We start from the raw sequence: 144,179 nt of genomic DNA, 5'->3' as shown, positions 1-144,179 counted from the left end.
TCTGGGCTGGAGAGGAACTTGGAGTGGGAGGGGGAAGATCCAGTTGTCACGGTCCACGTAGGTACCTATGACATAGGTAGGACAAAGAAAGAGGTTCTGCTGAGAGAGTATGAGCAGCTAGGGGCTAAATTAAAAAGCAGAACCACAAAGGTAATAATATCTGGATTACTACCTGAGCCACGAGCAAATTTGCATCGGGTAAATAAGATCAGAGAAATGAATGAATGGCTCAAAGACTGGTGTGGGAGAAATGGGTTTCGATTTGTGGGGCACTGGCACCAGTACTGGGATAAGAGGGAGCTGTTCCGTTTGGACGGGCTTCACTTGAATCATGCTGTATCTAGAGTCCTGGTGAATCGAATAACTAGGGCTGTAGAGAGGGCTTTAAACTAAATAGTAGGGGGGGGGGGGTCCAGGTGAGTGGGAATTTGAAAAGTCAATGAGAAATGCGAAAACAATAAAGCAGGATAGAGATGGGGGAAATAATAACCAGAGTGTGACTGGAAGGGGCAGAGGGGGAAAAATTCAGTATCGCCCCGTTTGGGGCGCCATTATCGGCCATGCGCAATGTTTAGCGCCTGGCGCTAATTATCGCCTCCGGCTGCAAACTTGGCCGCGTGAGTACAGAAGAGTGTGGAGGGAGGTGGCTCAGAGCATCTCCTCCAGGAGCATGGTGCTCAGGACCCATACTCAATGTCGAAAAAAGTTCAATGACCTCACTCGGGTCGTCAGGGTGAATGGCTTTTTTTCAATACCTCTCCATCCCTCCATCTCAACCTCACTCTATGGCCAGAGGGTCTTAAAACCCCAATGCCCAACACTCATCCAACACCTATGGCCCTCTCATGAAACACAGATGCACATTCCACACTTTGGATACCGTAAGGGCTATTCAATTATGGGAGGCACATCAGGCAAGACCATGGCTGTATATTTACACAGACGCCGTCCTTTTTCTTGCAGGCCAAGCTATCTCATAATAGGAGACAGCAGCAATGGATAGATGGAGGGCGGCCTCAGCTGCAACTAGGGTTGCAAAGGGGTGGAAAGTTTCCGGTAAATTTCCGGAAATTTTCCACGGGAAGTTTAGCTTGGGAATTTTGCCCAAAAAAGCACATGCTAGCATAATATTGTTTTTTTGTATTTCTTTCTTTTTTTTCCACAGGTCCTCTCTTAAAATTACTAACAGAGATGGAATCTTAATTATTAAGGAATTTCTTAATCAATATATGTTTATCTTCTTACTTGGCTTGTTTTAATAATTACAAGTTTTGTGTGTGACTGTGAACAAATGTGTCCTGATTGGTTGGATGAGTGGATGAGCGATTAGCTCCCTCTATTTGTAATATTTGCATATCGAATTGTGATTGGCCTGCAGGCATCTGTAAGACTGCTATAGTTTTTTTCAGATCCAGGTTAGGGGTCCTGAGGGAAGTCATTTTGTTTTCTGCTGATGTTGTGATGATGCAGTAAGTAAATCAGACTTTATACCAAATAAACCAGTTACTTGTTGAACTCTGTTGTCCTTCAATTTAAAATATACAAAATAATACACTATTGGTGATGTAGCGTCGTGTGTGTACAGGTCATGCTTCCATCACATGGAGCATCAGCAAAAATGTACTCACCCTGTTGCAATCGTGCTGATCGACCGCAGTTCGACACAGAGATGAATGCCCTTTATTTCTCTGCATAGAATAATGCCACGTTTACCGTCGGATGTGTGGAAGGATTTTACCCCAGGCATTAAAGAGGGAAAGACTGTGTACATGTGCAAACACTGTAGAAAGCCATATGTAAAGAATGCCACAAAGATGCAGCAGCATTTATCCAAATGCAACAACTTCACTCAAAGCTCACAGCAGTCAGCCCAGAGTTCCTCTGCATCCATTCAAGAAGATGATGGTTCTCATTCAGCATCAGGCTCCTTATCAGCAACTCCTGGCCCACTTGGAAGGTTCTTTGATAAAATGGATAACCATAGCCAGAAGAATGCAGATGAGTGCCTTGCTCGAGCTGTATATGCAACAGGCTCACCCCTCATGCTCACAGCCAATGTGTACTGGAAGAGATTTTTCAATGTTATTCGCCCTGCATACTGTCCTCCCACCAGACATGCTTTGTCTACTTATTTGCTGGAGGCTGAGTATAACAGAGTCCAAGGAAAGCTCAAAGAAACGATAGCGATGGCAGACTGTGGTGCAGTTATCTCAGATGGGTGGTCAAATGTACGAGGGGAGGGCATCATAAACTACATCGTCTCCACTCCTCTCCCAGTGTTCTTCAAGAGCACAGACACGAAGGACAACAGACACACAGGCACATACATTGCTGATGAGCTGAAAGCGGTCATCAACGATCTTGGATCACAAAAGGTCTTTGCAGTAGTTACTGACAATGCTGCGAATATGAAGGCTGCTTGGGCTCAAGTGGAGGAGGCCTACCCTCATATTACGTCTATTGGGTGCGCAGCTCATGGGCTTAACCTGCTCCTCAAGGACATCATGGGTTTGAGAACCATGGAAGCACTGTACAAGAGAGCCAAGCAAGTTGTTAAGTATGTCAGGGGAAAACAGGTAGTTGCAGCAACCTACAGCTCCAAGCAAATGACAAAGAACAAGAACACCACACTGAAGCTGCCCAACAACACTAGATGGGGTGGTGTTGTCATAATGTACAACAGCCTTCTGGAGGGTAAGGAGTCGCTGCAAGAAATGGCAATATCCCAGTCTGGGGATATGGAAACCACGATCAAGAAAATACTGCTGGATGATGTGTTTTGGGAGAGAGTGGTTAGCAGCCTTAAACTACTCTCACCAGTAGCATCTGCAATTGCTCAGATTGAAGGAGATGACGCTGTCTTGTCAGATGTTCTCAGGCTTTTTACTGATTTAAAAGAACAACTCAGCATTGCCCTACCCACATCCCTGCTGCTCAAAGCAGAGGTGAAGGCAATTGTTCAATTCATACAGACGCGTCAAGAATTTTGTGTCAAGCCGATTCATGCTGCAGCATACATGCTGGACCCAAAGCATGTTGGGAGACCAATACTTTCTGGAGAACAGATCAACAGTGCTTACAGTGTGATTTCTACCCTCTCACACCATCTCAATCTGGATGTGGGCAAAGTTCTGGGAAGTCTGGCAAAGTTCTCTACCAAGCAAGGTCTTTGGAATGGGGCTGGGATATGGGAATCATGCAAGCATATCAGTGCACATACCTGGTGGAAGGGACTTTGTGCATCTGAGGCCCTGTCACCTATTGCATCGGTGATACTCCAAATCCCACCTTCATCAGCGGCCTCTGAACGAAACTGGTCACTTTTTGGGAATACGCATACAAAGGTGTGCAACAGGCTGACTAACAAGAGAGTGGAGAAACTGGTGGCTATCCGGGCGAACCTACAACTTATTGAGCCAGATACAGAAGTGTCCACCACACAGCTAGACACTGACACAGAGGAGGAAATGGACACGTCAGAGCCAGAGTCAGAGAATCAGGAGGAGCAATGAGGAGTAGAAGACTCAGAAGACTCATGAGTAGAAGACACAAAGGGACAAAATAAGGACAAATTACAGGCTAAATAAGCTGACGCTCTTTTTATTTTATTTTAGATGGGTCTTTTTTGTGGGGGTTCAATAAAGTTCAAAATTATAACCTAAATAAAGTTTTGAAAGCCTGTTTTTATTTGTATGGAACAGTATGTCTATTTTGACGACAAAGATAATATAAGGGTCAGGGACAAAAACCATCAGTGTGCAAAAAAACCTCAAAATTCCCATAAATTCCCATATATTCCTGAAAATTCCCATGGAAAGTTTCCTCTTTTAAAAATTCCCAGAATTTTGCAACCCTAGCTGCAACCCCTCAGCGGTCTTGAGGCGCGTGTCCACAGGATTGTGGCAAGCCAGGTGATCGGTCCTGTCGCCCCTGGAGAGGCTGACCCCGTTCTGAACAGCAACGGTAAGGTCATCACCTTTTTGTCCTCTCACCTTCCACTTGTTCCTCACAACACCAGCCTTTGACACTTTCAATCCAACTTACTAAATCGCTGCACTCATTCCTCCCTTGCTGCCACCCTGTCCTCACGCTAAAGCCACTCTTGTACCTCCCTGCTTTCAGATGGTGATTCACCAGTTGAGGAGACGGGCCCTCAAGCTGCCAGTGGGAGTGAAGTTGCAGGCGAGGAGGAAGATGAAGCCGGAGCATCAGCGCCACCCTCTCCCGAGGAAGTCCATGCCCACACTGGGAATGCGCCTTCCCTGGAGGGGAGCAGGGGGGAAGGGTCTGATGAGGGTGAAGCTCCAGGACCCAGCGGGCTGCAGCATTGCGGTAGGGGTAGGGAGGCTCGGGGGCCCTCTCCCTGGAGGGCGAGTAGGCCATTGAGTCCTGCTACACTGGACGCAGAGGAGAAGTGGCTCATCGCTGAAATGAACACCCAGGTGGTGGACATGCACACTGAGCTCATGGGTGCAGTGGGAAGGGTGCCCAAATGCATTGAATCACTGGCAAAGAGTGTGGAGCACTTCGCTGTAGCACAGGCGGATGCCACGCTAATGCTTAGTGCTGCAATTCAGTCACTGGCTGCCATGACCCCATCTCAGACTGCTCTCATGCAGACTCAGATTGAGGCCACGCATGCACTGACTGCTACCATCCTCGCTGGTTCGGACACATTTCCCCGGGGCTCTCACCGCGCCGCAGCAGGCCAGCAATCTGTGCTCCAGCAGATTGCTCCGGATGCTGAACTGCTGCCCTGTGGGAGTGCCAGTGTGTCGGTCGAGCAGGGAGTTGCTGTCCTCTCTCAAGATGACAGCATTCCTGCTGCCACCACTGTCACTTCTCCATTGCACTTGCCACTGCCTGTAGGCCAGACTGCTGCCGCCCATGCAGAGTTGGTGCAGTCTGTAGACGTGCCTTCCAGGCCCAGAGCTGGTCGAGGCCGTCCTTCAAAGGCATCTGCAGTCTCAGGTTCTGACAATCAGCACCCTTCCAGCAGCCTTGCTGCAGCCACTGGGGTCCCATTACGGAGGAGCAGTAGGGTGGGAAGGGGGGAAGTGCGCAAGGGAAGGAGATCACCCTCGAAGGGCAAAAAGTAGGAGGTGTGACAAAATGTTGGTCAATTTTTTATTAAAGGCCGAGGTTCGTGTTCAAACTTTTGTTTAGTGTTTTGGACATTATCTCCAGGTTGTGAGAACCAGTTATGTTAATGACTTTTTTTGTGTTTCTTTCTATTAGTTTGTCATGAGGAAATGACACACACAGAGTTTGTAAAATAAATAAGTTCTTGCATTCAAAATGTACATGTTTGGTCTTTGGAATCATTGCTGCCTTGGCCGTCTTAGGGGTTAAGGGTTGGTTTCATTCATGTTGTTCTCAATGGCAGAAGCCAGTTCCTCAGCAGGGGCCTAGAAGCAGCTTGCTATTAGCCGTTGACGGACAGCCCTTCCAGTTTCAACATTGTGGGCCTCCCTCCCGCCTTGGTGCTGCTGATGATCATCCTCCTCCTCTTCCTCCTCCTTCGGTGGTGCTCCAAGGCCTGGTGTCATTGGCTGGGTCCTGAGGTTTGCCAGGTTATGCAGCATGCAGCGCACAAATATGAAGAGGGAGACTCACTCAGGCGAGTATTGCAGGGCTCCTCCTGAGTGGTCCAGACAGCGGAACCTTTGCTTGAGCACGCCGATTGTGTGCTCAACGATGTTCCTGGTGGCGAGATGGCTCTCGTTGTACCGCAGCTCAGCAGGGGTGTTGGGGGTACGGAGCGGTGTCATCAGCCAGGTGCACAGTGGATAACCCTTGTCCCCGAGAAGCCAACCACTTGGGTGATGCGGTGCCTGGAAAAGTTCTGCCACAGCAGTCTGTCGCAGGATGAATGCATTGTGGCTGCTGCCAGGATAGCGGGCATTGACAGCGAGTATCAGCTGTCTGTGGTCACAGACCAACTGGACGTTTAAGGAGTGGAATCCCTTTCGGTTGCGGAAATCCTCTGCATTCTCATGCGGTGCACGCAATGCCACATGCATGTAGTCAATGGTGCCCTGCACCATGGGGAAGCCCGCTATCCTCGCAAAGCCCAATGCTGTTTGGCCTGGGTCATCGGGAAAGAGATGTACTGTCGTCTCCTTTTATAGAGGGCATTTGTGACACGACGGATGCAGCAATGGACCGCAAACTGGGAGATTTGGCCATGACCGCAGTAGCTGCTTGAAAGGAGCCGGTGGCATAAAAGTTCAGAGCCACTGTGACCTTCACTGCCACCGACAGAGACGTCCTGGTCCTCAGTAGTATTGTATCCATGTGTTAATAGAGACACTGAAGGCAGGAGTTGGTTTCACAGGTGTTTACTGAACAAAGTCTAGAGGTGAACTAACTGATACAACACAATATACAGGCTTATATAGCCCGAGTGGCCATTACCGGCATTACAGTACACAGGGGGCTCTTAAAGGCACATACACTACAATTCCTCCCCTTTTAGCTAACCAGTACATAATATTTTAAGTAATCATTAATTACATGTTACAAGAACAATAATCTACACATTGCTGCAGTTAATCAATTATAAGTCAGTCTCTCTGGAGGCTTCCTGACTCGGTCCGGATAACGCCTCGGTGGTGTAGTAGTTTCTGGTGGTGTAGTAGGTTCTTTTGGCAAGGCTGATTCGGCTTGAATGCCAGTGTCAGGTTCATCTGGTTCCAGTATCACCGGATCAGAGGTAGATACTATGGGTATCTCTACTTCATCATTAGGCGTATAGAGTTGTGGTGTAGGTTGTCCCTTTTCGGATGACTCTATGATCTGGTCAGCATGGCGCCTTATTATGCTTTCTCCAATGTCCACGGTATACATCAGCGGTCCTAGTCGTGTGCAAATAGTTCCCGGCTGCCATTTCTTGGTACGGTAGTCCCGGGCCAAAACTTGTTGACCTATCTGGAAGGTTCCAGTTGGCCTTTCATTCATGCCTTGAAATTGCCGGTTCTCCACGTCCCTTCTGATGTTTGGCTTGATCAAATCCAGCCGGCATCTTAGGCTTCTATTGAAGAACATCATGGCGGGAGTTTAGTTTGTAACCATATAAGAACATAAGAACATAAGAAATAGGAGCAGGAGTAGGCCAATCGGCCCCTCGAGCCTGCTCCACCATTCAATAAGATCATGGCTGATCTGATCCTAACCTCAAATCTTCTATCACTCTGCATCCACCCGAACCCATGTGATCTCCCGGGAGAGGCGAAAAACCAGATAAAGACCCAATGGCCAATTTGGGAGAAAAAAATCTGGGAAATTCCTCTCCGACCCATCTAGGCGATCGAAATTCTTCCAGGAGATCACTCTGTCCCTATATTTTCTACAGTACTTACCTTCTGTAAAGGCGATCTCCACCCCAGCCAGGAACAGGAATAAAACCATCTCCTGAAATCTAACAGAATTAGAACACAGTACCTGTATGCAAACAAGAAGTTATCTACCTTATGCTGAAGTTTTATGTCTTCATTACCCATGGCCTTTATGGCCTTCTTGAAGGTCTGGACAAATCTTTCAGCCAATCCATTGGTGGCGGGATGGTATGGGGCGGACATGTAGTGCTTAACCCCATTGTTTTTTAAGAACTTCCTGAATTCTTCGGACACAAATTGCGGTCCATTATCAGAACAGATCTGTTCAGGCAGCCCATTCCTGGCAAATATGGTCCTTAATACTGTGATGGTTTTTTCCGTGGTGGTGGAGGACATCTTTATTACCTCCGGCCACTTGGAGTGTGCATCAACTGCGATTAAGAACATTGAGTCCATAAATGGACCAGCAAAGTCGATGTGTACTCTTTGCCATGGAGATGAGGGCCACTCCCATGGATGTAGAGGGGCTTGTGGTGGAGCGTTTTGGACCTTCTGGCATCCTAGGCAGCTCTTGGTCATTTTTTCGATGTCTCCATCGATACCTGGCCACCATACAAACGCCCTGGCTAGGTTTTTCATTTTCACTCCACCCAGATGCCCCTCGTGAAGCTCCTTTAGCACTTTATCCTGGAGTTTGGGTGGAATCACCACTCTGGATCCACACACCAAGGTTCCTCGGCACACTGACAGCTGTTCTCTTCTTTGCGAGAATGCTGGCAACAGTGGTTCGCCATGTGCTGGCCATCCCTTCACTGTTAAATTGTAGACTCCTGAGAGAGTCGGGTCCTTTCTCGTTTCCCTTTCAATGGCAGAATTTGTTACTGGTAGACATTCGACTATGGTAGAGTGGAACATCTCCACTCGGTCTAGTGTAGGTGCCTCTTCTACCGTTGGCAACGGTAGGCGTGATAAACTGTCAGCATTCCCATGCTGTTTTGATCCTTTGTATTCTATGTCATATTGGTGTGCCCCTAGAAAAAGGGACCACCTCTGTAGCCTTTGCGCTGTCATAATGGGAACACCCTTTTTAGGGTTGAATATGGAGATGAGGGGTTGATGGTCAGTCAACAAGGTAAATTTTTGTCCGTGTAGGTAATGGTTGAATTTCTTCACTCCCCATACCAGGTTGAGTGCTTCCCTGTCGATTTGGGCATAGTTACGCTCAGCTGAGTTCAATGAGCGTGACGCAAAAGCTATCGGCCGTTCCGAGCCATCAGGGAATCTATGCGATAATACCGCTCCTACGCCGTAAGGGGATGCATCGCACGCCAGTCTGATTGGCAGTGATGGGTTGTAATGAGCCAAAACTTCCTTGGACGTGATTAAGTCTTTGCACTTATGGAAGGCACGTTTACAGCCTTCGCTCCATTTCCAAATTACTCCTGTTTGTAGCAGTTCATTAAGAGGGTGCAGAAGAGTTGATAAGTTCGGTAAAAATTTATGATAGTAATTTATCAATCCCAGGAATGACCTTAATTGTGAAACATTTTCAGGTGCTGGGGCTTTTATGACCGCTTCAATTTTTTCAGGTGACTTATGCAACCCTTCCTTATTAATTATGTGGCCACAATATATTTGTTTCTGGAAAAATTCGCACTTGGGGCGATTTGCTCGTAGGCCCCGTTCTCTCAGCCTAGTGAGCACCTGCTCCAAATTGGCAAGGTGCTCGTTGTCGTTTTCTCCTGTTACAAGGATGTCGTCTAGGTAGCATTGAGTCCCCGGAATCCCTTGGAGGACTTGCTCCATAGCTCTTTGCCAGATAGCTGGAGCTGATGCTACTCCGAAAACCAGTCGATGTACTGGTACAGGCCTTTATGTGTATTTATCGTGAGATACTTTCTAGAGGCCTCTTCAACCTCCATCTGTAGATATGCCTGTGCCAAGTCAATTTTGGTGAAACGTTTCCCTCCGGATAGTGAGGCGAAAATATCTTCTATCCTCATAAGAGGATACTGTACCATGTGAAGGACCAGGTTTACAGTCACCTTGAAGTCTCCACAGATACGAATTTTTCTCTGTTCTTCAGATTTATCATTATTCAACGTTTTCTTCATGACCGGGACGATGGGTGTTGCCCATTCGCTCCAATCTATCTTGGATAATACGCCTGCCTTTTCCAAATTCTCCAGCTCTGCCTCGACTGCTGGACGAATTGCGTATGGCACCGGCCTTGCCTTAAAAAACTTGGGAATTGCCGCATCTTCCACTTTTATTGAGGCGGTGATGCCTTTCAAGGTTCCTAGTTTCTCTTGAAACACTTCCTTGGCGTTGGCCAAGATGTCTTTTAATCGTTCAGGTATGACGTCATCATCATTTTTTTTCTTACTGGTCACCGTCAGTGCCTGAATGGAGTGCCAGTCTAAACATATCTTCCTGATCCATTCACGTCCCAACAGCGGTGGACCACCATCTTGTAGAACGTATAAATACAACTTTTGTATTTCCTTGCCGTTGTTTACAACAGGCACCCTTATTTTTCCTTTGGGGTATACTTTCTGCTCCGTATATGTTTTCAAGATAATGGATGTGTCTTTTAAAGGTATATGCGGAAATAGACGCTCGTAATCCCGTCGATTTATGACGGTCAGAGCTGATCCTGTATCTAGCTCCATTTTAACTGGGGACCCTGCTATCGTGAGGGTAACCCAAATGGTCTGGTAATCTTCTTTGGCAATTACATTATGTAATTTGAGACAGCTTAGTCTCTGGTTTCCGGAGTTGCTATCGCTCTTCTGGTCTTCGGAGCTACTGTCCGTCATCATTTGTACCTTTCTGTACTTTTCTTTATTGATTTTTTTTTTCCTGTCCATGGATTTTTTTTGCCCAGATCGGCATACCTGTGCAATGTGTCCAATCCTTCCGCATTGCCTGCATGCTTTGTCCTTGAACCAGCAGTCCCTCTGGTCATGGGTGGATCTGCCGCAGCGATAACATCTCTCGAAACCCTGTGTCATTTCATGGGTGCCGAAGTCCTGTGTCTTTTGCTGTATCTCTGCAGCTCCTCTTGCGGCTGCTTCGTATGATACAGCCATACTGAAAGCCTTGTCCAGCGTCAAATCTTTCTCAGAAAGCAGCCTTTTCTGTGTTCCTTCACTTAGGAGACCGCAGACGAATTTGTCTCGAAGAGAATCTGCCAGTCCTGCCCCGAATTGGCAGTGCTTTGATAGCTTTCTTAATTCGGTGAGGTAATCAGCGTTACTTTCATTCTTGTGCTGATTCCTCTTGAAGAATTTGAATCGTTCCACTATCAGCAGCAGTGTTGGGTTTAAGTGCTCCTGTAGGGTATCAACAATTTCCTTAAAATTCTTGTCCTTTGGTTTGGCTGGAGTGATTAAGTTTCGTAACAGCCCGTATGTCTTTGCGCCCATTAGATTTAGAAGTACTGACGCCTTTTTATAATTTTCTATTCCATTTGCTGTGCAATATACCTCCACTCTTTCCACATATGTGGTCCAATCCTGTATATCGTTATCAAAAGCATCAATATTGCCAGCCTTAGGCATCCTGGGAAAAAAATGGCGCTTCCCGCGCTTTTCTTTCTTTCCTGCAGAAAAGATATGGTGCTTCCCGCGCTTTCCCGCCGCTGCTGCTGCTGACAACGCTGTTTTCCGCGGTTTTATATTTTAATGTTTTTTATTTACAGGTGGAGACCCGTTCCCGCCGGACTCTCTGGGACTTTTCCCCCCCTCTGCTAGGTCCGAACGCCGACCTGCTTTGCAGTGCCGGCCGTCTCCCGAGTGCTCCCCCCCGTCTGTTTCTGCTTGCCTCCGCCTTCGCTGCTTGGCCTCGCCGCAGAGCCAGCCGATGGAGCCCCAGCCCGCCCAGGAAGGATTATTGCAGTACCTGCCACCAGCTCGGTTAGCTGGTGAAACCACAGTTTTTTTTTTCTTGCTTTTCTTCGACTTTGGACGTCTGAGGAATCGATGTCCTTGAGGTGCTGCCGAATTGCAGGTAAATTCGTTTCCAATTCGTCGCCACTGTTGTATCCGTGTGTTAATAGAGACACTGAAGGCAGGAGTTGGTTTCACAGGTGTTTACTGAACAAAGTCTGGAGGTGAACTAACTGATACAACACAATATACAGGCTTATATAGCCCGAGTGGCCATTACCGGCATTACAGTACACAGGGGGCTCTTAAAGGCACATACACTACAAGTAGAGGCTGCAGATCTGGCTGCAGCAGGTGGCAGAGCTCAGTGACCACCTCCTTGCTGAAGCGCAGCCTTCACAAACACTGCTCCTCAGACATATTAATGTAGGAGAATTGTTGGCGAAATACCCTGGGAGGGTAAGGTCTCCTGTACAGAGGCCTGTTGGCCCTCCTCCGTCTGGCCATGATTGCCACTCTCTATCTGCGTCTCTGTGGCCTCCGAATATGCAGGCGCAGGACGACGCCCCCAATCAGTGCAGCCCCCATAGTCTCTTGGCAATCAAAGTAATGAAGGTCAAAAACCAAAGTACCTGCAAAGTGATGCTCAGTAGCCAAAACTACTTCACACAGCGTTGACTCTATGCAGAAGTCTCTCCTTCTCTCTCTCAGAATCTCTCTCTCTCTGTCAGAACGAGTGGTGCAAAAATGTCTACCACAGAAAAAGCCAGGAAGAGGCCCCCTTTAAATAGCATCCACCCCCCACCCCAGCCCCACAGCGACTGGGAAACGTTCCAGTCTACCTGTCGTTGCTTGTGCCAGGCGGAAAGGAGGGGGGTACCACTCAATATCCGTTCCGGGACACCACAAGGGCGTTGCACGCTCGAATGACGTCAAGATCTGTGTGCGCAGGAGATCAGGGCGGTATTGTTTAGCGCCGACACAAAATGTCTGGTCAATTTCGCGAGAGGCGCAGATATCGCCGCGCCCAGGCGCTAGTTGCTTTGCACCCCATTAGCGCCCTTTTAAAGCGCCAATGGGAGGCGCAAACCAACTGAATTTCCCCCCCAGAATATTAAAAATAAGAGTGCAACAGAAAATGGGGCCAAAACAAGGAGAAATGGTAAAAAGACAAAGTTAAAAGCTCTATATCTGAATGCACGCAACATTCGTAACAAGATAGATGAGTTGATGGCACAAATAGATACAAATGGGTATGATCTGATCGCCATTACAGAGACGTGGCTGCAAGGTCACATGGCTGGGAACTGAATATTCCAGGGTATTTGACAATTCAGAAGGATAGACAGAAAGGAAAGGGAGGTGGGGTGGCTTTGTTGGTAAAGGATGGGATCAGTGCAGTGGTGAGAAGCGATATTGGCGCAGAAGATCAAGATGTAGAATCGGTTTGGGTGGAGATAAAAAATAAGGGGAAAAAGTCTCTGGTGGGCGTAGTCTACAGGCCCCCGAACAGTAGCAATACCGTTGGACAGAGTATAAATCAACAAATAATGGAGGCCTGTAAAAAAGGTACGGTAATAATCATGGGTGATTGTAATCTCCATATTGATTGGACAAATCAAATTGGCCATGGTAGCCTTGAGGAGTTCATAGAGTGTATCCTGGATGGTTTCCTAGAACAATATGTAATGGAACCAACCAGGAAGCAAGCTATCTTGGATCTGGTACTGTGTAATGAGACAGAATTAATAAATGATCTCATAGCAAAGGATCCTCTAGGAAAGAGTGATCATAACATGGTTGAATTTCAAATTCAGTTGGAGGGTGAGAAAGTTGTATCTCAAACCAGTGTCCTGATCTTAAACAAAGGCAATTACAATGGCATGAGGGCAGAACTGGAAAAATAAATTAAAAGGTAAGACAGTTGAAATGCAGTGGCGGACATTTAAGGAGATATTTCATAACTCTCAACAAAAATATATTCCAGTGAGAAAGAAAGATTTTAAGAGAAGGGAGCACTATCTGTGGCTAACTAAGGAAGTAAAGGATGGTATCAAATTGAAAACGAAGGCATACAATGTTGCCAAGATTGGTGGGAGGCCAAAGGATTGGAAAAATTTTAAAAACCAGCAAAGGATGATTTTTAAAAAAATAAAGAGAGAGAAGATGAATTATGAGAATAAGCTGGCAAGAAATATTAAAACAGAAAGTAAGAGCTTCTACAGGTATATAAAAAGGAAGAGAGTAGCTAAAGTAAACATTGGTCCCTTAGAGGATGAGAATGGAGAATTAATGATAGTGAACGGGGAAATGGCAGAGACTCTGAACAAATATTTTGCATCTGTCTTCATGGCAGAAGACACTAACAACATCCCAATAATGGATAATCAAGGGGCCACAGGGAGGGGGAAACTAAAGACAATCACTATCACGAAGGAAAAAGTACTTAGTAAAATAATGGGACTAAAAGACGACAAGTCCCCTGGACCAGATGGCCTGCATCCCAGCGTCTTAAGAGAAGTTGCTGCAGAGATAGTGGATGAATTGGTTGCAATATACCAAAATTCCCTGGACTCTGGAGAGGTCCCAGCGGATTGGAAAACCGCAAATATAACACCCCTATTTAAGAAAGGAGGGAGACAGAAAGCAGGAAACTATAGACCAGTTAGCCTAGCATCTGTCGTTGGGAAAATGCTGGAGTCCTTCATTAAGGAAGCAGCAGCAGGGCATTTGGAAAATCATAATGCAGTCAAGCAGAGTCAACATGGTTTTATGAAAGGGAAATCATGTTTAACAAATTTGCTGGAGTTCTTTGAGGATGTAACGAGCAGGGTGGATAAGGGTAAGCCAGTGGATGTGGTGTATTTGGATTTCCAGAAGGCATTTGATAAGGTGCCACATAAAAGGTTACTGCATAAGATAAGAGCTCACGGAGTTGGGGTTAATATATTAGCATGGATAGAGAATTGGCTAACTAACAGAAAGTAGAGTCGGGATAAATGGGTCATTTTCCGGTTGGCAAAGAGTAACTGGTGGGGTGCCACAGGGATCGGTGCTGGGACCTCAACTATTTACAATCTACATTAATGGCTTGGATGAAGGGACCGAGTGTAATGTAGCCATGTTTGTGGATGATACAAAGATGGATGGGAAAGCAAGTTGTGCAGAGGACTCAAAGAACCTGCAAAGGGATATAGACAGGCTAAGTGAGTGGGCAAACATTTGGCAGATGGAGTATAATGTGGGAAAGTGCAAGGTTATCCACTTTGGCAGGAAAAATAAAAAAGCAAATTTTTATTTAAATGGAGAGAGATTACAAAATGCTACAGTTCAGAGGGAACTGGGGGTCCTTGTGCATGAAACACAAAAAGTTAGCATGCAGGTACAACATGTAATCAAAAAGGCAAATGGAATGTTGGCCTTTATTGCAAGGGGGTTGGAGTATAAAAGCAGGGAAGTCCTGCTACAACTGTACAGGGTATTGGTGAGACCACACCTGGAGTACTGCGTACAGTTTTGGTCTCCTTATTTAAGGAAGGATATACTTGCATTTAGGCAGTTCAGAGACGAGTCACTCAGTTGATTCCTGAGATGAGGAGGTTGACTTATGAAGAAAAGTTGAGCAGGTTGGGCCTATACTCATTGGAATTTAGAAGAATGAGAGGTGATCTTATTGAAATATATAAGATACTGAGGGGGCTCGACAAGGTAGATGCAGAGAGGATGTTTCCCATTGTGGGGAAATCTAGAACTCGGGGGCATAGTTTTAGAATAAAGGGTCGCCCTTTTAGAACTGAGATGAGGAGGAATTTCTTCTCTCAAAGAGTTGTAAATCTGTGGAATTCGCTGCCCCAGAGAGCCGTGGAGGCTGGGTCATTAAATACATTTAAGGTGGAGATAGACAGATTTTTGCAAGATAAGGGAGTGAAGGGTTATGGGGAGCGGGCTGGGAAGTGGCTTTGAGCCCAAGATCAGCCATGATCTTATTGAATGGCGGAGCAGGCTCGAGGGGCCAAGTGGCCTATTCCTGCTCTTATTTCTTATGTTCTTATGCATTTGTCAGTATAATTTTCTTCAGCATAAAATATCTACATCCTTCTGCAAAAACGTAACTGCGTCCTCCATCACTACTGCACTCTCTAGTTTTGTGCCACTTGTAAATATAACAAGCTTATAATAGTTCCTGAATCCAGTTTATTTGTGTAGATAAGAAACAGCAAGGCCCAAGCACTGATCCCTGCAGTACTCCACTCAGCATTCCCCACCCCCTCCCCAAGTCTGATACTGTGACTCCCAGAAGTACTTGGTTTCCTGTTTTTTATTCAATTCCTTATGCACTTGGATATTATACCCTGGAATCCCATTGGTTTTAGTTTAACTTTTATTCGTTCAAATAGGACCATGTCGAAGACCTTCTGGGCGTCCCAGTAAACTATCTCATAGGGACTTCCACTTGTGATAAAAACAGGCTTCTCATCCTGCATCAACTTGGAAAATTTTTGTAATTTAGATCAGACAGTTTTTCTAATAACTAGCGTTAAGCTTAATGGGATAGCAAAATACTGCAGATGTTGGAAATCCGAAATAACAACAGAAAATGCTGGAAAAACTCAGCAGGTCAGGCAACATCCGTGGAGAGAAATTTGAGTTGACGTTTCGGGTTGAACCCTTCTTCAAAACTGGAAAGAAAAGAAACTAGATCGAAGGCAGGGCTGCGATCGGACAAAAGAATAAAAGAAACAAAAGAAGTAAAAGAGATTAGAAGCTAGACGAGATGGTAATAGGCTGGGATTAGGTGTAAAGTGTACTGGCAGGGCAAAAGATAGCTGCCAGGTGTTTTCTCTTGTAATTGTTCCACTCCTTTCCCCCCCCCCCCCTTTCCTTATGTTTCTCTCTCACACCTGGCAGCTATCTTTTGCCCTGCCAGTACACTTTACACCTAATCCCAGCCTATTACCATCTCGTCTCGCTTCTAATCTCTTTTACTTCTTTTGTTTCTTTTATTCTTTTGTCCGATCGCAGCCCTGCCTTCGATCTAGTTTCTTTTCTTTCCAGTTTTGAAGAAGGGTTCAACCCGAAACGTCAACTCAAATTTCTCTCCACGGATGTTGCCTGACCACCTGAGTTTTTCCAGCATTTTCTGTTGTTAAGCTTAATGGTCTTGCTAATCTTCAAGATAGAGTCTGGAATCCGGATCAGGAAAGCAGACCAAATTGATTGAACTGGTAATTTGATAGATACTGGAGGTTTTCTCCAGAAGTTCAATATGTACATTGTTTCAGGCCTTGGCAGGTTGAGAGCCAGATGATGCGTGTCAAATTGCTCATCAGTATGCCATGCAGTAGTCCTTCATATAATGTCTTTGATCTCAGGTAATGGAGCCTCTCATTCGGAGCCAGAAATTGTTTAAGAGCTCTGTGTTCAGTTCATTGCATTTTCTGAAACTGACACTTGGGGCTCAAATTTCATCAGGCCGTTGAGGCGGGATAGGCCGTTAAGGCCCTTAACAAGCACTAAATTGCCTCTATAATGCCATTTTGAAAGGCCTTTGTGATTTTAACCCTTTTCCCACGTGAAGCACGCCTGTTCTGAAACACGACAGTGAAACCTGGCGGGAGCACAATTGGATTGCTGACTATCAGCTGCAGCTCAGCCATTAAAGAGGAGATTTGATCAGCCATCATTTGCAGATGGCAGGACTTTGTTGTCTCAGGTCTGGGGGAACTTTTAGAAGGCATAATCACAGCTGTGGAAGGTTGGAGCCTGACACCCATCTCCACTGTGACCTCCTGGGAAACCCCTCTCGCCACCATGACTGAGCGCTTCCTCAACTGAGGCATATACCAGAAGCATGGGAGCCATTTATTTCCTTCCCTTCTGGACATTAGATGAGGACGAAGACCAGCCGCGGCACCAGCAGAACCAGGAACAACAGCAGCACCAACAGCAGCAGCACCAACAGCAGTAGCAACAACAGGAGTGCCAAACTGCTGCTCACCCACCTGAAGCTGCACAGGCCAGAAGGGGCCAGTGCATGGAAGCCCATCGGCGCAGGAGATACCCCCCAAACAGGGTCTACAGACACAGGGTCAGCTACCTCAACATGTCTGAGCAGCAGTGCCAAAGGTGGCTCCGACTTTCGCGAGAGGTAGTGGGTGACATCTGCGCAATGCTGCAACAAGACCTGGAGCCCAGAGGACCAGGTGGACAAGCATTACCAGTGGCCGTCAAAGTCACCACTGCACTAAACTTTTTTGCCTCCGGCTCATTCCAGGGATCAGCAGCAGACATCAGCAGCATCTCCCAGGCGGCCGCACACACTTGCATCATGCAGGTAACCGATGCCCTCTTTGCCATCGCGCACAATCACATCCATTTCACCATGGATCAAGCAAGTGTCACGGCACGTGCAGTTGGATTAGCTCATCTGGCAGGCTTTCCAAGGATGCAGGGCGTCGTTGACTGCATACATGTGGCCCTTAAGGCACCCCATCACAATCCAGGTATTTTTATCAACCGCAAGGGCTTCCACTCCCTTAACGTTCAGCTGGTGTGTGACCACAAGAAGGAAATTTTGCATGTTTGTGCCAAGTACCCTGGCAGTTGCCATGACTCCTTCATACTGCACCAGTCAAGTGTACCGCCGCTATTCAGTCCGTCAGACCAACTTAACGGATGGCTACTTAGAGACAAGGGCTATCCCCTGAAGACGTGGCTAATGATGTCGTTGAGGAGCCCATCCAACGAAGCTGAGGAGAGCTACAACTCCGGCCACATGTCCACCAGAGCCATAATCGAGCAAACAATCGGTTTGCTGAAGATGCGCTTCAGATGCCTGGATAGATCAGGTGGAGCCCTGCAGTACTCAGCAGCTAGGGTCTCCAGAATCGTCGTGGTTTGCTGTGCACTTCACAACATGGCACAGCGTCGTGGCTTGCAGATTCCTGAGGACCAAGTGGCTCGTCATATATCCTCCTCAGATGAGGAGGAGGAGGAGGAGAGCGAAAACGAACATCTTGCAGAGGCCCATCAACCAGCGGCAGCAGTACGCGAGAACATTGCTGCCCGGGATGCAAGGAACACACTCATCTTGGCCAGATTTGTTTAGCCTAGCCAATCAAGCACTTTTGCCTTGCAGCTTCTTACCTGAGCATCGACAATGGCCAAGAACCAGCGGATTCCTAGCAATTTGACCACCATACTGACAATTGCAAGTAATCCTAAGCCCTCAATGTGGAAGTCCCATTCATGAAATGACACACGCCACAACTACAGCAGTAGCCATCAGATTTTTTATTTAGAGTAATCATCTGATGGCTTTTTAACATAAAACATCAAATTTCACCCAAGTGACTATCCTTGTGACTATTTGTGCAGTATCTTTCTCTTACGCGTGCTCCTACATGGTGCTTCCCCTGTGGCTTCAGCAGATGTGGAGGCTCCTTGCTCACTTTCTTGCTGCTCCTGTCTCGACACCTTTGGCGGGTGTCCTCTGGGGTTGCGAACCTGTGAGGGCTTGCCAACAGTCTGCTCCTCCTGCGGCTGTGCAGGGGTTGAGACGCCGATCTCAGTTGGGTGTGGACTCTGGTGGGGCTCTGACCGAGGGCTCTGCAGTGGCATGGAAGTGTGAGCACTTGGCGAGGAGCCCCCACTTCCTTGATGTCTGCCACCAACTTCCCTCTCATGAGTCAGGTCCCCCTCAGCGCTTGCAAGTGGCTTGAGAGCATCTTGCTGCACATCAGGGGGGTCATGGGGACCCGTATCTGCACTGGCAGTCCTACTCAGAAGGACTTCCATGAAGGTCTGGTTTCTCTGTTCAATAGATGACCATCGCTCTTCCAGAGATGTCATTCTATTCAGAACACTCACCATGTTTTCTGCACTCTGGTGACTTATCACCTCCATGGAGGTTGCCATCCTTTCCATGGTGATGCGTTCATGCGCCAATGACTCCACAAAGGCTCTGCTCATGTTCGCTATGGACTCCTCCATTCGCTCCACATGCGCAGCGACCCTGGAGACAAAACCTGCCAGAGACTCCTGCATCTGTTCCTGGAGTTCCAGCACCGCTGATCTTATGGATGGACCCAGAGGCAGAGGGTCGACATGCTGCTGAGCCGAGCTGGCAGAGTCCTGCGCCCTCCGACTAGGACTCTCCACTGCTGTCCCTGTCTCCACAATCTGCTGATGCTCACTTGTGAGCTGTGATACATCAGGTGACAACATTACTCTATCTCGCGATGTTCCCTCCAAGGTGTGAGTGTCTGCACTGGTGCTGGGTGCGGTGAATTCTGCTGACGCTGCGCCCTCAGAGGTTGCAGCTTCCTCTGAGGAGTCTTGAGGCTCATGCTGTTCTTCCTGGATAGTGGGGACGGGTGCTTGCGATGGTCCTGTGGGGGAGTAAAGGAAAGAATCAGAGATGTGAGGCCAAGGTTACATGCACATTGCATATTGTAGATGATCATAAGTCCATCTGTTAGAGCTTCAGAATCATTATCAGCAACTCATGCAATGTCATTGAGAGAGATGGAAAACTATTCTGTCACCAGCTTGCTGTGATGCGCCTGTCTGTCCGTCCCCCACTTGGGAATCTTTCTCCAGTCCCACGATCTCCAGAACCGCCTCCTCCCAGGGGGTGAGCTGGGCTACTGAGGGTGGCCCTCCTCCTGTCCTGGCTCTTTCCCTCTTATTGTGAGCTCTCTTTTCCTGCAATGAGGGAGACAAGTGGAGTTTGAGTGAGAATGAAGGAGTGCAGAGTATCCATAGCATAGATACTTAGAAGGAGACAAAGATGGGGTGAGGTGGCAAGACCAAGGGCCCTTCCTGTGTGTTGTAAGTTGTAATTGTGTCACAGTGATAGGGAGTGTGAGGGCTGCATAGTCGAATAGTTAGGTGAATGTGACCATAGAGAGAGGGAATGGGTAAGGGTGCATGGATGTCAGTGTCAAGTGGGATGTGGAGGAAGAGATTGCTAAAGCTGAGTGCTGGTGAGGAGAGGCAATGGGGATTAGATTGAGGGTGATGGGAAATTCATACTCACTTTTGCAGTGCGCAGAAGGTCATGAAACCTCTTCCTGCACTGAAGCCAGGTTCTGCGGGTTATTGACAAAGAGTTGACCTCCTCTGCCACCTGGATCCACACAGTCTTGGTTTGCTGGGGAGGCTTCTTCCTCCCTGACGAAGGGAAGAGCACCTCTTTATTTGCTCTTGCTCCCTCTACTAAAGCCTGCAGGGCAACGTCATCAAAGTGGGGTGCAGACCTAGGTCTCTGGCTGGCCATTCTTCCTGCAGGTGCCTTTAACATGCAAGGCCAAAAGCTTGGCAGCCTGCAGAAGAAGCAAGGCTTGTTGCAGGCCTTAAATGCAGCAGCAATGATGATGTCATCGGAGGCGACTTTCAGACGGGAAAAACTCATTGGCCATGGGTTCCCACACGTTGGAACTCAATTGGCCAATTAAGTTAAAATGGCATCATTTTCCCACATTGATTTAGAATCGGGTGGCTAACACGAAATGCGGATTACACGACCCCAGCCCGCCCCAGTATCAAAATCCAGCCCTTGGACTCTGCGGGTCAACATAGGAATCATGTCACCTACGTGCATCATTGAAGATCTACGAGAGACTGGTTCATCCACAAGCTCGACAAAGTGTGTAAGAAATATAGCCCAGAAAAGGACATTTGACCCTTTGTGAACTAAGAACATAAGAAATAGGAGCAGGAGTAGGCTATACGGCCCCTCGAACCTGCTCCGGCATTCAATAAGATCATGGCTGATCATCCACTTCCACTTTCCTGCGATCTCCATATCCCTTGATTCCCCTAGAGTCCAAAAATCTATCCCTCTAAGCCATGAATATACTCAAAGACTGAGCATCCACAGCCCTCTGGGGTAGAGAATTCCAAAGATTCACAAACCTCTGAGTGAAGTAATTCCTCCTCATCTCGGTCTTAAATGGCCGACCCCTTATCCTGAGACTATGGCCCCTAGTTCTAGACACTCCAGCCAGGGGAAACAACCTCTCAGCATCTACCCTGTCAATCCCCTTCAGAATCTTGTATGTTTCAATGAGATCACCTCTCATTCTTCTAAACTCCAGAGAGTATAGGCCCATTCTACACAATCTCTCCTCATAGGACAGCCCTCTCACCCCAGGAATCAATCTAGTGAACCTTTGTTGCACCGCCTCCAAGGCAAGTATATCCTTCCTTAGATAAGGGGACCAAAACTGTGCACAGTACTCCAGGTGTGGTCTCACCAAGGCCCTGTACAATTGTAGCAAGACTTCCTTACTCTTATACTCCAACCCCCTTGCAATAAAGGCCATTTGCCTTCCTTATTGCTTAATGTACCTGCATGCTAGCTTTCTGTTTCTTGCACAAGGAAACCCAAATCTCTCTGAACATCAACATTTAAAAGTTTCTTACCATTTAAAAAATATTTTGTTTTTCTATTCTTCCTACCAAAGTGAATAACCTCACATTTCCCTACATTATACTCCATCTGCCACCTTATTGCCCACTCACTTAGTCTATCTATATCCCTTTGCAGACTCTGTGTTCTCCTCACAGCTTATTGCCCCACCTAGCTTTGTATCATCAGCAAACTTGGATACATTACACTCGGTCCCTTCATCTAGGTCATTAATATAGATTGTAAATAGCTGAGGCCCCAACACTGATCCTTGCGGCACCCCACTAGTTACAGCCTGCCAACCTGAAAAAGACCCGTTTATCCCTACTCTCTGTTTTCTGTCCATTAACCAATCCTCTATCCATGCTATTATATTACCCCCAACCCCATGAGGCCTTATCTTGTGTAATAACCTTTTACAGGAAACTTTCTGGTATCCGGCACTGACGGGACCGAGCTGTTGCCGTTCCATCAAAACTGCCGGAGAAACCAGCGCTAATGTTAAAACATACGGAGCTTCTGAGCTCCGTGTGAAGCAACAAACCCAGCTTCAAAACAGTCGGCGTAGCTTGCAAGCGTTTCTGTAGCTAAGCAACAGCTTCAGCTAGACCTTACAGAGCCACGACTAGAGAAAAAAAGCAACGAGAAGTAAAAAAAACTTATCTGAACCAACTCCTGAATTTTGCCGGTGGATAGAGCTTTCCAGACATTTAACGTCCGGTTAAATGAAAGTTTCCTGTATGTGGTGTCTTATCGAATGCCTTTTGGAAATCCAAATATACTACATCCACTGGTTCCCCTTTATCTACCCTGCTAGTTACATCCTTAAAAAACTATAATAAATTTGTCAAACACGATTTCCCTTTCATAAAACCATGTTGACTCTGCCTAATCATGTTATGATTTTCTAAGTGCCCCGATACCACTTCCTTAACAATGGATTCCAGCATTTTCCTGACGACTGATGTCAGGCTAACTGGCCTGTCATTCCCAGTTTCCTCTCTCTCTCTCCTTTTTTGAATAATGGTGTTACATTTGCTAGCTTCCAATCCGCTGGAACTGTTCTAAAATCTAGGGAATTTTGGAAGATCAAAACCAATGCATCCACTATCTCTGCAGTCACCTCTTTTAGAACCTTAGGATATAGGCCATCAGGTCCAGGGGATTTGTCGGCTTTTAGTCCCATTAGTTCCGCCAGTACTTTTTCTCTACTTATATTAATTACGTTAAGTTCTTCACCCTCATTAGACCCTTGATTCCCCACCATTTTTGGTATGCTTTTTGTGTTTTCTACTGTGAAGACAGATACAAAATATTTGTTTAACGTTTCCGCCATTTCCTTATTCCCCATCATAATTTCACCTGTCTCAGCCTCTAAGGGACCAACGTTTACTTTTGCTACTCTCTTCCTTTTTACATACTTGTATAAGCTCTTACAATCTGCTTTTATATTTCTTGCTGGTTTTCTCATATTCTATTTTTTTCCCTTTTTATCAATTTTTTGGTCATCCTTTGCTGATTTCTGAAACTCTCCCAAACCTCAGGCTTACTACTATTCTTTGCAACATTATAAGCTTCTTCTTTCAATCTAATGCTATCATTAACTTCTTTAGTTAGCCATGGATGGATCACTTTTCCCATGGAGTTTTTGTTTCTCAATAGAATGTATTTTTGTTGAGAATTATGAAATATTTCTTTAAATGCTAGCCATTGCCATACCTTTTAATCTATTTTTCCAATCTACTTTAGCCAACTCGCCCCTCATACCTATGTAATTGGCTTTATTTAAGTTTAAGACTCTAGTTTTGGACTTGAGCAAGTCTCTCTCAAACTTAACGTGAACTTCTATCATATTATGATCACTCTGCCCCAGAGGATCCTTTACTATGAGATTGCTAATTAACCTTGTCTCATTACACTATACAAGATCTAAAATAGCTTGTTCCCTGGTTGGTTCCATGACGTATTGTTCTAGGAAACTGTCCTGAATGCATTCCATGAACTCGTCCTCCAGACTACCTTTGCCAATTTGATTTGTCCAGTCTATATGAAGATTAAAGTCCCCCACGATTATTGCATTACCTTTGTTACAAGCTCCTACTATTGCTCAATTAATATTCTGTGCAACATTATAGCTACTATTAGGGGGCCTATATACTACTCCCACCAGTATTTTCTACCCTTTGTTATTCCTCATCTCCACCCATACCCCAACCTTTGTCACCTTGCAACCACGTCTCTGTAATTAGATCAAATCAAATCCATTTATCTCTATTTGTGCCACTAGTTCGTCTAGCTTGTTCCGAATGCTTCGTGCGTTCAGATAAAGAGCCTTTAATTTAAATGTTTTACCATTATTCCCTGCTTTGACCTTAACCTCTGCTGCACTGCTACCATTAAACTCTCTGTCCCTTCCTGTCACACTCTGCTTATTTTTACCCAAATTGCTACACTGCTCAACTGCCTTGACCTTTCTCTTTAGATTCCTAAATTTCCCCTCACCTGACCCCTCCAACCCTTTTTTAGTTTGAAGACCTGTCTACAGCCCTAGTTATTCGATTTGCCAAGACGCTGGTCCCAGCCCGGTTTAAGTGGAGCCCGTCCCAACGGAAAAGCTCCCTCTTTCCCCAGTACTGCTGCCCGTGCCCCCTGAATTGAAACCCCTTCTTCCCACACCACTCTTTGAGCCACACATTTAACTCTCTGACCTGCTTGACCTTATGCCAATTTGCGCGTGGCTCAGGTAGTATTCCAGAGATTATTACCCTTGAGGTTCTGCTTATTAATTTAGACCCTATCTCCTCAAACTCCCTCAGCAGAACCTCATTCTTAGTTCTACCCATGTCGTTGATTCCTACATGGACCACAACAACTGGATCCTCCCCCTCCCACTCCAAGTTCTTCTACAGCCGTGAGGAGATATCCTTAACCCTGGCACCAGGCAGGCAACACAGCCTTTGGGGCTCTCTTTCACGGCTGCATTGAACAGTATCTACCCCTCTGACTAAACAGTCCCCTACCACTACCACGTGCTTTCCTTCTCCCCCTACTTGGATGGCCCCCTGTACCACGGTGTCTGATTCTATCACTTTAATTCTCTGCTCCATTCCCACTCAGACTTCACCGCCCTCGGCCTCTTATACTGTTCCAATGAAGCTCAACGTAAGCTCGAGGAACAGCACCTCATCTTTCGATTAGGCACTTTACAGCCTTCTGGACTCAACATAAAGTTCAACAATTTCAGACCATAACCTCTGCGCCTATTCTTTTTTTCCCATTCATTTTATTTACTATTTTTATTTATTTATTTATTTTTTACACTTCATCTAGAGCCATCTTTTGTTTCTTAACTTGTCCCATTATCATCTCCTTTTGCCTTGCACCATCTCTTAATGTCTCTTAATCTCTCCTGCTTTCCATCCTATCACAGGCCTTCCCTTTTGTTCTTTCCTCCCCTCCCCCCTTTCCCTGCCCCCGCACTTGCTTAAAAACCTGTTCGATCTCCAGCTTTTTCCAGTTCTGATGAAGGGTCGTCGACCTGAAATGTTAACTCTGTTTCTCTCTCCACAGATGCTGCCTGACCTGCTGAGTATTTCCAGCATTTTCTGTTTTTATTTCAGATTGCCAGCATCCACAGTATTTTGCTTTTCGACTGATTCTATCTGTTGTTTTAAAGTATTACAGTACTAACGGCCGATTTTACCAATATGCTCCTGGCAGAGCACGTGCATATTGGGAGATCGAGGGCACTCTTCCTATGATTTCCTGCCTCTAACCACTCTTTAAATGTTATTATACTAAAAAAGTTATATGATGTTTAATATCCTTTGCTATATTCCTCTCCAGTGCCCATTTTGTGCCCTAAAACTTCTTTTGAACTTTTAAAAACATTTTCTTACCGTTCTTCCAAATCTCTTCTCTCACTTATCCCTCTGGTTTATGTAAAATGTTTTTCTTCTTTATTTCCAATTGAATTCCTCTGTTTCATCCAACTTGGAGACATTGGGATAGATTTTCAACTTGCCACACGGGAGTAAAACTCTCACTGCAGAACGGCCGCCCATTATAGAAACCAACAAAATTTTAATTACGTTGAAATCAAGTTGAAAATCTACCTGATTGTCCAGTTTACACTTATTTCTCTTTGCTGTCTTAGTCTTGCATATTTAATATTACAGTTTTACTGTTATCTCTCAGCAGTACTTAGACCTAATTAATGTTAGCTCACCCCTCAATCCACTGATATTTTATTTCTGGAAATTAGATATTTCTGTCCTGCTCCTTGCTGGCGCCAATTAGCAGATGACCTCAAATGTGATTGCATTGTGGTCACTTGTCTCGAGAGGTTGGTTCCATTACTTCTAAATTATAGATGCCAGTAAGGGCCTAGGCTGGGCGCCAGTTTTGTGTTTGCGATCAGTTTGTATGCCCACTATATTCATTCCTGCTGATTCCAAGATAGATTCTCCGTGCGATCAGAGAAACCGTCAAAGCAGCCACGTGGTGAGCGCCAACACTGACTGCTGGGAAAATTAAAAGGAGTCAGCCACTTCATACAATCATACAGCACAGGAGGACATTCGGCCCATCATGCCTATGCTAGCTCTCGGAAAGAGCTATCAATTAGTCCCACTCCCTTGCTCTTTTCCCTGTAGCCATGCAAATTTTGTCTTTTTAAGTAGAGATCCAATTTCCTTTTGAAAGTTACTATTGAATCTGCTTCCGCCACCCTTTCAGGCAGTGCATTCCAGGTCATAACAACTCGCTGAGTAAAACAATTCTCCTCATTTCACCCCGCCGCCAACTGGCTTTTTTGCCAATTATTTTAAATCTGTCTCCTCTGGTTACCAACCCTCCTGCCAGTGGAAACAGTTTCTCCCTAACTACTCTATCCAAATCCCTGATAATTTTGAACACCTCTGTTAAATCTCCCCTTAACCTTCTCTGCACTAAGGAGAATAATCCCAGCTTCTCTAGTCCCTTCCGATAACTGAAACCCCTCATCCCTGGTACCATTCTAGTAAATCTCCTCTGCATCCTCTCCAAGGTTTTGGCGTCCTTTCTAAAGTGCTGTGCCCAGAATCGAACACAATATTCCAGCTGAGGTCTAACTAGTAATTTATAAAGGTTTAGCATAACTTCCTTGCTTTTGTACTCTATGCCTCTATGCCAAGCGCAAACAGCGGAAGGAGCGCATGTTAACCCAAGCACCCCACCCACCCGCCCCTTCAACCACCGTCTACCCCACCTGTGACAGAGACTGTAGGCCCCGCATTGGACTCATCAGTCATTTTTAGTGTGGAAGCAAGTCATCTTCGGTTCCGAGGGACTGCCTAAGAAGAAGAAGATTTATAAAGCCAAGAATCACACCTGCTTTTTTTAACAGCTTTATCAACTTGTCCTGCCACCTTCAAAGATTTGTGTATGTGAATCCCCAAGTCACCTGCACCCCCAGTAAAATTGTCTATACTGCCACTTAATGGTAATTGGGCTCTTTTCTCTAGAAAAGAGAAGACTGAGGGGTGACCTGATAGAGGTCTTTAAGATTATGAAGGGGTTCGATAGGGTAGACGTAGAGAAGATGTTTCCACTTGCGGGGAGGCCAGAACTAGGGGCCATGAATATAAAATAGTCACTAATAAATCCAATAGGGAATTCAGGAGAAACTTAACACAGAGAGTGGTTAGAATGTGGAACTTGCTACCACAAGGACTAGTTGAGGCGACTAGCGTAGATGCATTTAAGGGGAAGCTAGATAAAACACACGAGGGAGAAAGGAATAGGAGGATATGTTGATAGGGTGAGATAAAGAGGGGCGGGAGGAGGCTCGTGTGGAGCATAAACACTGGCACAGACCTGTTGGGCTGAATAGCTAGTTTCTGTACTGTAAATACTATGTAATACTATGTAAATGACTGCATATGAGAGTAAAAAAGTAGCTTTTAAAAAGGCTGTTGTTAAGTTTCACCCTTTCCTGTGGAGGTAATGTTAAATTTATAGAGAATCTTGGTTAGATCATACTTGGAGTACTGTGTGCAGTTCTGGTCTCCCTGCAACAAAAAAAGGATATTGAAGCACTGGAGAAAGTGCAGAAAAGTGTTATAAGAATGTTACCAGAATTGAGAGGCTGCAACGACCGGGAAAGATTGAACAGACTGGTGCTTTTTTCTCAGGGCAAAAGACTAAGACGACACCTGATAGAGGTCTTTAAAATTATGAGGGGGTGCGATAGGGTGAACGTGTAGAAACTGTTTCCGCTTGTGGTTGAGTCCAGAACATCAGGGCATCAGTCTAAGATAGCCACGAACAGATCCAATAAAGAATTTAGGGGGAATCTCTTTACACATGGAGAGGTGAGAATGTGGAACCTGCTGCCACATGGAGTGGTTGAAGTAGGTAACATTGATGCATTTAAGGGGAGGCTTTATGCTTACGAGAGAGAAAGAAGCAAGAGTAACATGGGGGCAGGGTGGGGCGAGGTTATTAGAGCCTCATGTGGAGTATAAACACCGGCATAGACCAGTTGGGCCGAATGGCCTCTTTAGTGCTGCAAGTTCGAGCTCCTTGAATTAGATGCCAACCTTAGCTCAGTGTAGCAATCTTGCCTTAGTCAGAAGGTCGAGGGTTCAAGCCCCACTCCAGAGACTTGAACACATAATCTAGGCTGACACTTCCAGTGCAGTACTGAGGAGTGCTGCACTGTCGGAGATGCCATCTTTCACACGAGACATTAAACCGAGGCACCGTCTGCCCTCTCAGGGGGACATAAAAGATCCCAAGGCGCTATTCAAAGAAGCGAAGGGAAGCTCTCCCTGGTATAATGACCAACATTTACCTATCAACCTATGTCACTTAAATAGATTACATAGGAACAGGAGTAGGCCATTCAGCCCCTTGAGCCTGTTTCATAGAATCATAAAATGGTTACAGCAGAGAAGGAGGCCTTTCGGCCCATCGAGCCCATGCCGGCTCTCTGCAAGAGCACTTCAGCTAGTCCCACTCCCCTGCCCTTTCCCCGTAGCCCTGCAAATTTTTTTCCTTCAAGTACTTATCCAATTCCCTTTTGAAAGCCACGATTGAATCTGCCTCCACCACCCTCTCGGGCAGTGCATTCCAGATCATAACCAGTCGCTGCATAAAAAAGTTTTTCCTCATGTCGCCTTTGGTTCGTTCTTCTGCCATTCAGCTTAAATCTGTGTTCTCTGGTTCTTGACCCTTCCGCCAATGGGAACAGTTTCCCTCTATCTACTCTGTCCAGGCCCCTCATGATTTTGGACACCTCTATCAAATCTCCTCTCAACCTTCTCTGCTCCAAGAAGAACAACCCCAGCTTCTCCAGTCTATCCACATAACTGAAGTCTCTCATCCCTGGAACCATCCTTGTAAATCTTTTCTGCACCCTCTGGGATTGGGGGTAATATACTAGCATGGATTGAGGAGTGGTTAATGGACAGAAAACAGAGAGTAGGAATAAACAGGTCATTTTCAGGTTGGCAGGCTGTAACTAGTGGGGTACCGCAAGGATCAGTGCTTGGGCCTCAGCTATTCACAATCTACATCAATGATTTGGATGAGGGGACCAAATGTAATATATCCAAGTTTGCTGATTATACAAAGCTGGGTGGGAATGTAAGTTGTGAGGAGGATGCAAGGAGGCTTCAAGGGGATATAGACAGGCTAAGTGAGTTGGCAAAAACATGGCAAATGTAATATAATGTGGAGAAATGTGAAGTTATCCACTTTGGTAGGAAAAATAGAAAAGCAGACTAATTTTTAAATGGAGAGATTGGGAAATGTTGGTGTTCAGAGGGACCTGGGTGTCCTTGTACACAAATCACTGAAAGTTAACAGCAAGCAATTAGGAAAGCAAAATGTATGTTGGCCTTTATTACAAGAGGATTTGAGTATACGAGTAAAGACGTCTTACTGCAATTATATAGGGCCCTGGTGAGACCACACCTGGAGTATTGTGTACAGTTTTAGTCTCCTTACGCAAGGAAGGATATACTTGCCATAGAAGGAGTGCAACGAAACATACAAAATTCTTACAGGGCTTGACAGGGTAGATGCAGGGAAGATGTTTCCCCTGGCTGGGGCGTCTAGAACCAGGGGTCACAGTCTCAGAATAAGGGGTTGGCCATTTAGGACTGAGATGAGGAGAAATTTCTTCACTCGGAGGGTGGTGAATCTTTGGAATTCTCTACTCCAGAGGGCTGTGGAGGCTTAGTGGTTGAGTATATTCAAGACAGAGGTCGATAAATTTTTGAACATTAAGGAATCAAAGGATATGGGGATAGTGCAGGAAAGTGGAGATGAGGTAGATCAGCCATGATCTTATTGAATGGCAGAGCAGGCTCGAAGGGCTAAATGGCCTACTCCTGCTCCTATTTCTTATGTTCTCTCCAAGGCCTTCACATCCTTCCTAAAGTACGGTGCCCAAAATTGATCACAATACTCCAGTTGAAGCCAAACCAGTATTTTATAAAGGTTCATCATAACTTCCTTGCTTTTGTATGCTATGCCTCTATTCACCATTCAATTAGATCATGGCTGATCTGTATCTTAACCTCATTTACCTGCCTTGGTTCCATAATCCTTAATACCCTTACCTAACAAAAATCTATCTCAGTTTTGAAATTTTCAATTAACCCTCACAGCTTTTTTGAGGAAGAGAGTCCCAGATTTCCACCACCCTTTGTGTGAGGAAGTGATTCTGGATATCATCCCCAGAACAGCCTAGCTCTAACTTTAAGATTATGCACCCTTGGTCTGTATTCTCCCACCAGAGTAAACAGTTTCTCTCTTGTAATAAAAACAGAAAATGCTGGAAATACTCAGCAGGTCAGGCAGCATCTGTAGAGAGAGGAATAGAGTTAACGCTTCAGGTCAATGACCCTTCATGAAACATTAACTCTCTTTTTCTCTCTACAGATGCTGCCGGGCCTGCTGAGTATTTCCAGCATTTACTGTTATTATTTCAGATTTCCAGCATCCGCAGTATTTTGCTTTTGTATTAGTTTCTCTCTTGTCTTGTCATGTCTCAGTTGAGTCAGCATATGCAGTCTGGCTGTACTCCACCAACTCTATCTACCTTATCAATTCCTTTAATCATCTTAAACACCTCAATAAGATCACCCGTTAATTATCTGGTCATTGCCACATTGCTGTTAGTGGGATCTTGCTGTGTACAAATGGCTGCTGCGTTTCCTACGTTACAACAGTGACTACACCAGAAAAGTACTCCATTGGCTGCAAAGCGCTTCGGGACGTCCTGAGTCACGAAGGGTATTGCATAAATACAAGTGCTTACTTCCTCCTCCTTTACTCTCCGCCTTCCAACTCTCCGCCTCTCAGAAAACACCGAGTGCCTCCATCGTGCGCTCATGTTGGCAGGTGATCTCTGGCAGTCCAATCGAATTGCTCGCTCGGCTGCTGCGGGTCAGGTGGACTCCCAGCGTCCAATCAAATTGCTCGCTGGCGGCTGCGGGTCAGCTGGTTTCCAGTGGTCCAATCGCGCTCCTCCCTGTTGGTTTGCGGTCACGTGTGCCCGCCAGTCCAATAGGCACGATCGTTAGCCATTCCGGGTGATCTGAGTAAGATGGCGGCCGCGCCGACTTTGCCTCAGTGCGCAACCGGGCCTGAAGTGATCCGCGGGCAGGTGTTCGACACCGGGCCTCGATACACCAACCTCAGCTACATCGGGGAGGGAGCTTATGGCATGGTTTGGTGAGTGCGGCATCGGCATCGGGCGATGGGGGAGGGCCGCATCCCGCAGAGGGAATGGAAGGGGGCGGGAGAGGAGGCCGAAATTTGGGATGGGGAGGGGGTAACAGATACAGCGAAAGAGGCCGGGGATCCGCGGGGAGGGAGATGAAGCAAAGGAAGGTGTGTGGATTTGGCGCGGGGGGTGGGAGGTTGTGGAGGGATAAGATGCTTGAGAGGAGATCAGGGCGTTGGGTAGGGTTGCAGAGAGCGATGCAGGGGATTTGGAGGGCAAGAGAGAAGACTGGGGTTGGAGGAGGGGGAAGAGGTGCAGGAGAGGAAGGATGGAGAAAAGGCAGTCAAAAATACAAGCGAGGAGTTGAGAGCTGCATGATGGAAGGTGGGGACTTTAGGGAAGGAGGGGGGAAGAGATGGAGTGAGAGAAGTACAGGAGTGAGAAGAGAGAGAAGTACAGGAGAGAGAAGAGAGAGAAGTACAGGAGAGAGAAGAGAGAGAAGTACAGGAGAGAGAAGAGAGAGAAGTACAGGAGAGAGAAGAGAGAGAAGTACAGGAGAGAGGAGAGAGAGAAGTACAGGAGAGAGGAGAGAGAGAAGTACAGGAGAGAGGAGAGAGAGAAGTACAGGAGAGAGGAGAGAGAGAAGTACAGGAGAGAGGAGAGAGAGAAGTACAGGAGAGAGGAGAGAGAGAAGTACAGGAGAGAGGAGAGAGAGAAGTACAGGAGAGAGGAGAGAGAGAAGTACAGGAGAGAGGAGAGAGAGAAGTACAGGAGAGAGGAGAGAGAGAAGTACAGGAGAGAGGAGAGAGAGAAGTACAGGAGAGAGGAGAGAGAGAAGTACAGGAGAGAGGAGAGAGAGAAGTACAGGAGAGAGGAGAGAGAGAAGTACAGGAGAGAGGAGAGAGAGAAGTACAGGAGAGAGGAGAGAGAGAAGTACAGGAGAGAGGAGAGAGAGAAGTACAGGAGAGAGGAGAGAGAGAAGTACAGGAGAGAGGAGAGAGAGAAGTACAGGAGAGAGGAGAGAGAGAAGTACAGGAGAGAGGAGAGAGAGAAGTACAGGAGAGAGGAGAGAGAGAAGTACAGGAGAGAGGAGAGAGAGAAGTACAGGAGAGAGGAGAGAGAGAAGTACAGGAGAGAGGAGAGAGAGAAGTACAGGAGAGAGGAGAGAGAGAAGTACAGGAGAGAGGAGAGAGAGAAGTACAGGAGAGAGGAGAGAGAGAAGTACAGGAGAGAGGAGAGAGAGAAGTACAGGAGAGAGGAGAGAGAGAAGTACAGGAGAGAGGAGAGAGAGAAGTACAGGAGAGAGGAGAGAGAGAAGTACAGGAGAGAGGAGAGAGAGAAGTACAGGAGAGAGGAGAGAGAGAAGTACAGGAGAGAGGAGAGAGAGAAGTACAGGAGAGAGGAGAGAGAGAAGTACAGGAGAGAGGAGAGAGAGAAGTACAGGAGAGAGGAGAGAGAGAAGTACAGGAGAGAGGAGAGAGAGAAGTACAGGAGAGAGGAGAGAGAGAAGTACAGGAGAGAGAGAGAGAGAGAGAAGTACAGGAGAGAGAGAGAGAGAGAGAAGTACAGGAGAGAGAGAGAGAGAGAGAGAGAAGTACAGGAGGGAGAGAGGAGAGAGAGAAGTACAGGAGGGAGAGAGGAGAGAGAGAAGTACAGGAGGGAGAGAGGAGAGAGAGAAGTACAGGAGAGAGGAGAGAGAGAAGTACAGGAGAGAGGAGAGAGAGAAGTACAGGAGAGAGGAGAGAGAGAAGTACAGGAGAGAGGGGAGAGAGAAGTACAGGAGAGAGGAGAGAGAGAAGTACAGGAGAGAGGAGAGAGAGAAGTACAGGAGAGAGGAGAGAGAGAAGTACAGGAGAGAGGAGAGAGAGAAGTACAGGAGAGAGGAGAGAGAGAAGTACAGGAGAGAGGAGAGAGAGAGAAGTACAGGAGAGAGAGAGAGAGAGAGAAGTACAGGAGAGAGAGAGAGAGAGAGAAGTACAGGAGAGAGAGAGAGAGAGAGAAGTACAGGAGAGAGAGAGAGAGAGAGAAGTACAGGAGAGAGAGAGAGAGAGAGAAGTACAGGAGAGAGAGAGAGAGAGAGAGAAGTACAGGAGAGAGAGAGAGAAGTACAGGAGAGAGAGAGAGAGAGAAGTACAGGAGAGAGAGAGAGAGAGAAGTACAGGAGAGAGAGAGAGAGAGAAGTACAGGAGAGAGAAGTACAGGAGAGAGAGAGAAGTACAGGAGAGAGAGAGAGAGAGAGAAGTACAGGAGAGAGAGAGAGAGAGAGAAGTACAGGAGAGAGAGAGAGAGAGAGAAGTACAGGAGAGAGAGAGAGAGAGAGAAGTACAGGAGAGAGAGAGAGAAGTACAGGAGAGAGAAGTACAGGAGAGAGAGAGAAGTACAGGAGAGAGAGAGAGAGAGAGAAGTACAGGAGAGAGAGAGAGAAGTACAGGAGAGAGAAGAGAGAGAAGTACAGGAGAGAGAAGTACAGGAGAGAGAGAGAAGTACAGGAGAGAGAGAGAGAGAGAGAGAAGTACAGGAGAGAGAGAGAGAAGTACAGGAGAGAGAAGAGAGAGAAGTACAGGAGAGAGGAGAGAGAGAAGTACAGGAGAGAGGAGAGAGAGAAGTACAGGAGAGAGGAGAGAGAGAAGTACAGGAGAGAGGAGAGAGAGAAGTACAGGAGAGAGGAGAGAGAGAAGTACAGGAGAGAGGAGAGAGAGAAGTACAGGAGAGAGGAGAGAGAGAAGTACAGGAGAGAGGAGAGAGAGAAGTACAGGAGAGAGGAGAGAGAGAAGTACAGGAGAGAGGAGAGAGAGAAGTACAGGAGAGAGGAGAGAGAGAAGTACAGGAGAGAGGAGAGAGAGAAGTACAGGAGAGAGGAGAGAGAGAAGTACAGGAGAGAGGAGAGAGAGAAGTACAGGAGAGAGGAGAGAGAGAAGTACAGGAGAGAGGAGAGAGAGAAGTACAGGAGAGAGGAGAGAGAGAAGTACAGGAGAGAGGAGAGAGAGAAGTACAGGAGAGAGGAGAGAGAGAAGTACAGGAGAGAGGAGAGAGAGAAGTACAGGAGAGAGAGAGAAGTACAGGAGAGAGAGAGAGAGAAGTACAGGAGAGAGAGAGAGAGAAGTACAGGAGAGAGGAGAGAGAGAAGTACAGGAGAGAGAGAGAAGTACAGGAGAGAGAGAGAGAAGTACAGGAGAGAGAGAGAGAGAAGTACAGGAGAGAGAGAAGTACAGGAGAGAGAGAGAGAGAGAAGTACAGGAGAGAGAGAGAGAGAGAGAGAGAGAGAAGTACAGGAGAGAGAGAGAGAGAGAAGTACAGGAGAGAGAGAGAGAGAGAAGTACAGGAGAGAGAGAGAGAGAGAAGTACAGGAGAGAGAGAGAGAGAGAAGTACAGGAGAGAGGAGAGAGAGAAGTACAGGAGAGAGGAGAGAGAGAAGTACAGGAGAGAGGAGAGAGAGAAGTACAGGAGAGAGGAGAGAGAGAAGTACAGGAGAGAGAGAGAAGTACAGGAGAGAGAGAGAGAGAAGTACAGGAGAGAGAGAGAGAGAAGTACAGGAGAGAGGAGAGAGAGAAGTACAGGAGAGAGAGAGAGAAGTACAGGAGAGAGAGAGAGAAGTACAGGAGAGAGAGAGAGAGAAGTACAGGAGAGAGAGAAGTACAGGAGAGAGAGAGAGAGAGAAGTACAGGAGAGAGAGAGAGAGAGAGAGAGAGAGAAGTACAGGAGAGAGAGAGAGAGAGAAGTACAGGAGAGAGAGAGAGAGAGAAGTACAGGAGAGAGAGAGAGAGAGAAGTACAGGAGAGAGAGAGAGAGAGAAGTACAGGAGAGAGAGAGAGAGAGAGAGAAGTACAGGAGAGAGAGAGAAGTACAGGAGAGAGAAGTACAGGAGAGAGAGAGAGAGAGAAGTACAGGAGAGAGAGAAGTACAGGAGAGAGAGAGAAGTACAGGAGAGAGAGAGAAGTACAGGAGAGAGAGAGAAGTACAGGAGAGAGAGAGAAGTACAGGAGAGAGAGAGAAGTACAGGAGAGAGAGAGAGAAGTACAGGAGAGAGAGAGAGAAGTACAGGAGAGAGAGAGAGAGAGAAGTACAGGAGAGAGAGAGAGAGAAGTACAGGAGAGAGAAGTACAGGAGAGAGAGAGAAGTACAGGAGAGAGAGAGAGAGAGAGAAGTACAGGAGAGAGAGAGAGAGAGAGAAGTACAGGAGAGAGAGAGAGAGAGAGAAGTACAGGAGAGAGAGAGAGAGAAGTACAGGAGAGAGAGAGAGAGAAGTACAGGAGAGAGAGAGAGAGAGAAGTACAGGAGAGAGAGAGAGAGAGAAGTACAGGAGAGAGAGAGAGAGAGAAGTACAGGAGAGAGAGAGAAGTACAGGAGAGAGAAGTACAGGAGAGAGAGAGAGAGAGAAGTACAGGAGAGAGAGAAGTACAGGAGAGAGAGAAGTACAGGAGAGAGAGAAGTACAGGAGAGAGAGAGAAGTACAGGAGAGAGAGAGAAGTACAGGAGAGAGAGAGAAGTACAGGAGAGAGAGAGAAGTACAGGAGAGAGAGAGAGAAGTACAGGAGAGAGAGAGAGAGAGAAGTACAGGAGAGAGAGAGAGAAGTACAGGAGAGAGAGAGAGAGAGAAGTACAGGAGAGAGAGAGAGAGAAGTACAGGAGAGAGAAGTACAGGAGAGAGAGAGAGAAGTACAGGAGAGAGAGAGAAGTACAGGAGAGAGAAGTACAGGAGAGAGAGAGAGAGAGAGAAGTACAGGAGAGAGAGAGAGAAGTACAGGAGAGAGAGAGAGAAGTACAGGAGAGAGAGAGAGAAGTACAGGAGAGAGAGAGAGAAGTACAGGAGAGAGAGAGAGAGAAGTACAGGAGAGAGAGAGAGAGAAGTACAGGAGAGAGAGAGAAGTACAGGAGAGAGAGAGAAGTACAGGAGAGAGAGAGAAGTACAGGAGAGAGAGAGAAGTACAGGAGAGAGAGAGAGAGAAGTACAGGAGAGAGAGAGAGAAGTACAGGAGAGAGAGAGAAGTACAGGAGAGAGAGAGAAGTACAGGAGAGAGAGAGAAGTACAGGAGAGAGAGAGAAGTACAGGAGAGAGAGAGAAGTACAGGAGAGAGAGAGAAGTACAGGAGAGAGAGAGAAGTACAGGAGAGAGAGAGAAGTACAGGAGAGAGAAGTACAGGAGAGAGAGAGAGAGAAGTACAGGAGAGAGAGAGAAGTACAGGAGAGAGAGAGAAGTACAGGAGAGAGAGAGAAGTACAGGAGAGAGAGAGAGAGAGAAGTACAGGAGAGAGAGAGAAGTACAGGAGAGAGAGAGAGAAGTACAGGAGAGAGAGAGAGAGAAGTACAGGAGAGAGAGAGAGAGAGAAGTACAGGAGAGAGAGAGAGAGAGAAGTACAGGAGAGAGAGAGAAGTACAGGAGAGAGAGAGAAGTACAGGAGAGAGAAGTACAGGAGAGAGAGAGAAGTACAGGAGAGAGAGAGAAGTACAGGAGAGAGAGAGAAGTACAGGAGAGAGAGAGAAGTACAGGAGAGAGAAGTACAGGAGAGAGAGAGAAGTACAGGAGAGAGAAGTACAGGAGAGAGAGAGAGAGAAGTACAGGAGAGAGAGAGAAGTACAGGAGAGAGAGAGAGAGAAGTACAGGAGAGAGAGAGAGAGAAGTACAGGAGAGAGAGAGAAGTACAGGAGAGAGAGAGAAGTACAGGAGAGAGAGAGAGAAGTACAGGAGAGAGAGAGAGAGAGAAGTACAGGAGAGAGAGAGAGAGAAGTACAGGAGAGAGAGAGAGAGAGAGAGAAGTACAGGGGAGAGAGAGAGAGAGAGAAGTACAGGAGAGAGAGAGAGAAGTACAGGAGAGAGAGAGAGAGAGAAGTACAGAGAGAGAGAGAGAAGTACAGGAGAGAGAGAGAGAGAGAGAGAGAGAAGTACAGGAGAGAGAGAGAGAGAGAAGTACAGGAGAGAGAGAGAGAGAAGTACAGGAGAGAGAGAGAGAGAGAAGTACAGAGAGAGAGAGAGAAGTACAGAGAGAGAGAGAGAGAAGTACAGGAGAGAGAGAGAAGTACAGGAGAGAGAGAGAAGTACAGGAGAGAGAGAGAAGTACAGGAGAGAGAGAGAAGTACAGGAGAGAGAAGTACAGGAGAGAGAGAGAAGTACAGGAGAGAGAAGTACAGGAGAGAGAAGTACAGGAGAGAGAAGTACAGGAGAGAGAAGTACAGGAGAGAGAAGTACAGGAGAGAGAAGTACAGGAGAGAGAGGTACAGGAGAGAGAGAGAGAAGTACAGGAGAGAGAGAGAAGTACAGGAGAGAGAGAGAGAGAAGTACAGGAGAGAGAGAGAGAGAAGTACAGGAGAGAGAGAGAGAAGTACAGGAGAGAGAGAGAGAAGTACAGGAGAGAGAGAGAGAGAGAAGTACAGAGAGAGAGAGAGAGAAGTACAGAGAGAGAGAGAAGTACAGAGAGAGAGAGAGAGAGAAGTACAGGAGAGAGAGAGAAGTACAGGAGAGAGAGAGAAGTACAGGAGAGAGAGAGAAGTACAGGAGAGAGAGAGAAGTACAGGAGAGAGAGAGAGAAGTACAGGAGAGAGAGAGAGAAGTACAGGAGAGAGAGAGAGAAGTACAGGAGAGAGAGAGAGAGAAGTACAGGAGAGAGAGAGAGAAGTACAGGAGAGAGAGAGAGAAGTACAGGAGAGAGAGAGAGAAGTACAGGAGAGAGAGAGAGAGAGGTACAGGAGAGAGAGAGAGAAGTACAGGAGAGAGAGAGAGAAGTACAGGAGAGAGAGAGAGAGAGAGAAGTACAGGAGAGAGAGAGAGAAGTACAGGAGAGAGAGAGAGAAGTACAGGAGAGAGAGAGAGAAGTACAGGAGAGAGAGAGAGAAGTACAGGAGAGAGAGAGAGAAGTACAGGAGAGAGAGAGAGAAGTACAGGAGAGAGAGAGAGAAGTACAGGAGAGAGAGAGAGAGAGGTACAGGAGAGAGAGAGAGAGAAGTACAGGAGAGAGAGAGAGAAGTACAGGAGAGAGAGAGAGAAGTACAGGAGAGAGAGAGAGAAGTACAGGAGAGAGAGAGAGAGAGAAGTACAGGAGAGAGAGAGAAGTACAGGAGAGAGGAGAGAGAGAAGTACAGGAGAGAGGAGAGAGAGGAGTACAGGAGAGAGGAGAGAGAGAAGTACAGGAGAGAGAGAGAGAAGTACAGGAGAGAGAGAGAGAGAAGTACAGGAGAGAGAGAGAGAGAAGTACAGGAGAGAGAAGTACAGGAGAGAGAGAGAAGTACAGGAGAGAGAGAAAAGTACAGGAGAGAGGTGAGAGAGAAGTACGAGAGAGAGAGAGAGAGAGAAGTACAGGAGAGAGAGAGAGAGAAGTACAGGAGAGAGAGAGAAGTACAGGAGAGAGGGAGAGAGAAGTACAGGAGAGAGAAGTACAGGAGAGAGAGAGAAGTACAGGAGAGAGAGAGAGAAGTACAGGAGAGAGAGAAGTACAGGAGAGAGAGAAAAGTACAGGAGAGAGGAGAGAGAGAAGTACAGGAGAGAGGAGAGAGAGAAGTACAGGAGAGGAGAGAGAGAAGTGTACAGGAGAGAGAGAGAGAGAGAAGTACAGGAGAGAGAGTGTTTAAAATTAATACTGAATGTACCCAACGATGTTCAACGACTGTTTAAATTAATATTGTTTAAACTAATATTGTATGTACCCAACGAAGGTCAAAATTGTTTGACACCTACAGAATGTTGGAAAACTGTACTTTTTGTTATGTAAGCTTTGGCAATATGGTTCCTTGTAAACTTTCATGCCAATAAAGCATTTGAATTGAATTGAGAGAAGAGATAGAGAGAGAGAAGTACAGGAGAGAGAGAGAGAGAGAGAGAAGTGCAGGAGAGAGAGAGAGAGAAGTACAGGGGAGAGAGAGAGAGAGAGAAGTACAGGAGAGAGAGAGAGAGAGAGAGAGAGAAGTACAGGAGAGAGAGAGAGAGAGAGAGAAGTACAGGAGAGAGAGAGAGAGAGAGAGAGAAGTACAGGAGAGAGAGATAGAGAGAGAGAAGTACAGGAGAGAGAGATAGAGAGAGAGAAGTACAGGAGAGAGAGATAGAGAGAGAGAAGTACAGGAGAGAGAGATAGAGAGAGAGAAGTACAGGAGAGAGAGAGAGAGAGAGACCAGATTTCAAGGAATTGGATGATCTGTCAAAATTGAGATTAGTCCTAGGAGAAGGAGACAGACCATACCTTGGGGCCAAATATGTAACAACATGTCACAACCTGAGGACTGTTTAAAATTAAGACTGTTTAAAATTAATATTGAACATACCAAATGAAGTACAAAGACTGTTTAAAATTAATATTGTTTAAAAGTAATATTGTATGTACCCAACAAATGTCAAATCGATTGACACCTACAGAATGTTGGAAAACTGTACCTTTTTGCTATGTAAGCTTTGGCAATATGGTTCTCTGTAAACTTTCATGCCAATAAAGCATTTTAATTGGAATTGGAATTGGAATTGGAGAGAGAGAAGTACAGGAGAGAGGGAGAGAGAGAAGTACAGGAGAGAGAGAGAGAAGTACAGGAGAGAGAGAGAAGTACAGGAGAGAGAGAGAGAGAGAAGTACAGGAGAGAGAGAGAAGTACAGGAGAGAGAGAGAGAGTTGGAAAACTGTACCTTTTTGCTATGTAAGCTTTGGCAATATGGTTCTCTGTAAACTTTCATGCCAATAAAGCATTTGAACTGAACTGAACTGAACTGAGAGAGAGAAGTACAGGAGAGAGAGAGAGAAGTACAGGAGAGAGAGAGAGAAGTACAGGAGAGAGAGAGAGAAGTACAGGAGAGAGAGAGAGAAGTACAGGAGAGAGAGAGAAGTACAGGAGAGAGAGAGAGAAGTACAGGAGAGAGAGAGGTACAGGAGAGAGAAGTACAGGAGAGAGAGAGAAGTACAGGAGAGAGAGAGAAGTACAGGAGAGAGAGAGAGAAGTACAGGAGAGAGAGAGAGAAGTACAGGAGAGAGAGAGAGAAGTACAGGAGAGAGAGAGAGAAGTACAGGAGAGCGAGAGAGAAGTACAGGAGAGAGAGAGAGAGAGAGGTACAGGAGAGAGAGAGAGAAGTACAGGAGAGAGCGAGAGAGAAGTACAGGAGAGAGAGAGAGAGAGGTACAGGAGAGAGAGAGAGAAGTACAGGAGAGAGAGAGAGAGAAGTACAGGAGACTATTACAGCATCAGGGAGCTTCAGCATAGCAGTGAATGCACTAAAAGAAAAAGCCCGAAGAGCCCTATATGCAATAAAAAGAAAATTCTACAACATCCAAATCCCAATCAAAATCTGGCTCAAAATATTTGACAGCATAATCCTGCCCATTGCACTGTACGGTAGTGAAGTATGGGGCCCGCTAAATCACCAAAGCTACACTAAATGGGAAAAACATACAATAGAAGCCCTACATGCAGAATTCTGCCGAAGCATCCTTCGCACCCAAAGGAAAACGCCAACAAATGCATGCAGAGCCGAACTAGGCAGATACCCACTGATAATAAACATCCAAAAACGAGCACTAAACTTCCTAAATCACCTCAAATCTAGCTCCCCAGGCACCCTTCATTTCAAAGCCTTTCAGACCCAAGAGCTAAACCCAGAAAAGAGTCCCCTGAGTCAGCTGCTACGGAAACTAAGTACTCAGCCGGACCCTGACCAGCCCCAGACCAACACAGCCGCCCAAACACCAATCCGAGTGAACCAAATCATTAAAAAATGCAAAGAAACCTACCTGGAACATTGGAACAAAATAACCGAAAGCCAAAGCAGATTAGAATGTTACCGGGCCCTAAAAAGAGAATATAAACTGGCAGACTACCTCACGACCATCAGAGACACAAAACAGAGACAGACCCTCACCAGGTACAGACTAAGCGACCACCAACTGGAAATTGAAAAAGGCAGATACAAGAAATCCTGGCAGCCTAGAGAGAATAGAATATGCGATCAATGTCTGGCTGGCGAGGTTGAAACAGAAATGCATTTCCTCCTAAAATGCGAAAAATTCAACACATCAAGAAACATATTATTCAACAAGCTAAGCCAAACAACCCCAGATTTCAAGGAATTGGATGATCTGTCAAAATTGAGATTAGTCCTAGGAGAAGGAGACAGACCATACCTTGGGGCCAAATATGTAACAACATGTCACAACCTGAGGACTGTTTAAAATTAAGACTGTTTAAAATTAATATTGAACGTACCAAATGAAGTACAAAGACTGTTTAAAATTAATATTGTTTAAAAGTAATATTGTATGTACCCAACAAATGTCAAATCGATTGACACCTACAGAATGTTGGAAAACTGTACCTTTTTGCTATGTAAGCTTTGGCAATATGGTTCTCTGTAAACTTTCATGCCAATAAAGCATTTTAATTGGAATTGGAATTGGAATTGGAGAGAAGTACAGGAGAGAGAGAGAGAGAAGTACAGGAGAGAGAGAGAGAGAAGTACAGGAGAGAGAGAGAGAGAAGTACAGGAGAGAGAGAGAGAGAAGTACAGGAGAGAGAGAGAGAGAAGTACAGGAGAGAGAGAGAGAGAAGTACAGGAGAGAGAGAGAGAGAAGTACAGGAGAGAGAGAGAGAAGTACAGGAGAGAGAGAGAGAGAAGTACAGGAGAGAGAGAGAGAGAAGTACAGGAGAGAGAGAGAGAGAAGTACAGGAGAGAGAGAGAGAGAAGTACAGGAGAGAGAGAGAGAGAGAGAAGTACAGGAGAGAGAGAGAGAGAAGTACAGGAGAGAGAGAGAGAGAAGTACAGGAGAGAGAGAGAGAGAGAGAAGTACAGGAGAGAGAGAGAGAGAAGTACAGGAGAGAGAGAGAAGTACAGGAGAGAGAGAGAGAAGTACAGGAGAGAGAGAGAGAAGTACAGGAGAGAGAGAGAGAAGTACAGGAGAGAGAGAGAGAAGTACAGGAGAGAGAGAGAGAAGTACAGGAGAGAGAGAGAGAAGTACAGGAGAGAGAGAGAGAAGTACAGGAGAGAGAGAGAGAAGTACAGGAGAGAGAGAGAGAAGTACAGGAGAGAGAGAGAGAAGTACAGGAGAGAGAGAGAGAAGTACAGGAGAGAGAGAGAGAAGTACAGGAGAGAGAGAGAGAAGTACAGGAGAGAGAGAGAGAAGTACAGGAGAGAGAGAGAGAAGTACAGGAGAGAGAGAGAAGTACAGGAGAGAGAGAGAGAAGTACAGGAGAGAGAGAGAGAAGTACAGGAGAGAGAGAGAGAAGTACAGGAGAGAGAGAGAGAAGTACAGGAGAGAGAGAGAGAAGTACAGGAGAGAGAGAGAGAAGTACAGGAGAGAGAGAGAGAGAAGTACAGGAGAGAGAGAGAGAAGTACAGGAGAGAGAGAGAGAGAAGTACAGGAGAGAGAGAGAGAGAGAAGTACAGGAGAGAGAGAGAGAGAAGTACAGGAGAGAGAGAGAGAGAAGTACAGGAGAGAGAGAGAGAGAAGTACAGGAGAGAGAGAGAGAAGTACAGGAGAGAGAGAGAGAAGTACAGGGGAGAGAGAGAAGTACAGGAGAGAGAAGTACAGGGGAGAGAGAGAGAGAAGTACAGGGGAGAGAGAGAGAGAAGTACAGGGGAGAGAGAGAGAGAAGTACAGGGGAGAGAGAGAGAAGTACAGGAGAGAGAGAGAGAGAGAGAGAGAAGTACAGGAGAGAGAGAAGAGATAGAGAGAGAGAAGTACAGGATAGAGAGAAGAGATAGAGAGAGAGAGAAGTACAGGATAGAGAGAAGAGATAGAGAGAGAGAGAAGTACAGGAGAGAGAGAGAGATAGAGAGAGAGAGAAGTACAGGATAGAGAGAAGAGATAGAGAGAGAGAGAAGTACAGGATAGAGAGAAGAGATAGGAGAGAGAGAGAGGAAGTACAGGAGAGAGAGAGAGAAGAGAGAGAGACAGGTAGAGAGAAGAGAGAGAGAGAAGTACAGGAGAGAGAGTGAGAGAGAGAGAAGTACAGGAGAGAGAGAGAGAAGTACAGGAGAGAGAGAGAGAAGTACAGGAGAGAGAGAGAGAAGTACAGGAGAGAGAGAGAAGTACAGGAGAGAGAGAGAGAAGTACAGGAGAGAGAGAGAGAAGTACAGGAGAGAGAGAGAGAAGTACAGGAGAGAGAGAGAGAGAAGTACAGGAGAGAGAGAGAGAAGTACAGGAGAGAGAGAGAGAAGTACAGGAGAGAGAGAGAGAAGTACAGGAGAGAGAGAGAGAAGTACAGGAGAGAGAGAGAGAAGTACAGGAGAGAGAGAGAGAAGTACAGGAGAGAGAGAGAGAAGTACAGGAGAGAGAGAGAGAAGTACAGGAGAGAGAGAGAGAAGTACAGGAGGGAGAGAGAGAAGTACAGGAGAGAGAGAGAGAAGTACAGGAGAGAGAGAGAGAGAAGTACAGGAGAGAGAGAGAGAGAAGTACAGGAAGAGAGAGAGAGAAGTACAGGAGAGAGAGAGAGAGAAGTACAGGAGAGAGAGAGAGAGAAGTACAGGAGAGAGAGAGAGAAGTACAGGGGGAGAGAGAGAAAGAGAAGTACAGGAGAGAGAAGTACAGGGGAGAGAGAGAGAGAAGTACAGGGGAGAGAGAGAGAAGTACAGGGGAGAGAGAGAGAGAAGTACAGGGGAGAGAGAGAGAGAAGTACAGGGGAGAGAGAGAGAAGTACAGGGGAGAGAGAGAGAGAAGTACAGGAGAGAGAGAGAGAGAGAGAGAGAGAGAGAAGTACAGGAGAGAGAGAAGAGATAGAGAGAGAGAAGTACAGGAGAGAGAGAAGAGATAGAGAGAGAGAGAAGTACAGGATAGAGAGAAGAGATAGAGAGAGAGAAGTACAGGAGAGAGAGAGAGAGAGAGAGAAGTACAGGATAGAGAGAAGAGATAGAGAGAGAGAAGTACAGGAGAGAGAGAGAGAAGTACAGGAGAGAGAGAAGAGATAGAGAGAGAGAGAAGTACAGGATAGAGAGAAGAGATAGAGAGAGAGAAGTACAGGAGAGAGAGAGAGAAGAGATAGAGAGAAGTACAGGAGAGAGAGAGAGAAGAGATAGAGAGAAGTACAGGAGAGAGAGAGAAGAGAGAGAGAGAGAAGTACAGGAGAGAGGTTCAGGTATTTGGGAGAGGAAAATATGGAGTTCCAGGAGTAGACTTTGGGGAGGTTAAAGGCAGAAGAGGAGTGTAGGCACTTGGGAGTAGCAGGAATATATATATATATATTGTATTATATTTATTATATATATATATATATATATATATATGTATATATAGACGAGGATGTGGGGCGAAGCTGTGGATTTATAGGGGTAGGGAAAGTGGAGATTATGTGGATCATGATGCAGGGTGTGAGGCTGTAAGTACAGTAGTTAAATTGAGTGGGTCCTGATGATTAGTTCTGAAGTCTGTTCATTTTATTTTGGAAATATAGTTACAAATATAGTTGACGTGGCTTGAAATTCTTATTGCTCACTGGCACGCATTCATGCAAATAACCTGTAGAATGTACTGGGTGCAAAATTGAGATCAAGTTGTGGAGCTGCCAACTGTTCCTTCTATTTGGTTAGATACAGCTATGCCTTCTGTAATTGCAATGGGCTCTTTCAGCGGCTTTTTGCACTACAGCATTGATGCCACCAGGAGTGCTGTGGAGTGACTTAAGCGGTACTGTCTCAAAGTGTAGAGAGCCACCTGAAGACATGTTCCTCCTGGAGCCTATGGAGCTTTCTGCCTGCTGAGACAGGCCAGTAGTGCGGCTTCTTGCCTGTGCTTGCATAAATGTTACTGGTGCTGTATAATATGCCCAACAATGTAAAAGGCAGATTCATCAGCACGAGCAGTCAAATCGATGGGCACAAAAGCACTGAACAGGCCTCTAGGATAACTCCTAATAGGGTTTAATATTTTTAGATCTTTTGTTGAGAAACTCCTGTGACCAGGGCAATTTTTTAAAGTTTTTGCGAATTAGCAAGTTTTCTCTTCTCGGGCCAACGATTTTAGCTGTGTTGTCATTCCACTGATATGGCAGCCCTACATCACTTTGCTTAAGTGGCAATTTGTCATGTCTGAGTCTAGACACTGAACGTTTTCAGACTGTTTGACTGTTGTGGGCAGTGTAGCCCTGCCCAACCCTGTTCTTGCCCAATGTCCACACATGCAGTTTCCAGTAGGGGTTGCTGGGCGAAGATCAGAAGAGAGAACCCAGGCTGATCTTTGTTTTCCTCCTCCGTAGACAGGTATTCAAACCGACTGTAGCACCCCAGCTGAGATCAGCTCATTTCTTAATTGAACTGGGTACTGTGTGGCTGGGTAGCATACAAGACGGTGCATTTACTTGCTGTTCCATTGAGGAAGCACCTTTTTAAAAAAAATTTTAAAAAAAAATAATAATTCATGATTGCTGCATTAGTGTAAGGCACAAAGTAGTCTGTTGTCCAGCAAAGCTTTCCCACAGTGATGTTTAAATGTCAATTGTGGCAGGGTTTTTAATCCCAGAATTGGAGCTTCATTTCCTGGAGTTGTCATGCTGCTGATAATGGCTAGACGTTAACTTGAGTGAAACATTACATCATCAGCTATCTGTTTTAAAAATTTGCAAACTGTTTATAGTTTTGTATAATGCCTCATTGTTTAAAACTGTTTTCCTGTTGTGCTTGTAAGTTTATTTTTCTGAAATAATCTGTCATAGTACCAGCTAATTCCAGTTTTGTAACGAGGCTTTTTAACTAAAGGTTAATGGAAAAATCTCAGAACTGAAATGTCTCCACACAACAACAACAACTTGTATTTATATAGCACCTTTTTAAAGCAGTAAAACGTCCCAAGGCACTTCACAGGAGCGTTATCAAACAAAATAAAATTTTATAATGCAAAACAAAAATTGGAGCATGGTTCGTAGAAGTATCATTTCTGGTCTATTCAATTAAAACAAGATAGGGTCAGCTGGAAATTTGAATACCGACTTGTTTTTGTGTGAAAATTGCTTCCTCATCATGGTTCGCTGTAGCACTTTGAGGACACGACTACTTAGGTTATTAGATCAGAGTGGCCTGATTGCCCAAGGGGCAGTAGGTCGATGTGTGGTTACATAAAACATGTGGGATGAGCAGAACCAATCCTAAACGATACTGTATCCCACCACTTCCCTTGGAAAATTAATTATACCAATAGGAGAAATGTCATAGCTTCTATATTGCATTCGGGCACCTTGCGCCGACTTGAAGCATCTTGATTTAATGGCCTCTTTGGTCATAAAATAAGGTGGAACCTTAAAAGCAGGCTCCATAAATAGATAAGCTGTATAAACCACCCACTGCTGTGACACTTATTGGGTGGGACATCCTCACTAACAGTAAACATGGGTTGTCTATTTATTCAAAAAATAATCGTGCCTTTTTTATTAAAATGCTGCATTTTGAGTTAGTGTCCCAGATTCATATGCTTTGGTAGTTTCTGTGGAGTCACATCCTACATTTGCAAAGAGTCTTGTAGCAGTTTAGAAAGTAGGTTCCATCATTTACCCGTAAGACTTTTTATACAAATGTTATCCGACAGCTGCAAGCTTTTTCTTCTCGGGCACGCCCTCCATCTTCTTGTCCCCCCCTCCCCTGGGGTACATTTTCATTTAATGTGTGCTACGGATTATTTGTATGGCTTTGGGCAGGAAAAGTGTTTTGACTTCTGGTAAAATATAGAAACATACAACCTCTAATTCTGTGATGTTTGAATATGCTTGTTGTCTGGTATTTGCTTCTGGAAAGTGAATTAAAATTTCCCTCCATAATACACAGCCTTGTTTAGTTATTCTGTGGCTCCCAGAGACTCCTCTACAGAGGGTCTTGTGTAGAGTTCAGTGATCTAAATGCAGATATTCATAAAGTGCCTGTGCTTTAAACTACTGTAGAACCAGGCTCTTGCTTTACAGCCCTCCCTACATTAGAATCATTAAACTTGTAGCATAGAAGGAGGCCATTTGGCCCATCGTGCCTGTGCTGGCTCTTTGAAAGAGCAGTTGTGCTTCATTCCACACCCCTGCTTTTTGTCCGTAACCCTGTCAGATCCTCATCCTCAAGTACCTGTCCAACTCCCTTTTTAAAATTATTTATGGAATAAATTTCCTCCACCTTCAGGTACAGCGTTCCAGATCCCGACAACTCTGTGAAAAAAAATTCTCCTCATCTCCCCGTTAAATTGTTTGTCAATGATTTAAAATCTCTGACCTCTAGTTATTGACCCACTCACCAGAGGGAGTAGTTTTTCTCTACCTACTCTCAGAACCTCTTATCATCTTGAAAACCTCGATTGGGCCACCTCTTAACCTTTACAGTCCTAACTTTTCCATCCTCTCCTCATAACTGAAATCTCTCATCCCTGGTATCATCCAGGTAAACCCCCTCTGCACCCTTTCTAAGGCCTTTACATCTTTCCTGAAGTGTGGTGCCCAGAATTGTCCACAATACTCCAGCTGAGGCTTAACCAGTGATTTATAAAGTTCTAACATGATTTTTTTTTTTTTGCTTTTATATTCTATTCCTCTATTTATAAACCCCAAGTAATGCTTTTTTAACCACCTTGTCAACTTGCTGTGCCACCTTTAAGGATTTGTGTATATGGACACCAAGCTCACTCTCTTGATTTATAGTTCTGTTTTGAAATTGATGAGTATATTTAAAAAAAAAAATGATCTCTGAATTATTGTGACAGAGAACGAGGTGTTGTGGTTAATTTATGTTCCGGATTTACTTCATCTATTCAGAGAATTTCGATGAACTGATGTGCATTGTTGAAGTTGGAATGAATGTTTTACAATGCAAATGTCCATTCTGGCAGCATCACTGAACTAATAATGTCGCAGGAAGTCACTGATGTGTGATATTTTACTGTTTGTCCCACTTAACATAAATTTCACTGGTCCCCACTTTTATTTGTCACTTGTTGCTCTGAAGCCTATTCAGAGTCTTTTCCTTTCACTGTTTCTGTTCTTGATCTACGCCAGCAGGTTTATTCTGATGTTTTTTCTTAACAATTTATATTTTTACCTATGCTAAATACCATTCCCCACTAAACCCTGGTTGATGGAGGTGTTCTCTATTTAAGCGTTCTTTATGAAAATTTCTACTTTGCCTCTGCTTGCAGCAGCTGGGACTTGGGGCTCACCCATTGGAGGAATTGTGTGGTTAATCCCATAGCATAGTGGAATGTCACTCTGCTGCCTTGCTGCATTTTCCCCATTCCACATCTTCATTTGTGCTGGAGTATGATTCTGATCTTTCAGTTGCTGATTCTCTGAAATATGTTGCTCCCAACTACAGTATGTCATGTATTCAAACTTTTCCACTTGCATTACTTGTCAATGAAGCAAAGTACTTTTCATAGAATCAGATATACAGCACAGTAGGAGGCTATTCAGCCCATCGTCCCTTTGTCGGCTCTTTGGTAGAGCACGGTGGCATAGTGGTTAGCACTGTTGCCTCACAGCGCCAGGGACCCGGGTTCGAATCTGGCCTCGGGTGACTGTCTGTGTGGAGTTTGCACATTCTCCCCGTGCTTGCGTGGGTTTCCTCCGGGTGCTCCGGTTTCCTCCCACAGTCCAAAAATGTGTGGGTTAGGTTGATTGGCTATGATAAATTGATCCTTAGTGTTAGGGGGATTAAATACGTGGGGTTACGGGGATAGGGTGGGATATGTGTTGGTGTAGAGATTACGGGGATCGGGTGGGATATGTGTCGGTGCAGGCTCGATGGGCCGAAATGGCCTCTATCTGCACTGTGGGGTTTCTGTGATTTCTGTGATCCAATTAGTCCCACTCCCCTGCTCTTTCCCCATAGTCCTGCAATTTTTCTTTTCAAGTATATATCTAATTCCCTTTTGAAAATCACAATTGAATCTGCTTCCACCACCCTTTCAGACAGTCATAAGTCGCTGCGTAAAATTTCTTTTCTCATCTCCCCTCTGGTTGTTTAGCCAATTATCCTAAATCTGCGTACTCTGGCTACTGACCCTCCTGCCAGTGGAAACAGAGTAGCAACTATCAAAACCCTTCATAATTTTGAATGTGGATTCAATAAAAGAAATACAAAAAAAAAACCTTGCATTTTATATAGTGCCTTTCATGACCACTGACCTCCCAAAGCACTTTACAGCCAGTGAAGCACTTTTGAAGTGTAGTCACTGTCCTAGTGTAGGAAACGCAGCAGGTAATGTTGAGCTGGGTCAAATATCCTGTGTGTCACAGGGCTGGAGAAGGCGGACTTTGGGCAGCTCTTGGCTGTTAGTTACACCAGACTCATGAAAGCATGTGCAGAAAGAGGAGCAAATTGAGCATTCATGAACTACAGACAGGTTATCTTGTAGTGCATTCCTTAAAAAGAGCACCCTGTCATACAACAGCATTCAGATACATCAGTGTCTATAAATAACACTAATTAAATGCATTTAGTTTTGAAGTTGACTTGAGTGATTTATTAACTCGCCTGGTGGCTTTACACTTGTGAAGTAGTTCACTGCGTGTGTGGAGCTGATCGTCTGTTCAGACAATTGGGGATGAGGACATGAAATTGGACTCTAATGTTGTTGCCTTCTGTCTCAGTTGAGAGTGTAAAATGTCTCCTATGCTGAAGTATGGAAGGTGCATTCTGTTGCCTGTACGTCACTGAGCAGGAGCTTATCGTTGCAGTGAAGACTTTCTGCTTGCTTGAATAAATGCAGTAGTTTCTTAAAAAAATTTAAAAAAAACCTTCTTTGCAAGTTCTTTTCTAACCTCCCAAAAGAAAAACCAAACCCCTTGTACTAATAATCATGCTTTCAGTGATTGTGACACAAGGTGTTTTTAGGGAGGGTAGTAAGAAAACTAAACACCACACCTCAAAAGCTGCTTACTTTTTAAATAACCTTGGAAGTTTGTGTGGGCTGTACATTTGCTGCTATTTACATATCCAGGTATTTCTAGGTGCTTTATTTACAGTACACTGTTTTCCTTGAAGCGCTTTAACGAGTAAAGCACCATTAAGAAAGTTGAGCATTGTCCAGACGTACAACAGATTTCAGTCACAGCCCCGTCGGCTGCATTATGTACGGTTGTGACGTAAACTTGGAGTTCCACGCTAGGTACTTGTTTTGTCTCGTTGCTCCTCTCCCATCAGGTGGGTGGGAGGCTAAGTTCATGCCCGATGTAGAGTATCATTTGTAGTCTGCTACAGAATGGGCTGCATAGTAATTGTGTTTAATGAGAACATTTTCATTGCTCTTGCAGATTTTCCCTCCCCAGTCTATTGCCGATATAGTTTTCCTCAAAACTGCAATGCCATATTAGGGCTGCTACTTTAAAAAAAAATAAAAAAATAATAATAATAATAATTTGTTGATATCAGCCTTTATATTGTAACAGCAGCAACTTGCATTTATATAGCGCCTTGAGTGTAGGAAAGGGGATTTGCAGAAGCATAATCAGACAAATTGACACTGAGTCAGGGGTGATGGATGAGCGGGACATGATGCTTAGAATATTAGGACTTAGGATATGGACGGCAGAGTTTTTGATGAGCTGATGCTTGTGCAGGGTGGATGATGGGAGATCAGCCAGGAGAGAGTTGGAATACTGCAGTCTGGAGGTGACAAAAGCATGGATGAGGGTTTCAGCAGCGTATGGGCTGAGGCAAGGACAGAGATGGGTGATGTTATGGAGGTGGAAGTAGGCCGTCTTTGTGATGGAGAGGATATGGGGTCGGAATCTCGGCTTGGGGTTAAATAGGATGCTGAGGTTGGGAACTGTCTGGTTTAGCCCGAGACAGTGGCCAGAGAAGGGGATGGAATTGGTGGTGAGGGAACAGAGTTTGTAGCAGGGGTCAAAGACAATGACTTAGGGAAGACCAATGTTTAACTGATAGAAATTGCGGCCAGGACTGGATGTCGGACATGCAAGCTAACACAGGCAGTGGAGGGGTGGTGGAGAGGTAGGGCTGGGCGTTGTCAGCGTACATGTGGAATACAATTTTATCCTTTACCAAATGTTGCAGTTAGTGTTCTGAATCTTTTCTAAATGTAGTTTGGAATGGACATGGAGCCTCTTGTTTTGAATGCATGCTGCCTTTTCATCTTGTAGCAGTTCATTTTCAATAACGCAGAAACCAAATCTTCATTCAGACGACTAGTTTTGAATTGAAGGTCAGAATATTCAGCAGTGTGTTGTGCTGTGGTCTGTTATTGACCAGTCCTAATCTGCAGACATGAAACATTAAGCAATGTTAAAGAAAAGAAAGTGTGCCTTTATGGAGCACCTTATCACAGCTCTCCAATGTCTCCTAATGCTTCATAACTAGTGAGTTCTTTGAATTGCAATGATCTGAATCGTGTCGGCGAACAGCCATTTTGCGCAAAGATCCGACAAACAGCAGTGAGATGAATGACCAGTTAGTCTTTTGACATCAGCCAAGATACTGGAGAAGCTCCTTGCTCTTTGAATAGTCTTGTGGATCTTTCATTTCCACCTGAGCAACTGGTTCAGGCAGACAGAACCTTGGTTCAGTCTCTTCAGACAGTCAGCAGTTCTGAAAGTCCATTAATCCCTTACTGCACTGGAGTATCAGCATCAATGATGTCAAGTTCTTGAGTTAGGTGTAAACGTGATATTGATGCTGGACATTTTGCATACTGATGTGTTATAGGAAAAATCACACTTAAACCAAGTGCTTTACTGTTGCTCAGTCTGCTTGAATGATGGTCAACTCCACCTCAGATTGCTCCCACATGACCACCACCAGTGACGGACCTTTACCCCAGTTTTATACAGTGCGCAATGCTGTTTCCGGATGTTGTCCAAGTTTGAAAGGACAGAATCTAGAATTGTACGGATGGGTGGATTTCACAGTTGAAGTGAACATAGTGAATTACTTTGCATGTCCCCTATTGCGCTTTACTGAAATCCTAGTGACTCAACTGCAGATTGCCCTTTCCTCACACAGTGGGGGGCACTGCAATGTCTGCAGACACACTCAAACAATCATATAGTTACAGCACATGTGTGGGACTGACATCCAGTGATGGCCATGGTTCATTTCTAATCTGGTTTAAATAAAAATAGCTAAAGTAGTGGAACAAGCAAATTTATTGATTGTAATGTTAATCTACCATTTTCATGTGTGACTGCTCACCTGCTAATGTTAACATGCTAGCCTTTTCCTAAAATGTTATAAATGTGCAAATCAAGTTTTCTTTTATGGAAATAGGTCCTTTCAAAATGTATGCAGTTAGAAGGAAGAAATGCAATGAAGCTTTCTGCTTCCATTAATTGTGAAACTGTACTAAGGCTGGAGTCCAAGGAGCTGTCACTCTGTACAGCATTAATCTGTACTTGAGGTGAAGGCTGATGGGCGAGCCCCTCTGAATGTTACTAAGCATTCTAGTTGTCTAGAATAATGGCCTTCAAAGTTCGATCTAGTGTCACCCTGCAAATGATGCGCCCTCCAGGGACCCCTGTTCTAACTTTTGGGGAACCGCAGCTGCCCAAAGAATAACTGCTTTAATTGCAGGCGGTGTCTTTATTAGTTTATGACAACAAAAATAAACTTGCAAGAATGCAGAAATCAGATGATAGTCAAACCGCTATCTCGCCCAGTTTGAAAATCCTTATCCACTGCTTATTGAGAGAAACCTGCACGGTAACTGGGCAGGGAGGAGTTTGCCAAATGTGCAAATTCCAGCTCCTAATATTTGCATGGTTTTACAGTACAAGTAACACCTGTTATACAGGTAATTTTTGTCCATATTGCTAAAAAAGTAGGTACTGTATGAGTCGATAGAGACTAGAAGCCAAGCTTCAGAGAGGAAAAGCTAAGTGCAATGTGCTGCATCTCTGAGGCAACAGCAATTGTTCTAAATTAACAAGCATGATGTCAGCCTGAAAGCCGGCATAATTTTTTTATAATAGAGATGTAATTCTCCATCTTTACACCGCTTTTGTTGCACCATTTACTCTGCCAGGTGAAGCTAATCGGGTAGAGCTTCCTAGTGTGCTGACAGGCTTCTACTGGGAGTTGAAATTGTGTGAAGACATCCTGATTTGGGTGTTGTATGCAGATGCTTACTCAAGAGTCTGCGTATGTAAAGTCTCTCTGGTGCTATTCATATCAAGGCCCAGCCGTTGCTGTAATGAACACTTGTGATATCTGCCCAAACCATGTGACAGTCTCTATTCTCGAGTGCTATTATTTCTTGGGTAAAGGCCATCCAAACAGCAGCTAATCCTGGGACTAAAATTCCAAAAAGACGTTGACCACATGAAGCTCCTCCTTTTCTTCCCCCCCCCCCCCCCCCCCCCCCCCACCACCCAAAAAAGTAGTTATTATCCATTTTAGTGAAAGCTGCTCTCATTGGAGCTTTCCATGTTTTCAGTACTTTCTACTGAGTGTTCTCCTTACTCCTTAAAAGGTTGGTAAAGCATAATCGGTATGTAACCCTTACTAGGAGTGATTGGGCTGCTGTCCAGCATTACTTTCGGTTTCCTTCTCCAATATGCTCACTGTTGTTGCACCTTATTTTTAAGTGGCCTATGGATTGATTGCCTGGCGGCTTGAAAATAGCCATTTTGTACCTCGCACATCATCCAGTTGTCCTACTTCAGTATTGGTGTCCTGTCGAATATTTATCAAGTAACTATGACAAGCGGTACTGCCGGTACATTAACTGACACATTAATGGGATGTCTGAGGTGCTTTCATTTTACTAGAGTGCCATGCGTGACGCCGCGCGATACGCGGGGGACCTCAGCTCCGGTCCGTCCTGGCCTCAGAACCCGACCGCGCCTTAAGCGCTAGGCCCCGCACGGCCGCTATCGCAGCGGCACCGGACCTCAGGCGCTAGGCAGGGGGAGGGGCCGGAGAGAGGGACAGAGGGGAGGGGAGGGGGGGAGGGGGTGGGGGGGAGGAGGGGTGGGAGGGAGGGAGACAGGAGGGAGGAGGGGTGGGAGGGAGGGAGACAGGAGGGAGAGGAGGGGAGGGAGAGGAGGGGAGGGAGGGATAGGACAGGGAGAGGACATGACCGGGAGAGGGGGGACACACGGGCAGGGAGACCAAGCGCCCCAAAATTGCCCTCGCAACGTGGGGCTCCCCAGCTAGTCTAGTATAAATGGACTGGCAGCAGAGACCCACCTCCTCCATTGGCTTGTTTAATATGCTGAGCCGGTTCAGTGCATCAGTCTGCTTGTGTTGATGCGAGTATCCTGACACACAGGACTGGCTCAGTGTCCTGATCTGCAATGTAACCCATTGTTTTTGAAAAGGTAGTATCGCTTCACTGTTGGTAATGCAGAATGACTGTAATAGCAGAAGGGCCAGTCATCCTTTTATTCGGTCAGTTCTCGGAATACTCCATATACGGAAGAACTTATCCTCATGCATTCCTTGGCTTCCAATGAACCTACAGGAGATTGGTGGCCTTAAATATAGAATGAGAGCAGCATAGGATATTAATTCTGCCATCAGCCTCCCAGGACAGAACTGCAGAGTTGTAACCTAAATTGTGGCTTTATTTCCCAAAAGGTAGCTGGGTTCAAACACATGTTTCTCACAATTCATGTGTAAATTGCTTGGGTTTTAGACTGTAGAAGCTTGAATGCTTGCAGGGGCGCTCGGCAGGGAGTCACTGCAGGAGTTGGGAGCATGAGTGCTGTCAGACCTATGCAAACAGTTAACTATACAGTGATGTGTTGAGCTAAATATAACTTAGAATTCAGGGTTGCAAAAGCTGTAACCAGCACTCGGCCTCCTTAGTCACACCATTAGGACTTAAAAAAAATAATAATTCTGCTTAACATCCTCTCTTGTTTTCTGCTTGTTTAAAATGTGAGAGACTATTAAGGAATTAGGTGGGAGGAGTGAAGAGTCTGACAGCTGAAATGACAAGACCACGGAAGCATCCTGGGTTAATGACTATGTTTACTGATAACTCTGCTCTATTGCACTGTTTGGCTCTGTAATGCCTCCCATGGCAGTTCTCCTGATGTCATTGGCACTTGCTGTTTAAACAAAAATATTTAAATAATTGCATAACATCCTTTTTCCTTTTTCAAATGGGGCACATATGGTGACTAATTTCAAGCTCTATTACTTGCTGCTATTATAACAGAACTGTAGAAAATTGGTGGGTTGGCGGATAATGCAGGTTCCTGTTTCATTCTGTTTGCCAGCCCTAGTGACAATAACAGGGTTTCACTCCAGTGCGAAGCTGGTTTTCTGATTCTTTTACATGGCAGCCACAACATTACAACCGTGACTGCACTTCAGAAAGTACTTAATTGGCTGTAAAGCACTTTAGGACGCCATGAGGTCGTGAAAGGTGCTATATAAATGCAAGCCTTTTTTTACTTTTTAAAATTAAATGGGAAATTAGTTTGGAGATTTCTGTTGTACCAGCCATTCGGATGGAGGCCTGACCGCACTCCTTCGATTGCGATGGGGGTAAAAAAAATCATTTTTTGCAAGAATTCATTGGAGAAAGGAGAAGTAGTGACCAGGTGTGCAAATATATAATCCAGTGTGGTATTCAAAATGAATGAGGCTCTTATTAAGTTAAAGCCATAGAAATATGCAGTAAGCATGAAATCCAGCAATGTTGCTGTTGCCTTGCATATTTGAGTCAGCTGCTAAAAGTATGGAGTATATACTTCAAGTTTGTAGTCATACTGAATTTTCATTTGCTCGGCATGAGAGCAGCCATTCAGTTCCTGCTGTATATGATTTAAGTAATGTTACCGGAGGTGTCCAAGGCAAAGGCTGGCTTGCTAACAGCGTTGGCAGGAAGCTACCTCCCCTCTCCCAATAAGTATGCTGTACACTATCCAGGGTGGATTGGCAAACACAATCAGTGGCACCATGTAAGGATGCTTGGAGATGTGTGAAGATATGATTTGCTTTGTGGCTGATTTTTTTTTTCATCTCTGGGGAAAGTGGCCATTATGATGAAGCTTGGAAACAATGTCCGATCAATGTGTTCCATCATTGGGAGCATGGTCTTGGATAAATACTGAGCAGTAAAACAAAGATATAAAACTACTAATTCTTGTGCGGGGCAGAGCTGCTGGATAGATATCTTTGTCCCCTTCGTATGCTCAGTCATCCTGCAATTGTAACGTCACCACTTTCAGAAGGCTGTTTGGTCATGAGAGTTGCTGATTTGTGATCATGAGTGGGAACCCTGAATAACCCTTTTTCCTCCCTAGCAGAAGCCAGTTATAATATTCCCACAGCCGTATTGGCTGACATCAGCTAACTTAGTGCAGACTAGGGACCAGACTGAGGATCTACTGGTCTGTACCCTATCCACATGGTGCATTTTATCTGTTAACCTGGCAAGGGAGCTTTACTTATATTTATTTCAAGGAATAAAATTACATCAAGTGCTGTAGTTCTAAATATTATAAGGTTTTTTTGCTGGTGTATAAAAACTGTTGGTCACAGCAGTCTGCAAGCAGATCTTTTGAGTAGAGAGAACAAACTTACATTTATATAGTGCCTTTCGCGATCTCGGGCCATCCCAAAGCTCTTCACAGTTAGTGAAGTACTTTTGAAGTACAATTGTTGTAATGTATGGAAATTTGCACACACCAAGGACCCACACAGCAGTGAGATTAAACAACCAAATCAAATCAAATTTTATTTGCCATATGTATTACTACAATGGAATGTTTTTACTCCCCAATCACTTCCACAATAAGCTGTGGGAGCTCACAGAGACACGTCGCTATTCTACAGCGCCATGTTCAGTTTCCTCCGGGTGCTCCGGTTTCCTCCCACAGTCCAAAGATGTGTGGGTTAGGTTGATTGGCTATGATAAATTGACCCTTAGTGTTAGGGGGATTAAATACGTGGGGTTGCGGGGATAGGGTGGGATATGTGTTGGTGTAGGGGTTACGGGGATCGGGTGGGATATGTGTCGGTGCAGGCTCGATGGGCCGAAATGGCCTCTATCTGCACTGTGGGGTTTCTGTGATTTCTGTGAAAAGTCAATTCAATTGCGTCCAATGGCAGTGGGAACGCGATGTTCATCAGCCGCTCCGTCTCTGCGGACTACTCCTCCCTGTTGCCGGCTCCACAATATGGTGTCCTCCTTCTCACGCTCGCCGTCTGGCCTCAGGTTTCCATGCCCGGCTCTCCCTCCTTCCCCTCGAACTGCGAGCTTCTCGCACTGTCGCCGGTTCAAATTTGCAACGGCCCGGGGCCTGCCTCACGCTCACGTCCGGCCTCTAACCGCCATGCCCGGCTCCCCCCCTCCTAGTCCGAAACACAAATTCACGACGAGGAGCTGCTGGGCGACGTGCCGAAGCGGGTCTTCGTGGCTGCTGCTGCCGCTTTGCGCTGCCCCCGCCCGACTCGCCGAGCGGGCGGCGGGGGGGTGCGGGCCGTCCGAAGCAGGAGAGCGCTTACCTCCGGACCGCCTCGGTCGCCATCTTGAATCGATTTGTTTGTGATAATGGTTGAGAGATAAATGTTGGCCAGGAAACTGGGGTAACTCCTGCTTTTCTTTCAATAATACCAAGGAATATTTTACATTTACCTGAGGTCTGTTTAATTTGTCATCCAAAAGACAGCACCTCTGGCAGTGCTGCAATGACATTCTGACTCCGATGTGAGTGCTACCACTGAGCCACGGCTGATACCTCTTTGGTCTCCTCATGAATGGGATAGTGACATGGGTCGCATTCACAGTTCATAACTAAATAGAACCTAGATACATGGTTGCTCTCAGTTTTTCATTAAATACAGGAAGAAGTGAAGTGGAGAGATGTGTGAGAGAGATATTCTATAACCGGATCATGTGGCAGTTCAGCAGAATACACTTTCAAACAGTACTGTGGGAGGGGGAGGCTTTTGTAATTGGCTGTTTCATTGAAACAGCTGGAATTTTGATGTAGAAACGCATGGAAAATTAGACTCCATTTAATTCCCTTTGATTTTAACTTGCTCCTCCTGGCATGGAATGAGTTGCATTAGCTGTTTTGGTGGTGTGTCTGGCCACTATGTTGCACGTCACCCCATGGTTTCCTATGCAACAAATTCACACTCTGGACCGTGTCACTCCAGGCTATTGTTGGTCAGAGAGTTTAGTTAAATGAGTTGGGGCTGGAGTCAGCGGCATGGGAGCCTCAAATTAGCTTTGAACCTGAATGAAATTAATTAAACTCCAGAATTGACTATCGGCCTAATACAAAAATTGCTTGCCAAAAATTCTGCTTGTTATTTCTACAGGCTCAGTCTTGAAATGCGAGGGGAAAAAAATGCCTGAGGCCACAAATAGCAACTGGATTTAAACAGTGCACGATACTTGGACAAGAAAGCAGTTGCTTTTGGCTGTCTGATCATTCATCAGAAAGGGGCTTGATTGACTTGATGGGAATAATGTGGAGGGAGCATGGGATGCTCCTGAGTATTACATATTCAGGATTGTCAGTGCAGGAAGTGAATAAATGATTTGATGAACTGGAATTTTATTCCTACCTCTTCCTGGTAATGGCAGAGGAGATACTGCAAACTGCCCGCATAGTTGGATAGTCATGAGGCAGCCACGTGCAACTATTCGCAGTTTGCTTGCATGTATGAGCGTAAAGTTTACATGTTTCTGCATGTATCTCACTGGATAGTTTAGGTATTCGTAGAAGCAATGTCATCTAAAAATGTGGCTATCTGAAACAAAATCTTTGAAGATAAAACGTGTGTTTAATTTTTTTTGACGATTTTCAATTTTTAAGTTCGTTTATACTTTTTAATTGGGGGGAGAATGAGATATGGGAGGGGGTGAAAACTGATTCTTGATGGGGGAGTTGCCACTCTTTCAGCCTTAAGCCTTCGAAGGGAATACCTGGAGTGGAAGCTGAGCATCCTCGCCTGTGTTCCTCTGCAGTCAGCTTGGCTAGCTAGCCTTCCACTTCCTATGATCGTGAGCCAACAGAAGAATTGTATCACAGGAGAGTCTTGGTTTAAGGAGCAACCTTGGACTTTGCCGCTCAATGTTACTGTGACTGTCTCACTGGAGTCTTCAGTAATTATCATGGTTTGCTACAAACTGAATTGCATTACTTCTCCCAGTTTAAATGTAGGTGCTCGCTCTTTCTTTCTACAGCCCCTTACCCCCCCCCCCCCCCCCCCCCCACCAAACATGTGCCATAGCCGACTAGTCTGCCAACTGATGGTATCAAGCAAAGGTTCTCAAACTGCACTGCTCAGATACTTGAGGGACGGTGTCGGCCAGGACCCCCCAAAGTCATCAGAATTCCATGTTTTGCTGTATTTATCAACAATAGCATGTTGTTTATGTTTCTAAACTGAAACATTCTCGGTAGTTAAAGGATTGTTTCTCTTGAGAGCCTGATATTGCCATTCAAAATTGAAGGAGTTGCCTGGGTGTGTGTCGGCATTTGGCGGGGTGCTCGGGGAGTTTCAGTATTTATAGAGGTTCCCCAGGCATGCATAAATATTTGCAGGAGTTTCCAAGGAGTGCATCAGTATTTGCACTGCTTCCCTTGCACAGGGAAAAATGAAAACCACTGGTATTGAGATTATATATATATATTATATATATCTCTGGTGCCACTGATATTTGGGGCGGGTGGTGGGAGAGGAGAGAATGATCATTTTGAACTTCAAATCTGGGGTCTGAGAGGTCTGCAGGGCAGACTATTTTACTTATTGCAAGAGACTTGTTCCAACTGTGAGGTCATGTGCCATACTACCTGGGGTAATGTTTTACATAAAGATTGTTTTCATTTTGGCAGTTCCACACCTCTCTGCAGGAGCTGGGATTATTTTTAGTAACTTAGGCATTTAAATTTTGATTCTCTTCCTGTTCCTGATAACCTTTTTAATAACTTAGATTATCAGCCAGAAATTTGTGGATATGTAGGGCGTTTGCAGGTTAGCAGCAAAAGAACCTTTCAGTCAGGGCTCCATATGAACTGAGGTGAACGGACTGCGTGTAAATCCACTCTGTTACCCCCAGCCTCCTTCCCCACTACCATACACCAAGAGTTCGACTTGCAAATCGTGCCGGCTGGTGGTTTGCATTTCATAAAATGCTTTGTTGTAGTTTTACACATGGCCAAGTCTATGTATCTAAAATATATTGAAAATGAAGAGGTGCAATTAGAAGAGGCAAAAGGATGAATTTTTTTTTTAAAAGTGGCCTCGCTTACTCATGTACCATGTGATAATGTTACATTAAAGAAATACAGACTTGCATTTATATAGCACCTTTCACGACCACCAGACATCTCAAAGTGCTTTACAGCCAATGAAGTATTTTTGAAGTGGAGTCACTGTTATAAGGAGTTGGTGTTTATTTGTAGCATTTTTCAGTAGCAATGTCACCTTTTAGAGCAGCTTCATAAAAAATGGTTTTGATGGAGGTGAGCGTGCTGCAGTACTAAGTGCACCATGGGGTAGCTGAGCTTCCTGGAGTTCTGCTTGCATTTTTTAAAATCCTGGGAGGTTTTGAAGTGAAATTTCAGTCTGTACAAGCAAGACCTGAACATCAAATTTTGGGTGACTTATTTTTATTGGCCTGTTCCTTTTTAAGAGCGTAACCCAGGCAGCCACAAGGAAAATTATAACTTTTATTATGATCACAGCACTGTGGCTAGTAACTAAACCCGAGCCACTGTTTTTCTATCCATGTGGAAACGTTTCCAATGTCATAGGAGGTTTTCCTCATTGGTTGCAATGAGAAACTTGAATCCCTGTCATATAGATGCGCCCTGTTAATTCCTTAATTTAAGGAGGCTTTAGTTATACAGCAACCAAATCAGCAAAGGAAAGAGCTGCAGTTTTGGTCACCTTATCTGAGGAAGGATGTTCTTGCCATGGAGGGAGTGCAGCAAAGATTCACCAGACTGATACCTGGGATGGTAGGAATGACGTATGAGGAGATATTGGGCTTATTCTCGCTGGAGTTTAGAAGAATGAGAGGGGATCTCATTGAAACTTATAAAATTCTAACAGGACTAGACAGACTAGATGCAGGAAGGATGTTCCTGATGGCGGGGGAGTCCAGAACCAGGGGTCACAGTCTAAGGATAAGGGGTAAGCCATTTAGGACAGAGATGAGGAGGAATTTCTTCACCCAGAGAGTGGTGAACCTGTGGAATTCTCTACCACAGAAGGCAGTTCAGGCCAATTCATTAAATATATTCAAGAAGGAGTTGGATATATTTCTTAAGGCTAAAGGGATCCAGGGATATGGGGAGAAGGCAGGAACAGGGTAATGAGTTTGGATGATCAGCCATGATCTCATTGAATGGCAGAGCAGGCTCGAGGGGCCGAATGGCCTACTCCTGCTCCTATCTTCTATGTTTCTGTTAAGCTGTATTCACAGCACAGCTCCTTTATGAAAGTGCACCTTTTTTTTAGGACCTTTGTAGAAAGAACATTTGTGAAGTCTTGAAGATTGTTTCTACTGTCTTGCCCTAACCTTCTTTGACTATTTACTAACCAACGTTACTATTTAGTGTAAATATTACATAATACATCAACTTGCGTTTATGTCACCTTTTAATTACAGGAAGCTTAGACCATCACCAAACATGCTTAAGATCAGTATGTAGTTTGTAAACAATAGAGCAGCAGGCTAACTGTTAGAGGATCCCCATAATCCAGTCAGATAGGCTGTGTGATATACCATGTAAGTAGATTTGTAACAGTTAGTAAAATATCCCATGGTGCTTCAATGCAGTCAATTACTTGGGTTATTGCTTTACAAGGTGGTTTAATGTCACAAAAGCACAGTGATTGTAGCTGTTGGCTTCCCTGTCCTTACATAAGAGGTTAGGCTATCTTACTTGGCAACACTATTCCCACAGTGACCCAGTCGGTAAAGGACCAAGCTACGCAGATCAGAATGTCCCAAGTTTGATCCCTAGTCTGTGTTCTACATTAAATGATCTCAACCAGGGCAGTAGTTGGATTGGCACCATTGGTCTCAGTGCCTTTGGGTTAGGGAGCTAAAAACCCAGTGGCTCTTGCTGGAAAGTGGAGGTTAGCTGAGATCAACATTGCATTGGAGAGGGTGCAGAGGAGATTCACCAGGATGTTACCTGGGCTGGAGCGCTTCAGCTATGAAGAGAGACTGGACAGGCTGGGGTTGTTTTCCTTAGAGCAGAGAAGGCTGAGGGGGGACCTGATTGAGGTGTACAAAATTATGAGGGGCATAGATAGGGTAGATAGAAAGGAACTTTTCCCCTTTAGTAGAGGGGTCAATAACCAGGGGGCATAGTTTCAAGGTAAGGGGCAGGAGGTTTAGAGGGGATTTGAGGAAAATCATTTTCACCCAAAGGGTGGTTGGAATCTGGAACTCACTGCCTGAAAGGGTGGTAGAGGCAGGAACCCTCAACATTCAAGAAGCATTTGGATGAGCACTTGAAACGCCATAGCGTACAAGGCTACGGACCAAATGCTGGAAAATGGGATTAGAATAGACAGGGCTTGATGGCCGGTGCGGACTCGATGGGCCGAAGGGCCTCTTTCTGTGCTGTATAACTCTGACTATGACTCTTAGGCTTGAGGCTGCAGTGCCCTCTGGTTGAATAGTTACTGATAACCCGCTATCTAAACTTTCAGATGAAGAATTAACTGCTATGGTGGAGAATTGATGTATTTAAGGGGAAGCTAGATAAGTGCGTGAGGGAGAATGGAATAGAAGGATATGTTGATCGTGTGAGATGAAGTAAATAGAGTGGGAGGAGACTTGTGTTTTGGGCTGAATGGCTCTAAATTTGATTGTAAATGGGGCAAAACCAGGCACATTTAGAAGACCATGATGATGGATGTGACTGGATGAGGGGTCCATCTTGCTTATGGCAGTCAGAGGGACTCTTTTGCTCCGTATTTAGAATTTTCAGCAGCTTTGTTCGAATTGCAACAAGTATTAGATAGTCAAACCAATCACCCCCAGCCAACCCATTGGTATTATTGGAACCTCTTGTCAGGCTGCTCCTGATCGCTTGCTATTGCATGCTGCATTATCTAATCAGTAATGGGCACCACCAGCAAAGAGCAGTGCAGGTGGTTAGAAAGCTGCTTATCTTCATTCCTGTTGATGCCTTGTGGTGTTGCGGTACCAATAGTAGGTATGCGCAGTGTTTACTGTTGCTGATGTGCTGTATTCCTACGTGCTGATGTTTGCAAGCAGCCTGCATCATTACCTGTCTGCAGTAAAACCCTCGAGCACCAATGTATGTAGACCAAATCTTCAAAGTCCTGGCTCACTTGGTGTTGTCGTGAGAAAGAGTTCATCTTTGTGAATCTGAATTTTTCAGGGGCGGTTATATAGGGGGTGGCGAAAGATGCAAGTGCGTAGTCGTTTATTTCTGACAGTCTGGTCGTGAATAACCAGCTTCATTTTGCTGCTGATACGATCAATATTTGCACTGCAATCCTGCACAGAAAACTGCAGATTATTAATGGGCTATGACTGACATTTCCTGCATCTTCAAATGATGCCTACACTTGTTCCTTTTAAAACTTTTATTTTGTGCGCACAATGCTGAGGATGTTGGTGTTGGGAAATGAAACCCTTCTCATTTTGCACTTCACACGAGAGCATTCATCATTTTCTGGTCAGATCGATACCATCCCCCAGCAGATACTCCTCATACCCAGGAGTGAAGGACTAATCGTTTCTGAGGTCACAATCCTACTGCAGTTAAGCTTTCAAAATGAGCATGTAGTTGCCACACGGGTCTGAATAAACTAGTCACTGAGGTTTCTTGTAGCTAAAATCACTTTACGGTACTGTTCTGACTGACCTCATTTCTGGCGTCACTTCAGATTCTTCCTGTTTTCTTCATTTTGCCCTCTTTTTCTTTCCTCCCCACCACCCCGCTCTCCAATCCCTGAGGCAATGAGGGAGAAAGTACCAACTTTCTTGACCTTTTTCTAAACCAGGGAGAAACTGAAGTGATTGCAGTTGGTGAGTAATTCTGATTGTCCTGAAACAGTATACCTGTTTATAAAAAGATTACCGTGCCCCAAAGAGAAAGGTGAGGAGTTTGACCCAGTGAGCTCATCCCTCTAGTATTCCATTTCACTCAATGTAGCATTCAACTGCATCTCAAACTCCCCTGATGTTTCTGATTCCGCCAACTTACCTGGTAGATCATTTCAAATGTTTGTACCCAAAAGGGTAATAAACATTTTTTTTTACATTTGTTTTTTTTAATGTTTTATTAAATGCCCTTTTGGCATGATTAACCTTGAAATAGTATTCTGTTTGTTGCTTTGATTTTGTTGGAAGAAAATGTTCCTGTCCAAAAGTAAGTTTTTGTATAAATTGTTGAGGCCAGCAGGAGCGAGCATGGAGATGGAATGTAGGTGTTTGGTTATGGCATTGCAGAGGCAATCTGGGGAGGATGGTAATTGTTGCACCACTGTACAAGATGTAAAGTGGCTGGATAAGATTCTATTTGATCATAAACAATATAGTGTCTGGAAATGGGTTGACTGCCCATAATGGGGTAATTGGGTTTGGAAAATAGAAAGGTAAGCTTGGTTGTAGTATGAGATGTTAAGTTAGGGCCCATATTTGGGCAGAGTGCGTTTTACATAGAATTGCAAAGAATTACATAGAATAAACAGCACAGAAACATGCCATTCGGCCCAACTAGTCTCTGCTGGTGTTTATACTCCGCGAGTCGTCTTCCATTCTATCTACCTCGGTGTTGGCTCTAGTATAAGAATGAAACTCCCTGGTTACCAAATCCTGAGTCTAACAGTCTCCTACAGACTGCAGAACGGGGTGTGCCCTTGGCAGTGCAACCTTATTTCAATTGATGAGTAACCAAGCGATCAACTGACTGCTCCTGTAGCATTCGAGTGCAGTTTATAGTGTGATCTTTAATCCATGTCTATGTTAGATTCCTGTGTGCACTTGCAAGGATCACGATCGAGTGATGACTCTGTCGGAGCACATATTGCGCCCCGCCCCGCCCCTCCCCACAACATAAGTACCTCCTTATACTTTTCATGTTGCTTCCTGTTCTCTCCTATCTTGTGGAATTCTTGATGAAGCCATAACATGTTTTTAGTTTGGTTGCCAGGCAAATTAGAAACACCGAGTTTGTGATGTGCCATTTTCTGCACTGAAGAACTTTTTTGCTTTTGTCAACTGGACATTCCCAGTATTGCAGATTGTTAAAATGCAAGTTTCCCCATTTAGCATGTTTCTGATCTCTGCTGCATTGTTGAGTACGGAGCAAAAGTCTAGCAAAACCCTCATTGTTGGGGGAGAAGAATGGGTTACCTACGATGACCATATACACTTTTTAATAGTGGCTAATTACAGAGCAGCATTGATGCGATCTGGAAACGTGTTGCTCCTTGAACTGAAGCAGCACCGAGCCCCATAGATCAAGGGAAAGGGAAGACCCAGCAGTGTGCTTCCTCCTTGGGATGCTTCCTAACAACAGAGAGAGGCTGGGCACTGGTGTCTCCTTTTATTACTTAATTTAGAATATGACAACATGGGTTTTATCATTACATTTTTGAGTAATTTGACACAATGCTTTGTCCTCACCTTTTAAGTTGGGCAACAAGTTGTGCTTGTGATTAAGAAAGATTGAGCTATAATGCGAGGCTTGTGCACCATAGAATCATGAATCAGCTGTTCTTATTAGGGGGTGGGTGAGCAACGGCGGCCGTTTACAGTGCCAAGTAAAGAACACTTCACAAAAAACACTGGTGCTTGATTGAGATTTTGGCTTCGAACTCTGTTGCTTGGGAGAACATTTAAAATGTTTTACTGTTTTAAGCTGATCAGTTTTTTGTGTACTGTTGGCGAATTTCTCTGAAACTAGAGTCACAGATGTTGCTTCAAAGGCTTCAGAAACATGCCTTTTGTCAACTGCATGAGAATGGGTTCTGATCCTTTGATGCGTTTTCATCAAGCTGTAAAAGGTGATCTTCCCTTAATAACAATAATGAGAGTTAGTCGCAGAATGACTGACTGATTTTAGAAACGATGCAGTGACATTTAACATGCTGTCGATAGCCCTGGTTAGAAGAAGTTTACACTACAGGAAACTCTTTGGTATCTGGCACCAACGGGACTGGGATGGTGCCGGGTGATTAAAAATTCCGGATAACGAAGAAGGGACATGGAGTGACAATGGCCCAAGGTGCCGGGGCCCCGTTCGGCAGCCGCAAATATACAGTATACGGAAGCCTCAAAACCTACTCCAGAATTTTGCCAGTTATTAGAGAATTCTGGATATTTATTAGGTGCCGTTTAAACGAGAGTTTCCTGTACTACTAATCCAAAGGAGATCTTTTTTGATTAAACTGATTCTCTGTTGCAATGGAACTGAACTGTCAACAAATCACCAGGATTAGTTTACACTATTGTATAAAAAGTGTGTCGTATTTGGATGTCTCGATTATTTTGTGCTGCACAATCTGTTGGCATTGAGTAGCCAGGCAAGTAGTGCGGACTGTTGGGCAGTCTGAGTCCGAGCTGTGCTCTGCCAAGTGACCCATTGATTTGCCGTTGCTCTATCTGGGTACTTCAGTTGAAGTCAATATTTTAACTTTTTGTGAGGTTCTCAAGTACCTCCGTTATCACCTTTTCACTTTTTTTACCTCCTGCCCATCTCTCGTACACTTCCTGCATGATGAAGAATCTCACCTGAAATGTTGGCTCATTTTTCAGATGCTGCCTGAGCTGCTGTGTATTTCCAGGATTTTCTATTTTTATTTTAAATTTTCAACATTCGAGGTTTCCTTCCATCCCTACTTTGTTGTACTCTCTGCTCGACCACATTATGCTGACAGATGAGGTCAGTGCTCGACTGAGGGAGTTTTCAAAGCCACCATATGTAACTGTCAGAAACCCTCCCAATTAGCAGGGCTATGTCTGTGCTTCTAACACTTACATTCTCCTTCAGCGAGAGATTTCAGCTGCTATTTGATCTGTAGTTGAAAAGATAAATCTATAACAGTCAGCAGTCTTTTTCCTTAAAATCTTCCAGCTGATATTCCTATCTGGAGACACACGGGTTTGCTGCTTGCCTTGGGGGCACAACTGCCACTGAGACGAGGCTTTAGGGCAGGGAATTCATTGGTTCTCTGAGAATGGAACCTAATTTAAGTTTTGGGTTTTCTTAAATGAAGATTTCATTGAAATATAGTCGCTGTCAATGTGGTGTTGGTATGGTTGCTTCAACAGTTTTTTTTTTGTAATGCAGTCGCTGAGGTGAATTTTTAAAATTAATTTTGTTTGTGGGCGCCGCTGGCAAGGCTGGCATTTATTGCCCACCCCTCGTTGCCCTGAGAATGTGGCGGTAAGCCTTCATTAACTGCTGCAATAGCGGTTTGATAGAACCGAGTGGATTTTTTTAGGCCACTTCAGAGGGCAGTTAAGAGTCAACCATATTGGTACGGGGCTGGCGTCACATCTAAGCCAGACTATTTAAGGACGCAGGTCATTACTGAACCATTTGATTTTTATGAAAATCCGACAGCTTCATGGTCGCTTTTTTACTGATGCCATCTTTTTATTTGCCTTTTTTAAAACTGAATTCAACTGCCATGGTGGGATCTGAACTCAGTGAAGCTGTTCATGTTAAAAACTGCCTGTGTTTCTTCTAGCATACGGTTTTTGGGCAGTCCTGTATCTTTATCAGAAATGTATGTTAATCAGCTAGCTAGCTAGAGGATATTTTTAGATGTTCTGGGTTAATGTTGATCTTTCCATTTGTTTAATCTGCACTTGGCTCCTGGGGATCAGCCTGCTGCAGTAATGACGTGCTGCACTTGCTGTGTGATGTGATTGTCACACGGTGGGGTGTTGTTCTGTTAAGTACCAACCTTATAACACTAATCAGATTGTGGTGCTGAAACTGTTACAGCATCACGCCTTTTTGGCAGGATTGAACATTAACATTTATCACCAGTGGAGCACTGATTGTAGAGCAGCTTAATCCATGCAGTTATTGCTATCTGGCACTCGGACAGGACTCCAGAGTTTAGAGGGACTCAATGTCTGATGCATTAGTGCTGTATTGTCTTTTGGGAAAGAGTTGCACAGGAGGTAAGTATCCTCCGGGGATGTGGCTCTAAAAACTTTGGTGGTGAAGAGGTCAATGGGGCAAATGCACAGCGAGATAGTTTGTCCAACTGGGATCAGATGCTCTTTTTCAAGGCCTTGTATTAGGTTTCATAGATCTGATCCCAGCAATTCTTTCAGCAGATAATGTCTGATTTTCACCTGATTTATGGGCCTTCATTTTAGTACCTTTTTATAGCTGTCGATTCCAGTCACCCCCATGTAGGAGACAGTACAGGGGAATAGGGCACATCCAAAGCATGTCGTTTTTGACAGTTTGTTAAAATGTTTGCCTGTCCTCCTCATTCCTATATGACAAAGTACGGATGTATTTAAAATGTTCTCCTTTTAATGTCCTTTCTTGGCTTGAGAGGACAGATAGATGAGCAAGTGACTTGTTCGCCTACATAATAGAAACTGCACTTTAAAGTAATGTATGCAGAGTGCGTTGGGACATTTGAGAGCTGCGATGAGACAAATGCAGGTTCCTGTCTGTAAAAGAAGCTTTAGCTGTCAGGGGAGATGATGGGGCTATTTGTAGCAAATGGTGGTGTAATATTGATTGTATTTTTATATATGTAATGTCAGTGGGATTGAAATGAAACTGTAGTTGAATTCAGTGAATGCTGTATGTTCATGCATGCTCCAGTCATGGAAACTTTATTTTACAAAAGGCAACTCTTTTTTTTAATAACTTGATGGCCAGTGAGCGAGCACTGCACCTCCTGAGCGGTGAGGCTTGCTTGCTACTTGAGCATCGTGTTGCCATTGCAGAAGCAAGGTGCCAGAACTATCTGTCTTTAGCTTGTCGAACCAATGTGGGTGGGGGAGAGAAAGGGTGTAGAATAGCAAGACTTTGTGATGAATGTTCATGGTTGCAGGTAAATACCATAATCTTGTTGTACTGGATCCTGCGCACCGCTACGGTATAGGAATGGGTTTTTTGTGGTGTAAATGGCCAGTGTTTGCTGACAACAGCTTGTATTTCGAAGGGGTTTAGTGTAATTTGGCTAGTACAGAAGATTGATCATCCTTAAGGATATGCATTAGCTGCCTTTTGATTAAAGTGCTGCACTGTAACTTTGAGTTGAGTAATGTTCAAGAGAACATGGTGTTTAACTGATACTTAAAAATGACTCTTCAAACGAGAGGCACTTGCTTACTTTCGTACTGTTATTAAGAGACCGGATCTGCTCTGTACCGAGATAGTTCAAACTCTGCTTTATAAACAGACATCTGTTCACCTTCCTTTCCTCTCTGAATGAGAAGCATTTTCATTTGAATTTCCTACTCAGCTGATTTAAAATAAATCTCTTTCTACAACTACTTGCATTTATATAGCACCTTTTAACATAGTAAAATGTCCCAAGGCACTTCACCGGAGTGATTATCAGACACAAATTTGACACCGAGCCACATGAGATACTGGGACAGCTGACCGAAAGCTTGGATAAAGAGAGCGGTTTTAAGGAGCATCTTAAAGGAGGAGGAGAGAGGGAGCGAGGCGGAGAGGTTTATGGTGGGAAGTCTGGAGTTTAGGGCCTGGGCAGATGAAGGCTTGGCTGCCAATGGTGGAATGATTTAAAATCGGGAATGTACAAGAAGCCAGAATTAGAAGAGCATAGAGATCCCAGAGGCTTGTAGGGCTGGAGGAAGCTACAGAAATAAGGAAGGGCGAGGCCATGGAGGGATTTGAAATTTGAGAATTTTAAAATTGAGGCGTTGCTGGACCAGGAGTAGTAAATGCAGTTCCATCAGTTGTTCCCAGGTTACTTGACTTGTTTTCAAAGACTTAAATTCTACTTCTTAAAAAGTACCACTATATTTGGAAGATTTCTATGGGTTGAAAGAGTTTGGACCAGCTGGCACGAAGGGTTGAGATGCGGAGCAGAAGCAAAAGAAGGGAGAGGGGGAATGTCTGAGGGTGAATCTTCCCAACTTACTGATTCATGCATCTGTGTAGGCTATGGGAGAGAGAGAGAGCAAGATGCAAGTGAAACTGGACAGGCTTGTTGCAGTCCAATACTGCAGTTGTTACAGACCCTTCTCAGTCCAGTCAGATGGTGCCTATTGTGCAGATATACTGGTGATGATTAACTGCACCTTCTGGCCACAGCAGTGTCCAGAGTACATTTAGCTCCCGCTCCAATTTGAGTGGAGGCAAGGTCTCATGAAATAACCTAACAAAGGAACACGGCATGAAAAATTACTTCAGCGTTGACTAGTAAGTACAGGTGATGTGTGTAAAACCAGAAAGTTTTTCCACAAGGGAGTTTATAAGATGATCAAGCTGACCCACTTATGGATGTGCTCTTTGCTGTCAATTGTCCCTTTAGCCATTGCAGTATTGTCACTCGAAGTTCAATATAATACTGGCGGCCATGGGGAAATGTTTGTACTATGCCAGCTTGAAGAGTGGAAAAATGCCCAGCACTGCAATTAGATAATCTATTTGATCATGCCAAACTTGTATTGTGTCTGGGGAGAGTATTTGACTGTATAAAAGGTGGTTTTGCCTTGCTGTTACTTTTAGGAGAGCGACACTATAGCTGTACTTCCCATTTAAATTTCTATCAGACGTCTGGTAGGAGCAGGGTTGTAGAATCTGCTGTCAGTACCTCAAACGCAAAAGTGGGTTTCTATTGCTACAGTTAATGGCGGGAGAGCTGGTTGTTTGCCATCGATTGCACTTTGCGTGTTTAAAAACCATATTGACTGGTTGTAGGACTGTCGTAGGTAGTGCAGTTAGAGGTGACAAATTAAAAGCATCACAACAGAAGTGTGTTGGCGCAGCTCTAAATGGTATTGGTACGGTTACCAATATGCTGAATAAGCCTAATCACGGCACTGTATTCAGAAGAAAAGGCATAGTGAGTCTGACTTGAATGGCTATGGTGTAAATCTCCTTTTCTCTTGGTTTGAGGCAAATGAAATGAGTTGAGGGGCTTTTACTGTGGTAGTGTCGACACTTGCAAGTGTAACTTTGGTACAGCTGACTCTCTTGTCTCCTAACCTGCAGTCATGATAGCTGCCTGCTCCTGTGGTCTGCTATCAGCAGCAAGTCGTGTCGATGTGTTTGTGCCATGATGCCAAACAGCATCCGGATGCAAGAACATTGAAGCACAGAGGCAGTTCAGTTGCTGTGGACAAGTGCATCATATTGCAGTGTTTCCAGATTTACCCCAGAACTGGTGGCACTGCAAAGCACAAGCTGGTACAGGGTAGTTGTGTACAGTGAGATTAATCTGGTTTCTAATTTGTGTGTGAACTGGTATTTATAGCACTGTAGTGACTCGTGTAACCCCAGCATTAACTATGCTAATCAGATTTTGGAAGAAACTTTGCCCCGCCCTTGTTGCCGGTTTCAAGGTGGAAGCTAGAAGATGCTCGTCAGGCAGGAAATTGTTAAAAATCCTCCTGCGTCATCGATTTAGGCCAGCCCCCACTACAAATTTTAGAGGTTGCATTCGATAACTGTCCAGAATTTAAGATGCTCTTGTTTTGGTGGTGATGGGGTGGCGGTGACCTGGAATAAATGTGCAAATAGGGTTTTGCATTTCTCTCTGGAGGCCAAGATTTTTGGGTGGCTGGGTAACTGATTTCAGCAAGTGACATTCTATATGATGCACTCCAAGTCTAGGTAATGGATAATTGGGAGCCCACTTTTCCCTCCCCCCTTCTCCATCCTAATTTCCTTAGCCCAACTCTCTCCTGTTCTCCAGGACATGACTCAAGTGATCATTCTACATACCCTTGACTGAATTTCTGTATTATAGCCAAATTCCAAACCTGTCCTACATTCAGGGTCCACACACATGCATTTTTCAGGAAGAGACACTGGATAGCAATAGGCATTGGTGACTCTTCCCTATTCTCCTTAACCCAAGGGGTGCAGAAGCCAATTCTTACCCCACCACTGAGCGCTAACTGAGCATAATTGAACTAAGCCTGTGCCCTGTGTGGTTCCATTCCACAGTCCGTAGCTCATTTGCCAACAAAGCCATCAGAGGGAGCGAGGAAGAATATTTTCTCGATGCCTTCTCTCCAGGTTTCCCCTTTCCTTCTTGTCTGAAGACACTGACTCCTTGCTCGGATGTGGTTTGTGGGTGCCTGTTTCCCTCCAGTACCTTACCCAAGTGACAAACCATTATTCAAGTATGGGCCTTGATAATTATTGGCAGGCTGTTTAACTGAGGGTGTATCATGGCCAAGCCAGAGCCTGTAATTATGTGCACTTCCACCAATTACTCACCGGATTGTGATCTGAGTGATACATCTCCCCTACTGATTTAAAAAAAAAAAAAAAAAAAAAAAAAAATCCCTTTCCTCTTCAGCTTTACATTCACCTAATTATCGGGTCATCATGAGCAAAAGGTCCTGATGCACTACTGTACCTGAAGTCAAATTCATAGTGTAACCATGATTCCTAGAAGCTAATCATTATCCACATACATGGAAACCCTTGCATTTAGATTTTTGTTTCAGGAGGAAACTAGCTCCGCGCGATGGTCAGGAGTGAGGGCCCTCAACCAGGGGCACCCAGGACAATCTTGGCACCTCCACTGCTTTGGTTGCAATCAGCTAACTCAACACTGACTGACTGGGATTTGAAGCAGGGACTTCCTGGTCTGCATGACTCCCCTCCATGCCGAGCAGTACATTTACTAACTAACTGTGGTGGAATGGGGAACATTGACTCCTTATGACCACTTTGACAGAGAAGCGGTTATTAGAGACTCGCAACATGGCTTCTGGAAAAGGTCATGTCTTACCAACCTGACTAAATTCTTCGAGGAGATTACTACTTCGATGAATTACTTCAGAAAAGAGTAGATCTCGGGGTTGTTTGATTGAGGTATTCAGACTAGACTGTGGATAGATTTTTTGAATTAGATAGGCCAGGGAGAATGAAGAGACATGCATACAAGTTATGTAAGCATAGAAATAAGTTAGATGTCGGGAGGTTTTTCTTTTCGCAGAGGCTGCTAATCCTACATACAAAAAGATAAATGGCATGTTGAGTAATGTACCTTGTGGTAACTGTTAGCGCCTGGAACTCATTTTGATTGTCTTCGAAGGATCAGCGAGGAATTGGTTTAGGGTTTAAAAGATTTTTTTTTTGCCTCTTGCCTGGGGTGGAGGGGGGGGGGGCGCCATTGAGGGCCATAATGCTTAGTTGCAACATGACTAAATTGGACTGGCTCAATGGACCAGCTAGGCCTTTTCTGTCTGTCATTTTTGTATGTTTGAAATAGAAATTTTGAAAAGCTGACCTGAACAAAGCAAACTATGTAGGTATGAGAGGCGAATTGGCTAAGGTAGGTTGGGAAACTAGATTAAAAGATATGGCAGTAGAAAAGCAATGGCAAACATTTAAAGAAATAATTCATAATTCACAATGAATATACATTCCCTTAAGGAATAAAAATACCACGGGAAAAATGGTCCGGCCGTGGCTAACGAGACATTAAAGATAGTATTAGATTGAAGGCAGGGCCTTATAATGTTTTAAAAGAGGTGGCTATAGAGATAGTGGATGGATTGGTTGTCATCTTCCAAAATTCCATAGATTTTAGAACGGTTCCTGCGGATTGGGAGGTAGCAAATGTAACCCCACTATTTAAGAAAGGAGGGAGAGGGAAAACTGGGAACGACAGACCAGTTAGCCTGACCTCAGTAGTAGGGAAAATGCTAGAATCTATTAAGGATGTGGTAACAGGGCACTTAGAAAATAATAATAGGATTGGGCAGAGTCAACCCGGATTTATGAAAGGGAAATCGTGTTTGACAAATCTGTTTTTTGAAGTTGTAATTAGCAGAATAGATAAGGGGGAGGGAGTCAGTGGATGTGGTGTATTTGGATTTTCAGCAGGCATTCGATAAGGTGCCACATGAGGTTATTAAACAAAATTAGGGCTCATTGGATTGGGGGTAATATACTAGCATGGATTGAGGATTGGTTAACGGACAGAAAACAGGATAGGAATAAACGGGTCACTTTCGGGTTGGCAGGCTGTAACTAGTGGGGTACCGCAAGGACCAGTGCTTGGGCCTCAGCTATTCACAATCTATATCAATGATTTGGATGAGGGGACCAAATGTAAAATATCCAAGTTTGCTGATGATACAGGAAACTCTTTGGTACCTGGCACCGACGGGACTGGCGTGTTGCTGGTTGATCAAAAATTCCGGATGACGGAGAGGGTTATCTACCGAGGCTATTTTTTAACAAAGAAAAATAAAAAAATAAAGAAATGTGCAGTATACAGTAATTGGGTACTCACCTACAGAATGTTGTTAAATGGATGGTGGCAGATGCTTGATTAAGTACAGTACTGCCAGTTGAGGGTAATGCAATACAATGACTACCAGCAGCGTGGGAGACACACAGTGCCCCTGTAAAATGGCGGATCAGAAGAGACTACCGGCAGCGCAGGAGAGTCAGACCTGTTACGGGGTATTGAGGTGTTCTGACTTCTGACAGCGCCAAGAAGCCGAGTAGTGGCAGTTTGGAGAACTACCCCCACTGACTAACTCGGCCACCGCGGGAGATTCGGACTCGGCAACATTGCCGGTTATTGAGGTGTTGTTTTCAGAGTGAGAGTTTTGCCGGTTAATAGAGAATTCCGGATATTTAGGTGCCATTTAAACGAGAGTTTCCTGTACAAAGCTGGGTGGGACTGTAAGTTGTGAGGAGGATGCAAGGAGGCTTCAAGGGGATATAGACAGGCTAAGTGAGTAGGCAAGAACATGGCAAATGGTATATAATGTGCAAAAATGTGAAGTTATCCACTTTGGTAGGAAAAATAGAAAAGCAGAGTATTTTTTAAGAGATTGGGAAATGTTGGTGTTCGGAGGGATCTGGGTGTCCTTGTACACGAATCACTGAAAATTAACATGCAGGTACAGCAAGCAATTAGGAAAGCAAATGGTATATTGGCCTTATTACAAGAGAATTTGAGTATAAGAGTAAAGACGTCTTACTGCAATTATATAGGGCCCTGGTGAGCCCACACCTGGAGTACTGTGTACAGTTTTGGTCTCCTTACCTAAGGAAGGATAAACTTGCCATCGAGGGAGTGCAATGAATGTTCACCAGATGATTCCTGGGATGGGGGGGATTGTCCTATGAGGAGAGATTGAGGAGACTAAGCCTATATTCTCTAGAGTTTAGAAGAATGAGAGGTGATCTCATTGAAACATGCAAAATTCTTACAGGGCTTGACCAGGGTAGATGCAGGAGGATATTTCCCCTGGCTGGGGAGTCTAGAACCAGGGGTCACAGTCTCAGAATAAGGGGTCAGCCATTTAGGACTGAGATGAGGAGAAATTTCTTCTCTGAGGGTGGTGAATCTTTGGAATTCTGTACCCAAGAGGGCTGTGGAGGCTCAGTCATTGAGTATATTCAAGACAGAGATCGATTTAAAATTTTGGATATTGAGGGAATCAAGGGGATATGGGGATAGTGCAGGAAAGTGGAGTGGAGGTAGATGATCAGCCACAATCTTATTGAATTGCGGAGCAGGCTCAAGGGGCCAAATGGCCTACTCTTGCTCCTATTTCTTCTGTTGCTTGTTCTCATAGCTGAATCAAGTTGGGTCTGTGGCATATTCAACATGTATCTTTTGCTTTGGTTTAACACCAGCTCGCTCACCCAGGAACATTTTGTATGAACATTAAATCTCCCCTTGTTGCTAACATTATAGATTTTTAATAGAAACAGTTCTGCTTTTTTAAACTGTAGGGTGTCTGCAGTACACTGTAGAGGTTGGCTCAATTTTAAGGTTTTTGTGCCTTTTCAAAGCTGTGAATCTATTTTAGTTACGTAGCACAAAGTCTTCTGTAATGAATGGTCTGTGCTTTCACTTTTTTTGAGGCAGCTATGTACAAAAATGTTGGGCTGACTGGGAGCTATGCCACGATGTGAATCTGGTTTGGGACTGCTGCTTGCAGCAATGCTGGGCGGAGTTTGGGACCGGTGCCAGAGTAACGCTGGGTGTTGGGAGTGCTTCCAGAAGTCTGTCTAAACTTAAACTCTGCACTTCTGGTTGCTTTGTTTAAAGTGTCAGTGATATAAAGGAAGACTTAAGTCCAAATCTTATTTTAAGAGCCCCAAATAATTTACCAAGTTTATTTTTGGAGTCCGGTCGGAGACCGTAAAATGATAGATCTGCAATTGCTGCTCAAATGTAAAACTAAGTAGTTAACAGTGTAGGAAGGTCAATGAGTAGCCAAGGACAAATATTGAATAGCACTCACCACAGTAATGAGGAGTGGCTAAACTTGGCAGTGTGGTTAAGTACTAATGCTGCATTAAAAAATGAAAATGTCTGGACTGAGCTGTGCACAGAGATGGATTTGTTCAAGTGTGGTGCATAAAAGATGCAACAAAAAAATGTTGCCATCCCAGATTTCCTTTAAATACCAAATACAGGAAACTTTCATTTATCCGGAGGTTAAATGTCCGGAAAGCTCTATCTACCGGCAAAATTCAGGAGTTGGTTCAGATAATTTTTCTTTTCGTTGCTTCTTTTCTCCAGTCCTGGCTCTGCAAGCGTCTCTGTAGCTAAGCAGCAGCTTCAGCTAGACGCTTGCAAGCTGCGCCGACTGTTTTGAAGCTGTTGCTAAGCAACAGGGTTTGTTGCTTCACACGGAGCTCTGAGCTCCGTATGTTTTAACATTAGTGCTGGTTTCTACGGCAGTTTTGATCTAACGGCACCAGCTCGGTCCCGGATACCAGAAAGTTTCCTGTAGTTGCAGAATTACAATACAGGTAGACTATCCTTTATCCGAAAACCTCGGGACCAGCCGTGTTTCGGTTTTAGGAAAATTTCGGTTTTCGGAAGGTGCGCGAAAACACTTCGGTTTTCAGAGGTAATTCGGTTTTCGGGAGTGCGGATAAAGGATACGCTATCCCTTATCCGAAAATAACGACTATAAATACTGTAGTTACAGGGATAAATACTGTAGTACAGTTTATTTGTAAGGAAAACATTCAGTAAAACTTCAAACATGTACAGGTACAAACTAAGCTAAATACCTGTACATAAACATGCAATAAAGGTACATTACATCTGGCTTGAGGATCTTGGAGAAGATGGTACATCAGTGTTGTCATCATTGTCATCAGGTTGGAGTTGGACATCTGAAGATGGGCCAGGAACAGGATTCTCAAGTGATGAAGCATGACTACGACAGACGGCCTTTTTAAAGACTTCTTCCAGTGTCATCTGTCTCATTAACATTGGTTTCTGTCTAAGCAGTCTCTCTTTAATTGAGTAAACTTGCATAATCTCTTGCTCACTGATAAATGCACGTTTTTCAAGGCCAGCAATTAACTGATCACACATTGTCACCATATCGTCTATGGGGATTTTTTCACCTGTGTTCACAATGTCATCATCATCATCACTACTGTCCTCATGCTTGTCTTTATTTAACACCATTTCAGCAATTTCCCCATCACTCAACGAATTCACAACAGGTGCATCATTGTCAATGTTCAGCACTTCTTCGATGTCCGCTTCCTCTAACGTATTTACACTTTCGGATGATAAACCTTTGGCGTAAGTGAGGAGGTTTGATATCATCATCTTCTCCTGACTGACAGGAAATCCTTCAAACTCGTCATCTGCAGGTCCATCTTCATGAAACATCGTTGAAGGCCAAAGTCTGTGCCAAGCATTTGTTAATGTTGGTTTGTCAACATCGTTCCAAGCATTAGTAACTGCATAAATGGCATCCTTAACATTGAATTCTTTCAGGAAGCTTTGGATTCCTTCGCCTCTGTTGATTGCATCAAGCATAGAGTTCAAAAAAACGTCTTTATACTTGCTCTTCATGGAGCGTAAAATTCCTTGGTCACAAGGCTGTATTAAAGATGTCACATTAGGGGGAAAGTTAATGCCGAAAACATAACTTTTCACAAGAAGTTCAGGAGGGGGATGTGCGGAGCAGTTGTCCAGGAACAATAAAATTTTGCAGTTTTCTTCCAGTCCAACTTGCCTGCAATGAGCTCGTGTCGCTGGTACGAAGTGGTTATTGAACCAGTGAGAAAATATTCCTCTGGTTACCCATGCTTTCCTGCTCGCATAATAATGCACAGGTAAATTGCATACACCTTTCAAACATCTCGGATGTTGGCTTTTTCCAATCACTACCAACTTTAACTTGTGTGTGCCTGCAGCATTGGCACACCCAAGAACAGTCAACCTGTCCTTAGCATCCTTAAAACCTGCTGGTGCACTCTCATCAGCCGTTGCTAATGTTTTTCTAGGAACGTAGCGCCAGAACAGAGCTGTTTCATCAGCATTGTAAATTTGTTCAGGACCGAGGTTTTCATCCGATACTATTTTTGCAAACTCATCTATGTAATTTTCAGCTGCTTCATGATCAGCAGAAGCTTTTTCACCACAGATTTTCAGATATCTTATACCATGACGCTTCTTAAATTTATGCAGCCAACCTTCTGAATATTCACACTCAACTTCAATGTTCAGTTCTTCATGGTATATTCTAGCTTGCTTCATGACCATCAAACCAGTCAGTGGCACACGTTCACCTCTGCGTTGTCGAATCCACTCAATCAGCACACGGTCAAGATCTTCATTTTTTGCCCTATGCAATGTTTTCCTAATTTTCATTAGTTTATGGTCATCACTGTCAGTGTAAAATTTCAACAACTTGTCTTTCTGTTTCTTTAAGTCATATACGGTGGTACTTCCCACACCATATTCTTCAGTAAGATGTCGCACAGACACACCACGATCAAGCTTCTGCAATAACTCCACTTTCTGCGATATCGATAATGAGCGATGCTTCCTTCTCTGCTTCTCACTGTTACCCATTGGGGTATCTGCAGCTCTTTTTAGCATTTTCACATTGTTAAAAGCCAGCAAATATCTGAGAGCAGCAAATATCACACAGAGCAGCATAACACCTGCGTGGGTCAAGCATCGGCAGCGTCGGGTCATGCTTTGCGCCACTTTCGGCTTTCAGAGGTTTTCTGGTTTCGGATGTGCGGATAAAGGATGGTACACTATCTCTTATCCGAAATTGGGTGGGGTTCGGCGGGGGTGGGGTACGGCGTGGGGGTCGGTGGGGGTCGTGGTCGTGCGCATTTCGGTTTTCAGAAGTCATGTTTTGCTCCACTTTCGGCTTTCAGAGGTTTTCTGGTTTCGGATGTGCGGATAAAGATTTCGGTTTTCAGAAGTGCGGAAAAATGCTACACTATCCCTTATCCGGCTAGGCCTGTAAGTCGTGCGCCACTCTGGTCATGTCGTGCGCACGACTTACGCTGACCGAAAAAACCTTCGGTTTTTAGAGGGTTTCGGTTTTCGGAAGTCCGGATAAAGGGTAGTCGTCTACCTGTATAACATTTACATGTTTATATTTGAGTGCTGATGATCTCATTGGCGACAGTGTCTGGTCCATGAGTTAATCTACCCAACTGAAATGGTTGAGATTTTGCTTTAAACTACTTCTTGCTCAGGCTGATCTTGATTAGAGGGCTTAGAGCAGTGACAGATTCAGTATGAGAAACGAAAAGCTATATTCTGTGACGACGCACCATTTTAATTCGGTTTTGAGCATTCAGTCCTATTTTGGCTACTAGGTAAGGAAGTTTGGAAAGTCGCTGACACCTCGGACATTGGAAATCTGAATGGACCTTGCAACTGTTCTGAATTGGTCCCAGTACGAGGTAAATCCATCGCTGAGGTAACTTTCCTGTTGGGCCTAGTTGTCTGGAGGCACCCAGTGGAAACTGGATTTCTGCCAGAACTGCTTCATTCAGTTGGCCATGTAAAGTTAAATGAGTTTGAATGCAGCTGGTAGAATATTAGCTGCACCTGTACCAAGGGATGGAAAGCAGGCTAGATCTGATGTGGATTTGACTGCCGCACCTGAATTAATTATGGGAGAGCAGCAAACGAGGCCATTAGTGTTCAGGGCAAGCTGTTTCTTTCAGTGTACTGTATGTCTATCCTTCCAGAGGATTGCATTGAGTTCCTTGAATGCCGATGTTATCTTTATCCACTAGTAGGAATGGTAGGAGAACTCTGCAAGCTGGAGTGTGGGATAATATTTCATTTGGTTTCTTTGTATACTGATGTAATCTGTTTGTTACAGTTCATTTTGATATGCCATCTGAAATCCTCAAAGGGCTCTCTCCCCACGACGCTTTGAAAGGTCTCTCTCTAGCTGCTCTTGCTGACCTCTTAAGGGTTTGGCTGGCGTTTGAAGTTCAGAGAGTTCAGTTGCTAAGGCCGCTACACCACAGTTGCCTTCCGGGGCTGTCCTCTTCAAAGTGCAGAAAGTATTTCAAAATGTTGGGCTGCTGCTAAAATGTGCAATTTTGGAAGTCTGTGTATAATCTATAACAATTGGTTAGCAAATGGTGAAATTTCAGAATTCTCTTACTCCCCGAGCATTATCTTTAGTTCTGTGTAATGTTTGTTCCTTCGTGACTCTCACTTGGTGCAGGCTGCAATCCAAGCTGCAGTGTGGGCCTTGTGTCCATGGCAACCTCCACATAACTAGCATTATTATAGCACACAAAGGTAAACTGTTCAGTCTAAAAATAGTTTGTGGAAAATTCAGTTAATTGTACCAGATTGGATGAAACTTGAGGTTAAAATGGGCCTCTTTAAACCACGGTCTGCTGCTGACTGGCTTAATGTTTCATCCCCCTCCAGCTTTCTGTTGCTGATGTGCACAGCATCTTAAGCATGTGGAAAATGTGTTGAATAAACAAGGCGCCTCTGACTGGCAGTTTATTTGCACAGTAACTAATGCTGGTATATGAAGAATCTGGCATGTTCCCAGTAATATTGGGAAGAGGCTTCTGGTGGCACTGGATGATACAGCACTGACCTTGGACCCTAGGGGATGCCATTCTGCAATAATACTTTACCCGAATTGTGATGGGTTCAGAAGTCTGAACTAAGGAGCAGTCTGCGACTGAAAGGTGATGTGGGGCTGTACCCTTTGTTCTTGCAATGGCAGCTCATGACTGCAGGTGCATCTCACTGTTCCACCAAACTGCACCACTTGTCGGAGCTGTAATGTTTACTGTGGCCTGATCCTAGAATGCTTGACGCCTACTGTTTGGGTAGACAATGGTACTGTAAGTTCCCAGGCACTCCTTTCATCATCATAATTACATGCACATAGATTAATCAGGGACTTTAGGGGTTGAGTTGTGTGCTAGCAAAGACCAGGCAATATGGGGAAAATGTGGTCAATGCAGGGTACTGTGAAAGCATGCCCAATTTCATGCCCATAGAGCAGGTTGATTATTCAGTGACATGGTTATGCTATCTTCAACTCCATAATAACGATGAGTGCTGTTAGCTTCACCGTTATTCTCAATGCAAAATCTGGGGCATTATTTTAATTGATACCCTGTCTTTCTCTTTCCTAGCCACATCCTTGACTCCTTTCTTTCTTATAGTTCTCTTTTTTTTGCAGTAATTCGTGCTCTTGCTTTCTTGCATAGTAAAAACCAGATCAGTCCCAGCATGTGGCTGGAATCCACTGGCATTCAGGAAGAAATTGCTGAGTTTTCAATAGTCGCTGCCATTTTGATGACTGCATTGCTTTAGGCCAGGCTGTTTAACTTTCCCTTCTGAATTACTTTCAGGCCAGGCATTTCAAACTTTGCCTCAACAGTACTATGGATGGAACTGAACAAGATGTTCCAAATTTGTGTTGTGTCTCTGAGCAATTTCAATATGGAGGGGGGAGGATGGAAGAGAGTATTGGAATAGTTTAATCTGCAGGTGGCAAAGGCATGGATAAAGGACTTGGTGCTTATTCACAAGGGTTGAAAATGCTGATAAACAAGTTAGGGTAAAAGTGATGTGGAACACCTATAATCAAGCACTCCTCAGGGCAGTGTCCTAAGCCCAACCATCTTCAGCTGCTTCATCAGTGATCTTCCTTCCATCATAAGGTCAATAATGGGGATTTTCACTGCTGATTGCAGTGTTTAGTTCCATTCGCAACTCCTCACAATGAAGCAGTCCGTGCCCACGTGCAGCAAGAGCTGGACAACATTCAGGCTTGGGCTGATAAGTGGCAAGTAATATTCGTGCCACACAAATGCCAGGCAATGACCATCTCCAACAAGAGCAATTCTAACCACCTCCCCATGACATTCAATGACATTGCTATAGTCGAATCCACCAACATCCTGGGGATCACCGTAGACCAGAAACTCAACTGGACCAGCCACATAAATACTTGGCTGCAAGAGCTGGTCAGAGGCTGGGTATTCTGTGGTGAGTGACTCACCTCCTGACTCCCCAAAGCCTTTCCACCATCTACAAGGCACAATTCAGGATAGAATACTCTACACTTGCCTGGATGAGTGCAGCTCCAGCAACACTCGGGAAGCTTGACACCATCCAGGACAAAGCAGCTCGCTTGATTGGCACCCCATCCACCACCATAAATATTCACTCCCTCCACCAACAGTGCACCGTGTCTGCAGTGTGTAACATCTGCAAGGCTTCTTCAACAGCACCTCCCAAACCCACGACCTCTGCTACCTAGAAGGACAAGGACAGCCGGTGCATCCAAACACCACCACCTCCAAGTCACACACCGTCCTGAATTGGAAATATATCGGCGTTCCTTCATCGCCGCTGGGTCAAAATCCTGGAACTCCCTACCTAGTGGGAGTACCTTTACCTCACAGACTGCAGCAGCTGAAGGCGGTGGCTCACCGCCACCTTCTCAAGGGCAATTAGGGATGGGCAATAAATGCTGGCCTTGCCAGCGACGCCCACATTCCAGGAGTGAATTAAAAAAGGCCGTCAGCTCCTGCTTGTGGAGTTTTAGTGGGTGCACCGGTATTAACTTTCAGACTGATATTGCATATTGCTTGATACTGTGCTGAAGCTTTGTTACACTTTGCAAGCTTGTGCATGGTGCTATGATAAAAGCCCTTTCATTGGAGGTCACTGATTGTGGAGCAAGATGCTTACAACTCTTTGCCAGATATTTGAAGGTTGCAAGGGAGATTCTATTACTGAATGTTATCTGTGTGGATTTGCTGCAAGAGGGGTTAAGGTTGCACTGTAAAAGCACTGTCCACTGTAGTACAAGGCATACAAACCAGAAGGGCTCGCGTTTGATTCCTGGTGTGTGCGCAGTTAGCTGATCTCAGCCGGGGTATCGTAACTGGCTTCAGTGCTTGTGGGCTAGAGAGGATAATTCAGCCAGCCTTCCTGCTCCAGATTGCTATCTAGTGACTCCTGCAAAATGTGTTTGTTTGCCTTTGAGAATGTGATTGAGTTCAGCATTAAATTCCTTGCTGTGTTAAATAGCCTTCTGACATGAACTGTCTACTAAAACAACTTCCATTTATGTAGTGTCTGTAATGTTAAAGTCCTTTGGTGTTTCAGCGTGTGGAAAACTGAGCCAGTTGAGAGATTAAAAGCGTAGTCCAAAAGTTGAGTTTTGTTTGGGGGGGGGTTCCAGAAGGTAAGACCTGCATGGTTAAAAGCCCTGTCACCAGTGCTGAGGCAAAGGGAGCAATGGGAATTTTTGAGGCCGGAGTCAGAGGAACTGAATGTTATGGGGCAGATATAGGGCTGAAGCAGGTTAGTGATGGTGTTGAGCAAGGCAATGGAGGAATTTCAAGACTGGGATGAGGATATTAAAGTTACTATTTTGGGGGTGGAGAGTTAATTAGGTCAGCGAGAGCAGAGGATGCGTGTAACGGAGCTTTGGACAAGTTGGAGTTTTAGGAGGGTGGAAGCTGGAAAGCCAGCAAGGAGAACATTGGAGTAGTTGAATCTGGAGGTGATGGAGGCATGAATCAGGATTTCAGTCAAGGGTTGAGGCAGGAGTGAAAGTGGGCAGTGTTGTGGAGGATGGAAGTAGGTAGTTTTAGTGACTGAGAGGATATGGGATCATCTCGGGGTCAAACCGAACACTAATGTTGTAAATAGTCTGCTTCAACCTGAGGCAGTGGCCAGGCAGGAGGATGGAGTCGGTGGCAAGGGAACGGAGTCTGTGGTAGGGCCTGAAGTCAATGGCTATGATCTTCCCATTGTTTACCTGAAGGAAGTCTAGGCTTGTAAATGAAGACTGGGCTCTTGGACAATGTAGCAGAAGGCAGCTGGTACCCAGAATGAGTCAGCAATAAAGTTACAACGATTTTTTCCAGAGCTCTTTACCGATGCTTTTAAATGTTGGATTTGATGTCAGCAGTGTTGACTGATTCAGCTTTGGGATCTGGGACATATCAGGTGCATCTTGAGCTATTGTATGTGGCACAGTTCTGAACTGGACATGGCGATGAATGTAAATGGTTAGTCTGCCAAATCTGAGCTGAGACCTCATCTAGTTTGTAATTGAATTACTGTTTGTGGTGGAGCTGAAAGGTCAGCCAGGTTTCAGAGTTTGACTTGTCTGCTATTCTGCATTCAATTACCAAGAGCTTTACAAAAAGTCTGATACTGGATCCGTGCACTAATGTGATGTGGCTGAGATCAGCATGCAGAATCTGCAGCAAAATGCTTAGTTTTTTTTGTGTACTTCCCTCGCTGTTTATGTGGTGATCTCCTGTTTCAGTCCTTGCATGTTGTGCCCCATTTCCTAGCCAATGCTTTTTGTACCCAGCCACCTGCCTCTAAGTAGCCTTTGGATCATCGCATACACCAGTCGCTAGCCATGGTTAATCTTCCTGTTCTGTGAAAAGGTTCTGACTGTCGCTCACCATAATCACTTGACAACCCAGCTAATATCAGGAAATCGTAAAGTGGAAGAATAATTTGGGCACGAACAGCATTTTACCACTGAGCCAATTTAAATGTTAATGTACAGTTGGAGTGTCCATAGGATTTAATAATCAACACTGCACATAGTGAAGAGGCATAAATCCCTGACCTGCTGCATAGTATTTATAGATGGTTTAATGCACTAAGAGTATCACCTATTTTGCTCTAATACATTCGGAGAGTGAGACAGGCTGTGGGTAAAGTACTGCAGCAGCAAACCTTGACCGTTGCGTTGGTGCGCTTGCAGTTACTGCAGCAACGCAAAGTCCAAGGGCGCAATCAAAATTGAGGCAGTGTATTAGGCTTATTAAAATATCAGAGTATGTGCAGGTTCATCTACTGCCAAAGGAGAATATCTGAGTGCCACTCATGCTGTGTACTAATGTGGAGAGCAGTGCATGCAAGGAGCCTGCCAGGGACACGTTAATGACAGTTGCCAGCGTCTGAGCCTTGGAGTTGGTGATGTTGACTGAAATTGTTCCGCTTCGACTGTGCCTGAGCAGAGCAGAGAAATCAATGGTAGTTGACACTACTTTCATGCTGCAGTTGGCAGCTTGTGTCCATGAGCTTACCCATTTTCATCTATGTATAACCCCTTTGCTGCTGGTAACCATATAGAAACATAGAAGATAGGAGCAGGAGTAGGCCATTCGGCCCTTCGAGCCTGCTCCGCCATTCAATGCGATCATGGCTGATCATCCAAATTCAGTACCCTGTCCCTGCCTTCTCCCCATATCCCTCGATCCCTTTAGCCTTTAAGAAATATATCCAACTCTTTCTTGAATATATTTAATGAACTGGCCTCCACCGCCCTCTGTGGCAGAGAATTCCACAGGTTCACCGCTCTCTGGGTGAAGAAATTCCTCCTCATTTCAGTCCTAAATGGCTTACCCCTTATCCTTAGACTATGACCCCTGGTTCAGGACTCCCCGGCATCAGAAACATCCTTTCTGCATCTAGTCTGTCCAGACCTGACAGAATTTTATAGGTTTCGATGAGATCCCCTCTCAATCTTCTAAACTCCAGTGCGTATAAGCCCAATCGACACAATCTCTCCTCGTACGTCATTCCTGCCATCCCAGGTATCAGCCTGGCGAATCTTTGCTGCACTCCCTCCATGGCAAGAACGTAAGGCGACCAAAACTGCACACAATACTCAAGGTGCGGTCTCACCAAGGCCCTGTACAACTGCAGCAAGACATCTTTGTTCTTGTACTTGAACCCTCTTGCTACGAAGGCCAACATACCATTTGCCTTCTTAACCGCCTGCTGCACCTGCATGCTTACCTTCAGCAACTGGTGCACAATAACACCCAGGTCTCTTTGCACTTCCCCTTCTCCCAATCTATTGCCATTCAAATAATCTGCCATCCTGTTTTTGCCACCAAAGTCGATAACCTCACATTTATCCACATTATAGTGCATTTGCCATGTTTCTGCCCAACCTGTCCAAATCGTACTGGAGTTTCACGACATCCTCCTCACAGCTTACCCTCCCACCCAGCTTTGTCTCGTCTGCAAATTTGGAGATATTACATCCAATTCCCTCGTCCAGATCATTAATATATATTGTGAACAGCTGGGGTCCTAGGACCGATCCTTGCGGTACCCCACTAGTCACTGCCTGCCACTCGGAAAATGACCCGTTTATTCCAACTCTTTGCTTTCTGTCTGCCAACCAGTTCTCTATCCAAGTTAATACCTTGCCCCCAATCCCATGTGCCTTAATTTTGCACGCTAATCTCTTATGTGGGACCTTACCGAAAGCCTTCTGAAAGTCCAAATACACCACATCCACTGGTTCTCCCTTATCTATTTTACCAGTTACATCCTCAAAAAATTCCAGTAGATTAGTCAAGCATGATTTACCTTTTGTAAATCCATGTTGACTTTGTCCGATCCTGTCACTGCTTTCCAAGTGCTCTGCTATTACATCTTTTATAATAGACTCTAGCATTTTCCCCAGTACCGATGTCAGGCTTACCGGTCTATAATTCCCCGCTTTTTCTCTACCACCTTTTTTGAATAGTGGGGTAACATTAGCTACCCTCCAATCCATGGGTACTGTTCCAGAGTCTATCGAGTTCTGGAAGATGACCAGCAATGCGTCTACTATCTCTAGGGCCACTTCCTTAAGTACCCTGGGATGTAGACCATCAGGCCCTGGGGATTTATCGGCCTTCAGTCCCATCAATTTTCCTAACACCATTTCCCTACAGATACTGATTTCTTTCAGTTCCTCCCTCTCATTAGACCCTATGTTCCCCGGCATCTCTGGGAGGTTATTTGTGTCCTCCTTTGTGAAGACAGAACCAAAGCATGTATTTAGTTGGTCTGCCATTTCCTTGTTTCCCATTATAAATTCCCCTGATTCTGACTGTAAGGGACCTACGCTTGACTTCACCAATCTTTTTCTCTTCACATATCTATAAAAGCTTTTACAGTCAGTTTTTATGTTCCCTGCAAGCTTACTCTCATATATTCTATTTTCCCTTTCTTAATTAATCCCTTTGTCCTCCTTTGTTGACTCCTAAACTGCTCCCAATCCTCAGGATTATTGCTTTTTCTAGCCAGTTTATATGTCCTCTCCTTGGATTTTATGCTATCCCTAATTTCCCTTGTTAGCCACGGTTGAGTCACCATTTTTGTTTTATTTTTATGCCAAACTGGGATGAACAAATTCTGTAGCTCATCCATTCGGTCGTTGAATGTTTGCCATTGCCTATCCACCGTCAACCCTTTGAGTGCCATTCCCCAATCAATTCTACCCAACTCGCTCCTCAGACCATCGTAGTTTCCTTTATTTAAATTGAGTACCCTTGTCTCTGAGTCAGCTACTTCATTCTCCATCTTAATGAAGAATTCGATCATATTATGATCGCTCCGACCCAAGGGGCCTCGTACAACAAGATTGCTAATTAATCCTTTGTCGTTACATAATACCCAGTCTAAGATGGCCTGATCTCTGGTTGGTTCCTCGACATATTGGTCCAGGAAACCATCCCGTAAACACTCCAGGAATTCCTCCTCCACAGTATTGTTACTAATTTGGTTGGCCCAATCTATAGGTAGATTAAAGTCACCCATGATGACTGCTGTGCCCTTATTGCACGCTTCTTTAATTTCCCTTTTAATGCCATCCCCAACCTCCGCCTTACTGTTTGGAGGTCTATATACCACTCCCACTAATGTTTTTTTCCCCTTAGTATTTCTCAATTCTACCCATACAGATTCCACATCAGAGCTAATATCCTTCAGTACAATTGTATTAATCCCTTCTTTAACCAGTAATGCTACCCCACCTCCCTTTCCTTTTTGCCTATTTTTCCTGAATATCGAATACCCCTGGATGTTGAGTTCCCAATCTTGGCTATCCTTGAGCCACGTTTCCGTAATCCCAACCAAATCATATTCGTTTACCTCTATTTGCGCAGCCAATTCATCCACCTTATTACGAATGCTCCTCGCATTAAGACACAAAGCCTTAAGGCTTGTTTTTTTAACGCTCTTAGACCTATTAGAATTATTATTTACTGTGGCTACATTTGATTTAAACCGTTGATTTCTCTGACTGCCACTTTTGTTTTTCTCCTTCCTATCTTTTGCTTTTATCCCTGTTTCCTTTCCTCTGTCTCCCTGCTCAGGTTCCCAACCCCCTGCCATTTTAGTTTAAACCCCCCCCCCCCCCCGAACAGTGCTAGCAAACCTCCCCGCAAGGATATTTGTCCCGCTCTGGTTCAGGTGCAACCCGTCCGACTTGTACAAGTCCCACCTTCCCCAGAAGCAGGCCCAGTGATCCAGGAAACTAAAGCCCTCCCTCCTGCACCAACTCTTTAGCCACGCATTCATCTGCTCTATCCTCCTATTCCTATATTCACTAGCACGTGACACCGGGAGTAATCCAGAGATTACAACCTTTGAGGTCCTACTCTTTAATCTGCTACCTAGCTCCCTAAATTCTTGCTGCAGGACCTCATCCCTCTTCCTACCTATGTCGTTGGTCCCAATGTGAAGCACGACCTCTGCCTGTTCACCCTCCCCCTTCAGGATGCCCTGCAGCCGTTCAGTGACATCCTTGACCCTGGCACCAGGGAGGCAACACACCATCCTGGAGTCACGTCTACGGCCACAGAAACGCTTATCTGTTCCCCTTACGATAGAATCCCCTACCACTATTGCTCTCCCACTCTTTTTCCTCCCTTCCTGAGCAGCAGAAGCAGCCCTGGTGCCAGAAAGTTGGCTGCTGCTGCCTTCCCCTGGTGAGTCATCCCCCTCAACAGTATCCAAATTGGTATACCTATTTGAAAGGGGGATGGCCACAGGGGTACCCTGCACTACCTGCCTGCTTCTATTGCTTCGCCTGGTGGTCACCCATTTCCCTTCTGCTTGTGCAGCCCTACCCTGTGGCGTGACCAACTCATCAAACGTGTAATCCACGACCCTCTCAGCATCGTGAATGCTCCACAACCCATCCATCCGCAGCTCCAGCGCCTCCATACGGCCCGTTAGTAGCTGCAGCTGGATGCATTTCTGGCACACGTGGTCGTCGGGGACACTGGCAGCGTCCCTGAATTCCCACATAGAGCAAGAGGAGCATAACACGGGGCTGGGCTCTCCTGGCATGACTTACCCCTTTAATTAATTTAAATTAATTCAGTACCACCAGTTAAAGATATACTCTAGGGCGCTTATTTACCAACTGTCCCCACCACACCACAGAGACCCAAGAAAATATAAACCGCAGAATTTAAGCTTGTAATGTAAAGGAGAAAGAAAGAAATACTCACCAACCAACCAATCACTTACCTGCTTCCTGGTGACGTCACACTTGGATTACTTTTTACCTTTCCCCTGCTGTTGAATTGGTCGGGCCTCGCCTTGCTGAATCAGCCGCTGGTCCCCAACTGCCGCCGGTTTTAAACTCCTCAGCTGCTCCCTCGCAGGTCCGCTCTGGTCGGGCCTCGCCTCGCTGAATCAGCCGCCGCTCCCCAACTGCCTCCGGTTTTAAACTCCTCAGCTGCTCCCTCGCAGGTCCGCTCTGGTCGGGCCTCGCCTCGCTGAATCAGCCGCCACTCCCCAACTGCCTCCGGTTTTAAACTCCTCGGCTGCTCCCTCGCAGGTCCGCTCTGGTCGGGCCTATCCCTCTGTAGGGAGACTTGCCACTTCACTTACCTCTTCGCAATATTAAAGGAGTAAACTCTTCTGCATTAACGATATCTGTGCTCTTTCTCCATTCTACATCCCCACTGTGTTGAACTCGAGACAATTACTCTCCTGTTGTAATTCATTCATATCAAGCATTTCGAAACTGGAACTTCTCGCCTCCCTCCATTTTCCTTTCTTACAATCTGCAGACATTTAGAACCCAAGCCTGATTTAGATTACTGACTACTTGTTGATTAACCATGTCCCCTTCCCTGCTTTTTTTCAGCCTTGGTGTCCTGCTCTGTGGGTCTACAGGTGGATATAAATTTCCATATAGCTTGATTTGGAGATTCCTAAATGTGATGAGTTTCTGCACATCAGACACCTCCCTGACTAAATCAAACCAGAAATTGGATACATTTTACACAATACTACTTTGTGATTTAATTTTAGTCTTTAATTTTCCAAAGTGTGGTAATTTGATGCTTTTGTCAGCTGGTAATGGCACACACAGAAATTCTAGATTCTCTTTTTTTTAAATAAAGGAGGATAATTGCTCGGATTCGTTTTCAGCATGTGCTTTTTTTTCCTGTCAATTCTTGAGTAAATTGTATAAATTAGAAATGTTTTCCTTGCTGCAGTGTGATCCTTCTGTATCAGATGATTGAATAGTGGATAAAACTAAAACAATCCTGCAGCAATAAGCTGGTGCATTGCAGAGAGAGAGAGCGAGTACATTAAAGCAGCAAGATCTAGGCTGCCTCAGTGGCTCATCTCACTGTCAGAAGTTGAGTAATGCATGTCAGGAAACTGCCAGATTTGATCCCTGGTCGATTCTGAATGAGCTGATCTTAGCTGGAGGCTAAATGAAATTTGAATAAGGGAGGATAAGGTATCACAGTTGACTTTGGTGTCCCCAGGTTAAGGAGAGGAGAATTGGCCAGGTTTCCCATTTCTTCTTATCCATTGCTCCTACTGGAATTGCGAATGCATAGACATGTCGTGAGGACAGGATTGTGGTGCTCCTGTGACTCGGCAGCTTGCTGACATGCCCATTAAACTATACCTCAGTAAGAAGTCAATACCTTGGGGTGGGGGGTGGATAAATTGCTTTCTCTATGAATAGTGTGCAGATTTTTAAAATTTGCTTAAAAAATTCAGGATCCTGTAACTTGTAAATGCAGCATTGATGTAGCAAGACCAGCGATCAAACCGAGACTATTGTAACTGTATTAATTTACTGGATTTGTCTTGACCACCTAGACTTTGAAAGTGGTAGAATGAACATTATCAGACAATGGCTTAGGATATAAACTGTGGAATGGGTTTATTTTAAAAAAGGCAGCTAGATCATCATAATGGACAATAGAGCAAATTACAGTAGTTGACAGAACTTTATCGATATGAAAATAACAAACAATACAACCCTTGCTTAATTCAATAATACAAGATTTGCATCCGAAACATAACTTATACTCTAGGGCTCAGTTAGACGAGGGGAGTGCGCAGCCCCTATCTCCATGGCCTCTGGCAGAGGTGTGTGTATAGTGTAGTCACTGTTGTAATGTGGGAAATGCGGCAGACAGTTTGCGCACAGCAAGCTCCCACAAGCAGCAATGTGATAATGACCAGATAATCTGTTTTACTAAGTTGATTGAGGAATAAATATTGGCCAGAACACTGGGGATAACTCCCCTGCTCCTCTTCAAAATAGTACTGTGGGATCTTTTGCGTCCACCTGAGAGCAGACGGGGCCTCGGTTTAACGTCTCATCTGAAAGACGGCACCTCTGACAGTGCTGCACTCCCTCAGCACTGCACTGGAGTGTCAGCCAAGGTTTATGTGCTCAAATCCCTGGAGTGTGACTTGAACCCACAACCGTCTGACTCAGAGGTGAGTGTGCTACCCACTGAGTCACCGCTAACACCTTGGAAGGGAGAGGGGGATGTACAAGAGGCCAGAGCTGAAGTTCTTGGAAGGTTGTAGGGGTGGGGGAGGGTACAGCGAAGGTTGGGGGCGAAGCCACGGAGGGATTTGAACACCAGGACTATTTTCTGGAGTAACCGTCCCCTAACTTGAGTGCTGTTAGTCCTGTCCCACTGCAGTTCCCAGTACCAGGATGATACTACAACCCTGCTAGTTGGTGTGGGCAGTATGATATGAAGTCCAATGATTATAATAGATGAAGATTTTGTCCTTTTTAACTCGGCAAGCAAATTAATTTCAACACGTAAGTGTGAGGTGTTACATTTTGGTAAGAAAAATTAGGTCACATATTACTTGGAAAATAATCTAAATGAGGTAGAGGAGCAAAGGGATCTTGGCATATAAATACACATCATTAAAAGTTGCGACACAGGTTAATAAGGCCATAAAAAAAGCAAGCCAAGGATTAGGGTTTATTTCTAGAGGGATATAATTGAAAAGTAGAGAAGTTAAGCTAAACTTGTATTGAACTTTGGTTAGACCACATTTGGAGTACTATGTATAATTCTGGTTGCCATATTATAAAAAGGATATAGAGGCACTGGAGAGGGTGCAAAAAAGATTTACAAGGATGATACCAGAAATGTGAGGTTATACCAATCAGGAAAGGATGAACAGGCTGAAAAGAGAAGGCAGAGGGGTGACCTAATAAAGGTCTTTAAAATTATGAAAGGTTGTGATCGAGTAGACAGTGTTTGCACTTGTGGGGAAAAGCAAAACTAGAGGCTATCAATATAAAGTAGTCACCAAGAAACCAAATGGGGAATTCAGAAGAAACTTCTTAACCCAGAGAGTGGTGAGAATGTGGAACTCGCTACCACAGGGAGTGGTTGAGGCGAATAGTATAGATACATTTAAGGGCGGCTTGCTAAGCATATGAGGGAGAAGGGAATAGAGGGTTTGCTGACAGAATTGGAAAATGAAAGACGGGAGGAGGCTCGAGTGGAATATGAACGCTGGCATGGACTGGTTGGGCCGAATGGCCTATTTCTGTGCCATATATTCTATGTAACTTGGTTAAAATGCTGTTTAGTAGATTCTTCCCTGAAACCAATTCTAATGCAGGACAATTCCTTAAAGAAAACTTGCATTCATTTGGCATCTTTCACATCCTCGGGACATCCTAAAGCACTTCATAGCCAGTGAATTACTTTTGACGTATAGTCAATGTTGATATGCAGGAAAATGTCAGTACAGGAAACTTTGTGCTACCTGGCGTACGGGACCGAGCTGTTGCCGTCCCATCAAAACTGCCGGACAAACCAGCGCTAATGTTGAAACATACGGAGATTTTGAGCTCCGTATCTGGCAACAAACCCTGTTGCTTACAGCTTCTAAACAGTCGGCCGTACCTTGCAAGCGTCTCAGTAGCTTAGCAACAGCTTCAGCGAGACCTTGCAGAGCCTGAGTGGTGGGGAAAAAAAAGCAACGAAAAGAAAAAAAACCTAACGAAACGGCTCCTGATTTTTGCCAGTGGCTCGAGCATTCCGGACAGTTAACCTCCGGATAAACCAAAGTTTCCTGTAATTTGCCCACAGCAAGGTTCCACAAACAGCCATGGTAATGTTGATTGAGGGATACATGTTCGCTTTAACATTCAGAGAACTCACCAGCTTCTCTAGTGCCATGGGATCTTTTACACCCACCTTATCCGGCAGATTGGGTCTCGGTTTAACATACCATTCAAAAGACAGTACCTCCAACCACATAGCAGTCCCTTAGCACTGTTGTCAGCCTAGATTATATACTCAAGTCCTGAATACAGGCTTGAATCCTCAACCTTCTGATTTGGAATTGAGTGCTACCTCTGACCCAAGCTGACACTTGGGTTCAGTCCCATCAGAGAAAAAAAATTTAAATGCAAGTTTATTGTTTGAGAGAGATTTAAAATGTGCAGCATTGTACCTCTTCGCGCTCTCTGCAATTCTTGTTTCTGGAGCTTTCTATATTTGTCCATACACTAGATCTAAAAGGAAGCATACAGGGCAGTTGATGCTGAAACCTAATTATTTCACAAGATAATTAAGGATGAGGAAGGCCATTTGCTTCACCTATCAAGGAAGACCCTAAAGTCCCCTCCATTGCAGCATCCAGTTGTTTACATTATTCCAAGGTTTTTGCCTCCACTCCTCTATCCAGAAGTCGATTTCATGTACTGATCTGTTAAGTTTTCTGGATTTACCTCCGCCATGCAGTAAGGTCACCTCTCCGATATCTTGTTCAAGGCTGAAAAGCCCAAAATTCTCCAGTTTTGCCTTTATAGTCTTATGACTCAGATCATTGACACTAGGGATCAGCTTTGTAGCTCCTCTCAGCACTGCTTCCAGCAGGTGACTGACTCCCTTGTATCCTGGTGACCAGACTGGACACAGTACTGAAAGTGTGTTCTTACCAGAGCATTGTACAGTTTGAGCGTCACTCCTTCTTCTGACTTGCACTTTGGCGGTATAGCTAAACGTTCTATTGGCTTTGTTGACTTCTACTTAGTTGAACATATTGAACATTAATCTAAGATCCTAGATCTCGATTTCAACGCAGTTCATGGAATGTGTGTTGCCCATTTCTCCTTTCATGCAGAACACTTTACACTTGTCCACATTAAATTTCATATGCCATTTTTCTACCGCTTACAAATGTTGTCCAGCGTATTCTGTAATTTCTGAGTTGCCACTGTCGGCCCTAATGGTTTATAGTCCCTGCACCTCCTGCAACTATCAAAACATGCCAACCAGGATTGTCTAAATTATTAGATGATTGCCCACTTCAGGGTGATCTTTGATTGCTATGTTCCTTGTGTCTCGGATACCAATATGCAGTTAGTTTATTCTATCTCTAGTTAAGCTAGCCAATTTAGCTAGAGATAGAATAAGCTGGATGAGTGATCTCTGTAAAATACTGGAGGGGTTTAGATATGATTTCAAAGTTGTAGTTTAGTCATGAGTCCATTTTGTGTGAACCTTAACATTTCTAAATATCAAAGACTTGATGTGTAGCCTAGGTATGTATTGTATTGGAGCTTTGCTGTTGGAGTTTTGCTTGACTTAGTGATTTCTGTCATTGTGGTCCCCTCTTTTACTGTTTAGCAGTTTGACACATGATAGGAAATGAAGATATCTTGTAATTGTTACAATAGAATTATGGAGTCAGCTGACAGGAAATTAGGTTTTGGTGAGAATGCCACTGCTGTACAGAAGTATAATAGAAAATTGGATATTACAAACAGTCCCATATAAAGCTGTGCAACAGGGTTAGTCTTGGATGTGGCTGCTATTGATACCTGGAAAGTGGGGGGTAGAGGAGTTGCTATATGTTTCTCCAGAGGGAGAGTAGTTGCTCTTTCTCATCGGAACGGACATAGGCCATTCAGCCCCTCAAGCCTGTTCCACAATTCAATTAGATCATGGCTGATCTGTATCTTAACTCCATCTACCCGTCTTGTTTCCATAACCTTTAATACGCTAGCATAGTGAAAAATCTATCAATCTCAGTTTTGAAATTTTCAATTGACCTAGGCTCAACAACCTCTTGGGGGGAGGGGGAAAGAGTTCCAGATTTCCACTACACTTTGTGAGAAATACTTCCTGACATCCCATTCCAGGAACAGCCTAGCTCTAATTTTAAGGTTATGCCCTTGTTCTGGACAAACAATGCCCCCCCCCCCCCCCCCTTTACCTATTTACAGTAGCAAGAGTCTGATAGCAGGTTGCCTGTCTTCAGTGCATGACATGAGAAAGGAATAAATATGCCAATCCCCCAATTAAATAATACTTGCCTGTTTGTAAAATGAAGACTCCCTATTTTGGCGTCCATTTGATCTCCTTTGTAATTGGCTGCAGTTAATCCGACAGAATTTGTCTTGATCAAATATGGCTGATTTGCTGAGCGTCCTTGCTATATGTTACCAATTGATTGGAGTGCTGTGTGGAAATCTGCGCCTCCCATATGTGCGCCGCAGTTTGGCTTTCAGCAAAAACAGCTTTTATGCTTTCTAAAACGGAAATTATTTCAAATGTCAGCAGCAACAGCTGTAATTAAACACTGCATGAGTGTGTGGCAGACCTTTTAATTGCTGATCAGCGCTTTGGCAGCGTGGTATTTCCATGACAAATCTCTGTCCTTTGTCGCTCTCCCTCTGTTAATGAAATGGATGAGGTGTAGTAAATTTATCTTGCCAAGATGCTCATTGAAAAACTCCTTTTTATCTTGGTGAAGCCACGTAGATGTGAATGGATGAAGCTGTTCCAACAGGCTTAGACAAATCCCAGCAGTGTGTTCTGGCTCCCTGCTTGAGTGATTTGTGAATTGTGAAAAAGGATGGGAAATTGACGCGCAAATTGACATTTTTTTTTGAGTGGGGATAAATAGAGAGGAGGGGTGGCCATTCAGCCCAACTTCCTTATCCATCATGCAGGTCCATGTACAGAACTCACCCAGACCATTTAATCCATGCCCTCCCTGGACACCTTTTAAGCTCCATGTTGTACAAATATGAATTGGGAGTGCCTTTGCCATTCTTTTCACCTCTGCTGGGTGTTGCTGTATCTACCAGTACAATTCCAAGAACACCAGCAATTCTTTGGTAGCTTACCCAAGTGGTAATTCATGTGTAAGTTGAGATGGAGAGCATTGACTGGTGTATAACTGATCTTGATCTTCCCTGTCTGATGTCAACACACTTGCCCTTTTTGGGAACAGAGTTCTTTTTAAACCTTTTCCCCAGTTGCTGCTGTGGTTGAGAACAGCTAGCTCAGCACAAACTGTAAATTGAACCTGGACCTTTCTGGTCTGTGTGGCTGAGTACCGCCCTGTGTGGTGCCTTTATCCACTAACCCATTGGGGAAGCCTGTCGATTTTTCTTTCTGTGCTTCAACCAAATCTGTATCCACTGCTCAAGACATCAATCTTATTTGCTGATCGTATCCTAGCAGTGCTTCTATTTCTATGTTGGCTTTTAATTAAAGCACCTTTCTGGTAACTGCCCAGAGTGGTTGCATAATTAAACAATGCCTATTTAAAAGATATACACAGCTTGAGAATAAAGTGGTTGGTTAATCTTTAAATTTCGCAACAACATCCTAATGGATGCAGCTAACAATACTGATTGGAGTCCTTCCACTTTTAAACTGAGCCCGTCCACTGACTTCAAACAGGAGCACAAGTTGAGATTGGATTTGGTGTGGAGGAGATATTAGGGTGAGCTTGTTGCTTAGTGTGCTGCTTTATGCACATTGTCTGATAGCCGTTTACTCTTGTCCTGGACTGACAACTGAGGTTTTCTTGTCAACCTGATCTGTATCCAGTTTGCTGTTTTGGGACATTCTTTGTTGTAGATTGTATAGCCCACGCAGTTCAGTTTTCACTGGTCTGCTCAGGAAAACCACAGAGCATGTACAGTCGAGGCCTGGCCATCACCTCAGGACGTGTTGATGTGCACATATACCTGCAAGGAGTTGTTAGGACAATCTACTGCTTAGAAGCACACTAAGCAACAAGCTCACTCTAATATCTCCTCCACACCAAACCCAATCTCAACTTGTGCTCATGTTTGAAGTCAGTGGATGTGCTCAGTTTAAAAGTGGAAGGACTCCAATCAGTATTGTTGGCTGCATCCATTAGGATGTTGTTGTGAAATTTAAAGGTTAACCAACAAGCCACTTTATTCTCAAGCCGTGTCTATCTTTTAAACAGGCATTATTTAATGATACAACCACTCTGTGCAGATGCCAGCAAGGTGCTTTAATTAAAAGCTACCATAGAAACAGAGGTACTGCTAGGATATGATCAGCAAATAAGATTATTGTCTGGAGCAGTGGATGCAGATTTGGTTAGTAACTGTGGGGAGAATTGTGGTTTTGAAAGTATTTCTTTGCAACGTTGATCAGGGCAGGCTGCCTGAATTTGGGTTGACTGAATTTGATACTTTGTCTCTTTTTTACTGCTTTCAGTGCTAGTTTTTAATTCTGTAATCTGATACTTCTGTGGGAAATGTGCAAAAATGCCTTCTGTAGAACAATAAGCCACTGCTCTAGCAAAAAGCATCAGATAACATTTCTGCTGTATATGGATTGTGGGGTGATATATTGTGCCTGTGGAACTGGCGTGTTACGGCTGTGCAGAGACAGACAGTGGAATGGTATAACTCGGTGCTCTGCAAATGCTCCCGCGGTCACCAAGATAATCTGCTTAATTAGGTGCCTCAAATTTGGTTAATCCACTCACTGAAATGGCTGGTGGATTGAGCAGCACTGTGCTACAGAGGGCAAAGCAGTTCTGTTTCCATCTCTAAGCTTCATGTGGCACAGGGTGGATACGTTTCCAAAAAAGGGAGGGTGGGGGTTGGTCAATTCTGAAATGGTATCAGTAAAAGGTTAGCACTTCATTGAAACTTGTGTGTTGTCTATGTCGGAAGATGAAGTAAATTGATGAATTGAAGACACCAGTAATCTACCTAATGGCAATATAGTCTGCATTGGCATCTTGGTCTAAGACTAAAGTGACACGTTACACTCAGTGGGGAAACACATTTACTTTGGACCCTTCACTAATTGAATTGCTGAACATGATGCAAATGTTCAATTACATTGAGAAAAACCATTGACACCCGCTCTCTTTCTTTCTCTTCTCTCTCTTTTCCCCCCCCCCCCTGCCCCCGGGATCAATATGATCTCACTGGTTGTTTAAATAAAGCTACTGTATTTGTTGGAAATTTTCCCCTCTGCTTTGCCTTCCCCCTTACGTACAGTATGTAATAATGCTGCTTCAGCTTTACTTTGACATGAGTTTGGGCTTAGAGTGTAGATAGTGAAGCAGCAATGCTACCAGGTCAGTAGAAATCCATTGGTGATCGTGACGCATATTTGGTGAACCTTTTAGGCTATAGATAATAAGCTTTTGGAGATCTGTACGCATGAGTCTGGATTTTGTGCAAGTGATCACCATCTTGTACATTATTATTTGAGCCTCAAGACCTGTTGCTGGGCAGAAGCCGGCTAGGCTGAGGATGCCATCAGTGCTTGCAGTCTCTGCTGTTTGCCATATGTACTAGTGCCCTGTTTCCACTTCCCACTGTTGGTTCATGCTGACTGTTATATTTGCATATTTTAATTTTCAATGAAAGTGTTCAGCTACTGCAGGTCAAAACTAACAACTTTGTGAAGGTAAAGGAGCTGCTTGAGCACTTGTGTGCAAATGGCCTGTTTTAAACCGTAATTGTGCAGTGCATAGAATAATCTACATATGGTAGGCTGTGTGCTAACCATGTAGCGAAGGACCTTCCTCTGCTATCACTGATTTACGGGGCACCTGACGTGAACCATTTCATCTGAAATGCCATGTTTACTTCAAATACATTATCATTCCATTTGTTAGTAAAATAGCTGGATTTCCTGCAAAAGGTAACCCTGAAATTAAGAGAAACGGAACTGTGCAAATGCAGAGGTTGGTCAGTAACTGCGAAAGAAAGACAGGTTTAATATTTCAGGTGATATCCTTCAGAATTAGTGAAGGGTTACACACTCAGTGATGGCCTGCTTGTCTTTTCTTCAGATGTTGATCGATCTGTTAAATATTTCCAGTGTTTCCTGGTTATTTAACAGGTCGATCAGCATCTGAAGAAAAGACAGGCCATCCTGGCGTGTCTCTTCAAACAATCAGATTGAAGAATCCTCTCAGACACGTGGTCTAAATCAGGAAGTACAAATTAGAATATTTAATTCATTGTGAAATCATGTACAGAAAGAAAAATAGAGGGAAAGTAAGATTGGATTAAGTGAGAGAAGAAAAGGTTTTTAAAATTAAATTTTTATTTAAAAAAAATCTCCAACAATAATTAAATTCTGAAGGAATGAGACGCCACACTTGTAAAATTAAATTCAGTGCCAGAGAGGTGGTTTGGCAGTAATTAAAACTTGCCATGCAGTTAAAAATTCACTTACACATGAATGCACCAGCCCTAACTCTTTCTGGCGTGTTTAGTGGGTAAGTACAGCAACTTCACGACCTTACATGGATTTCAATGTCCAATCTATCGGCGAGGTAATGGCGTAGCGCAGCTTGTGGCGAAGCAGGACAAATCGGACAGCATCTTCCAGATTTGCGCATTTAATTGTGCATGTGCAGACTCGGAAGTTGCTGTCCAATTTACTCCATAATAACGGTGAGCGTTAATAGCCTCACCGTTATTCCCATCACAAAATCCGGGCCAATATTATCACGGTCTGGATTGCAGCCTAGGTCTTGGGAGAGTAAGCTAATTGTGCTGCCCTCACACTTACCTTTTTAATGTGAGACCATGCATGTGCAGATTGAATGTGCCATTTTGGCCATTACATGTGTGCAGAGTGGTGATGTCAGAAGGTCCATCATGAACATCGTGACCTAGCCACCAAAGCAAGCAGCACAATTTCTGGCCTTAGGAAGGTGGGTGGTGGTCAAGAGTACAAAATGGGTCTCCCTGGCTGACGGTCTATATTTTTTAAAACATTTCTAGAGTATATTTTAGTGGGGCTGCGCGCGAGCTGCAAAGACCAACATATAAGCAGCTTAAGTTTCAAGCTGTAAACCTCGTACACTTTAACCATTCAGTGCCCAGCAGTACTGACACAGTATTTGACTTGTCAGCTGCATGTTCTAGCTTGCCAGCAGTTTATACCTGTGTATTTTGTCTATGAATGATAGGACGGTAATGAAGTCACTAGGCATATTTAGTCTATTGATACCTGTGCGTTTTCATTTTGATGCTTAAACCAGTGCAGTTTTTAATGTGTTAGCATCCATGTTGCTCTTAATTCATTGCTTCAAATTGCTCGCACTGCTATTGCCACCGGTTACAGGTTGGTAATCACCAGTACTTCGGCCGAATGTAAAATGCTCCCTCCCGATGGAACTCCACTTCAGGCCAAAATCCATAATTGTGCTGCTGGGTGTTTGTTGCAGTCCAGCTGAGACAGTACAAGAACTCCACACATTGTGCTTTCCTGAAATGATGTGTGGTAACTCCTAGAGAGCAGGGTTAAGCCTTACACTGAAAGATGTTCTGCCTCAGGGTGGGTGCATGTATTTCTTTCTTCTGCTATGACTGGGCTATTGCCCAGAAGATTTGAATGAATTCAGCTGTTCGAGTTTTATTTGCGAACCTGCAAGATGCACACCCAGAAATGAATATTAATTGGCCCAGTGACAACCTAGGCAGTCTGCCTTCCCTGCAAGATGAGCTTGCTCATCTACCTCCCTCTTGTCATCGTCCTATTTCTAACCGATGAGAATGTAACACAATGACCTCAGTTGACTTCTTGTCTGGTTTAGGATGATTTTTCTCCCCCCCCCCCCCCCCCCCCCCCCCTAATTTTAGTATGTACCACTGTGGATGGTTTTTGTCCCACTTTTCACCCCTCCTCACCCAGGGCTACTCACTGGTTGGGCCGCAATTCCACAGGTGTTGTTATCCATATGGTATCTTGTCCAAGTGGCCATTTTTCATGAATTAAGAGCTGAGGTGCAAACGTGCGTCATGTATGTCCCGCAAGCACCCGCAATCAGCTGACAGAGCACCTAGAAAGAACACTCCGATTGTTTGTATGTGCAGTTTGAAGTATGCAAATTAATGAACATTGACTAAGACCATGTGTACAGCCCCCGAGGTGCCATGGTCTGCACTTAATCAACCCTCAGACCAGAGGCCTGGGCATTCCTGGCCTAGATGATGAATGTCAGCAGTGTTTGGTCATTCAGGGCATTGCAAGTAAGCATGATCCAGACGTACACGTGCACACATTCTGTCGTATAGTGTTATTGTAAATACTTCATGCACATTTTTACAGCCCAGGTGAGGGTTGTGAAGCAGCTCCTCAGAAACCATTCTCATTTATCAGCTATGATTTGTGGAGCTGATCTTCCAATGTTAAATTGACTTGGAAGGTCCAGCTAAGATACGGTATGTCAAGCACAATCTAGTTGATGTACAATAGATCTAGTTTTGTGTGAATGACGATTTACTTTTCCCCATTATCATACTGTGATTCTGGGTACAGAAGTGAGCTGAGCTGAGGTGCAGGCTGTCTGTCTCGCCTTTAGACTTTAGAGGAACCAAAGTATCAATTGGACGTGGCCACGCTTGAGGAGTGCTACTTTAAATCAGACGGCCTTGTATTCAAAGGTTTTCTGAGGCCGCTTGCTGCTTCAGTGGCTGCAGCTAAACTGATCAGTTTAACATTTGCAATAGATTCTGTAGAGTTCAAGCTTCATGCTGAGTTGCCATTTTCCCAATGAGTGTCCCGCATCCAGACACCGTGGTTTTAAAAAAAACTTTTGGCCTGCTTGACACATCTGGCAGCACCTTTGCTTCGAAGTTAAGGTTATGGATTCAAGTCCCATACCTGGGTTTGGTCTCAAAATCTTAAACTGACACTCCAGTGCAGTGCAAAGGTGCTGTCCATCAGGTGAGATGTTAAACTGTGGTCCTGTGTGCATGATCAGGTAGTTCAGGTGAATCAAAAGAATCCCATGGCCCGATTCCAAGACCAGTGCGTTCTGGTGTCCTGGCCAACTCCCTCAGCTAAGGCTACCAAAAGAACCCAGATTCATTGGTCATTCATCTTTTTGCTATTTGTGGAATCTTGGGCCAAAAATGACTCAATTATTTCCCAGCCTAGTAGTTACTGCACATCAAAGTAATTCATTGTATGCAACTGCCTTAAGTTACTTCTGAGACTTGATGAGCTGTTATATAATACTGTATATGGAGTGATTAGGGCAATGTAATGTCTAACTCTTTTCCTTTCCCCCTCACCTCTTATCTACTCTACAGCATTGCCACTAGAACATAACTCACTTCTCTCCTTCCTCACCCTATTCCTTTACTATGAGTAAACAACTATGTTCATCTGCCTCCTCTTGTCCTCCCCCCCCCCCCCCCCCCCCCCCCCAGATGAGATCCTTTGTGTAGTTTATTGGTGTATTGGGCACCCAGTGGTGAACATTTAATCTGTCACTCAACTGCTACATCCTTTGCCCTGATGAGGTTTTTAAAAGATTTATCCATCATTATCTCTGTTCTTCGTAAGATTATGTGGTGTTTTTTTTTTTTTAAAAGTCTCTTTTTTCCATGTCTATTTTATCCCTGTATATTGTGCAGGTTTACTGCTGAATGTTGCTAGTCCCTAAAGGGTGCTTGCTTTTCGGTGAACTTGTGTTCCACTCCAGTGAAACGTTGTGTGTGTTTTTACAGCTCCGCCCATGACAACGTGAATAAAGTTCGTGTGGCCATCAAAAAGATCAGCCCTTTCGAGCACCAGACATACTGCCAGCGGACCCTGCGTGAGATTAAAATCCTGCTGCGCTTCAAACATGAGAATATCATCGGCATCAATGATATCATCCGAGCCCCCACCATTGACCAGATGAAAGATGTGTATCCTAGTTGTACAGTATTTTTTTTATATATCTAAGACTCGTTGCCGCACAGGGTTAGCGCACTGCCCTTTTAATCTCTGGAGCGCAGTTTTGAATCCAGCCCAGACTAATGGGGTGAAAGTTTCTTCTATGTGCTGCCTGTAAGGGTCCTACATGAAAGGAAATGAGCAGTATCAACTCAATTCCTGGTGAATGTGGGCCCAAAGTGCATAAGTATGTATAGTTTAGCAGCAATTTTTCAATCTTGCTCAAAGTCTACAAGGTTGGCAGGTGTGGGGTTTTGGAGAAATTCCCACTTGTGCAGTGAGGACGCTCTTCTGACATTGCTATCAAGGCATCCTGTTAGGGCAGAATAGATGGAGCTTTACTCAGCATCTGCCTTCTGCTATACCTGATCCCAGAATGTAATCATTCTGGGAAAACTTCCCTCCCCTTGACTGCATAAGTTCTCCCCAAAATATGAACAAGAATCGTGAACGCTCAAGTCGTCTGTCTGTAAATCACTGCAATATCTGAAAGCAAATGCTGGTACCATTGTGTCCATCTGTTTGGAGACTGGTGCAGTGCTGACCACTCTGCTCACTGGGTGTCATTCAGTAGTTAGTAATATATCGCTACACCCTCCTGACCAAACCGGAGTGTGGAGTTGATTTGTGACCCACTCAGAGGAAACACCTCTGAGGAATGTTTTTCATTCTGTGTTGGTGTTAATACCATAGATCTGGAATGTGATTTAAAAGCTAGCTTGCTGGAAGTAGATGGGGAGAGATTTCCGTTTGACAGGCCTGTTTTACAAAGTCACATTGCAAAGATAAATAGAATGTTACTGGAGCTGCAAGTTTCTTGAGTTAAATCCTGAATTTTGCTGCTGAACCCCTCGGTTTCATTTTTCTTCAGGTTGCATACGTCTTACACGGTATTCCATGTTGAGAATGTTGGTGTGGCTTCCTTGACTTTGTTCCCAGGTACATTGTGCAGGACCTGATGGAAACAGACCTGTATAAACTGCTGAAGACTCAGCATCTTAGCAATGATCACATCTGTTACTTCCTGTATCAGATCCTGCGAGGGTTAAAGTACATCCACTCTGCCAATGTCCTTCACCGGGATCTCAAACCATCCAACCTACTGCTTAATACCACCTGTGACCTGAAGGTTAGTATCATTACATTCCCCTTTTTTATTAAAAATTGCACTGGAGTTGACAGAAACTAGTGAACAAATGTTTGTGTACCAGCGGCTGCTCTGAAGGCACTGCAAATCCCATCTGATTGTCCCCTCAGACTTGACAGGGAGTGTGATTAACGCGTGGCTGGAGAAATGGTGCAGGAGGGAGGGCTTCAGATTCCTGGGGCAGGAGGGACCTTTTTTTAAATGTATTCATTCACAGCATAATGGGCATCGCTGGCAAGACCAACATTTAATGCCCATCCCTAATTGCTCTGGCGAAGGTGGTGGTGGCCGCCACCTTGAACTGCTGCAGTTCGTGTGGTGAAGGTACTCCCATAGTGGTGTTAGGGAGGGAGTTCCAGGATTTTGACCCAATATATTTCCAAGTCTGGATGGTGTGAGACTTGGAGGGGAACATAGAGGTGGTGGTACAAGATAGACATGCTGCACTAGATGCCCAGTTTGGGTAGATGCCTAGACCACTTTGCTCCTGATCTCATTACAGCCTTGGTCCAAACATGGTCAAAGGAGCTGAATTCCAGAGGTGAGGTGAGAGTGGCTGCCCTTGACATCAAGGCAGCATTTGACCGAGTGTGGCATCAAGGAGCCCTAGTAAAACTGAAGTCAATGGGAATCGGGGAAAACTCTCCACTGGCTGGAGTCATACCTAGCACAAAGGAAGATGGTTGTGGTGGTTGAAGGTCAATCATCACAGCCCCAGGACATCGCTGCAGGAGTTCCTCAGGGCAGTGTCCTAGGTCCATCCGTCTTCAGCTGCTTCATCAATGACCTTCCCCCCCCCCCCCCCCAACATAAAGTCAGAAATGGGGATGTTCGCTGATGACTGCAGTGTTCAGCGCCATTCACAACTCCTCAGATAATGAAGCAGTCCATGCCCACATGCAACAAGACCTGGACGACGTTCAGGCTTGAGTTGATAAGTGGCAGGTAACATTCACGCCACAGAAGTGCCAGGCAATCACTATTTCCAACAAGCGAGAGTCTAACCACCTCCCCGTGACATTCAGTGGTATTACCATCGCCAAATTCCCCACCATTAACATCCTGGGGGGTCACTATTGACCAGAAACTTAACTGGAACAACCACATAAACACACTGGCAACAAGAGCAGGTCAGAGGCTGGGTATTCTGCAGCGAGCGTCTCACCTCCTGACTCCCCAAAGCCTTTCCACCATCTACAAGGCACAAGTCAGGAGTGTGATGGAATACTCTCCACTTGCCTGGATGAGTGCAGCTGCAACACCACTCAAGGAGCTCGACACAATCCAGGACAAAGCAGCCCGCTTGATTGGTACCCCATCCATCACCTTAAACATTCACTCCCTCCACCACCGGCGTACTGTGGCTGCAGTGTGCACCATCTACAAGATGCACTGCAGCAACTCGCCAAGGCTTCTTCGGCAGCACCTCCCAAACCCGCGACCTCTTCCACCTAGAAGGACAAGGGTAGCAGGCACATGGGAACACCACCACCTCCAAGTTCCCCTCCAAGTCACACATCACCCTGATTTAGAAGTATATCGCCAATCCTTCATCGTTGCTGGGTCAAAATCCTGGAACTCCCTCCCTAACAGCATTGTGGAGTACCTTCACCACACGGACTGCAGCTGTTCAAGAAGGCGGCTCAATACCACCTTCTCAAGGGCAACTAGTTATGGGCAATAAATGCTAGCCTTGCCAGCGATGCCCACATCCCATATATGAGTTTTTAAGTGCTGGGGCTAGTGCCCTCGCAGGGAGGATAACTAGTGCTGTGAGGAAGGGTTAAAACTAATTTGGTGGGTTGGGGGCAGGCACCAGGATGAAGCATGAGAGAGGAGATGCAAGGTGCACAGAGGATGGGGAGAGACAAAGCGTAGAATAAAGAGTAGTTCAGAAATAGAAGGGATCAGACGGAGTAATATGATGCAGACTAAGATGGTCTTAGACAGCATGTGCATAAATGTACAGAGCGTGGTAAATGACGTTGGTGAGCTGTAGCCACATAGGATTATATGGTAATAAGAGACCTGGCTCAAACAAGGAGGAATGGGCACTTATTCTTGGCTATAATGTGTTCAGGAAAGATAGAGGGAAAAAAAGGGAAGGAAGGGAGGTGGCAGTATTGATCAAAGAGACTGTTACAGCACTAGAAAGGGATGACGCACTTGAGGGTTCAAAGACAAAATTATTTGGTTAGAATTAAGGAAAAATAGTAGAGCTATTATGCTGCTGGGTGTATATTGTAGGCCACCATCTAACTAGTAGGGAGGAGATAGTGGAGCAAATTGTAGAAAGAACAACAAACTTGAGTAGTGATAATGGGGGACTTCAATTCTCCTAATGACTGGGGAAAGTATAACAGTATAAAGGGCAAAGATGGGTAGGAATTCCTGAAATGTGTACAAGAGAACTTTATTGATCGGTGTTTCCAGCCCAACGATGAAGGAAGCCGTTCTGGGGAATGAAGTTGGACAAGTGGAGCATGTTTCGGTGGGGGAGCATTTGGGAAACTATGATCACAATATAATTAAGTTTAGAGTAGCTATGGAAAAGGACAAGGAACAATCAAATGTGAAAATACTCAACTAGAGGGAGGCTAATTTCAGTAAGTTGAAAAGGGATCGGGCTCAGGTGGATTGAAATCAAAGATTGGTGGGTAAAACAGTAAATGAGCAATGGGAGACCTTGAAAGAAGAGCATTCAAAGCTCGAGCTTAATGAATGACTAAAGATATAGAGATTAAAATCAAACAGAAAAAGAAGGCTTATGATTAATGTCGGGTTCATAATTCAATAGCGAACCAAGCTGAATAGAGTCATACAGCACAGAAAGAGGCCCTTCGGCCCATCGTGTCCGCGCCGGCCATCAAGCCCTGTCTATTCTAATCCCATTTTCCAGCACTTGGTCCGTAGCCTTGTATGCTATGGCGTTTCAAGTGCTCATCTAAATGCTTCTTGAATGTTGAGGGTTCCTGCCTCTACCACCCTTTCAGGCAGTGAGTTCCAGATTCCAACCACCCTCTGGGTAAAAAAGTTTTTCCTCAAATCCCCTCTAAACCTCCTGGCCCTTACCTTGAAACTATGCCCCTGGTTATTGACCCCTCTACTAAGGGGAAAAGTTCCTTTCTATCCACCCTATCTATGCCCCTCATAATTTTGTACACCTCAGTCAGGTCCCCCCCTCAGCCTTCTCTGCTCCAAGGAAAACAACCCCAGCCTGTCCAGCCTCTCTCCATAGCTGAAGCGCTCCAGCCCAGGTAACATCCTGGTGAATCTCCTCTGTACCCTCTCCAATGCAATCACATCCTTCCTATAGTGTGGCGACCAGAACTGCACACAGTATTCCAGCTGTGCCCTAACTAGTGTTCGGTACAGCTCCATCATAACCCTGCTCTTGCCTTCATTAGCCGAGGCATAGAATATAAGTATCCCATATGCCTTTTTAACCACCTTATCTATTGTCCTGCTGCCTTTAGGGATCTGTACAAGAAGTACAGGGGAGAACTGAAAAAGAAAGAGGCAAAGAGAGTATCTAAGAATTGATTAGCAGGAATCATAAAAGGGAACCCAAAAGTAGTTTATAAACACATAAATAGTAAAAAGGTTAGGGACCAAAAAAGAGATCATCTTGTGGCGGCAGAGAGTGTGGCTGAGGTGCTGATTGAACACTTTGCATCTGTCTTTACTAAAGAAGAGGATTCTGCCAATGTCCCAGTAAAGGAGGGGGTAGCAGAGAAATTGGATAGTATGAAAATAGATGAGGAGGAGGTACTTAAAAGGTTGGCAGCGCTCAAAGTAGAAACGCCACCCAATCCAGATGAGATGCATCCTGGTTTACTGAGGAAAGTAAGGTTAGTAATTGCGGTGGCTCTGGCCACAATCTTCCAATCCTCCTTCGATATTTTTTCAAAAATTTGTTTATGCGATGTGGGCGTCGCTGGCAAGGCCAGCATTTATTACTCCTCCCTAATTGCCCTCGAAGGTGGTGGTGAGCTGCCACCTTGAACCGCTGCAGTCTGTGTAGTGAAGGTACTCCCACAGTGCTGTTAGGTAGGGAGTTCCAAGATTTTGACCCAGCGACGATGAAGGATCGGCGCTATACTTCCAAGTCCGGATGGTGTGTGACTTGGAGGGGAACTTGGAGGTGGTGGTGTTCCCATGCGCCTGCTGCCCTTGTCCTTCTAGGTGGAAGAGGTCGCGGGTTTGGGAGGTGCTGCTGAAGAAGCCTTGGTGAGTTGCTGCAGTGCATCGTGTAGATGGTACTCACTGCAGCCACGGTGGAGGGAGTGTATCTTTTAGGTGGTGGATGGGGTGCCAATCAAGCGGGCTGCTTTGTCCTGGATGGTGCCAGATGACTGGAGGATTGCGAATGTTACAGCCCTGTTCAAAAAATGGGAGAGGTGTAAACCACAGGCCAGTTAGCCTAACGTCAGTGGCGGGGAAATTTTTAGAGACGTTAATCTGGGACAAAATTAATTGGCACTTGGTAAAATATGGGTTAATAAATGAAAACCAGCATGGATTTGATCAAGGCAAATTGTGTTTGACTAACTTGATTGAGTTCTTTGATAAAGTAACAAAAGGTTTGATGAGGATCATGCGGTTGATTGGTAAATGGACTTTCAAAAGGCCTTTGATGAAGTACTACATACTCCCTTGGGCGTCAGTTTTGCTAACAAGTTTATTAACAGGGCAGTGGCAAAATGGATATGAAATTGGCTAAGGGACAGAAAGCAGAGTCGTGCTGACCGTTTTTTCAGACTGGAGGGAAGTGTGCCGTGGTGTCCCCCAGGGGTCTGCTCTTTTAATGAGCTGGAATTGGGTATACAGGGCATAATTTTAAAGTTTGCAGGTGACACGAAACTCCAATGTATTAAGCAGTGAGGATAGTAACCGACATCAGGCGGACATGGACAGATGATAGATAAAATATAACACTGAAATGACTCATTTTGGTACGAAGAATGAGAGGGGCAATATAAACGAAATGGTACAATTTTAAAGCGGGTGCAAGAACAATTCTTTGCAGGTGGCAGGACAAGATGAGAAGGCTGTTAAAAAGGCAGACGGGATCCTTGGTTTTATAAATAGAGGCAGAGAGTACGAAAGCAAGGAAGTTGTGCTACACCTTTAAAACACTGGTTAGGCCCCAGCTGGAGTATTGTGGCCAATTCTGGGCACCACACTTGAGGAAGGATGTCAAGGCCTTAGAGGGTGCAGAAGAGATTTACTAGAATGGTACCAGGGATTAAAGATTTCAGTTATGTGGAGCGAGTAGAGAAAGTGGGATTGTTCTTTCTAGAGCAGAGAAAGTTAAGGGGAGATTTGATAGAGGTGTTAAATCATGAACGGATTTGATAGAATAAATAAAGAGAAACTGTTTCCAGTGGCAGAAGGGTCGGTAACTAGAGCGCGCAGGATATAAGGTGATTGGCAAAAAAACCCAGAGGTGATATGTGGAAGAAAGGATTTATGCCATGTGAGGTGCTATGATGTGGAATGCACTGCCTGAAAGGGTGTTGGACCAGATTCAATAATAACTTTCAAAAGCGAAATAGATAAATACTTGAAGTGGAAACATTTGCAGGGCTGTGGGGGGAAAAAGCAGGGGAGTGGGACTAATTGGATAGCTCTTTCAAAGAGCCAGAGCAGGCACGGCTGGCTAAATGGCCTCCTGCGCTGCATCATTCTATGATTGTGACTGCAGGGCACTAAAGCATGTAATCTGAGATGTGTGAATGCCATGTTGAAGTTGATGCAAAATCTCATTTTGAAGTAGTAACTGAGCTAAATGTGCCTGAGGGTATAATTAGGGCTTCTGGTTTCTTGCCATTTCTAGTGTTTATTTTTGGCCAATTTTGATCCATTTTAACCAAATCATTTTCAGTTCTCTCAAGTCCAGAATGAGCAGTAATTAGTTTTGAAATTATATGGCTGAAAAGCTCACCTGTTGGCCTGTCAGATTGAGACTAATTCACATCTTAACTCAAGCAAATTATTATTGGTATTGGGGTTTTAACCTAACCTCTCAGTATAATTAACTCATCTTACAACTCTGACCTGTGGGAATTGTTAATTTAGCTTGGCCACAAGAGTGGTACAATTAAATAAACAAGTTAATATGCAAAAATTAATTTCTTAAAATTGAAGTGACACTTAATTAGATACTATGAGGAATTATCTAATTTATTCTCGGATTAAACAGGATTTATCTCAATAAACTGGTTTCATACCCAATTAACCTTCCACATTAAAAGCGTGCCTTCATCTTTTTTCAGATTGTCAAATGGTAAGCTTGGCAGATGTGCAATTTCAAAGGATTGAGAGCTGAGCAGCAGGATTGTACAGTATTTAAGTAGATAATCCTTGTGCCTGGACTAATGTAGCATTTATAAATGGAAATCCAAGGTTGTTTTTTCCTGCGATGTTCGGAATGTACTTTCAGCTCTGGCAGTCCTCACTGAGCACGCAGGATTCTAAGTACATGGTTAATGAAATTCAAATGTTATCTCGCCCTGTATCATTCAGTGAATTTCTGAGACAGACCCAGTCACGAATAGTTTAAATGCATTGCCAACAAATCTGAATAACCAAATGCTTAATGAAAATGTTTAATCTCCGATGGCGCCAGCAGTTGAGGTTGGATAGACTGGAATGTTTGAGATGTTTCTAACTGTTCCTTTTTCTGATCTGCCTGTGGTCTCTGCAGTGCAGTGCTGTCTCCTAGCTTTTATAGCTCTGCTGAAAGGGAACAGCCGGTAGCGGGAATATGTTTCGGTATTTATTTCTAGTTAGAAACCACCTCAACATTATCCAGCCAGGAGTCAGTGAAACAATTTCTTCGCTTTTCTTTTGGTTTCTCTCTTTTTAAGTAATTATTTTATTTTTCAATAAAATGCAGTAAAATTTTAAACAGCTGGAAGATCATAACATTATCCCAGGGTTCAGAGGTTATTTCCTGATACCTGAATTGGATTACATCCTCTCAAACTTTTTAAGAACTTTTAAAGGTACTTGTTTAATGAACTAGCAGGACAATACAACTAACTGCAAGGGATATCCACATCACTGAATGACGCCCTCAGCAAGAGGATTGCATTTTTTTTTAACTTGAAGGCTTTTTTTGGTATGATGTATAATTTTTGTAATAGGTATTTTTAATGGATTTTGAATTTATCTGCAGTAAGCAAGCAGTTATGAAATTGGGACAGCAGTGTTGCTCCGAATTCGCTAGATGTTCGAAAGATCGAACAAATAGATTCGCAATTTTCCTTTTAGGGTTCAAATGTAAGTTTGGTCTGAACAAACGCAGGCAACAGATTTTGCGTACAAAGATTTATCTTTAATAAATGCTTAACAAACACCGTTCGCAGTTTAAAGTACAATCCCAAAATATAAGACTCACAACTTATATTGATATTACTGTGATTTGGTCCGAGGTGATCAATCTCTGCCCAAACCTCTACGTAGGGTTTTGTCCCCAGGTCCCTGCTGTCGAGTGTTGCGCCTAGGTCTCTTGCTCCCAGATTCTCGCTCCCAGGTTGTCACTCTCTATCTGGGGTTTTCCCTCTTGGTTTATACTATCCTATAATATGTCCCATCTCTTTGGTTACACATTTGTTACTGTCCCTGCACCCTGATGATTAGTTTACCCTATTCCGCATCCTGTCTCATCTCCTTGATTAGTTTATGTCTTACTTCATCCATTTTCTCTAATTGACCCATTGCTTGTTAACTGGCATCTGTAGTGACCTCACTCGTGTCTGACGAGGTTACCTATGAGCCCTCTGTTTAGAACATACCTGAACCTCTGCATTATTTATCCATTATCCCTTACACATGGTGACTCCTTCATTTTATTTCAGTTTTCTTACTTAGCTTCCATTTCCACAGCAGCACTATCTAGTATGTTCCTGCTTACCTGTCTAATGTCACAATCAATGCTATCACATGATTTGATCATATGATCTCTGGTACTTTAATGTCACCCAGTGGCAGACTGCAGCGGTATCCAGCAGTTGCGACTGCTACATAATACAGGAAACTTTTTTTTTATCCGGCACGGACGGGACCGACGTGGTGCCGGTTCATCAAAAATTCCGGATAACCGAAAGCTATAGTAAAAGATACGGAGCTGAGAGCTCCGTATAAAGCAACAAACCCTGTTGCTTAGCAACAGGTTCAGAACAATGGCCACAAGTTCCAAGCATCTCTGTAGCTTAGCAACAGCTGCAGCCACACCCTTGCACAGCAACAAATGGAGGAAGGCAAGTGATGAGTTACCTGAACCTACTCCTGAATTTTGCCAGTTAACCGAGATTTCCGGTTATTTAGGTGCCGGTAAATCGGAAGTTTCCTGTACTGTTACTGGCTTGGGTAGAGAAGTTTTCTAGCCCCAAGGCTGTCATTGGAGTCCAACTGTCATGTCGGAGGTGAGGTTGCCTGCTCTTTACCGGACTTGCCTTAATTCATTGATTGAAAATCCCATTTCTCCCTTTCCAACTCTTCCCTGCCTCAGTCAATTAACAAAATACAAGCATGCCTCCAGGTTTACAATTGTACTGCTGCTACGTTGCTCTGTCCCATATGGGGCTTGAAAGGATAGATGCTGAGACGCTGTTTCCCCTGGCTGGAGAGTCTAGAGCTAGGGGTCATAGTCTTAGGATAAGGGGATCGGGCATTTAGGATGAGATGAGAAATTTCTTTACTCGGGGTTGTGAATCTTTGGCATTCTCTACCCCAGAGGACTGTGGATGCTCAGTCGCTGAGTATATTCAAGACTGAAATCGATGGACACTAAGGGAATCGAGGGATATGGGGATAGGGCAGGGAAAGTGGAGTTGAGGAAAAAGATCAGTCACTATCTTATTGAATGGCGGAGCAGGCGTGAGAGGCTGTATGGCCTACTCCTGCTATTTCTTGTGCTCTTGTGTATAATCCAATCAGAGCAAGTGTCCCAAAATGTTTGAGGCAGGGATTCAAACTTGTGACCTTTTAGTGTGCAACTTGCTTTCTATAAAATCAGATCCTTTCTGTGACAAGAATAAAGCATTTTGTGTATGGTGGATTATTTTAACCCATTTTCTTAGGTCATGGTATGCTTGAGCTAAAACTGATCACCGCTAGCTTTATTTTCAAGCTGCGGAGAATAAACATTATGGTCCCGAGTGCTCAAGGTATTGATATGCAACTGCTGTTGAACAAAGGGGAGTTTAGTATGCTAATGCTGGAGTGCAGAGTCATTAATTCATTCTTTCCCTGTAGTGTCTCGCAAATTGTTAATTTCTCCTCGTTCAAAGTGGGGCAAGCATCCTATGTAATTGACATCCTGTTAACTTTCTAAAGCCATGCATTTAATTGATGGCTATATGAATTGGGGAATACAATTTTAATGTCCTTTGTTCTGGGTTATCAAAGGAATTTAGCATACATCTTGGCTGAATTGCAGTCAGGGAGCAGTTCAGTTTGATGCTTTTAGGGAAGTGAAGCTAATTGGCTCCATGGTAACATTTTACCACGTGTTTCAAGGATCACTTCTATGTTGAGGGTTAGCCCAGGAGAAGCATCTGTTATTTTGACATTGGTAAAGTTTGTCCTTGCTGCAAACTTACTGTTCACTTACCTGTTTAAATTGGTTAGTTTATAACATGAGCCCCAGTCTGGGGTATATTCTTTCATCTCCTGAAGTTGAGGCGGCCATGTGGTGGCACACTATATATTGTGGCTCGAGACTATAGCGGCAAGGATTTTCTTGTTTGACCTTTGAATCTTTGTACATTTATTTGGATTTTGGGCAGGGATAGTCTCTGGTTCATGGGGGATGCAAGGTCCACATATGGATGTGGTTAGTGACACTGAATCCAAGATGATTATCTAGTGTATAACCTCAAATTAACAATTCCTTAAATTGCTAGAATCACCTCTCAATTATAAAATTTAATAATTGATTCAATTCCCTTTGGGACCTGCAGATAACTAAATAGGATCGGGAACCTTTAAGGGCATTTGCTTTGTATAAGTGACCTCCTTTGTTAAAAGAGCAGCCTTGAATGATCAAATGATAACGCATGAGGTATTAGTAATAATCCATACATTTCTTCCTCTTACACACGCAAACATACAAGAATTTTTAAGAATAGGCAAAGACATTAAGCCTGTCTATTTTTCATAGATCAGAGCCACATGTCTTCTCCCCCCCCTCATATCCCTTAATCTTTGTTCCTTGTAAATGCCTAGTTCTACTGTCTGCTTTCCCTTATAACCTGTTCCAGAAGTCTATGACCCTTTGTTAAAGAGAAATTGAAATGGTATTAAAATGCAGTGCTATATATCCTATGCACCATTAAACAGGTAGGGGAAAACAAGAAAATGCTGGAAGTGCAGAGGAGGTCCATTAGCATCTGAAGAGAAAAGACAGGTTACTGCTTTAGTTATAGACTCCAATTCTTCTTTACAGATACTGCAGGGCCTGCCATGTAATTGCAGCATTTTCTGTGTTTACTGTATAATCTTGCAGCAGTCAATGGGATTTGACTCTCCTGGTAGTCCAGTTTGTAAAGGCCATACATGCCATGAGGTCCCAGGTTCAATTCCTAGTCTCTGTCTCATGCTCTTTACTATTCAGTGCCCCCTGCTGAAAAGTGGAAGCCAGGTGCGACCAGGCTTGGCTGTGGTGACCTCCTCTCCCTTCCCTGGTGGTCAGCTACTTGGTTGATCCTCATTGGGCTCGTACAAAGGGACTGGTTACTTGGATGAGGTACCGGAGGATGACTGGCATCACTGGAACTGTACCCCAGTGAAACTTGGTGCCTTCACGGGAGAAGTGGGTGGGTGATGGAATCTAGTCTTGAAATTGGCTGCTATTTGAGGTGTACCATTAATATAGCGCACCAAGGAGTTGAAGGATGCAGGTTTGTCAGTAGCGCATCCTCAAGCCTGAGTATGGCTAATGTAGCGAGCTGGTAAGCGAGTATTGGGTGCTTTCTCACAGGTGGAAAATCAGAAGATGATCCATCATGAATCATTTGATGATGGTCGAGGTCGGAGAATGAGTCGACTGCCTGGCCTCTAAAATAAGGAAGTAATTACTGAAATGCCAAATATAGAGCCTATGTAACTCATCAAAGCCTTACAGCAACTTACATTTATATAGCACCTTTACATCGTAAAACGTCCTAAGGTGTTTCACAGGAGTGTAATCAGGCAAAATTGACAGAGACAAGAGAGGAGACATTAGGACAGGTGGCCTAAAGTTTGGTCAGAGGTAGGTTTTAAGTCTTGAAGGAGGTCAGAGGGGCAGAGGGGTTTCGGGAATAGAATTCCAGAGCTGAGGGTTGAGGGAACTGAAGACACGGCCGCCAGTGGTGGGGCGAAGGAAGCGGGGGGTTGCACATGAGGCCAGAGTTCTCATGAGGAGGTTACAGAGATGGGGAGGGGTGAGGTCCTGGAGATATTTTAACACCAGAATGAGAATTTTATGAAGGGTGGAAGAGCATTTGAATATAGTCTAGTCTGGAGGCGAGAAAGGACATGGATGAGTGTTTCAGCAGCAGGTGAGCTGAAGTAGTGGAGGAGATGTGCAATTATCACGGAAGTGCAAGTAGGCGGTATTTGTGATGGAGGGCATGTGGGGTCGGAAGTTCAGCTTGGGGTCAAATAGGACACTGAGGTTGCAAGCAGTCTGGTTCAGCCTCAGACAGTAGCCAGGAAGAGGTTGGAATTACAGATAATGGTACTAGTTATCTCTGGCCTGTTCTCTAGGAGTTAAGTATTTTACCGCACCTTGTTACTGGCTGCCGCAGTTCCCCTAGCAGTTTGCCGTCCAGGTTTAGAAATGGCAGACCTGCTGACATGCCTGACAGTGGACCAGTGTGGGTGTCGACGATAGTACACGTTTGGGTGTGCCACCAAAATGTAACTCTTTTTTAACAACAAATTTGTGGCAGGACCCCCATAGAAGACCTACTCTGGTTTTTTGTTTTTCCTAAAAGTGCTTAAAGAAAAGGCCTGTTCTTGGTAAGCTCCTGATATCCGAATCCTAATAGAGGTTATTTTAAAATAGTGAGGCTTTTGTAGGACTGTTCCCTGTGTTTGAGATTTCTAAACATGCCTGAGATTTGTTCTGTGACTTGAAGTAGCTCAGTCTGTTGCATTTTGTATTTATCACAGGAAAAAAAACATATTAGCGAACAGACTTTCAGCTATTGCAGCATGCATTTGATGCCAAATTCACACTGGTATTGATGTAAATCCAGTACTAAATTTGTAACACAACACTGATATGGAAATCGGCACCTCTACATAACTGCCTCCCAGACTCGTGGAATGCCTGATGCCAGATTCACATGGTGTTGGCCCCAATGATTATGCTATTGCCAGCATAGTGCCCATAAACTGATGTGCGTCACAATATCACGACTGGCACAGGAACCAGTTTGCTAACCAGCCTGGTCAGTTCGACCCCCCTTGTACTAGTAGATTGTGTGTGTTTTGTGAATTTGGCACTAGAATCAAGGTAAAACAGCATAACTCTACTGTTCTTTCCTTTTCTGGCTGGTACACAGTAAAGCTGAAAATCCACATGATGCTGTGAAAATATAAATGAATTGAAATGTGTAGCGAACGTGAACTGTTTCTCCAGCACTGCATGAAACAGGAAAAATTTCAGGAGTGTTCCGGGAGACTTCATCTCAAACACACGGATTGGACAAATCTAATTTTATTCTTTTTTAATTGTTTATTTTCAAAAAATGTATTCAATTCATATCCATAACCTACTGAAAACAATAAATCAAGTTTATTTTTGGCATCATTGATGCACTAGGCCAGAATTCTGCTGGATGATTCCAATTCAACTAGTGCTGAGCCTGGATTAAACGGTCACTATTGCTGCTGCAGTCAGTAGTAAAATTGCTAGGTTGATATAAATGAGCTTTTCTAATAGGTTGCTGTGGCTGGGTTTAGGATGTCAAATTTCACTGTTTTGTCTATGGCTCAACATTGCCAGATACAGCAGCCAAATCAGTGCAGTCCCCAGGGTGACCATTTAGTGCAATTTTCACTATTTGGGCATCTTCACCGCCACTTACTGTCAGTCTGGGAATAATTTCCCAATCTGAACAAACTGATATCAGCTAACAGACTGAAAACCCCTCTCTGTCTCCTGGGTTTCTTGGCTCCATCTTAACACATTCTATCAAAGACAATTAGTGTTGAAAAATCAACGGTTTTATTGTTGTAGGGCCAGACAGTAGTGCCCTGCATCACGCTGGTCTGCTCATCACCCACCCAGTCAAATGTCTATTATTTAATGGGGGGGAAAGGATGCATCTCATTCTGTGTGTTTTGTGCACATCCCTTGAAACACCCATTGTTTTAAATTTGCAAAGTGAGCTTTTTATCCAATTTGTTTGAGAAAATTAGACCTCTTGTTAATCTAAGACTAAAGGTAATGTGGGTAGGATGTATTACCAGAACAGTGGGTGGGAGTTTTGGGATGCTGTGTGGATTGGTCATAAAGCTTTAATCTGCAACTTTGGCAGTAACAGCACTATGAACTTGCACACCAGGTCTGTGGCTCGGGTGTGGCTGTGGTCCTGTCCACAAATACAGAAAACCTTTTCTTTCGATGTCGGCGCCACTTCAATACATCGAGCAGGAAGTGCTGTGGCTTCCGGATGCAAAAATAACGCTTTGTTTTTCCCTCCCTTACAGATCTGTGACTTTGGACTGGCACGTGTGGCTGACCCAGACCATGATCATACCGGGTTCCTGACAGAATATGTTGCTACCCGTTGGTACCGAGCACCTGAGATTATGCTCAACTCCAAGGTGAGCTCCTGGGCTGTTTGATTTTTAATCCTAATCCAGAGCTGACTTAATGCAAGATTGAAGCTCTGCGAAAACAAAACAAGTGATCTCCTAAAAATCAAGGACCCTCTACCACTCAGTCCCTAAAGTTGGCTGTACTGTCTTTCTGCAGCAACACAACAGCTTCAAACAGTTACTTACATAGAATTGCATAGAAGTTACAGCACAGACGCAGGCCATTCGGCCCAACCAGTCCATGCTGGCATTTGTGCACCACTCGAGCCTCCTCCCATCCTCCCTCATTTAACTCTATCAGCATAACCCTCTATTCCATTCTCCCTCATATGCTTATGTAGCTTCCCCTTAAATGCATCTATACTATTCGCCTCAACCACTCCCTGTGGTAGCAAGTTCCACATTTTCATCACTGGGTAAAGAGGTTTCTTCTGAATTCCCTATTGGATTTCTTGGTGACTTATCTTAAATTGATGGCTTTTTGGGTTTTTTCCCTCCCCCACAAGCGAAAACACTTTGTGTGTCTACTCTTTCAAAACCTTTCATAATTTTACAAACCTCTATTAGGTCACTGCTCAAACTTCCCTTTTCAAGAGAAAAGAGACCCAGTCTGTTCATTCTTTCCTGATTGGTATAACCTCACAGTTCTGGTATTTTCCTTGTAAATCTTTTTTGCACCCTCTCCAGCGCCTCTATATCCTTTTTATAATATGGTGACCAGAACTGTACATAGTACTCCTAAATGTGGTCTTACCAAGGTTCGATACAAGTTTAGCATAACTTCTCTACTTTTCAATTCTATCCCTCTCGAAAGAAACCCATGTGCTTGTTTTTTTTTGAATGGCCTTATTAATCTTTGTTACTTTAATGATTTGTGTATTTGTACTCTCAGATCCCTTTGCTCCTCTACCCTATTTTGATTCTTGTTTTCCAAGTAATATGTGGCCTCCTTACATTTTGGTAAGAAAAATAATACCTCACACCTATGTTGAAATTCATATGCCAATTATATGCCCATTCTGCAAGTTTATTAATGTCTTCTTGTAACATGTTGTAGTCCTCTTCAGTATTGACTATCCCCCCAATTTGGTGTCACCTGCAAATTTATTTTTTTAAAGATTTGATTCCAAAGTCTGAATCATTAACATAAAATATTGATGAAACATCATGCCACATTGCAATATCTGAATGAATAACTGGATCAGATCAGTAACTATCAGAGAGCCATTTCCTCACCCAGTCCTTGCCTAGTTTCACTGTCCACCAAAATATTGTCTCCAAGGTCCTGGTCTGGGAATCTAGATCCTTCCACCCCATCTGAATCAACGTCTTTGGCCATTTGCCCCTAGTCTGCAGCCTCCGCTCTCCTGACTACATTTACTGCTCACCCCCACACCCTACCTCCCCACCCCTCCTCCAGTGCCACTACCACAGATCAGGCTTTCCATTACTAAAACACAACTCATTGGAATTCACCCCAAAACACACTGCCTCGTTGCTCGTCTCCACCCTGTTGTTGGTCTTCCACCTCCCCTTAATCTTTCCCATCTGCACTGTGTCCTCCTGTCCCCATTGTTAAATGGTTTACTATCTGAGGGGAACTATAAAGTGGTTGTATTGATCCTTGTTGCAATCTGGTGGGGTTTTTTTTTAGTAAGGAACTAATCGCAAAATTAAAAGTTAGGAGCTGGTTCATTGATTCTGATGATTGAAGCAAAAAAAAGTGTGGAGAGAACCTTAGCCCCTTCCTCCATTGGTTGTGCCTCATCTACAGGCCCATTCCCCAATCTCATCCAGCTGTCAGTGCTCAGACTATCTCAACTGGAGCAGAGGAGCCAAGAGGAGATTCGTTGAGGATTTTCAGATGGTTAAGGGTTTTGACCAAGAAAATGGGGAAATATTATTTCCAATGGTTTGAGGAGTCATTGAAGAGAGGCCAATAATTTAAAATGATCACCGAGTGAGGGCAAAGGTTCGGATAAATTTCTTTAGAGTTGTTTGGAGCATGGAGTACTTTGCCACAGGGAGAGTTGATGCAAAGACCATTGCATCTTTTAAGGGAAAGTTGGATAAATATTTGAAGGAGACGACAACACTTGGCCAGATTGCAGGGGCTCCCAGAGGCTGCCTACAGTCTGTGGGTCGTAGTTTGGACACTAGAATCACCAAGTCTCTCATCCCTACCAGCTTTGCTTTGATTTTGTCTCAAATATCCAGATCCTATTGAAATGATTTGACAGTTTTTGTCTCAATAGCCACCCCCTCCAACAATCATCTGTGAAGAATTTCCTCAACTCTTTTCCCCCCCACTCCCCGAGTTCCAACCCTGAGCATTGTTTTTTGCGAATTGAACATTTTTGTTCCGATTATTCAAATTAAAATGTTTTTAACCCCCCCCCCCCCCCCCCCGGTCCCAAACCTGGGAAGCAGTATTGAAAATTACAGTACATTGAACTATACGCATGTAATGGCAAGCCAAATGATTTTGGAGTGTTGGATGGCCTCTTAAGTGGGTTTGCCTTCTTTCCTGCTTTGTTCTGGTCCAGTAGTTTATTGGGAGTTGCATCATTTGTCATTTGGTGAAATTTGTCATGTACTTCAAGTCTGTCACTGGTGGGAGCAACTTGAGCTGAAAAATTAAACCCATCACATGTAAACTGCTTTGACCTAAGTGTGTGTTTTTTTTCCTCTCATGGTCTTGATAAAAATGCATGAAATAATCCTGGTGACAACAGTGATGCAGAGGTGGATTCCACCAAAGGGATGACTTGAGGAATTGAAGTGTTCATGATCCGACGGTACTTTCTGCAGTAAGCTCTGAAGCTTGGCTTGGATCACAGAAATTGGGGAAAGGAAACACGATCTGCCAGTGTGAGGAATTGTTTTGTGAAATGCCATGACGTCCCATAGATAATGCATTTTAAAAGCTGCTAATAACAGCAGCTGTGAATCTTGGAAAGCTTGTCGGAATGTTGGTGCCGGCTTGTACCTGAGGCTTGGAGTTAATAGGATATTTATTAGGAGAGGAACCTCTTTCTGCTTTGCCTGGAATTGTTTCTACTGTACAGATACTGAATTATTTGGCTGACTAATCTGTGTCCAACTTTAAACTGGTCACAATGTTCCCTGTGTGCTTGTGATTTTGTCATCAAATGAGAGAGAGAGTAACAACTGTTGCTCATGGCTTATGGGTTTTGATCGTAACACTGAGGTTGTGTTACTAACTCCATTCTCGATGGTCTTTTTGCCCTCCTTTGAACCGTGTTGGGGGAAAACTGTAGAAGGTGGCGATGTCGGTATATCTAGATTACAAGTAATTTGGCCGATCCTATAACGTGAGTCTACAGTAGAAGAGTACGAAAGGGATATTTCAGTCAAACAGGCTATAAATTATATGGAATGTTGCACTAGACGTGCATGTTGTCCTGAGTTGGGTGGGGCCAATGCCTCAAGTATGCACAAGTCAAGGTCAAAACCAAATAGGAGCCTCATTTGTTTTGTAAAATCTGTGTACACTTTTTTTTCAAATTGGGCTTTGTGTTCAGGTCAGTTACTGGGTACCACATTGCAATAGATAACTGGAAACCATCCTCCTCCAATACCTCTTCTCCGTCGTCCAGCTAGTTGGGTCTGCACTCGCCTGGTTCCATTATCTATCCAGTCGTAGCCAGAGAATCGCCTGCAATGGCTTCTCTTCCTGCTCCCACGCCATTTCCTCCGGAGTCCCCCACCCCTATTTCTCCCCTACATGCTGCCCCTCAGCGACATCATCTGAAAACACATCATGTTCTACATGCATGCTGTCGACACCAGCTCTACCTCACCAACATCTCTCGACGACTCCACTGTCTCTAATTTGAGTCAGACTGCTTGTCCGACCTCCAGTGCTGGATGAGCAGTAATTTCCTCCAACTAAATATTGGGAAGACCGAAGCCATTGTTTATTGTCCCTGCCACAAACTCCATTCCCTAGTCACCAACTCCATCCCTGACCATTGCAACTGTCTGAGGCTGAACCAGACTGTTTGCAACTTTGGTATAATTTGACACCGAGCTGAGTTTCCGAGCACACATCCGATTCCTGTCCAAGACAGCCTACTTCCACCTGCATAACATTGCCCGCCTTCGCCCCTGCTGCTTAAACCTTCTGGCTGGTCTCCAGTCTTCCACCCTCTATAAACTTGAGCTCATCCAAAATTCTGCTGCCCGTATCCTAACTCGCACCAAGTCCCGTTCACCCATCACCCCTGTGCTCGTTCACCTACATTGGCTCCCGATCAGGCAACGCCTCAATTTTAAAATTCTCATCCTTGTTTTCAAATCACTCCGTGTCCTCACCCCCCCCCCCCCCCCCTATATCTGTAGCCTCCTCCAGCCCTACAAGCCTTTGAGATCTCTGCGCTCCTCCAATTCAGGCCTCTTGCACATCCCCGAGATAAATCGCTCCGGCGTCGGTGGTCGCGCCTTCAGCTGCCAAGGCCCTAAGCTCTGGAATTCCCTCCCTAAACCCCTCCGCCTCTCTACACGTCTCTCCTACTTTAAGACACTCCTTAAAACCTACCTCTTTGACCAAGCTTTTGCTCATATGTACGAATATCTCCTTCTGTGGCTCGGTGTCATGCTTTGTTTGATAATCGCTCCTGTGAAGCATCTTGGGATGTTTTACTACATTAAAGGCGCTATATAGAAACATAGAAGATAGGAGCAGAAGTAGGCCATTCGGCCCCTCAAGCCTGCTCCGCCATTCAATGCGATCATGGCTGATCATCCAAATTCAGTACCCTGTCCCTGCTTTCTCCCCATACCCCTTGATCCCTTTAGCCTTAAGAAATATATCCAACTCCTTGAATATATTTAATGTATTGGCCTATACTGCCTTCTGTGGTAGAGAATTCCACAGGTTCACCACTCTGGGTGAAGAAATTCCTCCTCATTTCTGTCCTAAATGGCCTACCCCTTATCCTTAGACTGTGACCCCTGGTTCTGGACTCCCCGACCATTGGGAACATCCTTCCTGCATCTAGCCTATCTAGTCCTGTCAGAATTTTATAAGTTTCAATGAGATCCCCTCTCATTCTTCTAAACTCCAGTGAGTACAAGCCCAATCGACCCAATCTCTCCTCATACGTCATTCCTGCCATCCCAGGTATCAGCTTGGTGAATCTTCGCTGAATTCCTTCCATGGCAAGAACATCCTTCCTCATAAGGCGACCAAAACTACACACAATACTCAAGATGTAGTCTCACCAAGCCCTGTACAACTGCAGCAAGACATCCTTGTTCCTGTACTCAAACCCTCTCGCTACGAAGGCCAACATACCATTTGCCTTCTTAACCGCCTGCTGCACCTGCATGCTTACCTTCAGCGACTGGTGCACAAGGACACCCAGGCCTCGTTGCACTGCCCCTTCTCCCAATCTATTGCCATTCAGATAACCTGCCTTCCTGTTTTTGCGACCAAAGTGGATAACCTCACATTTATCCACGTTATATTGCATCTGCCATGCTTTTGCCCAATCATCCAACCTGTCCAAATCATCCTGGAGTTTCTCGGCATCCTCCTCACAGCACACACGCCCACCCAGCTTTGTATCGTCTGCAAATTTGGAGATATTACATCTAGTTCCCTTGTCTAGATCATTAATATATATTGTGAATAGCTGGGGTCCAAGGACCGATCCCTGCGGTACCCCACTAGTCCTTGCCTGCCACTCGGAAAAAGACCCGTTTATTCCAACTCTTTGCTTTCTGTCTGCCAACCAGTTCTCTATCCAAGTCAATACTTTGCCCCCAATCCCATGTGCCTTAACTTTACACGCTAATCTCTTATGTGGGACCTTATCGAAAGCCTTCTGAAAGTCCAAATACACCACATCCACTGGTTCTCCCTTATCTATTTTACCAGTTACATCCTCAAAAAATTCCAGTAGATTAGTCAAGCATAATTTACCTTTTGTAAATCCATGTTGACTTTGTCAGATCCTGTCACTGTTTTCCAAGTGCTCTGCCATTACATCTTTTATAATGGACTCTAGCATTTTCCCCACTACTGATTTCTCTCTACCACCTTTTTTGAATAGTGGGGTAACATTAGCTACCCTCCAATCCATGGGTACTGTTCCAGATTCCATCGAATGTTGGAAGATGATCAGCAATGCATCTACTATTTCTAGGGCCACTTCCTTAATCTACATCCTAGGGTACTTATCAGGCCCTGGGGATTTATTGGCCTTCAATTCCATCAATTTCTCTAACAATACTGATTTCTTTCAGTTCCTCCCTTTCATCAGACCCTATGTTCCCTGACATCTCTGGGAGGTTATTTGTGCCCTCCTTTGTGAAGACAGAACCAAAATATGTATTTCATTGGTCTGCCATTTCTTTGTTCCCCATTATAAATTCCCCTGATTCTGACTGCAAGGGACTTACGCTTGACTTCACCAATCTTTTTCTCTTCACACATATCTTTAAAAACTTTTACAGTCAGTTTTTATGTTCCCTGCAAGCTTACTCTCATATTCTATTTTCTCTTTCTTAATTAATCCCTTTGTTGAATCCTAAACTGCTCCCAATCCTCAGGTTTACTGCTTTTTCTGGCCAATTTATATGTCCTCTCCTTGGATCTTATGCTATCCCTAATTTCCCTTGTTAGCCACGGTTGAGTCACCTTTTTTGTTTTATTTTTGTGCCAAACTGGGATGAACAAATTCTGTAGTTCATCCATGCAGTCTTTGAATGTTTGCCATTGCCTATCCACCGTCAACCCTTTGAGTGCCATTCCCCAATCAATCTTACCCAACTCGCGCCTCAGACCATCGTAGTTTCCTTTTTAAATTCGGGACCCTAGTCTCTGAGTCGACTACTTCATTCTCCATCTTAATGAAGAATTCGATCATATCGCTCCGACCCAAGGGGCCTCGTAAAACAAGATTGCTAATTAATCCTTTCTCGTTACATAATACCCAGTCTAAGATGGCCTGATCTCTGGTTGGTTCCTCGACATATTGGTCCAGGAAACCATCCCGTAAACACTCCAGGAATTCCTCCTCCACAGTATTGTTACTAATTTGGTTAGCCCAATCTATATGTAGATTAAAGTCACCCATGATGACTGCTGTGCCCTTATTGCACGCATCTCTAATTTCCCTTTTAATGCCATCCCCAACCTCCGCATTACTGTTTGGAGGTCTATATACCACTCCCACTAACGTTTTCTGCCCCTTGGTATTTCTCAGTTCTACCCATACAGATTCCACATCATCAGAGCTAATATCCTTCCTTACAATTGTGTTAATCCCTTCTTTAATCAGCAATGCTACCCCACCTCCCTTTCCTTTTTGCCTATCTTTCCTGAATATTGAATACCCCTGGATGTTGAGTTCCCAGCCTTGGCCACCCTGGAGCCATGTTTCCGTAATCCCAATCAAATCATATTCGTTTACCCCTATTTGCGCAGCTAGTTCATCCACCTTATTCCGAATGCTCCTCGCATTAAGACACAAAGCCTTCAGGCTTGTTTGATTTAAACCGTTGATTTCTCTGACTGCCACTTTTGTTTTTCTCCTTCCTATCTTTTGCTTTTATCCTTGTTTCCCTTTCCTCTGTCCCCTTGCTCAGGTTCCCAACCCCCTGCCATTTTAGTTTAAACCCTCCCCCAGAGCACTAGCAAACACTCCCCCTAGGACATCGGTCCTGGCCCTGCCCAGGTGCAAACCGTCCGGTTTGAACTGGTCCCACCTCCCCCAGAACCGGTTCCAATGTCCCAAGAATTTGAATCCCTCCCCCTTGCACCATTCCTCTAGCCATGTATTCATCTGAAATATCCTTCTATTTCTACTCTGACTAGCACGTGGCACTGGTAGCAATCCTGAGATTACTACCTTTGAGGTCCTATTTTTTAATTTACCTCCTAACTCCCTATATTCAGCTTTTAGGACTTCATCCCACTTTTTACCTATATCGTTGGTACCTATATGCACCACGACAACTGGCTGTTCACCCCCCCCTTCCAAGATGTTCTGCAGCCGCTCTGAGACATCCTTGACACTTGCACCAGGGAGGCAACACATCATCCTGGAGTCTCGTTTGCGGCCGCAGAAACGCCTATCTATTCCCCTTGCAATAGAAGTTGTTGTCAGCAATGCAGCTTTACAGAACAATTGAACCATGATATCTGAATATGAAGATCATTGTTTACAGAAGCCACAGTACTGTATTAAATAGTTGGTACGTGTATAGATTCTCGACGTCTGTCCCAAACTGACTTCTGGATTTTTTTTAATCGGGTCTGAAAAAATGACTTGTCCTGTTGTACAGTGATTAAATATTGCACTGATTTACTTTCTCCTAACACCTACCTGCAGCACTGGAGGTCTGGGTCTTTAAACGCTTGCAAAAGTAATGTCATGATTGATGAGCAGCTTGCATGTTCATTGATGCTGCATTTGCTGCAGAGGAGAGACCCTGTGCTGGGTATAAAAGTCGGGAAGTCTTGCCACAACTGTACAGGGCGCTGGTGAGACCACACCTGGAGTACTGCGTACAGTTCATGGTTCCTTATTTAAGGAGGGATATATTTGCATTGGAGGCATTTCAGAGAAGGTTCACTAGGTTGATTCCTGAGTTGAAGGGGTTGTCTTATGAGGAAAGGTTGAGCAGGTTGGGCCTATACTCATTGGAGTTTAGAAGAATGAGAGGTGATCTTATTGAAATATAAGATTCTGAGGGAGCTTGACAGGATAGATGCAGGGAGGATGTTTCCCCTCGTGGGGGTATCTAGAACTAGGGGGCATAGTTTCAGAATAAGGGGTCGCTCATTTAAAACGGAGATGAGGAGGAATTTCTTCTCAGTGTTGTGAATCCTTGGAATTCTCTACCCCAGAGAGCTGCGGAGGCTGGGTCATTGAATATATTTAAGTTGGAGATAGACAGATTTTTGAACTATAGGGGAGTCGAAGGTTATGGGGAGCGGGCGGGAAAGTAGAGTCGAGGCCAAGATCAGGTCAGCCATGATCTTATTGAATGGTGGAGCAGGCTCGAGGGGCCGAATGGCCTACTCCTCCTGTTTCTTTTGTTCTTGTGTCCCATCTCTGTGTCAGGTGCTGGAATTGACTGGTGAGCCCTGCGACGAGCTGGGGCTGAAACTGAAAGCAGTTAGTGACTACTGCACACAAGTTAGAGGTTGAAATTAAACTGAATTGTTTCTCTAACAGCCGTCCAACTGTGTGACTTCCCCACGGGTATAATAATTCCGTTGTAATTTATAAACTTCTGCAGTCCCATTGTTCATCCTGCAGTCTTGAGTAATGTCTGGTTACAGAGAAGACAAAGTCTCCACAGTTTTAAAATGCTGCTTTTGTACCTTCGGAGCATCAACTGTCAGTGAAAACCCAACCTAATCATTTATGTGCCTTGGTGGTTGCTGAGAATTACTGTAATTAATTCTGAATATTGAGGGCATTTTTGTTTTTGTTACAAATGAACTCGCTGTCTGTTTCTTCTGTGCTTGGGGAAAATCTGCAGAGCCACGAGGGCGGCCGGCCTGTTCCTGCTGCAGGACACGACGTTCTGCTGTGGGTCACGCCCGACCCCCACAGAGCACAAATCCTAGAGATAATGATCGCTGTCGGCAAGTGTGGCTGATGGGAAACCAGGTGAATGCTAGATTTAATGAGTTAGAAAGCACAAATACTAGAAATCAAATAAAAATGGCAAATGCTGGAAATACACTACTTGCAATCAGCATCTGAGAAAGACAAGGTAGGTAGATAGTGCTTTGGGTGCCACCTTGGTGACTGGCCTCACTTGAAATTAGTCTCTACTCTACCTGGATATTTCCAGCATTTTCATTTTTTTTTACTTAAAGGTATTTAACACTGTGTACAACAGTTAAGGTTCTTGCTTGGTTGGTGCTATCCTGAGGGGGCTGGAGTACCTAAGAACATAAGAATTAGGAGCAAGAGTAGGCCATATGGCCCCTCGAGCCTGCTCTGCCATTCAATTATATCATGGCTGATCTTCGACCTCAACTCCACTTTCTTGCCCTATCCCCATATCCCTTAATTCCTCGAGTCCAAAAATCCCCCTATCTCAGTCTTGAATATACTCAACGACTGAGCATTCACAGCCCTCTGGGGCAGAGAATTCCAAAGATTCACAACCCTCTGAGTGAAGAAACTCCTCCTCATCTCGGTCTTGAAAGGCCGGCCCCTTATCCTGAGACTATGCCCCCCTAGTTCTAGACTCTCCAGCCAGGGGAAACAATCTCTTAGCATCTACCCTGTCAATCCCCCTCTTGTGTTTCAATGAGATCACCTTTCATTCTTCTAAACTCCAGAGAGTATAGGCTCAATCTCTCCTCATAGGACAGCCCTCTCATCCCAGGGATCAATCTAGTGAATCTTTGTTGCACTGCCCCTAAGGCAAATATATCCTTCCTTAAATGAGAGCAAAACTACACAGTACTCTGTGGTCTCACCAGAGCCCTGTACAATTGTAGCAAGACTTCCTTACTCTTGCACTCTAATCCTCTAGCGGTAAAGGCCAACATGCCATTTGCCTTCCTGATTGCTTGCTGTACCTGCATGCTTAACTGTTTTTCTTATATTAGGACACGCAAATCTCTCTGAACACCAACATTTAATAGTTTCTCACCATTTAAAAAATATTCTGTTTTTCTATTCTTCCTACCAAAGTGTAAATAGCCTCACATTTCCCAACATTATACTCCATCTGCCACCTTATTGCCCACTCGCTTAACCTGTCTACATCCCTTTGCAGGCTCTTTGCGTCCTCCTCACATTGTCAGCAAACTTGTATGAAGGGACCGAGTGCAATGTATCCAAGTCATTAATATAGATCGTAAATAGCTGAGGCCTAAGCACTGATCCTTGCAGCACCCCACCAGTTATAGCCTGCCAATCTGAAAATGACTCGTTTATCCCTACTCTGTTTTCTGTCTGTTAACCAATCCTTTATCCATGCTAATATCTTCCCCCCCAACCCTATGTGCCTTCATCTTGCTTTTATGTGTCACCTTATCGAATGCCTTTCGAAAATCAAAATATACTACATCCACTGGTTCCCCTTTATCTACCTTGCTAGTTACATCCTCAAAAAGCTCTAATAAAGTTGTCAAACACGATTTAACTTTCATAAAACCATGTTGACTCTGCCTAATATGATTTTCTAAGTACTGTTACCACTTCCTTAATAATGGATTCCAGCATTTTCCCAACGACTGATGTCAGGCTAACTGGCCTGTAGTTCCCTGTTTTCTCTCCCTCCTTTCTTGAATAGCAGTGTTACATTTGCTACCTTTCAATCCGCTGGGACCTTTCCTGAATCTAGGGAATTTTGGACCAATGCATCCACTATCTCTGCAGCCATCTCTTAGAACCCTAGGGTGTAGACCGTCGGGTCCAGGGGATTTGCCGGCTTTTAGTCCAATTAGTTTCTCGGGTACTTTTTTCTTTACTGATATTAATTACTTTTAAGTTCCCCGCTTTCAATAGTTCCCACTATTTTTGGTAACATTTTTGTGTCTTCTATTGTGAAGATAGATATAAAATATTTGTTTAAAGCCCCTGTCATTTCCTTGTTCCCCAATATAATTTTTCCTGTCTTGGCCTCCAAGGGATCAACGCTTAATTTTGCTACTCTCTTCCTTTTTCCGTACTTGTGGAAGCTCTTACAATCTGTTTTTATATTTCTTGCTAATTTACTCTCATGTTCTATTTTCTCCCTTTTTATCAATTTTCTGGTCATCCTTTGCTGGTTTCTAAAGCTCTCTCAATCCTCAGGCTTACTATACTTTGCAACATTATAAGCCTCTTTTAATCTAATACTATCCTTAACTTCTTTAGTTAGGCATGGATGGATCACTTTTGACTAATCTACTGGAATTTTTTGAGGATGTAACTGGTAGAATAGATAAGGGAGAACCAGTGGATGTGGTGTATTTGGACTTTCAGAAGGCTTTCGATAAGGTCCCGCATAAGAGATTAGCGTGTAAAGTTAAAGCACATGGAATTGGGGGTAAAGTACTGTCTTGGATAGAAAACTGGTTGGCAGACAGGAAGCAAAGAGTTGGAATAAACGGGTCTTTTTCCGAGTGGCAGGCTGGTGGGGTACCGCAGGGATTGGTGCTAGGACCCCAGCTATTCGCAATATATATAAATGATCTAGACGACGGAACTAGATGTAATATCTCCAAGTTTGCAGACAACACAAAGCTGGGTGGGCGTGTGTGCTGTGAGGAGGATGCAGAGAAACTCCAGTACGATTTGGACAGGTTGGGTGATTGGACAGATGCATGGCAAATCCAGTATAATGTGGATAAATGCGAGGTTATCCACTTTGGTGGCAAAAACAGGAAGGCAGATTATTATCTGAACGGCAATAGATTGGGAAAAGGGGAAGTGCAACGAGACCTGGGTGTCCTTGTGCACCAGTCGCTGTAGGTAAGCATGCAGGTGCAGCAGGCGGTTAAGAAGGCAAATGGTATGTTGGCCTTCATAGCGAGAGGATTTGAGTACAGGAGCAAGGATGTCTTGCTGCAGTTGTACAGGGCCTTGGTGAGACCACACCTTGAGTCTTGTGTGCAGTTTTGGTCGCCTTATCTGAGGAAGGATGTTCTTGCCTTGGAGGGAGTGCAGCAAAGATTCACCAGACTGATGCCTGGGATTCCAGTAGATTAGTCAAGCACGATTTACCTTTTGTAAATCCATGTTGACTTTGTCCGAACCTGTCACTGTTTTCCAAGTGCTCTGCTATTACATCTTTTATAATGGACTCTAGCATTTTCCCCACTACCGATGTCAGGCTTACCGGTCTGTAATTCCCCGTTTTCTCTCTACCACCTTTTTTGAATAGTGGGGTAACATTAGCTACCCTCCAATCCATGGGTACTGTTCCAGATTCCATCGAATGTTGGAAGATGATCAGCAATGCATCTACTATTTCTAGGGCCACTTCCTTAATCTACATCCTAGGGTACTTATCAGGCCCTGGGGATTTATTGGCCTTCAATTCCATCAATTTCCCTAACAATACTGATTTCTTTCAGTTCCTCCCTTTCATCAGACCCTATGTTCCCTGACATCTCTGGGAGGTTATTTGTGCCCTCCTTTGTGAAGACAGAACCAAAATATGTATTTCATTGGTCTGCCATTTCTTTGTTCCCCATCATTATTTCCCCTGATTCTGACTGCAAGGGACCTACGCTTGACTTCACCAATCTTTTTCTCTTCACATATCTATAAAAGCTTTTACAGTCAGTTTTTATGTTCCCTGCAAGCTTACTCTCATATTCTATTTTCCCTTTCTTAATTAATCCCTTTGTTGAATCCTAAACTGCTCCCAATCCTCAGGTTTACTGCTTTTTCTGGCCAATTTATATGTCCTCTCCTTGGATCTTATGCTATCCCTAATTTCCCTTGTTAGCCACGGTTGAGTCACCTTTTTTGTTTTATTTTTATGCCAAACTGGGATGAACAAATTCTGTAGTTCATCCATGCGGTCTTTGAATGTTTGCCATTGCCTATCCACCGTCAACCTTTTGAGTGATATTCCCCAATCAATCTTACCCAAGTGGATTGCAGAACTGTAATGCTAAGTTTGTCTGTGGTTTCTCTCCTGCACACAGTTCTGACTTCACTGTGACATTGGATGTATCACTTACAATTGGTTACTCACTTTATTCCCCCCCCCCCCCCCCCCCAAATAAAAATCGCTGTGAAGACGGTGACTTGGGCTGGGGTGCAATTTCATGGGCACTGGCAGCAGCTCATCCAAATGGCTGCTTTCATTTGAGTCTAGACATTGTCAGGCTATTTGACTATGGATGCTTCAACTGTGTCCTCAGTCTTTATCCACTCGCACCTTCTGGCAGGGCAGAGAACACTGGCTAGTCTTTTTAAAAACCACTCCCTTTTCCTTCCTAACCCAGAGGCACTGTTGCCAGTTTCAGCACCCTGCCACTCCGCCAGGTCGAATCATCAAACTGCGCAGACTGACCACCTGAAGCATGACCTCCTTGATCTAATGGCTTGTTAAAGAGCAACATTGATGGTGACCTAGGAACAAGTTGCTCACTTTTGTAGTTACTTGTACTCAAAACTGAGTGGTTTGTAAATTTATCAGAGCCCTAAAGTTTTATACAACCGATTAACTGTTCGAATTCGTCTTGTTTAACGGTGCACTTCATAATCTTGTGGCTGCCATTACCAGTCTGGTTTATAAATCACTGGACTTGGAGTGGCACAAACAGCATGAGATTCTGCACTTTTGTGATGGCAATCACATGAAAATGTAAATACTTAGAGATATGGGGGTTCAGGATTTATTGCAAAGCTACTTGAAGTCTCGGTTCTGGCTAGACTGTTTATTATTCAATTTCAATGCATAAACCTGGGAATATACACTGCAGTTCTGTTTTTCTTGCAGGGTTATACCAAGTCGATTGATATCTGGTCAGTAGGCTGTATCCTGGCTGAGATGCTCTCCAGTAGACCCACCTTCCCAGGCAAACACTATTTGGATCAGCTCAACCATATTCTTGGTAAGAAATACAGTACCAACTTGTCTCTCTATTTGGAGGACATGACCTTGTTGTTTTATTGGTTTGAGAGACTGCTTTGAAGCCCAATTGTCTCTGCAATATTTAACTTATAACTGTAGTTCTTTCCCAGTGGTCTTTAGGGGGGGTGAGAAGAGGTTTTTCTGGTAATTGTTTCCTGTCCCCTGAAATCTGTTAAATTCTTGCTGGGGTACAGATTCATGGTGTCATCCACCTTCCAGTATTTTTAACACAACTGGCCTCTCTTCACAGGTGAATCTTGGTGTGGATGTTCGCAAGCTATTGGACCTGGGGCGTATAAAGAGAGAGGGGAGAGTGCATGTGCATCATAGCCCAGCTCAATCCTGTCCTCTCCCAATTTCTACACATTTCCAGCAGGGGTTGCTGATTAGGATTGGGAACCCTGGCTAGATAATTTCAGAGCCATTTTTTGCCTTTTTTTTTTAAAGATTCCATTTTTGTAGTTTTCCGTTAGCTTATGTGCAGTAAAACTAAAATGTATACACCAGGAAAGGGTGCAAGTGAGCTGCACACCTGGACCTGAATAGTTAAATTAGGGAGCTTGGAAAAAAGCAGACAAGAAACTTGGTTTAAAAGCTCAGAAAATGGGAATGAGTAAAATTAGATATTGCACAAATGATGGCTGAAAAGAAAATTAGGAAACCAATCTCCGTGAACACTGGTAAATAAACCCAATTCTTGGAGCATGCTCCCAGCTGGTGATATTAAAGAATAAGGGGTTATTTAATGACGGGTGCAATAGTGTGGAAAATGGATGTTATCCGTACATAAGCAGATAGTGCATTAAAGGAGCAATGTTTCCTTGAAGCTTTCTCAAAGCTGTCTAACTGTCTAGGTTTTGATGTTCTAGTATACATTTGATTGTTATGCTAAACCTTCATAAATCACTGGTTAGGCCTCAGCTGGATTATTGTGTCCAATTCTGGGCATCGCACTTTAGGGTGGATGTTAAGGCCTTGGCTAGGGTGCTGAGGAGATTTACAAGAATGATACTAGGGATGAGTGACTTCAGTTATGCGGAGAGACTAGAGAAGCTGGAATTGATCTTGAAGCAGAGAAGGTTAAGTGGAAATTTAATAGAGGTGTTCAAAATCATTGGGGGTGGGGGTTGATAAAGTAAAGAAGGAGAAACTGTTTCCACTGGTAGGACGGTTGGGAAGCAAAGGACACAGATTTAGGATAATTGGCAAAAGAACCAGGCGAGCTGAGAATTCTTTTACAGCAGCGAGTTATGCAGTGGAATGCACTGCTTGAAAGGGTGGTGGAAGCAGATTCAGTGGTAACTTTTGAAAGGGGATTGGATATATACTTGGAAAAGGAAACCTTTTTAATGCTATAGGGAGTGGGGCTAATTGGCTAGTTCTTCCAAAGAGCCAGCACAGGCACAATGGGCTGAATGGCCTCCTTCTGTGCTGTAAGATTCTATGATTGTGGCGGGTATCACGGCTGTGCTTGATCTTGTCCTGGCATTGCACTTGTTTCAGGGATCACTGGATAGGGAGTGGGATCCAGGGCTGATTATTATTTTTTCTCTTCCATAGTCCAAGGGCTCTTAGTCCAGTTGTAATACCCAAACTGTCACTCTAGCTGAGAGCAGATAACTCGGCGCAGACTAGTGATTGAACATGGGGTCTTGCCTGCATGGTTCAGTGCCACACCACATGGTACATTTACTGGCTAAGCTGTCGGTGAACTGCCCTTTCCAATTCTTGTCTGGTTCTCAGTGAAAATTTTTACCTCCGCAACGAAGTTCCAGTGTAACCCACTACAGGAAACTTTCTGGTATCCGGCACGGACGGGACCGACGTGGTGCCGGTTCATCAAAAATTCCGGATAACTGAGCGCTATAGTAAAAGATACGGAGCTCAGAGCCCCGTATAAAGCAACAAACCCTGTTGCTTCAGAACAATCGGCACAAGTTGCAAGCGTCTCTGTAGCTTAGCAACAGCTGCAGCTACACCCTTGCACAGCAACAAATGGAGTAAAAAAAAAAAGTAATAAAAGTTACCTGAACTTACTCCTGAATTTTGCCGGTTAACCAACATTTCCAGTTATTTAGGGGCCGGTTAATCGAAAGTTTCCTGTATTTGTTTTTAGGTATTCTTGGCTCGCCCTCTCCAGAGGACCTGAACTGTATAATCAATGTCAAAGCCAGAAACTACCTACAATCTCTGCCTCACAAGAACAAAGTTCCATGGAACAGACTGTTCCCCAAGGCTGATGGGAAAGGTAAGAATTAGCACAAGGGACCATTTCAGGAACGTGCCTGCAGATTTGCTTGCATTGCTCAGCTTAAGTGAGACTTGAAAGGGATCTAAAAGTTGAGGTGCAGAGAGCAAGTGCTTTTCATCCAGATCTGCAATGCCCTTTTTGGGGGAAGAACTGTAAATGATTGTGTTTTGATGATTTTTGCCTCTGGCCCAAGGAGAAGTATCTTTATGTAGCGTGGGAAGGGCAGATTACATTGGGGATGTTATGATAACCAAAAAAAAATTGTGATTTGCCCTGTTGATGACTTGGGTTGGGCTCACTCTTGCAGTATATGTAGGATTCATGCATTCAAAGAATGGAGGGGAGTCTACCAAGTACTTAACTGTTCCACTCTGGGAGCAGACCTTTGGAATGATGAACAGGAATGAATATCCAGTTCCACTCGTGCATTATTAGTTTATATCCATGAATAGAGAATCCACTGTTCCTGCTTTGTACAACTCACTTGCAGTGCTGTCGTCATTTTCCCTTCCCTGCCCATGTGGATTGAGACCCACTGACCTAGCTGGAATTAAATTGAAGGCACTGGAGATTAAAGCCTGGGACCTTCCTAGCTTGTATGGTTCAGTTCCACACTAAATAATTTGACCCATCAGCGAAGCAGGGTCCCTTCTCTTTCTGAACCAGTTCAACAGCCTTTACTATTAAATGTAATGGCATGTACAGCTATTGATCCTTTGGTATAATTTGGGAGTTACTAATGTCACATATGTAAAGAAAAGCAGGAGAAGTAAATCAAACTCACTGCACCCAGATATGGTGCCACAACAGTGCACACCACTGATCCACCTCTCCCAACCATGCAACCTCTTGGGAGAAGCAAGAACCGAGAAGAACCTGCAACCAATTCAGGAAAATCTCCAGAAAATCCTCTGACTCCCCAAGATAATCAAGTAAATGTCAAGGAAGTTGCAGTAGCGCATAGCTCCTAACAATCACAACTAACTGGCAACTTACCCTGTATAGCTGGAAACGTCCTCCAATAGGAATCTGTCACGTTCCCACATAAAGGACTGCAGTAATGGAGAGTTGTACTGTCATCACTGTATTGAAAATGATCTAGCGAAACTGCTCTGGCAGTTGTCCTGCACAATCCCTGTTTTTATTTGTAACTAGCTGATCTCCCTTGGCTTTGCACACGGCAAATCAGAAGCTGTAGTCATTCTCTTATCTGTCTCTGCTGTCTGTGTTGCTGTTTCTCTCTTTGCTCTTGTGCTTCTCTCCTCTTAACTCTTTTGCTTCTTTCTGTCCTTTTCTTTTCTATCCTTTTCCGGTGGCAGAAGGTGGGTGACGTGGCTTGGTGTGGTAGGGAAAGGAACTGCCAGAGGTTGCATTTCAAGTGGGGGTGGCAGGGAAAATGTGGCCCTAAGTGGCTCCCTTTCCGTCCCCTACATTTTCACCTAGCCATTTACCTTCTCTCTTCCATCCTGCTTGTTTCTCTTTTTAAATACCCACTTAAACCTTGCATCTTCCCCTCTTCCTTGCTTTGCTATCACTTGTCTTGCCCCAACCCTCCATCCACTCCGCCTCTTCTACTCCACCTCCTCCTAACCCCTGCCCCACCACCGGTAAGGCCAGCGGCCCCCTGACCCTCAACCAGTTTCCCTCTTTCCTGTTTTCCTCTGAAATATCTTTTGCTTTAAAAATCTATAATCAGTGCATAATCAGAACCTCAATTTTCCTCCCCTTCCCAAACAACCCCCCAATGCACATGCTCAGTCACATAACGTGACAACAGGAGTTGTGCAAATGGGAAGTGTGCAGAGACACAAGATTTTTTTAAATATAGATGTATCTTTTTTGTTACAGCTCTGGATTTATTGGATAAAATGTTGACCTTTAACCCACACAAGAGGATTGAAGTGGAGGCAGCTCTTGCTCACCCTTATCTGGAGCAGTACTATGACCCCAGTGATGAGGTAGGACAGCATACATTTTTGTTAGCCCAAGCTTACTACAGGAAACTTTCGTTTATCCGGAGGTTAAATGTCTGGAAAGCTCTATCCACCGGCAAAATTCAGGAGTCGGTTCAGCTAAGTTTTTTTTTTCTTTTCGTTGCTTTTTTTCTGCAGCCGTGGCTCTGCAAGGTCTAGCTGAAGTTGTTGCTTAGCTACAGAGACGCTTGCAAGCTACGCCGACTGTTTTGAAGCTGTTGCTAAGCAACAGGGTTTGTTGCTTCACACGGAGCTCAGAAGCTCCGTATGTTTTAACATTAGCGCTGGTTTCTACGGCAGTTTTGCTGGGACGGCACCAGCTTGGTCCCGTCAGTGCTGGATACCAGAAAGTTTCCTGTACGTTGTCTGGGCTGCATTGTGGGAACATGGAAGTGCAATGTGGGAACTGCTGCTGGGGGGGAGGGGGGTGGGCAGGAAGAGGCCTTTGATTTGGTCTTGCTAGTTGTGTAGTGTCATGGTCTGTTGCTGGGTACATACTTCAGAGCTTTACTAATTTTAGAGTTCTTTGAAGAAATAACTATTGATAGAGGAAATTGTGTGGCTGTTATGTATAGATTTTCCAAGGGCGTTTGATAAGGTGCTGCAGGGGCTTGTAAAAAAAAATTAAGGCTCATGTTATGAAGGGCAGTGTGGCAGCTTGTCCAATCATTGGGTAATGAATGTTTGAAATAAAAACGAAATGCTGGAAACACTCAGATGATGAGGCAGCTTCTGTATAGAGAGAAACCGTTAACGTTTCAGGTTGATGACCTTTCCTCAGAACTGAAAGATATTAGTTAACACTTTTTTAAACTAATACAGGAAACTTTGGTTTATCTGGAGGTTGTATGTCCGGCATACTCGATCTAACAGCAAAAATCAGGAGCCGTTTTCTATAAGTTTTTTTAGTTCTTGTTGTTTTTTTCCCCCCAGCCAGGCACTGCAAGGTCTGTAGCTATAGCAACAGCTTCAGCTAGAGATGCTTGCAGCTGCCTCTTTAGAAGCTGTTGCTAAGCAACAGTGTTTGTTGTCAGATATGGAGATGAAAACCTCCGTATGCTTCAACATTAACTTTGTATGTCCAGCAGTTTTGATAGATCGGCAACACGCCGGTCCCGTCGATGCCGGATATCACAAAGTTTCCTGTACAGAGCCAGGGAGAAGAGGAAAGAACAGAGGAGAAGGTCTGTGATAGGCTGGAGGGCAGGAGAGATTAAATGACAAAAGTGATGATGGTGCAAGGCAAAAGGGGGTGATAATGGGACAAGTAAAGAAACAGAAGAGGAGTCCAGAGGAGGTGTAAATGGTTACAGCAGAAAAGCAGAGGAGGGGGGAAATGTGAAAAATCTGGCAGAGACAGCTCCTGTGGCTCGGGAATGTGGCGGAGAATGGTAGGTAGACAATAGCACATTTGGGAGCTTTGGAAAGGGAAGGGAGGTTGGAGATGGGTGGGCGAAGGTGGGTATTTTGAGGAGTGGGATGACAGGTTTTGAAAGGGAGGAAGCCGAATCCATTGTGGCTTTTAAAAGGAAGTGGGTAAATGTTAAAATAAAAAATTTAAGTATGGGGAAAGGCTAGGGGATTAGGACTAAGTGGATAGCTCTTTGTTGGCACAGGTGTGGTCAGTTGAATGGCTTCCTCCTGTGCTGAAAAATTTGTGGGACCATTTCATATATTTGTTTGGGTGCTCATAAATTGAAAGACTGGCCACACTCCCATAGCTAGCTTGACTGCTTTGAGATGATGTGTAGCAGAGGAGACCCCCCGAAGGGAAATGGGACATAAAAGAAACAAATAGCTTTTGATATTTGTTCCCCAGAAGTGGTATTAATTTGTGGTGTGATTTCAGCCTATTGCAGAAGCACCCTTTAAGTTCGACATGGAGCTGGATGACCTACCCAAGGAGAAGCTGAAGGAGCTGATCTTCGAGGAGACAGCTAGATTTCAACCCCTCTATCAGCATTCCTAAACTACAAGCGCCCTTGCATACAGGTAATCTTTCACACACGACCACTCTCGGGTACAGTGTTGTGATGAAACAGTTGGCCAGATAAAGCATGGTTAAATTTTAGATACTCAGTGAAGGCTTAATAGGTGATCAGTCTTGTGAAAAAGCACAAGTAATGCTTCCTCACTCAATTATCCTCCAATTTTTTAAGCTTGTTCTGATGATTCCCAGCTCTACTGCACAAGCAGGAGTTAGCACAACTTCCCCAAGAGGCTACAGTTGCTGGTTGATGCCTTGAAAGGTGTTAACCCCCTTCTAAAAATGTCATTTTTATATTCCTCAATATGAGGAATGCCAGTGATGGGGAATGGATTCGATTCTGCGCCGGGCATTTATTGTCGGCATCAAGCACCATGGCCACGTGTAGAATGAAAGTTCTTTTCACTCTGTTCTAGCTCAACTCATCCCAACCTTGGAAGCACTGGTATGAATTTTTCATTTCCCACATCAGCCACCCTTGCAGCTTCTCTGATTCAGAAGGGTAGTTTAATGAGAGTTTCTGTTGGGAGGATCAGCCTTCTAACTAAATTGTGTCCTTACTTGGTACTATTTGAGTATCCAGAAATCCCCCTCTCTTTACAAATGGCAAAGGATTTTATGTTGATGCTGGGGAAATTCCTTCAGTCACTTAGACCACCTTGCTTTCCCTTCAGTACTTATCTTTTGTCTATCACCTAGATGACTAAGGGTGTATATAATGGTTATTGCTGCCTTGGATTCTCCTACCAGTGGTAAGTCTTCAGGGACAAATTCTTTGTGCTGTGGTATTCTGAAAAATGGTTCCTCAGCACCAGCATAGGATCTGAAGGTCATTCTTCACAAACTCCCGGAAGGTCCCTTCAAGTCAGTGGCTTCATATGGCCTCCACTTCTTGCAATTAAAGACAGTTGCTGTGCTGACTCTTGTTCCTGAATGTTGGCGTGAGGGAGCTTCATGTTCTACTGATCTACCACATTTTATTTTGGCAGTTCACCATGCCAATTTAAAAAAAACTTCCTTTGAGGTTTTTCCCTGAAGTGTTGCAGCTTCCACTTTGTCCCATTGGTCGCTGGGTTGTCAAACATTAGCGGAGCCCTTGATTCTGACTTGATTAAATTGAACATGAATGAGCTGTGACATTGAGCAGGCATCTTGTAGTCAGAAGAGGGCTGCAAAGGTGTAAAGCTTCAGATGGATTTTGGGGAAGAAAGAAGTGGCTTATAATAAACAAGCCTATTAAATTCCCCTCCTACTTCAGTAAAGGCAGAGCAGAATTTCAGATGAACTCTGATTAATATTCATCTGGTATCCTACAGTGTGATTTCAGGGCCCAGATTTATTGGTGGCATAAGCTGACATAGCACAGGTTACACACTTGCCCTGTGCAGACTGAACTCTACAGTACAGGTAGACTACCCTTTATCCGAACTTCTGAAAACCGAAACCCTCTAAAAACCGAAGGTTTTTTCGTTCAGCGTAAGTCGTGCGCACGACCCCCCGCGGACCCCCCCCCCCCCCCGCCGACCCACCATCCGAAATTCTCCGAAAACCGAAACACGGCTGGTCCCGAGGTTTTCGGATAAAGGATAGTCTACCTGTATACAGTAGTTTTAAAATGGAGCTGGGATTGTGCATTTTACAGTGCAGATTAACAAATGACGTATTCAACATTTGCAGTAAAAAATGGAGAATGTTGGTATCGGAAACAAAAATGTAAAATGCTGGCAATGCAAATGATGATGGGTCAACAGCTGAAACATTTTCTCTTTACTTCAGGACAGGGGAGGGCGTGTACATATATCATCCCGAATGTTGCTAATTTTCAATATGTTGCCTTTCTAGGGCCAGGACTGCAGAACTGGACATGCCCAGAGTTCGTTTGTTTCTAACTCCTCCTGAATCCTGTCTCGTGCATCTCAGCTTATTCATTGTACTCTCTCTAAAAACTCTGCCGTGGCACCTGTAACCATGGAGATTGTCCATTCTGGAAGCCATGGCGTTTTTTGCTTGCTGTGGACTCTTTCTCGACTCGGAGATGAGAATTCACACTCCGGTTGTATTGGTGTTTGCAAAAAGTCTGAAAGCTGTACAGCCAGTGCGCACACATTTAGTGATCTACATCCTATGTAACTTAGCGATGGTGTTTGAAAGAAAGCAGGACTGGCTTATTGAACTAATACACACAAAATACGACACACCCCTTTGATTTCAATAAGCACTTCAGTTTAGGTTTTTTTGAAATGCACTTTGAGAAATATCGAAGTATAACTGATCATTCAGTATTACAACTGCTCTGTGTCTGGTCACATCAGTGAAAGGTCTGTCGTTTCAAATCTTTGAATGCATTGCATGGGATTTCTAAACCTTGCATGTTCCTGTGAGATCCCCCCCAGGCCTAGTGAAAGGTTTAGATATCCAATGAGAGGGAAAAGATGTGACTGTAACCTGCATTCTTTTAAACCAGTGTTGCTCTGTTGGTTGGTTGTGTAGATTGTGTGCACTTGTACACTTTAAAGATGGCTGCCCTGCCAAGGTGGCTCCCTCATTAATAAGTCTTTTATAGATTTAAAAGTAAATTACTGGCGTATATCCCTGAAATGTTATGTAATGTTGATGTATATCAAAGACACTATTGTGTTTTACTCTAGTTTTCTTTTAATGACATTCCATTCAATATATTAAAAAAATTAACTTGATTCCAGTTCAGAAACTTAGACTTGATAACAGATCCGAGTTTAAAGTCTTACCTGGTCTGTAAGAGGGTTCTGCCTCCCATTGTCCTGTAACAGTTTTCTATATTACACAGTAATAACTGGCTCTATCAGAGGATGTACAAATGGAGGATGCTTTAGGTTGAAAATGTTTGAGCAGTTGTGAAGGAAGCCTCAGTGAGTGGGTCTCCTTGAGAGCAGCTTAGAATTCGAAGACCCTGTGTGCTTTTTGGCATTGAGAACGAAGGGTGCCGTAAAGATTCCTGTCCCTTTTCTGTGTTCGCAGAGTGTTTGTGGATGAAGCCTGTACAATGTGGAGCTTTCTTAGCTATATTTGAATTCAAAGTGCAGTGCCTGATCCTTCGTCTTGAAACCTATTGTGGTGACAATTGCCTTGTACAATTTACCGTGTCCAAGCATGACTGTTAAGCTTTGTATACAAAGACTGTCCAAGTGCCACACGCACACACATTTACTACGCTCGCACACAGACACATAGTATGAGTAAATCTTAGCGCTTCTCCAAGCTTCGTCCTAATCCTCTCATCGGTTTCCTCTTCTGGTTTGCTTCCTGTATAAATCATGTAACAATTAGCTTTGTTCCTTTCTTTAAAAAAAAAAGAAGCCGCCTTTTGCAGACTCTGTGATGTAACTGTATAGAGCACTCTGTTTCTATCATGTAACTTGTTCTGTTGGCTTTTTGTTCTGGTTGGTCTGTTGTTGCCTTTATAAATTGTGTACCCTCCAGAGAAATCTAAACACCTGATCTTCTTTAATAAATGGAAAAGCGGTTATGGTTAATTTTTAAAAGGAAAAAACCCCTGCAACAATAGGTGTCAAAATGTGATGTAACCGCATAGACATACCTGATTGTATTGTGACTGGTATTGGATTAAGCATATTATATATATGGACAAACTTGTAGGTACAAAAAGATTTATTTTGCCTTAAGTTTTTTTCAATGTTATATATGTAAACAAATTTTAATCTGTTAATGAATGTTCTTTTTGTTTCTGGCACATACAGCTCTTGTAAAATTCTTTATATCGGTGTCTCCCTGCATCTTTTAAATACAGTATGTTCTATACACCACTTCCAACAGCGTGCGCGATTAATCTCTTCAGTTCTGTTCCTTTTATATGTCGTGTGTGTATATATGCGTCCATCAGACTTAATTTAAACTCTTGTTTCTCTGGTCTCCTGCTGCTGCGCCTTCCAGTTCACTGGAGGTGAAGGATAGATGCAGTGGTTGCTACTTGGTGTTTGCTCTTATTGGTTGAATAGAGTCAGGGTTACACGAACGTGAGCTGAGTGGAGCCAGTGCTGACCCAGCCAAAATCTTAAATGATCTAATGGAGCATCTAACGGCCTTTGAAATGGGTTCCATGGGTTAGCTGAAAGAGCCGAACACATTTTGGAAAGGAGTCATGTTTCGACAGATGATGCTGAGAGAGAGAGGTGGGCAGGACACAGTTTACACAGGCTGTTCCACCAATTGGGATGCTCGTGTATGTAAACCCATAGCCTCTTTCTATTGTTTGCCATCTTGGACGTAGTCAAGTTTATTTGTGTGCAGGTACAATTTGCCAATTAACAATTTGTCTACAAGTTGAAGGTTTCCACATTTTGTCCTGAGCTGCCAATTGAGATTCAGCATGGGATGTGTAGTGGGGGAATCGGGAGGTTGCACTAGCCCATCGGCTGTACAATGAATGGGGGAGAGCTCTGTTAACTATAGTGGGGCTATAGTTTAAAAAGGAGTTTGTGTCCCTCTTTGGATGACGTGAAACTCCTACTACTGAGTGGGAGTAGGGGCAGAGACCCCCTCCCAGGACAGCCAAGCAATCCTAAGAGCAGAATTGAGGGTTAGAAGACAAATCATTTGCTTTCATAGGAACCAGGATCCTCCGACAAAATTGTTTACAAATGAGTAAAATACAGGATGGTATATGCAAGCAGCTTTCATTGTGCAAAGCAGTGTTCTGCATTGCAACCCAGTT

General features: G+C 44.3%; 1 protein-coding gene across 1 annotated transcript; it reads left to right on the top strand.

Moving 5' to 3' along the window:
* The first annotated feature begins 31,194 nt into the window (after positions 1 to 31,194).
* Positions 31,195 to 143,271, top strand: mapk1 (mitogen-activated protein kinase 1). Its single transcript, XM_085961991.1, has 9 exons — positions 31,195 to 31,367; positions 103,496 to 103,678; positions 104,646 to 104,835; positions 118,567 to 118,683; positions 133,123 to 133,237; positions 135,374 to 135,505; positions 137,357 to 137,466; positions 139,331 to 139,473; positions 141,311 to 143,271. Exons 1-8 carry the CDS (start codon positions 31,240 to 31,242, stop codon positions 139,448 to 139,450), a joined length of 1,095 nt encoding a protein of 364 aa, XP_085818117.1. The 5' UTR covers positions 31,195 to 31,239; the 3' UTR covers positions 139,451 to 139,473; positions 141,311 to 143,271.
* The last annotated feature ends 908 nt before the right edge of the window (positions 143,272 to 144,179 follow it).

The sequence above is a fragment of the Somniosus microcephalus genome, chromosome 19 (genome assembly GCF_052327205.1).
Source record: "Somniosus microcephalus isolate GS21.2 chromosome 19, FLI_Smic_1.0, whole genome shotgun sequence".
NCBI lineage: Eukaryota > Metazoa > Chordata > Chondrichthyes > Squaliformes > Somniosidae > Somniosus > Somniosus microcephalus.
Note: the sequence above shows the minus strand (reverse complement) of the source record. Positions and strands in the feature narration are given on the sequence as shown.

Excerpts from the sequence above, each read along its gene's own strand:
- mapk1 (XM_085961991.1), top strand. The coding sequence starts at position 31,240 with ATGGCGGCCGCGCCGACTTTGCCTCAGTGCGCAACCGGGCCTGAAGTG. Across the intron at positions 135,506-137,356 it reads CCCCAAGGCTGATGGGAAAG|CTCTGGATTTATTGGATAAA; the intron begins GTAAGAATTAGC and ends TTTTTGTTACAG. Across the intron at positions 137,467-139,330 it reads ACTATGACCCCAGTGATGAG|CCTATTGCAGAAGCACCCTT; the intron begins GTAGGACAGCAT and ends GTGTGATTTCAG.